We start from the raw sequence: 119,220 nt of genomic DNA, 5'->3' as shown, positions 1-119,220 counted from the left end.
GTTTATTGTGGTCATGTGAGTAAGGGAGCTGGACTTAAGGACAGAGAACAAGTCAGTTATTTTGAGTGGTGGGTAGCAGAACGCCTTTTACTTGTGTCTGTAACAGGAGGTGTAAATGTGGACAGGAGTGTGCCGACGTTGGGGGGTGGTTAGGAAGCTCCAGGAGGAGGCGCACTGTGCCCAATGGCTCCCTGTCATCCACAGGGGTGTGTTCTGAGACCCTCAGTGGATCCCTGAAACCCCAGACAGGACCGGGCCCTATACACACTGTGTTTTCCTAAACATACCTACCTACAGTGAAGTCTATAAATTAGGCACAGTAAGAGAGAACAATTACAAACATACACCATAATGAAAGCTATGTGAATGTGGTCTCTAAAAATTTTATCTTAACTGTGCTGCACTTATCCTTCTCCTCACGACGTGAGTTGACTGAATGGCTGTGTGGTGGGGTGACATGAGCTGTATGCTGCAGACGCCGTGATGGAGCCTTGGGCTACTGCTGACTTGACCACACGTCAGGAGGAAGCGCACTTGCTTGGGGCGATCCTCGATCTCGACACGGATGGCTGGAGATCCGAGGTGGGACAGAGCGGGATGGTGCAAGAGTCAGCACAGTACTCAGAATGGCACACAATTTAAAACTTACACAGCATCTTCGGAACTTTCCATCTAATATTTTCAGACCATGGCTTACTGTAGTAATTGTAAAGTAAAGGTGTGGATAAGGGAGGACGACTGTGTTATGGTGTCACCTGGCTAAAAGAAGACAGGGCTGAGTCTGTGTAGAAGCCACCAGATGTCAGTGTCGGTGCTGAACAGATGCTGCCTGAGTGCTTGTGCCAGCAGTGGGCAAGGGACACAGCTGGCACAGTCAGGTGGCCTGTTGCCCATCTCCAGAGAGAGCTTAGGAGATGGGTGCAGTTGGCTGAGGGACATGCACGGACTATGAGGGCCAAGCAGGAACCGTGCACCTGAGGCGAAGGCACGGGAGAGCCAGGGCTCAGCTGGGAGAGCCAAGCGGTCAGCCTTTCTGAGCTAGCTTGCTCACTCAGCTGTGCTCAGTGTTTTGGGGGAGGCAGTTGGCTGGTTAGTTTGCTTCAGTTCAGTTCAGTTCAGTTCAGTCACTCAGTTGTGTCCAAATCCTTGCAACCCCATGAATTGCAACACGCCAGGCCTCCCTGTCCATCACCAACTCCCGGAGTTCACTCAAACTCACGTCCATCGAGTCAGTGATACCATCCAGCCATCTCATCCTCTGTTGTCCCCTTCTCCTCCTGCCCCCAATCCCTCCCAGCATCAGAGTCTTTTCCAATGAGTCAATTCTTCGCATGAGGTGGCCAAAGTATTGGAATTTCAGCTTCAGCATCAGTCCTTCCAAAGAACACCCAGGGCTTATCTCCTTCAGAATGGACTGGTTGGATCTCCTTGCAGTCCAAGGGACTCTCAAGAGTCTTCTCCAACACCACAGTTCAAAAGCATCAATTCTTCGGCACTCAGCTTTCTTTGTAGTCCAACTCTCACATCCATACATGACCACTGGAAAAACCATAGCCTTGACTAGACGGACCTTTTATGGCAAAGTGATGTCTCTGCTTTTGAATATGCTATCTAGGTTGGTCATAACTTTCCTTCCAAGGAGTAAGCGTCTTTTAATTTCATGGCTGCAGTCACCATCTGCAGTGATTTTGGAGCCCCCAAAGATAAAGTCTGACACTGTTTCCACTGTTTCCCCATCTATTTCTCATGAAGTGATGGGACCAGATGCCATGATCTTCGTTTTCTAAATGTTGAGCTAAATTTAAGCCAACTTTTTCACTCTCCTCTTTCACTTTCATCCAGAGGCTTTTTAGTTCCTCTTCACTTTCTGCCATAAGGGTGGTGTCATCTGCATATCTGAGGTTATTGATATTTCTCCCAGCAATCTTGATGCCAGCTTATGCTTCTTCCAGTCCAGCGTTTCTCATGATGTACTCTGCATAGAAGTTAAATAAGCAGGGTGACAATATACAGCCTTGACATACTCCTTTTCCTGTTTGGAACCAGTCTGTTGTTCCATGTCCAGTTCTAACTGTTGCTTCCTGACCTGCATATAGGTTTTTCAAGAGGCAGGTCAGGTGGTCTGGTATTCCCATCTCTTTCAGAAATTTCCACAGTTTATTGTGATCCACACAGTCAAAGGCTTTGGCATAGTCAATAAAGCAGAAATAGATGTTTTTCTGGAACTCTCTTCCTTTTTCCATGATCCAGCGGATGTTGGCAATTTGATCTCTGATTCCTCTGCCTTTTCTAAAACCAGCTTGAACATCTGGAAGTTCACGGTTCACGTATTGCTGAAGCCTGGCTTGGAGAATTTTGAGCATTACTTTACTAGCTTGTAAGATGAGTGCAATTGTGCGGTAGTTTGAGCATTCTTTGGCATTGCCTTTCTTTGGGATTGATTTGCTTGCTTGATTGTTTTTGGAGGGAATGGTGATGGTGAGATTTAGAGACAGTGAACACTAAGCTTGTGGTTTGAACAGAGCACTCGATGAACTGATTTCTCATAGGAACAGGCTCATGCTCCTACACCAGCAGGATATTCACTCATCCAAGTGACCCCTGATCTGGAAATCTAGAGATATCTTCTCGGGTACCCCTGAAGCCTACAGGTAACAGGCTTGACTAGATGGTATTTTTAGGCCCCTGGGAGTGCAGACAGAGTACTGGTGGTGAGAAATCCAAGACAGTGCTTATAAAGGTGAAGCTGGTGGCTGACTTCAGCTGAGGAGCAGCCCTGCTTCTGGACTTCCAAAAGTGCATCAGAGCCTGGTTGACAACTGGGAGCTGTTATTCTAATCTGTTCTCCTTATCTTGAGGCCAGGCTCTCTAAGGGCAGTTTCTCTAAATTTATTTTTTTTAAGCTACAGCCAACATCAAGAAATACATTAAACATCATGACTCATGAAACAAACATTTCATGAAACAATACGAATCCGTATACCACCCCGTGATAGTTCCTGTTCCTTTCAGGTCAGGTCAGGTCAGTTGCTCAGTCGGGAATTACATTGAATCTGTAGATGGCTCTGGGTAGTATAAGCATGTTTAGTTCAGTTCAGTCGCTCAGTCATGTCTGACTCTTTGTGACCCCATGAATCGCAGCACGCCAGGCCTCCCTGTCCATCACCATCTCCTGGAGTTCACTCAGACTCATGTCCATCGAGTCAGTGATTCCATCCAGCCATCTCATCCTCTGTCGTGCCCTTCTTCTCCTGCCCCCAATCCCTCCCAGCATCAGAGTCTTTTCCAATGAGTCAACTCTTCGAATGAGGTGGCCAAAGTACTGGAGTTTCAGCTTTAGCATCATTCCTTCCAAAGAAATCCCAGGGCTGATCTCCTTCAGAATGGACTGGTTGGATCTCCTTGCAGTCCAAGGGACTCTCAAGAGTCTTCTCCAACACCACAGTTCAAAAGCATCAATTCTTCGGTGCTCAGCTTTCTTCACAGTCCAACTCTCACATCTATACATGACCACTGGAAAAACCATAGCCTTGACTAGATGGACCTTTGTTGGCAAAGTAATATCTCTGCTTTTGAATATGCTATCTAGGTTGGTCATAACTTTTTTTCCAAGGAGTAAGCGTCTTTTAATTTCGTGGCTGCAATCACCATCTGCAGTGATTTTGGAGCCCCCAAAAATAGTCTGACACTGTTTCCACTGTTTCCCCATCTATTTCCCATGAAGTGATGGGACCGGATGCCATGATCTTCGTTTTCTGAATGTTGAGTTTTAAGCCAACTTTTTCATTCTCCTCTTTCACTTTCATCAAGAGGGTTTTTAGTTCCTCCTCACTTTCTGCCATAAGGGTGGTGTCATCTGCATATCTGAGGTTATTGATATTTCTCCTGGCAATCTTGATTCCAGCTTGTGTTTCTTCCAGTCCAGCATTTCTCATGATGTACTCTGCATATAAGTTAAATAAACAGGGTGACAATATACAGCCTTGACGAACTCCTTTTCCTATTTGGAACCAGTCTGTTGTTCCATGTCCAGTTCTAACTGTTGCTTCCTGACCTGCATACAGATTTCTCAAGAGGCAGGTCGTGGTTGGTGCAAAAGTAATTGCTGTTTGGCATGGTTGAACGTCATCATTTGATGTCAGAATACATTCTTAAATAAATGTAGTTATGTTATACATCATTTTAATCCACATTTCTTGCTTTATTGCTTTTTGTTTTTCGCTAATGACTTATTACTTGCTGTTTATATTTATTTGATGTGTTTGAGCCTTGTTACAATGATTTAAATTCATGGTCTAAAACATTTGTAACTGCATTTGGTGCAGTTACATTTGCACCAACCTAATATCTAATTTTTTAAAATGCAGGTCTACTAAGGGGCCTAGAACTGCAGTTGAAAAACAGTGTCTACTTCTCTACCCGGCTAGGGGGAGGGGTGGTCTGGCAGCAGTACCACACCCCACATGGTGTCTCTCTGAGCAAATTCTATCGTCCTGCTCCTATTCATTCTGCTCCTGCATTATCAGGGTTCTTTCTCCAGAGAAATAGAACCAATAGGCTCTATACAGAGAGAGAAAAGGACTGATTATAAAGAACTGGTTCTTGTAACTGTGGAGCCTGACAAGCTCCAGTATCTATAGTCAGCAGTCTGGAGACTTGTTGAGAGCTGATGAGGAGGTCCTGTCTGAAGGCCAGCAGCCTCGAGACCAAGGAAGAGCCAACATCTCAGTCTGAGTCCCAAAGCAGGGAAAAGCTGATGTCACGGCAGGCTGGAGGAGTCCTTTCTTATCAGGGAAGGGTCAGCCTTTTTGTTCTCCTCAAGCCTTTAGTGAGGGGTGAGGGGTGAGGGGCTCCCATCCTAGAGGGGGCCATGTGCTTTCCTCCATCCACCAACTCGGATGGTAACCTCATTCAGAAACAGCCTCACAGACACACCCAGAAATGTCCAGGCACCCGTATTTAGTCAAGCTGACACAGAATTAACCATCACAACACCCCTGTCCCCTTCCCTAAATAAGGCACCAACCTTAGCTCCTATAAGATCCAATTTAATTTAGACTTCATTGGTAGTGAAATATAAGAACCAAAAGAGAAATGGAATTTCAAGATGTCTGTAAATGCCTCTATGAGGCGTACAGGTAGATGGAGGCCCAAAGTCAACATACTCTGCTGCGTTCTGTCCTCAGCAGGTCAGTTGGAGAAAGCACGGACGAAGTTATAGTAGTCGATCTTGTCTTCTCCGTGAGAGCACATTCTGATGAGCTGCAGGTGAGAGACAGGAGGCTGCTTTCAGCTCTGCAGCAGAGCCTCTTTAGTGACCGCCCCCCACACTTTAACAGCTCAACTGTTTATACCCTCAGCTGATCTGACATGATCTTGGGAGCCTTCCCCAATCTTACGCTTCATGAAAAGAAAGCTCAGATGGTGTAAATGGCCTGCCCAAGGTTTCAGGTCTAACATTTATAAGAATACTGTCATTTTCAAAGCAGTTTTGTTCTTATATTCAGTTACAAGACTATCCATCAGGGCTGCTGTTATCACAGCCTAAGAGAAAAATATAGTTATGTCACTGCTAACACCAGGTCTCCTGAAACTCACCTGTGAGTGGCAGTAAGTACACCGATCCACTGTGGTTAAAAGATGTGTGCAGACCCATCCCTCCCCCACCCCCTGATGCAGCGCCCATGTCAGGTCACAGGTGATACAAATGACGTAAAAATCAAAGGCTGGACATGCTATTGGCCTGAGGCTTGGGAAGCCAGATGGGAGTTTTGCTCACACGAGACTGCTGAAGGCCAGCAGTCTCGAGACCAAGGAAGAGCCGATATCTCAGTCTGAGTCCAAAAGCAGGGAAAAGCTGATGTTATCCTTCCACCTGCCTCCTCACTCCTTGCTAAGGTTCCTGTCTGACAAATTCTTGTCCCCAAGCTAGTCACACCAATCCCAAACAAAAGCTTTCCCCAAATGACTCTTAACTTCCCAGCATCCCATGTGCTGAAGTGTCCTTAAGAAGGACTACAGCACCACAATGCTCTTCATCAGTGAGAATGTCTTGTATCAGCCACTGTCATTGGCAACTGAGGGAGAAAGCCTGTCCTAACTTCTAGTCCTGACAGGCATCCTGAACCTGGTCAAAGGGATTTATAAATAGAAAGTGAAAGTGAAGTCACTCAGTCGTGTCTGACTCTTTGCGACCCCATGGACTATAGCCCACCAGGCTCCTCTGTCCTTGGGATTTTCCAGGCAATAGTACTGGAGTGGATTGCCATTTCCTTCTCCAGGGGATCTTCCCGACCCAGGGATTGACCCTGGGTCTCCCGCGTTGTAGACAGACGCTTTACCGTCTGAGCCACCAGGGAAGTCCTTTATAAAGAGAAAGAGGTATGAAATGCCCCCTCAGCTCCCTCATGGAAACTCTAAGAGGAGAATGTCCAGCTGGCCATGGACCTGGGTCAGTGGTCATGCCCTCTCCCATGCCAGCCCTACCAATGGACAAGCATAGGGGTCACCTTGAAGGGGTCAGAGGCTCCCCCATCCTGCCCAGTCCAGCTATTCCATCCGCCTTGGCGACCGCCCTCCTCCTGCACCCACATGGCTCACCGGCCGCTCTGCTGTCTGAACCCTGCCCACTTAAAGAGATGCCCTACAACAGCATTAGGAATGACCAACCAATGATAAGAGTCAAAGGCAAATGCCATAATCAGGACTGAACAGCAGATCTGATTCGAGCACCCCAAAGCTTCCCCAGTTAAAATACAAATGCAGCTGCCTTTGGGAGCGAGTGAGCAGTGCCCATCCTCTGCAATTAGCCCAGAAAAGTAATTCCTACTCACCTCCTTAATCAAGGAGTCATCAACTGGGAGTTGGTAAGAGCCACAGATTTTAAAGAACGTCTCCCTGTCCACGTATCCTGAAGCTTCCTTGTCATAGATCTGAAAGGCCTCGCGGATGTTGTCCCTGCACGGGCGATCTTTCAGTTGCTTCTGGATTGTGTCTATCAGGGCCTCCAGGTCCCGCACACCCGGGTCCTCTTCCACTTGCTGGCTGTGGAGAGAGGAAAGAAATGGCTGGACGTGGTGTTCATTCTCCAACCATCTTATCTCAGTGACCAAAGTTCTCACTTGGTGAAGCTGAGGAAGCCTCTAATGATACAGTTTTGATGCTCAGCTGATCAGTAACTGTTCATGTCTGTGGCTCAGCCTCCCTCGCTACCATCTGTCAAATACTTGCACCACAAAAAGCCAGACCTACCACCACTGCAGGCCTCCTCCAAGTCAGGCATCTGCGGGAGTCACATGATTGTCAGCATCTGTGTTACATCACCTAGAACTGAATGTTTTTAGAAACAGATGCCTAAAAGTAGTGTGATGAAGAAATCAAAGCAAAAGAGAAATAAAATATCTAGAAACAAACAAAAATAGATATACAGTTAACCCTTGAACAAAAGCAGGGTTCAGGGGCATCAGCCCTCCACACAGTCAAAAATCTGGGTATAACTTATAGTCAGCCCTCTGAATGTGTGGTGGTTCTGTATCCACAGATTCAACCCATTGAGGATTGTGTACAAGTGCAATACATATTCACTGAAAAAAAAATCTGCATATAAGTACACTCACACAGTTCCAACCTGTGTTGTTCAGTGGTCCCCTATACCACATACCAAAATTTATGGGATACAGCAAAAGCAGTTCTAAGAGGGAAGTTTACAGTAATAAAGAAAAAGGAGGAGTTCGTGGGCAGTCCAGTGGTTAGGACTAGGTGCTTTCACTGCTGTGGCCCAAGTTCAATCCCTGATGAAGGAACTAAGATCCCATGAGCCATGCAGTGCAGCCCAAAAGAAGAACGAAGAAAGATCTCAAACCACCTAAGTTTATACCTCAAGGAACTAGAAAAATAAAAATAAAAGCCCAGAGTTAGCAGAAGAAAGGAAAGATCAGAGCAGAAAGAAAGGAAAGAGATCCTGGAAAAATGATAGACAAGATCAATGAAACTAAGACCCTTTTTAAAAAAAAAAAAAAAGATAAAACTGACAAACTTTTTAACTTGACCAATTTTTTAAAAAAAGACTCAAAATCAGAAATGAGGGGAGACATTACAGCTAATACCACAGAAATACAAAGGATCAGAAGAGACTACTATGAACAATTTACTTATCAATGGGTTGGATAACCTGGAAGAAATGGATAAATTCCTAAAAACAAACAACCTACCAAGCCTGAATCACAAAGAAATAGAAAATCTAAACAGACTAATGATATGAAGATTAATCAGGAATCAAAAATCTCCCAACAAATTCCCAGGACCAGATGATTTCATGGTGAACTGTACCAAATATTTAAGGCAGAATTAATACCAATCCATTTCAAACTCCTCCAAAAAAAAATGAAGAGGAGGAAACACTCCCAAATGCATACAAGGCCAGCATACTTTGACATCAAATCCAAACAATGACACTACAAGAAAAGAAAATTACAGACCAATAACCCTTGGTGAACACAAATGCAAAAGTCCTCAACAAAATACCACCAAACTGAATTCAACAGCACATTAAAAAGATTGTACATCATGATCAAGTGGGATTTACCCTGACTAGGCAAGTATGGTTCAACATATAGAAATCAATACACACTGAGAATGAAGAATATATACATACATAAATACACTCATACCTAAATATGATCATCTCAATACATACAGAAAAAGCATTTGACAAAACTCAACATCCTTTCATGATGAAAATTCAAATAAATTAGGTAGAGAAGGAATGTATCTCAACGTTATAATGGCCACACATGAGAATCCCCCAGCTAATAACATACCTTGTAGTGAACAAGACGATGATGCCCATTCTATAAGATCAGGAACAAGACAAAGGTATGCACTCTTGCCACTTCTACTCAACAGAGACCTGTGTGCCCACTCGGTTGTGGCTGACTCTTTGTGACCCTTTGGACTGTAGCCCACTAGGCTCCTCTCTCCATGGGGTTTTTCAGGCAAGGATACTGGAGTAGGTTGCCATTTCCTCCTCCAGGGGATCTTTCTGACCCAGGGACTGAACCAGAGTCTTGTGTCTCCTGCCTTGCAGGCAGATTCTTAACCGCTGAGCCATTGGGAAAGCCCTACAGAGACCTAGCCAGAGAAACTAGGGAAGAAAAATAAATGAAAGGCATCCAAAGAGAAAAGGAAGAAGTACAACTGTTTCAGTTTACAGATGACAGGATCTTATATATTAGTCTTTCAGTTCAGTTCAGTTGCTCAGTCGTGTCCAACTCTTTGGGACCCCATGAACCACAGCACGCCAGGCCTCCCTGTTCATCACCAACTCCCGGAATTTACTCAAACTCATGTCCATTGAGTCAGTGATGCCATCCAACCATCTCATTCTCTGTCATTCTCTTCTCCTCCCATTTTCAATCTTTCCCAGCATCAGGTCTTTTCAAATGAGTCAGCTCTTCGAATCAGGTTGCCAAAGTACTGGAGTTTCAGCTTCAGCATCAGTCCTTCCAATGAACATTCAGGACTGATTTCCTTTAGGATGGACTGGTTGGATCTCCTTATAGTCCAAAGGACTCTCAAGAGTCTTCTCCAACACCACAGTTGAAAAGCATCGATTCTTTGGTGCTCAGCTTTCTTATAGTCCAACTCTCACATCCATACATGACCACAGGAAAAACCATAGTCTTGACTATATGATGTTCTTTGTTGACAAAGAAATGTCTCTTCTTTTTAATATGCTATCTAGGTTGGTCATAACTTTCCTTCCAAGGAGTAAGCATCTTTTAATTTCATGGCTGCAGTCACCATCTCCAGTGATTTTGGAGGCCAAAAAGATAAAGTCTGTCACTGTTTCCACTGTTTCCCCATCTATTTGCCATGAAGTGATGGGACCAGATGCCATGATCTTCGTTTTCTGAATGTTGAGCTTTAAGCCAACTTTTTCACTCTCCTCTTTGACTTTCATCAAGAGGCTTTTTAGTTCCTCTTCACTTTCTGCCGTAAGGGTGGTGTCATCTGCATATCTGAGGTTATTGATGTCTCCCAGCAATCTTGATTCCAGCTTGTGTTTCATCCAGCTCAGCATTTCTCATGATGTACTCTTCATATAAATTAAATAATCAGGGTGAAAATATACAGCCTTGACATACTCCTTTCCCGATCTGGAACCAGTCTGTTGTTCCATCAGCAAAAACAAGATCTGGAGCTGACTGTGGCTCAGATCATCAGCTCCTTATTGCAAAATTCAGACTCAAATTGAAGAAAGCAAGGAAAACCACTAGCCCAGTTAGGTATGGCCTAAATCAGATCTAATAGATTCAAGGAATTAGATGTGGTAGACAGAGTACCTAAAGAACTATGGACGGAGGTTCATTACACTATACAGGAGGTGGTGACCAAAACCATCCCCAAGAAAAAGAAATGCAAGAAGGTAAAGGGGTTGTCTGAGGAGGCCTTACAAATATCTGAGAAGAGAAGAGAAGCAAAAACAAAGGAGAAAGGGAAAGATATACCCAACTGAATGCAGAGTTCCAGAGAATAGCAAATGGAGATAAGAAAGCCTTCTTAAGTGAACAATGCAAAGTAGAGGAAAATAATAAAATGGGAAAGACTAAGAAAATTAGAAGATACTAAGGGAACATTTCATGCAAAGATGGGCACAATAAAGCAGAGAAATGGTATGGACCTAACAGAAGCAGAAGAGATTAAGAGGTGGCAAGAATACACAGAAGAACTGTACAAAAAAGGTCTTAATGACCCGGATAACCACAATAGTATGATCACTCATCTAGAGTCAGATATACTGGAGTGTGAAGTCAAGTGGGCCTTAGAAAGCATTACTATGAACAAAGCTAGTGGAGGTGATGGAATTCCAGCTAAGCTATTTCAAATCCTAAAAGATAATGTGGTTAAAGTGCTGCACTCAATATGCCAGCAAATTTGGAAAACTCAGCAGTGGCCACAGGACTGGAAAAGGTCCGTTTTCATTCCAATCCCAAAGAAAGGCAATGCCAAAGAATGCTCAAACTACCGCACAACTGCACTCATGCAACTTTCACATGCCAGCAAAATTATGCTCAAAATCCTTCGAGCTAGGCTTCAGCAGTACATGAACCAAGGATTTCCAGATGTTCAAGTTGGATTTAGAAAAGGTGGAGAAATCAGAGATCAGCTTGCCAACATCCTCTGGGTCATAGAAAAAGCAAGGGAACTCAAAAAAAACCATTCACTTCTGCTTCATTGACCACAGCCTCTGACTGTGTGGATCACAACAAACTGGAAAATTCTTAAAAGAGATGGGAACACCAGACCACCTTACCTGCCTCCTGAGAAACCTGTATGCAGGTCAAGAAGCAACAGTTAGAACCAGACATAATACAAAAGACTGGTTCAAAATTGGGTAAGTACATCAGGGCTGAATACTGTCATCTTGATTATTTAGCTTCTATGCAGACTACATCATGCAAAATGCTGGGCTGGATGGAGCACAAGCTGGAATCAAGATTGCTGAGAGAAATATCAACAACCTCAGATATGCAGATACCACTCTAATGGCAGAAAGTGAAAAGGAACTAAAGAGCCTCTTGATGAAGGTGAAAGAGGAGAGTGAAAAAGGTGGCTTAAAGCTCAACATTAAAAAAAACTAAGGTCACGGCATCCGTTCATCACTTCATGGCACATAGATGTGGAAAAAGTGGAAACGAAGACAGATTTTATTTTCTTTGGCTCCAAAATCACTGGAGATGGTGACTGCAGCCACGAAATTAGAAGACACTTGCTCCTTGGAAGAAAAACTATGACAAACCTAGACAGTGTATTAAAAAAGAGACTTCATTTTACCAACAAAGTCCATACAGTCAAAGCTATGGTTTTTCCAGAAGTCATGTATGCATGTGAGAGTTGGGCCATAAAGAAGGCTGAATACTGAAGAACTGAGGCTTTTGAACTGTGGTGCTGGAGAAGACTCCTGAGAGTCCCTTGCACTGCAAGGAGATCAAACCAGTCAGTCCTAAAGGAAATCAACCCTGAATATTCATCGGAAGGACTGATGCTGAAGCTGAAGCTCCAATACTTTGGCCCCAATACAAAGAGCTGACTCTTTGGAAAAGACCCTAATGCTGGCAAAGACTGAGGGCAAGAGAAGGGGTAACAGAGGATAAGATGGTTGGATGGCATCACTGTCTCAACAGACATGAGTTTGAACAAACTCAGGGAGATAGTGAAGGACAGGGAAGCCTGGTGTGCTGCAGTTCATGGGGTCACAAAGAGTCAGACACCACTTAGGAACTAAACAACATGAAATGCACTAACAATTAACTACTGAAAGAAAAATTAAAACAATCTCATTTATAATAGCATTTAAAAAACTAGAATAAATTTAACCAAAGTGAAAGATCTATACACTGAAAACTATAAGACATTGATGAAAGAAACTGAAGACGACAAACAGATGGAAAGTATTTCATACTCCTGAATTAGAGTAATTAACACTGTTAACATGATTATAGTCCCATCACTTCATGGGAAATAGATGGGGAAACAGTGGAAACAGTGTCAGACTTTATTTTGGGGGGCTCCAAAATCACTGCAGATGGTGATTACAGCCATGAAATTAAAAGACGCTTACTCCTTGGAAGGAAAGTTATGACCAACCTAGATAGCATATTCAAAAGCAGAGACATTATTTTGCCAACAAAGGTCCGTCTAGTCAAGGCTATGGTTTTTCCAGTAGTCATGTATGGATGTGGGAGTTGGACTATAAAGAAAGCTGAGCACCGAAGAATCGATGCTTTTGAACTGTGGTGTTGGAGAAGACTCTTGAGAGTCCCTTGGACTGCAAGGAGATCCAACCAGTCAATTGTAAAGGACATCAGTCCTGAGTGTTCTTTGGAAGGAATGATGCTGAAGCTGAAATTCCAATACTCTGGCTACCTCATGTGAAGAGTTGACTCACTGGAAAAGACTCTGATGCTGGGAGGGATTGGGGGCAGGAGGAGAAGGGGACGACAGAGGATGAGATGGCTGGATGGCATCACTGACTCAATGGACATGGGTTTGAGTGGGCTCTGGGAGATAGTGAAGGACAGGGAGGCCTGGCGTGCTGCAGTTCATGGGGTCGCAACGAGTCGGACACAACTGAGTGACTGAACTGAAGCTCCGGCAGACGGTAAAGGGCAGGGGAGCCTGGCGTGTGCGGTCCATGGGGTCACCAAGAGTTGGACACGACTGAGTGACTGAACAACAAACAATGTGAAATGATGAATGTGTTAACTAACTAGGTTGTGGTAATCACATCACAATGCACATGTATATCAAATCATCACATTGTACACTTAACACAGTTCTGTCAATGACACTTCAATACAACGGGCAGAGGAGAAGTAGTATGATGAATTTGGAGTCAAGTGCCAGCATGACTTTGTGTGATAATTCGCGGCCTGGTAACTCGGTGCAATGGGTTAAAGAAGAGAATGGTGGCGGGCAGATGAGTCAGAAGGCACTGTGGTAAAAATCAGTGTACATTATCTGCAGATCAAAAGGCTGAGCGCTGGACCAGGGGGGCTGGCCCAAAGGCCAAAGCCAGTGGGCGGCCTGTGTTTCTAAATAGAGTTTAAGTGAAACCCAGTCACACCTATTCGTTTACACACTGTGCACGGCTGCTTTCAGCCCACAAAGGCAGAGCTGAGTAGTTTACAACAGAGATGCTGGTGTGGCTTACACACCTGAATTATTTACTCCTCTTTCCAAAAGCGTCTGCCAACCGCTGCCCTAGACAACGAGCTCCTATTCTCTCATCTGGCTGCCTTGAGTGTTTATTAAGGTCCGGCATGTGGTGCAAGCTCCAATATCACTGAATTAATGAATAAATGACAAGAGACCGTTAGATCTGAAAACAATCGGTGACCTCAAGAAACAACTTCTGGAGAGTATTTGGATACCAGCACAGTCAGAAAGGAGGCGGTGACAGACACAAAAGAATTTAGAGAAATGGGAGCTACTTAGCTGTGACAAGAAGGTAAAGAGCTCAGTAAAGAAACGTTCCAAGGCAAAGAGTAGGAAAATGGAAGCCACTCACACTGGATCTACTTGAGACCAACTGCAGAGTGAATATGGACGGCTTCCCTGGTGGCTCAGTGGTAAAGAATCCACCTGCCAGTACAGGGACCTAAGCCTGAATAGAATTTCAGATGAAGTCAATACTCCAATCACGTGGGCACTGTTTTGATTTTATGGCTCAGAGAAAGAAGATGGCTAACTTCAAATTTCATCATCCAGTAGCCAACACCTCTTGCCTGGGAAATCCCATGGACAGAGGAGCCTGGTAGGCTGCAGTCCATGGGGTCTCGAAGAGTCAGACACGACTGAGCGACTTCACTTTCACTTTTCACTTTCATGCACTGGAGAAGGAAATGGCAACCCACTCCAGTATTTTTGCCTGGAGAATCCCAGGGATGGGAGCCTGGTGGGCTGCCATCTATGGGGTCGCATAGAGTCGGACACGATTGACGTGACTTAGCAGCAGCAGCAGGAGCCAACACTGGACGTAAAAAGTTCTTGGGCATGACAAGTACTCAGGATCCCTTTTCATTATTCTTTCCAATGATCAACTACAGGGTTTGTGTTTCCTTAGAGCGGGATTCTTTACCAGATGGGTGAGTCAGGAGCCAAGAGAAGTAAGGCTGTAAAATACGGAGGGCAAGACCCCTGGGTTCATAGCACCTTTGAGCGTTTTCTCTCATTTATCCCTAACTCATCACAAGAGAAGAGAACGAAAGTGAGGGTCAGAATGAGGATAGCCATGGATCTATTAACCCAGAACTTAAATTTATTTTTATTCGTATCTTACTCTAAGTGTCCTAATACTATCTTTTCCTCATTACTAAATAAAGGGGGAGAAAACAGCCCACCTGTAGTATGCCAAAGCAAGAAGCTTTCCAGTGTTCCTGGTATTTGCAGAGACATGGGGAAATTACAGAAAAAAGCTTTTGAGAAGTACTCAAGTTAAATGTGTGCCATGAATCTCAACCTGGCCCTTCCTGGTGCCCAGCCACCAAACTATGGCCCTCATGCCATCTGCCTCCCACTCTCCTAGACGGCTGCCATGTTTCACCAGCCAAAGAAACTTATTTTCCTTCATATTTTTCACATCTCTGAATCAGGATGCATTTTAAAATTGATGGTGAGTCTCAATTACAACTGACAGTCTTTCTTTCTTAGCAGCAGGTAAAATGATGGTATGTATTTATTTTCACTTTATTTTTATATTCATTTTATTTATTTGTAGAGTCAACAGAACATTTCCCAACTTCTCCTCCCGGAACCTCCAACGTCTCCACAACTGCATTCTTCCTGCTGCACTGCTATAGTGAAAACAGCGAAACAATGAGAAGGACCCCTCAACCACGTGTTGACCCCTCAACCAACCCGCCAGCACCTGCACCCACACACCCTGCCTTCCTGCCTGGCACACACATTATGGTTTCAGAGAGTAATCCAGAGACCCTGGGAGCTTCTCGAGACCCTCATGGAAGTCTGTGAGGTCAGAGCTGCTCTCTGACCTCTGAATGTGAACATTCCTAAATGTGAACATTGGTGAACCACTGCCCGAGATGGATGACCAATGCTTCCGTCCAAAGCCAGTTCCTCCCCCTGGGTCCTGAACACCCCACTGTCTCTCACAGACACCAGAAATCTCCCCTCTCTCACAGATTTAGCAATGCTTCCTTCCCTACAGAATTATTCCCATTTACATACAAACTTGCTGCCCTTTATTCTTACAAACAAAACAAAAAGCCCTCTATTCCATTTCCTCTGCCAGCTACTCCCCATCTCCCTATTCCCCTTTGCACCAACTTCCTCAACTTCCTCTCCTCCCATCTCTTAAGCCCACCCCCGCCCCATTCCAGTGGAAGTCCTCACTGAGGTCCCCAGTACCCCCTCAGTTCAGTTCAGTTCAGTCACTCAGTCGTGTCCGACTCTTTGCGACCCCATGAATCACAGCACGCCAGGCCTCCCTGTCCATCACCAACTCCCGGAGTTCACTCAGACTCACGTTGATCGAGTCGGTGATGCCATCCAGCCATCTCATCCTCGTCGTCCCCTTCTCCTCCTGCCCCCAATCCCTCCCAGCATCAGAGTCTTTTCCAATGAGTCAACTCTTCACATGAGGTGGCCAAAGTACTGGAGTTTCAGCTTTAGCATCAGTCCTTCCAAAGAACACCCAGGACTGATCTTTAGAATGGACTGGTTGGATCTCCTTGCAGTCCAAGGGACTCTCAAGAGTCTTCTCCAACACCACAGTTCAAAAGCATCAGTTCTTCCGCGCTCAGCGTTCTTCACAGTCCGACTCTCACATCCATACATGACCACTGGAAAAATCATAGCCTCGACTAGACGGACCTTTGTTTTTGGCAAAGTAATGTCTCTGCTTTTGAATATGCTATCTAGGTTGGTCATAACTTTCCTTCCAAGGAGTAAGCGTCTTTTAATTTCATGGCTGCAATCACCATCTGCAGTGATTTTGGAGCCCAAAAAAATAGAGTATGACACTGTTTCCACTGTTTCCCCATCTATTTCCTATAAAGTGATAGGACTAGATGCCATGATCTAGGTTTTCTGAATGTTGAGCCTTAAGCCAACTTTTTCACCTTCCTCTTTCACTTTCATCAAGAGGCTTTTGAGTTCCTCTTCACTTTCTGCCATAAGGGTGGTGTCATCTGCATATCTGAGGTTATTGGTATTTCTCCCGGCAATCTTGATTCCAGCTTGTGCTTCTTCCAGTACCCCCTACTTGTTGCTAAGTCCTCACCTAAGACAGCGAATCACTGTCTTCGTTGATGTGCAGACAATTACGACTTCACATGGCTCAGATATGCATGAACTTCAGTTACCACAGTTCACTGGTTAAATAACCCAGTCCTTCAACAACATGGTTTGACTTTCAGTTACCACAGTTCATTAACTGTGAATTACTGCCTAAAGTGAAAACTCACTGTCAGATTTCTAGCCCACAAGTCACTGTATAAATAGCAGATGTGTGTCATAATCAATGACAAGCATATCCTCTCTTCGAAATCTGTCAGTAACTAGTAACCAGGCATGTGTTTTTGAAGCCACATACAGATAGCAAAGCATGTAGCTGCGTTGCCTCCTTTTCTCTAAAGGATAAACTCAAGTGACAGTTTGCAAAAATGGACGATGAAAGAGAGAACTCTGACAGCAAAGATGAGAGTGCAGCAAAAAAACCAAAAGCGATAGAGCTAGAAAGGAGAATTCAGGTCCAACACAGCGGAGTTAGAGAAGAACCAGCTGACTGGGAACGCGGACACCGCTGCCGTTTGAGAGACTCGACATGCAGCCAGAGGACCCCAGCAAAGGCCGGCGCACTGACCCAAAAGGAGGAAATGATCGGGACAAAAAGGATCACGATATCCCCGATGCCAGCAAGACGTGAAGCCAAAGTCACTCAGTCGTGTCCGACTCTCTGTGACCCCATGGACTGCAGCCTGCCAGGCTTCTCTGTCCATAGAATTCTCCAGGGAAGAACACTGGAGTGGGATGCTGTTCCCTCCTCCAGGGGATCTTCCCAACCCAGGGATCGAACCCAGGTCTCCCACGTGCTGCCGGGTTCTTTACCATCTGAGCCACCTGGGAAGCTCAAAAACTTCACATTAAAAGGACTCTGAGATATTTCACTGTCATTAAAGGAACTCTAGGATATAATCACAACACTAAAAGCGAAAATAAGAAAACATTGGAAGTTGATTCAAACTTGGAAAGGAATCTGATGATTTGTGGAGGCACAGAAAAGATACTCGCATTGTGTGAGAACAGGAAGGCAAGCACTGTCCCAACTACTCTTAATTGTTTTTTTACAAGAAAATGAAACATTTTTAATCCTCAGCATTGGCAATGTCTTAAAATTACAGTGGACTAAATAAAAATCAAGTTTACTATTTTTTAATCTCTCTATACATTTGTAACCATCAGAGTTTTTCATGTTTTGACAAAAAGTTTTTGAAGTTGCAGAACAAAAGTGAATTTTCCCATTGGCACAAAGATTGTCTGTGTGGTCACATTTATAATGCCACTATAAACTTCTGGGCAAAAGGGGACACCTGGACCCTCCCCCTGGATTCCAGGACACACCTGCCTAGCTTTCTTCCAGCCTCACTAGCTGTTCTCCGGTTTCTCTTCGCAACTCTTACTGCTGGAGGACTCCAGAGTGCAATCCTTGGAGCTATTCTTTCTTCTGTCTATAACGACTACCTTAGAGATTTCACCCAGTCTCGTGGCTTAAAATATCATTTATATGCCCACAACTCCCACAGCATAGGCCTCTCACCTGAACTCCAGATTTATATGTCCAACCACCTGCTTGATCACTCTACTTGAATATCTAAAGGTATCTTAAACCCTAGTATGTCCAAAACTGAAACATCCCCACCACCCCACCACCTCCAAAAAACCCTCCTCTACCTACAATATACGTCTCCATCCCAGTTGGTGGCAACTCCTCCTTTCCAACTGCTCAGGTCAGAAACATTCATCCTCCGTACCGCCTCCTCCTCTCATCTCCCCTATAGCCACTGTCTTAATCATTGTTGTTTAGTCACTAAGTCATGTCTGACTCTTTTGAGTCCCAAAACAGACTGCAGCCCACCAGGCTCCTCTGTCCATGAGATTTTCCAGGCATTAATACTGGAGTGGGTTGCCTTTTCCTTCTCCAGGGGATCTTCCCAACCCAGAAACTGAACCGGTGTCTCCTGCATTGGTAGACAAGATTCTTTACCACTGAGGCACCAAGGAAACCCAAGTTATTATATTAAACCCAGGTAACCTGTGTAGACCACCTGCCAAGCAGGAAACATGGGTTCCATCTCTGGGTCAGGAAGATCCCCTGTAGAAGGAAATGGCAACCCACTCCAGTATTCTTGCCTGGGAAATCCCACAGACAGAGGAGCCTGGCGGGCTATAGTTCATGGGGTCATAAAAGAGTAGGACACGACTTAGTAACTAAACAACCACCACCACCTGTGTATAAGAATTTCCATTGGTGAGGGAAATTTGAAAAGCTAAAATGTGATTACCCATTCATTTTGTTAAGAACTGTTTCCTGAATATCTCACTGTGCCAAATTCAAAATGGATCTCAGATGGTCAGACATACCCATCCAATTCTGGTGCGGGAGCCTCTTGCTTTCGAATGTGGTTCTGAATCGACAGGAGTGCTTCTGGTGAATACTGGGCAGCGTTGCTCTCCATGTATTTTAAAACATAGTCGTCTGTGTCAAGGATGACGAACCGGTGGCCAAACACTGGGGAGAAGGTAGAAATACATTAGCTTGGTTATGTTTTTATCAGGCAACCAAGAGTAAAACTTCACAGACATGTATTTGTGAGCTAGACTAATGAACCTTACATAGCTCTCCAAACTAATGTGTACTAGTTTGCTCAGCGCTTAGGGAGCTCCAAGTCTCCATCTACAGCCAACAAATGCAACCAATTTACAGTTTAATTGATAAAGGAGGACATTATGACACTGAACCACATGTACTTCTGGACTGCAGACTAATGCCTCCTACAAGTGTTCACTCAGTTAAATCCCCAACAAAGCCAGTAGGAAAGCCTGAACTCTGCTGAGACCTACCCTCAATCACAGCACCAATGAAGAAGTCACTGGGGCCATAGTAGACAGGGTTTTCCACCGAGGAACCTGGTTTGACAACTTTAGTTCTGCCGAGATACTTGCCCCCAATGATACCAGAATTTCGAACAGGAGGCTCAAAGATACTGATCATGTCAGTGGCTAGAAAATAAGACAAGACAAACCGGCGGCCCTTGTCTTCTGGGAAGGGGGATTCCTGGAAAGGTGAAGAAAAGAGGACATTATGAAGATACACGATCTGTGCAGATGCCGCCAACTAAAACACCTACAGGGACTAGGGTACAATATAAACCTAACATATGGAATATAATATGAATGAACAGTATGGGGTGACTCTGGAGGCCTGGACAGGGTACACCTCACCTAAGGGAAGCTGCCCCAACTCACACCAGTTGACTGCTGCCTGTGGGAATGAATGCAGGCCCAATGTTGTTAGATCTTCCAGTTTTTCATGAGAAGATAGAAATATGGATTACTATATTAAATCCCTGACTTTAACATGTTGACTTCAACTCTTTAAAAGCACCAGGCAGGCCAGAGATAACATATGGGCTATATTCTATCCAAAGGTGGCTAGTCTGAAACCTCTTAGCTGACATTATGTTCAGCTTCAAGGACACTAAAGTAATTACGCAAAGTCTATGGCTTTACACAAATCCATTTCTATACATAATTTTAAAAAGAAAATTTTAAAGGGGAGGAAAATATATGAAGATCCTTTTCTGTGCGTATCAAGGAGTCCATGATGTCAAAACGTCTTTTTATTGGTGACGCTGACCTTGATCACCTGGTTAAGAAGATGCCTGGTAGGTTTCTCTCCTAGGAAGTCACCATCTTTCCCTTTGCAGTTAATAAATATCTTGAGGGAGATACTTGCAAACTATGGAGATCTTGTCTACTTGCAAACTATGAAAATCGTGTTTTTCCCCAAAGATTTTCCCACTAATTTTAGCATCTGTTGATGGATCTGGTCAGCAACAAATTTACTGTGGGGTGTGCATAATGCTAATTTTCTACTTCACTCTTCTCTTCCAGGCTTGTTCATTGAAATTCTACTATATGATAATCTCTAGGTCAATCCATGTTGCTGCAAATTATTCCATAGTTTTCTTATGGCTGAGTAATATTCCATTACACACACACACACACACACCCCCTTCCACACAGCTTCTTTATATCCATTCCTCTGGTGATTGACATTTAGGCTGCTTCCATGTCTTGGTTATTTTAAACAGTACTTCTGTGAATACTGGGGTGCATGTATCTTTTCAACTTGAGAGTTTTCATTAGGTTGAGTTCCAGTTCTGCCTCTGTCTAAGCAGTAAGACCTGGGACACACCAATTAACCTCTGTGATTCTTATATTTCAAAACATAAAATGAGTAAAACATTATATTGCCTGACTCATGGACAGTGTATGTGTAAATAAATTCATTTACCAACTCAACCAATAATTATCGAGTGCCTACAAAGTCTAAAGAGACACTACCCCTGCCCTCAAGGAATTCACAATTACTATGTTATAATTCAACAAACCTACTGAACTTTAATAGTAACTCAAAGAACTTAGCAACAATGCAAAACCTTCATTAATCAGAATTCTTTTATTTTATTTTTTAATCAGAGGAAAATTGCTTTACGTCGTGTTGGTTTCTGCCTTACCAGAATTCTTACAGTGTGAAGTGTTCTAATTGGCCTAGAATTTGCTAGAACTCTCATTTCAAAGCTTTGTTCAACATTTCAAAAAATGTATCAGTTAACTATGTTCTCATTTTTCAAACACATGTCTATTGCCAGAGTAACATGTCAATTTCTGCTATTTATGTCTACATTTCTAAATAAAACACTTATATTTCTATTTCTGGTTTTTTTTTTTTTTCTATTTTTAGAGACATTATCCTTTGAATTCTTATCAGTAATTTGCTTCAGGCAATTCAGCCACTGAGTGGAACATTCAGGATCTAAATTTGTCTCTTCCCAAACCTCTTAGCCACTAAACATATGACCTCCCAAAGTTACCTATTAAGTTAGTACGATTCTATTTGTTACATTTAATGAATATAAAAGACATGGTCCCTACTGTCAAGGAAATGACAGTTCACTGGAAAGGCACACAGAGAGACAGATACTTTGAATATAAGTCAAGGCTTTCACTGCTTAATAAAAAAGGCCAAAAAGTCGGTCAAGATGTGAGGGCTAGCGAGGAGAGATTAATGATTTCAGAGAGATTCTGAAGGCAGATAGGACTTGAGCTAGGTCTTGGTTCGGGAGCACCATGCTTAATGCCGTCCACCCTGCCTGAAGGCTGGAGTTCAACATGACTCCAACAGCTATTACTCTCTAGCTTACAGACAAAACGGACAACCGTGCACAACACTGAGACACAGCAGAACCTCAGGATACAAACACTGTCCTCACCAGTGTGGCCAAATAACGAAGCACCTTGTTCTCGTTCATCAGCATTTTAATAACATCTTTTTGGGGAGCTTTTGGGATGAGAGCAAAGCAGTTTTGAGCAGAGTCTTCAATTAGGCCAAAACCATTATAGGGAGGCAACTCCTGAAGAAAAAAAGGAAGCAAGAAATAAAGCAGATGCTGCTTGTTTTTAAAATTTCATTAAAGGTAACTGTAAGTTTCTTTTTAAAGTCTGGAAAATATTTAAAAGTAATTTCTACATATTCAAATGCAATCGGAAAGAACAACATATCACATATTCCGTTCTTCTTTATAGACTTTACGCCCTTGATCACTGCTCACACAAGTGACTCATGATGCTACAGAATAACCCTCCAGACTGGGCTGAGACATCGCTGACGTCCGCTGACCCTTACCGCCATGGCAGAGCCCTGCCCTGCTCCCCAGCCCTGGTACTCATGGACTTGCAGCATGGAAGGCCCAGGGGCCTGTGAATTCTTTGTTCTGGGGTGTAGGTCTCCGCCTGGCAGATCTGGAAACCATTTTCTGGTGTGTTGGAGCTGGGGTGGGGTGGAGGTGTCAGGGCTTGGTTCATGCTCCTTTTTTTCCTGTTAACCTCCATACTTCCGATATTTTTATTTCTTGATTATTGCCTCATAGTAATGACAGTCATACTTTACTGAGAACTCAGACCCCCCCACTGTCCACCCAGGACTCCCCTTCCCTGGTGAAGAAGTAAACTCATGGAACTGAATTCCAGATGCAAAGATTATTCGGTAAGTGTGGAAGTACAGGGTGAACTTATGTTTGTCGTGAACTTAGGTACCATAAAGGGCTGAAGGTACCACTACAGGATGCTGGGATTTGTCAAAAACTTAAGTATTAATAATTCAGAGGTTTCCTCCCTCTCATCAATGCCAGGCAGACTTCAGCTGAATTCTTTTTCTCTGACTCCTTTTTGCGCTGCTTTCTCAGCAAACTTGCTCGTACCATGCTTTCACCTGTAGACACCTTCCCCAAATCTTCAAACATATTGTATTCAGCAAGTTTAACAAATTAGTCTGTATGAGCCCTGATCCATCTATAATGGGGACTCCCTCAAAAACCATGGACTCTGTTATGTTCATTCAAGGTGAAGTGCTTAGAACATTGATCCTTCACCCACCCCTGGGCTGTATGTGATTAATATGATCTGCATGGCTGGAATGTGACTAAGTTAAGTGAAGTCGCTCAGTCGTGTCCGACTCTTTGTGATCCCATGGACTGTAGCCTGCCAGGCTCCTCTGTCCATGGGATCTTCTAAGAAAGAATACTGGAATGGGTTGCCATTTTCTTCTCCAGGGGATCTTCCCAACCCAGGGATCGAACCCAGGTCTCCCACATTGCAGGCAGATGGTTTTACCGTCTGAGCCACCAGGGAAGTGTGATTAGCGGATCCAGTAAGTGGACAAAGACTAATTGGTCCCATATGCGAAACCAGTAGGCAGTGAATACATAAGTTGCCATGGACAGAGCAACTTTGATTGAAAGTCCCTCATGCTAAGCTGCCCATAGCACTGCCCACATGCTAAGCTCTAGCTTACCTGTAAGCAGCAGAAATGCAGTGGCACTATCTAATTCCAATACACAGTGAGAGCAACCTGGTCGGGGGGTGCAGGGGAGATTAAGGGGTTTTGAAATAGGGAGGTAAGCTTCTGAACACCTTCCTACCAAATTCCTTTTGTGTTTTAACAGGTTTCCACCTATTTCCCTCAAATCGAATCTCATTTCCCCTCTTGGGATGCAGGCCTTCTCTAGATATCAGCCCTTCCGCCTGCGGCCCTGGTACTGTGCTTCCCATACTCCATCATATGCCAAGCTGCTGCGTGGGTCCTGTTCCAAACTAGAGCTATTCCTCTGTGGATACCACCACTCATAGATACCCCTGTTCCAATGACCCACCCTCCAGAGTTCCTGCCCAGGGTTTTTTTGTTTTTAACATGTACACACACACACACAAAATCTGAGAGCCCCTCATCCTTTAAACGTGTTCAGAGGCTGGCTCCATGGCAGATGGGCCCTCCTGGCCCTGGCTTCTTCCTCCTCCCTACCAGCATGTCTCCAGATGGACCAAGTCTGAGATCTAGCTCATGTGGCCTCTGGATCCATGTGGACTTATTCCTGATCTGAAGGTCACGATTCTCAAATCAAATATACGCACTTCATATCGGGCTCTGTCCCTGCCAGAGTCCCTTGACTCTGGCTTGGTGCCTCTAGAAACTGCTAGCCTCCCATCCCTGTGTCCCCACTTCACCTTGTAGAGTTTAGATGGCCAAGGGGTAATGACTGAGGAGAGCTTAAAGGTACTTGCTTCTTGGAAGAAAGAAGGCCTACCCTAAGTTGCGAGAGGTGAGAGAGAGCCATGTAAAGAAATGATGCAAAAGTGGTTCAAGCATTAGCAGAAGTCCAGGGGATAAAACAGGACACAGAACCCTTGTAACTCAGCAGATACGCAAGCGGCTCGGGCCAAGAGTTGTGGGTAAAGCAGCGGCCAGGCTGGAGGAACTCAATCATTCCATCCTCCCAATCACTATCTTTTGAAAAGAAGCCGCTGACATAATTTTACACACATGCTGGCAAAATAAAGAAGAGCCATGGATGCTCGCACACTATTTTATACACGAGCAACACACAAAGAGGTTGTGTGAATTGTTCTTCCCCTAGACAGGTGTAATGGCACAGTGCTTTTGGTCTATGACACGTGGGCCTTGATACGTGAGATGCTTCTGGAATTGGCTGTGTAATTCTGAAAACACGCAGTTGTTACTTCAAACTCTAAAACACGTGGCTGAGCCATTCTGAAGGCCCAAGTCTACTAGATTACTATTTTGCTGCATTAAAGACACTATGAACTTACTCTCAGATCACAGTGGACTTTGAGGTGCACAGAACTGAAGTCTAGGATTCTGCCTGATTTTTAAGGACAGCAATACTGCAATTAAAGAACACCATCTTCCAACATCTTCAATTAATTAGGTTTTTTTTTTTTTTTTTGCTCCCAATCACTTTTTAAGTGAAAGGTTTGATAAATAGGCAAATTAAAAAAAAAAAAAGAAAGAAATGTCTTAGGGGTCTGGAATTTAATGAAAAAAATTTAAAAATTATTAAGGTAATATACAGCTTGGTATAGAAAGTGAAATTAAAACCACACAGTATAAAAAACAGGTCCCTGGTCATCTCCCACTTCCCTCCTTCCCTCCCTTCTGCCCACTGGAGAACTAACAACTGTAGATCGTCTGGGGAAACATTCCTCCGGCTCTTTTCCTCAGTGACGGAAGCAGATGTTGTATACAGTAATCTACAGAAATTAGTGCCACATCATGTATTCACACTCCCTTAAAGATGTTATGGACATTTTTTTCATGCTAATATGCACAGACTTCCTCTTTTTTTTTTAACGAGACTTACAGTCTTCTAATTGTATGGATGGATATACTATAATTTATTCGGCCAATGTTCTAACACCTTATTATAAACAATGCTACAATACAGGTCCTTACACCTATCTTTTTATAATCCCCAAACCAGATTTTCTGGGTCAAGAGATATGTAATATTTTTATTTTGGAAAAGTTAAAATGATAACAAACGGTCTTTCAGAGCTTTCCTCACTGGGTCACCTATTAGCACTCTGGGAAAAAGCTTATTTCATCACATCAGGGCAAACATGGGATGCTGTTGAGTCTTTTTAAATCAAAAATCCTAAACCTCAGTATTTTAATTTCTATTTCTTTGATGATGAGTTGAGGGTCTTTCCATATGTTCATTAGACATTTGTATTTCTGCTTTTGTAAACTGCTCTATTTCATATGTTTTGCCCATTTTTAATTGGGTATTCATTTTTTTAAAATTTTATTTTTAAACTTTACATAATTGTATTAGTTTTGCCAAATATCTAAATGAATCCACCATAGGTATACATGTGTTCCCCATTCTGATTTCTTACATGATATTTTACATGGAGTCCATAAGACTGTTCTATACATCAGTGTCTCTTTTGCTGTCTCGTACACCGGGTTATTGTTACCATCTTGCCAGTTTCATCCACCTCATTAGAACTTTCAAATGTATTCTTTTTAATGGCTGAGTAATACTCCTGTGTATATGTACCATAGCTTTCTTATCCATTCCTCTGCGATGGACATCTAGGTTGCTTCCATGTCCTGGCTATTTGTATGCCCAGCAGTGGGATTGCTGGATCATAAGGCAGTTCTATTTCCAGTTTTTTAAGGAATCTATCCATAGTGGCTGTACTAGTTTGCATTCCCACCAACAGTGTAAGAGAGAGCCCTTTTTGTCCTTAAAGTCCTCTATCAGAAGATAAACTCTCTCACTACCCTCAGAACCAGTGTTCCATTACCTGTTTCATGGGAGGTGGTTCCTTCTTGCTCATATCAATGCGTGGTAAATCGGAGATTCCAAATTTTTCTTGGTAATACTGCCGAGTAAATGGATCACAATCATAAATGAAGAAAGTTCTCCCGAGTATAGTGAGCGGCTTCCCGACGATGAAGTCTTTGGCCGTGTACCATTCCAACACCTCCTTATCGGAGATCTCCAGCACGCACCGAGGGAAGTTCTCTAACAAAAGACAGCAGAAAGAGGAGAGAGAAAAAGGAATGAGGATGGGAAGAAAGATAGACACACAACAGCCGGGCAATCCTGAGAATAGAGCAGGTGTGGGCTTCAACTCTGATGGAGGGTCAGTGACTCCTCCACGCTCCCAGCAGAACACAGGGCTGTGTATTTCTATCTGTGAACGGGACCCATAAATAATGGCCCAGATGGTTTCTGTAAAGTCTCTCTCCCATATTAGGCTCCCGAAATCCCTGTTGGGTGTGTGTTAGTCACTCAGTTGTGTCCGACTCTTTGCAACCCCATGGACAGGTAGGCTCCTCTGTCCAGGGGTCACTAATCTCAGTAGAATTAAGGCTTAGAAGGAATCATCACAAGAGAAAAGAATAAACATCCTTCTATAAAGACAGAGTACTAGATCTAGGGTGGGGGGATCCAAGTCATTTAGTTTAACTGCCCACCCATTTGGGGGCTTCCCTGATAGTTCAGTTGGTAAAGAAACTGCCTGCAATGCAGAAGAACCCACTTCGATTCCTGGGTTGGAAAGACTCACTGGAGAAGGGATAGGCTACCCACTCCAGTATTCTTGGGCTTCCCTTGTGGCTCAGCTGGTAAAGAATCCACCTGCAAAGCAGGAGACCTGGGTTTGATCCCTGGGTTGGGAAGATCCCCTGGAGAAGAGAATGGCTACGCACTCCAGTATCCTGGCCTGGAGAATTCCATGGACTTTATAGTCCATGGGGTCCCAAAGAACTGGACACGACTGAGCGACTTTCACTTTCACCCATTTATCCACTCAACAAACAAATTATTAGTGACCACAATTAATAATATGGATAAAATTCCTGGCTTGATGGAGGCAACTCTCTGTTTGGGGCGGCAGACTCTAAACACACAAAAAACGGTTTCATTGCAATTGTGATCAATGCTGTGAGGCCAGTGTGATCCTGTGGCAGAAGGCAGGGACAGTCAGTGTGGATGGTTCCAGTAATCTGTTCATCCGGGGAAATCAACAGATTTCCAAACACAGAATCAGCCTTCACTATGTCTGTGAGTCTGTTTCTATTTCACAAAGAGGTTCACTTGTGTCTTGTTTTAGATTCCACACATAAATGATATCATATCATATTTGTCTTTCTCTTTCATTATCCATTCATACAATGAATATACTCAGCCATAAAAAAGAATGAAATCTTGCCATTTTCCACAACGTGGCGAGACCTAAAGAGTTATTAGGCTAAGTGAATTAAGTTGGAGAAAGACAAATACTGTACGATTTCACTTACAAGTGGGATCTAAAAAGTAGACATGGAAAAACTGACTGGTTCAAAACTGGAGAAAGAGTACATCAAGGCTAAATACTATAACCCTGCTTATTTAACTTATATGTAGAGTACATCATGTGAAATGCCAGACTGGGTGAATTGCAAGCTGGAATCAAGACTGCCAGAAGAAATATCAACAACCTCAGATACGCAGATAATATCACTCTAATGGTCAAAAGTGAAGAGGAACTAAAGAGCCTCTTCAGGAGGGTGAAAGAGGAGAATGAAAAAGCTGACTTAAAATTCAACACTCAAAAAACTAAGATCATGACATCTGGTCCCATTACTTCATAGCAAATGGATGGGGAAGTAGTAACAGATTTATTTTCTTGGGCTCCAAAATCACTGTGGACAGTGACTGAAGCCATAAAATTAAAAGATGTTTGCTCCTTGGAGGGCAAGTTATGACAAACCTAGACAGCAAAGGTGCATAAAGCCAAAGCTATTGAGAGCTGGACCATAAAGAAGGCCAAGCACCAAAGAATTGATGCTTTCAAACTGTGGTGCCAGAGGAAACTCTTGCGAGTTCCTTGCACTGCAAGGAATCAAACCAGTCAATCCTAAAGTAAATCACCCCTGAATACTCCCTGGAAGGACTGATGCTGAAGCTGAAGCTCCAAAACTTTGGCCACCTGATGCAAAGAGTCAACTTATTGGAAAAGACGCTGATGCTGGGAAAGACTGAAGGTTAAAAGGAGAAGGGGAGGCAGAGGATGAGAGGTTTAGACAGTATTACTGACTCAATGGACATGAGTTTGAGCAAACTCCAGGAGATAGTGAAGGACAGGGGAGCCTGGCATGCTGCAGTCCATGGAGTCACAAAGAGTTGGACAAGACTCAGCGACTGAACAACAACAACAAAAAGTAAAATAAAAGAATAAACTTAACAAAACAAGAACAGACTTAGAGATACAGAGGACTAACTGGTGGTTGCCAGAGGGGAGTGGGGTGATGGGATGAGTGTAAAACTGAGGAGGAAGATTAAAAGATACAAACTTCAGCTGTAAAATGAGTCACAGGGATGTAAGGTACAGCATAGGGATACAGTCAGTAATAAGTCTGTATGGTGACAGATGGTAACTAGACAGATCCTGGTGATCACTCTGTAATGTATACAAGTATCAGATCACCTGAAGCCAACATAGTATTGTAAGTTAATTCTATTTTGATGAAAATAAATAATCCACAAAAATACCCACTTTTCAAAACCTGTTGTTTTCTTAATCCTAACACTGCTCCAATATCATTATTGTAATAGACTTTAATTTTATCTTGATATTCTTAACCCTCTTAAATTCAATCTCGGTGGCTCAGCTAGTAAAGAATCCATCTGCAAAGAAGGAGACCTGGGTTTAATCCCTGGGTTGGGAAGATCTCCTGGAGGAGGGAACTGTACCTCCAATATTCCGGCCTGGAAAACTGCATGGACTGTCCAGTCCATGGGGTCGCAGAGTCAGACACAACTGAGCGACTTTCACTTTCACTTTAAATTCAACATTATGCCTTCAGCGGGTATAGTCAGTGTTTATTTAGATTCACCTACATTTTACCATTTTCTTTCTTTACTGCTTCTTACATCTCAGATTTTTACTTCTGGAATCATATTCTTTCTGCATATAAGATTTTTCCAAGTAAGGGTTAGGTCTTACTAACCTAACCCTGTAAAGGCTCTCCTGTAAAGGCTTCTTTGGTCTTTCCAGCTCACACCCGTTGTTCTGAGCTCTGTCTACATGACACGCGAATCAGGAATCAGATCACCTGGGGCACCCGTGTTACTGTTTAAGCACTCTGAATGTGTATATGACTTGTCTCCCCAGCCACTGAAAGTGCCTGAAGGACAGGCATTCTAGGTCTGGAGCAATTTTATCTTATCCTCCACAGCACTTAGCACATGACATGGTTCTCAGAGCAGATACTTAACTCTTGTTTAACTGAATTCAGTAAGAACTACCCACTAGATAAAGGCCTCTGGAAGTCGATCAGATGCTTTAACACCATTTCTTTTTCCAGTTAAAGAAATTATTTAGCTGATGGGAGCTTAGCTTTTTCTGTCCTGCTACCACAAGACTAATTGTAACTTTCACAAAAACATATGTCTCCTATCTTTTCAAGGGACCATACGTAGGTCACCTGGCTACCTCTCCATCTACCTCTGATGGAAATTTTGTTAGAATTTGGGAAGTTATAGGAGCGGATGATTACATGCTGAAAAGTTTACACATAGGTCACATTGATGAGGCAGACAAACAAGGAACCTAAGAGTGACTTCATGAGGTTTACTGACCCTTCTTCATGCCACCCTGAATACATTCCCATTCTGCCTCTCAATCATAACTCTAACGCTTGTCAGCTCCAGATGGCAGGCATTTCAGCTCATTTAAGCACCTGGAAGGCCAAACTTAGTACACAGTCCAGTGTCACGGAACCCTAGGAGGGTGCTATGGGAGCTAAGCAGAACGGAGCAGGCAGCAGCTGGACTAAGCTGAACAAGGGCACCAATCCAGTTATTGCTATTTGAGAATGGAAGCTGTTAAAGCACTTATTCTCACTTCTTAAAATAAGAGGGTTTTAAAGTTAACTCTTAATTTAAAAATGATGACCATTTTTATCGCCCTTTCCCCAGTCTCATTCTCCTCTGCCTCACAGGCCACCATTCTAACGAACTGCTTTCTAGTTTTGTGTGTACTATTTACACCGTTTTGTGTTTTACTTTATGTAAGCGGTATTCCACTATGCATCTTGTTTTCTTTTTTCTACACAGCAGTATGCATTTAAGATGCACCCATTCGCTTTCTTGTATATTTTGGTTATTGTTTCTAACAACTACATATTTATCAAGGTGTATTTTCACCACATTTTGACTTTTCACTCTCCAAGTGATGGAAATCTCTACCTCCTTGCCCCTAAACAACTCTGCATTTTTAAAACACACTCCGCAGACCCAGCAATACATGTGGGTGGGCTGGATTTAGCCTTCAGACTGCCGATTTGTTTATAACCTGAGACAAACCTCTTGGCTCAATACCTGGAATTTCTTATCTCTGAGTTCCAAAAAACAGAGTTAAAAAAAGAAAAAAACAATGAAAGTATTTACAGAGTTCTGTCATCTATCCAAACATTGGTCAGTACATGTGACCAAGATGACACTCTTGCAAGAGAAAATTCTTAAACTCTTAAGTCAATAACTAAAGCAAGTTCACTTATTCCAGAGAAGTAGTGACAGACAGCATGTCTCAGCTGCATTCTGTTTGCATTCTTACTCCAGTTCACAAGGTTATTTTATACCAGCAAAGACAGACCAGGGGCTGATAGAATGGGGATCCACCTTTACGAATCAGAGACGTGTCTTTACCACCTGAAGTTATTCCACACAGAAACTTCCTGATTGATTGGGAAGTGGTTGAGGTGAGAAGCAAAGTCCAAAGCACATCTAAGGAAATGGTAAGCTGTGCCTCTGAATGAAAACAAGGCTGTTTCAGAAAAGCACTAAAAGCCTGACATGAAATGGCTCAGAAGCCCTTCCACACTTAAATAAATCTCCCACTGCTGTTTTGGTTCTGCTCCCTTGATCTGGGTATCAATCATCTCTGCCAGATCATTTCAGAGACAAGCTTGGACTGAGGGGCCAGTAACGGAGGGAAGTTATGGGAAAGCCTACAGAACACAGCAGGCATCTCCCAAGTGTAAAGGGAATGATCACATGATTGAGTAACTCCTCTGAGATCCAGGAAAGGTCCCAATTAATAGAGGATAAATTGAATCACACATACTTGCATTCTCCACCAAAACCTTGGGCATGCGCTGGCGGTTCATCAGGAGGGGGAAGGGATCTCGCCCATCATTCCGTTCGTGGACCTCTCGAATTTCCACCGTGTCATCCATAAGATAGTAATGAATGATGTAGGTCCGACATTCACCGAACATGCTGTCTGTGTCATCCCAGATGGCATAGAATCGAAGAACCTTTGAAGAACCCAAAGCAGTGACTTAAAGAAAAAATTCCACAAAGGGAGAGTTTAACTTAGCTACTTTGGCATTTATGTATCAGTGATGAAAAGATTAGCTAGAAAGACTATGAAGTAATCTCAGATGGTTATTAAAAAAAAAGTATTCACCAAAGATACAAAAACATCTGAAATTATAAACCAGATGTCAACAGCTGGAAAATATTAAGTAATAGGCTTATAAGCTTGTGCTGAGAAAGGATTCATTTTGATCCAAAATATTAGTCAGTGAAAGAAAAGCTGAATTAAAAGAGCAGTGGGCCCTTCATTCAGTTGTTTATACGTAATTAATAAAGACACGTGAATGGTTTGTATATAATTAGTATAGAAAGAATTTTCATTTATTAATCAGTATTTTAGTTCTTTCAACCTCAAAAACAGAATCTTTACAAAAGAGTAACAGTCATATGACTGGTTTAAAGAATGTTCTTAAAAGAATTTGGTAGTTCTAGGTAAAATTTTCTATACTAAACAGAATTACATTTCTGAGAGAAACAGCAGCAGAGAAGCACTGAGGGTGATCTCGCTGTTTTCTCTTTCCCTTTAGTACAGAGAAGAGAAGACTCGGATCTGCTCTGTACACCAGCTCACAAGGGGGAAGACAGGCTGGAACAGAGTTGGAAAATACCCAGAACATTCTGTACTCAAACATCAATGTATTATAACATTTAACAAGGAAGCATCTGCAATGGGAATGCTTTGAAATTACTATTTTAACATTAGAAACCTACATACATGCAATAGCTTTGAAACACCCCAATATAATTCACTCAAGGTTTCCCAAAGGATTCTTGGAGATTAATTCATGTTTAGGAAAAGAAGTGGGCGGCTGGAAATGTAAAGTTAGGGAGCAGATGGTGCTCAGGAATTACTTTAAGAGAGAAGTTTGGTGGAACTCATAAGACTTAACTTCACAATCTTCTTTGAATCTCTGATATGAAACCTAGGGATTCCTGTACCTGTAACCCCAGAAAGAGAGCACTGTACCTGACCAGTTAAAATACAGATGTAATGTTTCAAAATACACACCTACCAAGACAGCTTGCTAATAAGCAGTGCCGCTTTTGGGAACAAACCTACTAGCTCACTCACCTACCTGTTTGTCAAAGGTGAGAAACTGCTTGAGTTGATCAAAGTCCGTTGGGGTTACATATTTACGGAGAGGCTGTTTCCGGAGTTCAGTGTAAGGATCAAGCGCCATCTTCTCTGGGGGATTTAGCTCAATTCCTTGACTTTCCAAAAATACCTACGTAATTCAAAATTAATAATGATTATCCTTCTTGAAGCTTCTTAAAGTAAGTGCTAAGTGATGCTATAAAAATAAACACTAATATAATAAGAATTTCTAAGCCACTGTCCACATTAACCATTAGTTTAAAGCTTGAGCATGTCTTAGCAGTACCAAGCCTCCAACTGGCCCAATTCTGTAATGCAGACAATAACTGATAATTACCTTAAGTAAAAATGTAAGACGTGGTGGCAAGGTAACTGGCTCCAAATATGAATTCAGATCAATTAGATTTAGGTGCCCAGGAACAGAGGAAAAACTAGGATTGCTTATACACACTTATATAATGCTTATACATCGGGAACCTAATCATAGTCTGAACAGTATGTAGTTCATGTCGGGTATGGGGCCAAGCTGGGGTTCCCAGGTGGCACAGTGGTGAAGAATCCGCCTGCCAATAAAGAAGACCCAAGAGACGCAGGTTCGATTCCTGCATCAGGAAGATCCCCTGGAGTAGGAAATGGGAACCCACTCCAGTATTCTTTCATGGAAAGTTCCACAGAAAGAGAAGCCTGGTGGGCTACAGTCCATAGGTCCCAGAGAGTCGGACGGGACTGAGCTCATCATAGAGCACATGGCGGCAAGCGGCACGAGGGAAAGTTAAGCTGAAATCAAATTCCCAGCTTTCCATCTCAATTAAAACAAATATATGATTAAGCACTTCCCACAAAAAAAAAAAAAAGAAAAGAAAAGAAAGCAAACCCACTGGTTATTTCAGACCAAAAAATATTTCAATCAAACAGGAAAGATGAATCAAGGGCTCAAATCTCACTAGAAAAAGTTAAAGAAAGCCATCTGAACTCGATGTGATCTTGAATTTCTTTGCTGATTATGAGCAAATATGTATTATTTTAAGTCACTATATATTTAATACAACTCAATTCTTCTTAAAAGCACGACAAATTTTTTTGTTAAGCACACACACACTCAAAAACAATTTCCTGGGATCTGTTTACATTCTGGAACTGGAAATTAATGTGGGTTTCTTTGGGGGATTGTGTGGTTTGCTTTTGGACAATTCCATACAAAATGTACAGAATTCAGGGCCAGAATATACGGGCTCTAGTATCAGTTCTGCTAACTAGCTTGTAATCTTAGTATTTAAAGTTTTGGCAGGAATGTAGAAGCTTCCTGAAGTTGACTATTCTTCCTGTCTCTTAGAAAAAAGCCTAAGCTCTTTGAAGTGGTTATTCTAAAGTGTCCCTGGAGGAGCAGAGAGAAGGGAGTGTCTTTGAGAGCAGAAGAGACAAGTGGGGGAGGGAATTCCCCCAGACAGGAAACTAAGACACAGGCTGGTGGGCCTGAAAAGAGCAAGGCTCCCCACGTCTCTGCACAGACCCTCGAAGCCCAGGTGCAGCCCGCCAACACAGGCGTTCAAAGCCTAGTCTCTTACCGGCACCATGCTCCAGGAAGGTGCCCGTGGTCACCAGATGGTGGGCCTGAAAAGAGCAAGGCTCCCCTCGTCTCTGCACAGACGCTCGAAGCCCAGGTGCAGCCCGCCAACACAGGCGTTCAAAGCCTAGTCTCTCACCGGCACCATGCTCCAGGAAGGTGCCCGTGGTCACCAGACGACCTGTGGACCCTGGATGACCCCGTTAGGTCTGGGAACGCTGCTGCTTCCCTGCTGTTCCTAGGGCCCGGAATCTCACGTTCAGCGCACTCTGTCTATGGGACCATTTATGCAGAGCCCTGAGGAGGGGGTGAGGATGGATGGTGATGATGATGTGTGTAAACAGAGATGGTGCCTTGTCCAAATCATACTGTAAAGAGTTTCCTTTCTTATTCACTCATAGGTCTAGCCAGGGCGAAAACCATCAAATCAGGTAAGATGTGGACAAACTTCAGACTATTATAGGAGCCAACTTCTAACAGATCAGTTATTGAAAACATAATCTACTCATCAATGCCTGAAACACTCAGCTCTTGTCTATCAGTTATGAGAACTTCAGCTTCCACAAATTTCTGTATTTGTTTACCTGCTCAACCTTATCAACTTAATCAACCCTTGTGGAGCTTTGTGGTCCTTTTCAGCCGAGCATGGAGCAGTGGGAATTCTGAGTTGTCTGATGCACACTCTCAGCTGAGGTCGAACACTGGGAAGTTCTGCCTGTTTCAGTCCTTTTCCTCGAACGTCCTTTTCAGTCTATTTGGGGCCAGCCACTTTTTCTCACTTATTTGCTTTCTGTAGGCGATTCTGCAGTTTGAAGTGGCCCCCAACCTTAGTGCTACGGTGCTGTCTCATGTTCTCAGTACAAGACGATCAATAAGTACTCAGTACATCTAAAAATGGTTAAAGTGCTGAATTTCATGTTACCTACATTTTACTACAAAAAAGAAAAGGCAGATGTGATGTACCTTACGGAAAAATTACAAGTGTCAGCTAAGCTTCATTCAGGCATGACTTATAGTGCTGTTGGCCAAGACCTCAATGTTAATGAATCAACAATAATCTGTAAACAGAACAACACACAGAACAAGACTGTGTATTAACCACAGGCTTGGAGGAACCCAACTCTGCATTTCTTGTAGGAGCAATGGTTCAGTATTTGTTAATTCAGTGTCTGTGAAGACTGTACTGCATGTAACTACCATTATTAATGAGAAGTGACTACAACTGGCTTAGATCAACAGCTCAGGGATCAACTTGCAAATGTTCAAACTGTAAAGATGTGACTGTAAAAACAATTGTGATACCTCAAATTCATACAACACTTCATAATTTTTCATTGGTGGCACAATCCTGGAACTACCTATGATAAAATGGACTTCAAAACCAGAAAGAGATATCAAGACCCATTTGAGGGGGATGGTCTCTCAGAGATGGTCTGGTACCTCCACCTTCTCTATGGTTTTCTTGGCTGCTCTCAGGGCAGCACGGATGCCATGGCACCCTCTCTCACTGCCCTGAGGTCCTGCCCCTGAGACATCTCATCAGTGAGGCCTTCCCTGGCCAGCCTTCACACACCGCACCCCCTCCAACTCCAACCCCTTTCCCCTCTTTAGTTTCTTCCATAGCTCTTTGCAGCATCTGACAAACATTGGTTTGCTTATTATTTGTTTCCTCCAACCAGAATGTAATAAGTTCTATAAGGGCAAATCTTTATACCTGGCACCTAGAACAGTGCCTGGCATTCAGCAGGCATTAAGTATTTGCTAAATAAATTACTAATTAAAAAAATAATAAATGAGTGAACTCATAGGGGCTCAGTGCATGGTAAAACTTAATTACATTTGGCATTATGTCGCATGGGATTAAAGGCATAAAAAATTTAGGAACTGTATCTTTGCTAAGGCAAATTTGCAATTATTTACTAATACCTACACTTTGTACTAAAGAAAGTGCTCTCTTTTGCTTTTTTTTCTCTCTCTACAATTAAAGGTGTCAAAAATCCATTACATATGAAATAGAGAAATAAAGATTTTTCCCAATATGTGTTTTTCTTTAAAAATGGCTTTATTCCAGGAATTTTTTAGATACCAAGTTTCCCTAGTATACAGCAAGTATGAGTTCCAAAAAAATACAAATCGCACAAAAACTTTTGGCTCATATCTGCTAGTAGAGATGGTGCTATTTTTGTAAATCCAGACTTAAGCTAAATTGCCCAAGGTCTCTTTCATATTTCTATCCCTTCAAGGGTACCAGCTCCACTACTCTCTATCTGAACTGGCATGTGAACTGATTTCTAACCAAATGATTCAGCCACAATGGGAGTTTAACTTTATTACTCAAATATCCATCTAGGATATGTACCAATGTCATCATGAAAAAGATGATGTCACCATGCAGTGATGGCACATGTGTGCTAAGCCGCTTCAGTCACGTCTGACTCTGTGAGACTCTATAGATTGTAGCCCGCCAGGTTCCTCTGTCCCTGGGATTCTCCAAGCAAGAACTCTGGAGTGGGTTGCCGTGCCCTCCTCCAGGGCATCTTTCCAACCCAGGGATCGAACCTGCATCTCTTACATCTCCTGAATTGGCAGGCAGGCTCTTACCACTAGTGCCACCTGGGATGCCCATGATGCCACATATGACATATAAAAATGTCAAGTTAACCTACATATTAATCCACTCAGGACAGAGGATCAGTGCCCTCCTCTTACCCTGATAAGTGACATGTATTCTCTCATAGATTAGAACAATGCCTCAGACACCAAAACTTCCCAAAACACATACTATACCTGTGTGAACTTGTCACAGTCAACAATGCGGAAAGTTTTGCCATAAATCGTGATGTTTATTCCTCGGTTTAGGTCTTTCCAATGGTAGTGGTCTCCCCGGTCATTCTTGGAGAGGCGCTGGCGTTTGATTAACTTTCCTTGAGGGATCCCAGAGTTTTCCACGACAGGCTCTATGACGGACATGCTGTCATCTTCTAGATAGTAGTAAATGTGCACTTGGCGGATCCTGTAATGTTCCTCAATTGACATAGGAACATCTTCTTGGAAATAGGCATCAAATTTAAGCACCTATAATACAGAAGGGTGGGAGAAATGGTGTGTTAGTGTCTCATCAAAAAATAACAAGTCTCTTCTCACGCCGAGAATCACTCAGGGAGGTTCAAATACTCATCATTCCCACCTTGTAATTCCGAGGCTGCCAAACTATGAACATGGGACAAATCTACCCCTGCTGTCTATTTCTATAGAACCTGCAACTAAGAACAGTTTTTAATACATTTAAACGGTCGCAAAATCAAAAGGAGAACAAAATTTCAAAACAATTGGGAACTATACAACATAACATATAATTGCTAATGGCTGCTTTCCCATGATAAGGGCAGAGTTGAGTAGTTGGACTGCTGCTACGGACTGAATTATGTCCCCACCTCCACAATATGCAGTGTTGGAAATTTAACCTTCAACACGACTATATTTGGAGATAAGGTGCTAAGGAGCTAAGTAAGATTACATGAGTCCTGAGGGTAGAGCCCCAATCCAACAGAACTAGTGGCCTTCTAAGAAGAGGAAGAGAGCTCTCTCCCTCCCTCTCAGCACACACGCACTGAGCAAAGGCCGTACGAGGACACAGCAAGAAGCCAGCTGCCTGAAAGGCAGGAAGAAAGCCTTCACCAGAAACCAAATCAATAGCAATCTTGGACTTGAAGCGTCCAGAACTGTGGGAAAATTAATTTCTATTGTTTAAGCCACCTGTCTGTCTGTATTTTATTATGGCAGCTCAAGCAGACTAAGTCAGTTGCAAAGACCAAATATTTATTATTTGGCCCTTCACAGAAAAAGCTTGCTGACCTCTGAACTAAATACTCAAAATAGGGGTAGACAGCTTACTAATGTGTTCCTTAAAGACTTAACTCTACTAGCCTTATTTCAACGTCAAAAATTCCATTTCAAATTTGTGAAAAGGATAAGAAATTTGGACAAGACAACGACTTCTGGTTTCAAAATGAAAACGAATCTCAAGTCCATTTCTTTAGAAGTGGGGTGCCTTGTAAACATATATTAATGACATATTCATTCTTAGAGACTTATATGAATGAATCTCAAATTGACCATCCATCACAACATCTTTGGGTGGCTTGTAAATACCTGTTTTGTGCTCAGAAACAACCATCCCAGATGGACCAAATCCCAGGTCTTCTGGAAGCAGCAGCATCAGTGTAAAGTCAAAATGACACAAAATGGGATTTTAAAGTGTCTATTATTCTATTTTTAACATTTCTTTTCAAGGCAAGAACATATTAGAATGATGTTTCAGGGAAGTAAGAGTGTTAACCCAAACCCAACTCTATTAAAACAAGGGGAACAAACCAAGGAGACTTTTTAGCGAAGACACAATTATGGCTCAATGGAGGAGGAGATGAAATAATGTATAATGTTTACTGTGGAAGAATAAGATAAAAACCAAAAAAGAATGGGCAACTGCATAGCAGAAATATGAATATAATGGAGTCAGGGCCTTAAAACTCATAACAAAAAGATGAAATGGATGAATATAGCAGAATGTTTAAAGCAAAACAATCATACAGTAAAAGCCAAATATGAATATCCTTTTAAAGTAACATTTTACAGCAACTGCAAAGAATGAAATGAAGACATGATCAGTCATTCATGTACATAATAGTCAGTATTTGAACCACAGACTTACACAGATTTATCTGAGAAGATGACTTTAGCAGTGCAGATAGGGGGCTCGAATTTAGGCTTACTGAATTTAAGTGACAGCACAGTTAATACCGAAGGAGGCGACTTGAGATGTAGAGCTGGGTTTGGAGAAAGAAGTCAGCATTAGGGAAAAAAAAAAAATGACTCAAACATTTTGACCTGAGCAACTGAAAAAAATGGAACTACAATCAAATTGATACGGGGGAGACTGTAGTGGAGCATATTTTGGGGATGAGGAAACAAAATTAGGGGTTTGGTTTTGAACATGTTTACTTTTGAGGTATTCACTAAACATTCAAGAGGAGATGTCAAACGGGTAACTCATCTAGAATTCAGGACACAGTTCATCATGTAAAGGACATTTCAAGGTAAGAGTCTGGAGTCAAGGAGTGAGCAGAGACAAAGAAGAAGAACACACACTGAACCCTGGAGCATACCCAGCTTCCCAAGCCATCTGTTTTCTATGGTGGAGGGGATACAGATACCTTTGGCAACAGAAAGTTGGCCTCAGAACGGGAGGCAGGAAAAAGACACATACACACACACCACATTTTAAAGGCTCAAATAATCAGGATTTTATGCATTCTATTTTTTAAAACGTTAATGAGTTATTTAAAAGCAAACCTTATAGAATTATGTCACATGATCAGTACAAATGAATCCTAATCTATCTTTGTGCTTACACTTGTGAATTGTGACCACTGTAGGCCAGAGTAGCTGGGTAGTGGTTACATTTTCCTAAAGAAGTGATGTTCTCAGAGCTGTGCTTTGAGGAATAAACCAAGCAGAAAGAAGGTAGGGTTTTTTTTGTTTTGTTTTGTTTTTAAGACAGGATGGTATGACCCTAGGTAGAGAAGCAGTCCCCTGAGTGAAATGGCAGCAGGATGAAAAGATGAAAGAAGACCACCACAGAGTGGGAAGTCAGCCTGGGGAAAGATGAGAATGGCACAGGAGCAAAGGGGAAGACGCAGGCATTCCCTGGACAAGTCCTGGTCTTTATCATCTGTGTAAGAGGTCGTTGCTGCTGCTAAGTCGCTTCAGTCGTGTCCGACTCTGTGCGACCCCACAGACGGCAGCCCACCAGGCTCCCCATCCTTGGGATTCTCCAGGCAAGAACACTGGAGTGGGTTGCCATTTCCTTCTCCAGTGCATGAAAGTGAAAAGTGAAAGTGAAGTCGCTCAGTCGAGTTCGACTCCTAGTGACCCCATGGACTGCAGCCTACCAGGCTCCTCCGTCCATGGGATTTTCCAGGCAAGAGTACTGGAGTGGGGTGCCATTATATTCAGTTATATTCTAATCATGAGGAACGGCATGAAGAATGTCCAAAATATGGACACATATCTTGGCTATGAAGTGGATTTCTGGGTATTCTCAAAAAATTTAAACTCTGATTAATTCACAGAACCTGTAATTTCCTTACTGCAAACAAAAACAAAAACAAAAACAACTCAGGTTCAAAACCATGCATTTAACTACTCTACTTCATAATTTATGGTAAGAATTATTTATCAAGAAATTATGATGATCCAAGTAACATGAATAGAAAAAAATGTAAATATTCTTTTCACAACAAATATCTTTAAAGAAATGAATTGTAGTATTTAAAAAGTATAAATTAAGTAATGACAATTAGCATAAAATTACATAGAAAAACAAAAAATAAGCTTATTTCCTACTAGGCACAATTTTCTCTCTTTGAATTTCATTAATACTTTTTCACTTTCTAGTTTACAATAGTTATTTGCTATTGTTTTCAGTAAAAATTGAACATAACCATTTATATCTTGATAAACTGTTAAAACCTGCCTGCAAATGCCAGAGACTTAAGAGATGTGGGTTTGATCCCTAGGTCGGGAAGATCCCCTGGAGGAGGGCATGGCAGGCTGCTCCAGTATTTTTGCCTGGAGAATCCCATGGACAGAGGAGCCTGGTGGGCCCCAGTCCATAGGGTCACAGAGTCGGACACAGCTGAAGCGACTTAACACAGCACAAACTTAAAAATGCCTGTTTCACTCCTCTCTCGTATTTTCAGCCCTCTCCCTTTTCTATTGGCTTTGCAGTGCCATTCACAGCTGTAAATAAACAGGAGACACAAGAACAAAGTTAAGACATACAAAATCATATACCACTGATAATGGATGTTTAGGTTCAGCCTAGGAAAGCACATGTCAATCTGTTTGTATCAAATGAGTTAGCTGAGATGGGGAAGGGGAGATGATATAGATTATGGCTGATACAGTAAAAAATACTTGCTTCTAATTAAGTGATTACCAGTGCAAATGGAAAATTTCCACAAGATTATTTTGTACCTTTCTGCCTCTAGCTTCAATAAGTACTCTGTAAGATCAAGAAACAGACAAGTAATATAGGCCAGGAGTAAATGAAGACAGTTAACTCCTGATTAGTAGTTGTCACATTCAGTTATATATAGACATCACTGGGGAATTAGAATCAATGAAGGGTTGGGGTGACACCCAAGTTTCTTAAAAGTCCCGTCAGTAATTCTGCTGCATGGCCAGGGTTAGGACAACCTTACCTTAGTGAAAAGGGAAAGCTCACTGACAAGGAAAATCAAGAAAGATATGGAAATGTTAACAGATGGAAATAAAACTCACATTACAAAAGCATAAGAATAAATAAAACAAAAATGTTATACTACCCTTTGGTTCAGTTACGACAAATCTGAAATGTTTCCTGAAAAACAAAAACTTACAGAAACAGACAAAAACCGACAATAGATGAAGTCATTTTCATGATATTTTGCATTTCACAGAGATTAAGAATTTGTCATTACTGCAGAATATAGGACTTTTAAAATGTGGAAAACACATCAAACAGGTAAACACAGCAATATGAACTCAAGAATTCAGAACCACCCCATGCAACTTTTTAAAACAGTATTTAGAAAATATTTCAGTGACATCTACAGGGAATTATTTTCTGTAATCAGCTTCCTGAGTAAAGAAAGAGTCTTTCAATCCTGAGTCCAGCTGTCTATGACTAAGGGTTGAGGCATTTGAACAATTTTTTCCTCAGAGAATCTGGAAAGCCTGTGGTTTACTACTGACTTTTCTGCAAACAGCTGGCTCTCAGAAATCTGAATTTGAGGGGTACCCTTTGATCCCAGATGATACCTTTTTGTCGAAAGCCACATGCGCAGGAACAAACGCTGCAGGCGGGGCCTGCCTGGCCTGTCCATACGTGAGGATTGGGATCTTGCTGGCCAGCTCATCCAGATCAGCCTGGGACAGCTGGTTGACCTGGAGCCTGTCCCCGCCAATCCCAACTGTTGGACGTTGAACAACTGCATAGCCATTCCTGTAGCCCAGAGTCTGGCTTCTATGAAATGCTGTTTTCTGAAGGAAAAAAGAAGTGTGTCATGATATAACAAGTATTGGTTAGGTAGAAGAGCTAACTTCCAAAGGTATCAGATTCAATCTTTACTTATAAACATCCACAAACCCTGTATCAAAAATTTTACCTACATGAGAAGGTTCTTGTATTTTAAGCTAAAACACGTGGCCAGGAACAAGGCGGGAGGCAGCAGCCTGAGCTTAAAATAAAATTTAAAGCCCTGTTACTGAGCATCCAATTTTAATTATCAGCTCACCTGCCACAAAAAAACTAAAATATCTTTATGTAGACTCCTCATTTTGTACTATCTTATCTGGTGGTCATAAGTCACAGAACCAAAACAATCCAAATCTGTGAAATGATTTCTTACCTGAAATGAAAGGCCTTCTTGCTACATTGACACTAATATATTGTAACTCTTTGGAAAGCAAATGGATATTATGGATTTAAAGTCAAACTCAATAATTCCACCCTCCATCCTTTGAGTATATAATCCAAAATCATGGGAAAGAACAATATGCCCAAGGCTGACAATTACAATGTTAATTACAATATACCAAAACATGAGAAGCAATCTAAAAGACAAGCAGGAGCAAATGATGGAAAGCTCACTTAATGGGCTATTATGCAGCTATTAAAATACTTGTTTTGAAGACCATGTAGCAATCTGGGGGAAATGTTTATGATTTAATAAGCCCAGAAAAGCAGCTTATAAAATTATACACATACTACAATTACAAGCATGCAAACACGTGCACAAAAAGACTGCTTTGGAGAATGTTCTCTGTTCTATACATTTCTGAATTACGTTGTTCTTTTTTACAATCAACAGATTTTTTTTTTGATAACTGGAAAAAAACAAAAGATTATATAAAAAAGAAAAAGTGAAAATGAAGTATTTTTGAAGGAAGGAGATCAAAACAGTGGCACGGGGACCCAGCCTCCCCACCACTCCACAAAGATCAACGGTCGGACAGCTATCCACAAATAAGAGCTCTGGAAGAGGTCCATGTAGTAGGTTTCAGCAACACAGTGGGATATTTGTACAGGAAGAGAAGGAAGACTACCTCATTTTGTCTGCATCATCTCATCCTCCAAACCAGCACTGTTCAGTGCCAGGATATAACTTCCCCTCAACAGGAAAGGAAGAGCCAAGTGAGCAGTCAGGCTCCAGTCTTTTTTACTTTACCTTCATGACCAAGGAGAGGAACTTATTGTTTAAATTGTTAAACTACATAAATGATTATTGTTTCATCTTTGAAAATCAGCCTATTGAATCTTAATGCTGACCTTCCCACACATATTTCAGCAACCCTGAAATTTCAGTATTAAAATCATAATTTTGTCAAGGGCTAAACTGTGTTGGAGAAAAAAAACACAAGCCTATTTTTTTTTTCCTCTTCAGTTTTGTCTAGAAGATACAACTAACAACACTTAAGGTAGGGGAGGAGTGAAACAAAATCCAAATAGGAATCTTTTATAAAAATATTAAAAGCGAAAAGAAAAGGGCTAGAGAAGAAAAAACAAGAACACATCAATTGTGGCAGAGGGAACTAAAGTGCAATTATCTCCTACAAAGCACCTGAGGATGATTTGGGAGGAAGATGGCCAAGTGTTGAAAATTTAACTTTCCAAGCGAGAGGATTTGGGGGAAAAGATTAAACAAGACTGCAGAAAAAGTCGACATGCTGGACAGAAAAGGAGATGGGGCTTGGTAGAAGCATAAATGAGACCGAGGAAAAGGACCTGACATAACGAAGCCAACAGATGGAAAATGGAGTTGGGAGTGGGAGCGATTACTGGGTCTAGGATTCAGAAGAGGGAAATGCGGGCGGCAATGATGGGCTTGGGGAGAGTGGGCGGGATGGGGCTGTGGAAATAAGGATGAAGGCGTATAGAAGTTGAGTCGGGGAAGGGGCCCAGGTTGAGGGAAGAAGAGTTTAAGGATGGAACTGGGCAGAAAGGGGTATGTGCAGAGGGAGAATGAGCTAGGCAGAAGGCCGAGGGAGCTCGGGAACCAGGTGGGGAAAACCAGCAAGAGCAGAGCAGCAAGGAAGAACGCTGGGAGGCCAACAGACTGCCAGGATGGAGTGGAAAACCCAGAAAGGGATGGGCTGAAAGCAAACTGGAGAAAGAGAGTGAGGTTGGGTGGGGGGTGGGGGTGTGGAGAACAGCATTGGGGGCAGAGAGAGGGTTTGAAGAGGAAAAGGACAAACTCGCGTGGACGAGCAGAGACGCAACCAGCTGCGAGCTCTCCGAGGCTGCCAGGAGGTGGGGACAGGGGTTTGGCCGGAGACGTCCTCACCGTTAAGTCCTTAAAGGACGTGCCTGGGAGAAAGGGCAGGCCATGCACTGGGTTAGACACCATCGCGCCCGCTCTCGCTGCAACCACCCGAGTAGGGTTTGGCTCTCCTGGGTTGCCAGGGGAACCAGCGGCGTTCTGGGCGGCCCGGCAGCTCCATGGTAACGCCAAACACGCCGAGCGCTTGCGGAAGAGGGGCGGGGCCCGAGACGCAGGCGTGTCCGGTCCGCGCGTGCGCAGCCCGTGGACTAGACGTTCTCGCGGGAGTGTGGCCGAGGGGAGCTGGCCCCGCCCCGCGCAGTCACGTGAGAACACGGGGCGGGGCGAGGCGAGGTGGTTTGGGATGACGTGGTGGTTCTCCCCTTGAGGGTCGGGGTTCCGGGCGGGTCCTTCGATCAGTGACAGGGGAAGGGTCCTTCCTTCGCTCCATCCCAGTCCTCACCTCACCTCACCTCGCCCGTCCCGCTCGCTCTTCTCCCACCCGTGGGAAAAAGGCTCTTGTCCCAGTTCACACGGAAGTGTCACTGGTTGGTTCCGGTTGAAAGTGTTACTTCTGAACCCGTGCTTCCCTGGGGCCAGGAACTGAGAAATATTCATTATTGTAATTCTGTTGTTCAAGGATGTTCAATAAACAAAAGCAACTGACTGGTGCCTAATCCTCCAACGTCATTCAAGTTTTTTCCTACTTTACCTTTCTGAAGGAAATGGCAACCCACTCCAGTATTCTTGCCTGGAGAATCTAATGGACAGAGGAGCCTGGCGGGCTACATACAGTCCATGGGGTCGCCAAGGGTCGGACACGACTGAGCGACTAAGCGCAGCACATTCTATTTCTACACCCTCCTTCACAGGCCTTGGTGGGGGCGGGGGGGTCTTACATATTCACCGCAGGACACTCAGTATTTGTTGACTGGAGAGCTACACGGCGCTCCTGTCAATTCTCCGAGTATCTACGATCACTACCTACAGTTGCAATAAAAAGATCAGACCCACGAGGGGAAATACATCTTCCAAGAAAAATTTGTCATAGCAGAGAAGCAAATAAGCGCGGTGATAAATTGTCAAAACCGTAGGTACTCTTTTTACAAAACTTGTTTAAATTATTATCCCTTAAAAAATGTAATCCTGTACTTGAAACATCTTCAAGAAAGGAAAAAACAAGCTATCAGAAGCGCTGAGGAGCTTAAAAAGAAAAACAAAACCCAGATGCCTGGACATTGGATTCATTGGGTTTGAAATGGGGCCCAGGCATTTGATTTTTATAACAGCTGTTTCTGAGAATGAGCCAGTTTAACGGAGTGCAATAGAGTAGCAAGCTTCGCGCCAAAGGCATCCATGTCATGGGTGGTTTACTGCCAATACAGACAAAGGCTTTAGTTTTACTGCTGCTTGTCAGAGTAAATCCCCCTGATGGGTTTCACTAACAGGCGTAAACCTCAGGGGGCCCAGGCCATCAATCCACTAGTAGCAGTGAAGCAGTTCTTGGTGGCTGTCTCCACACCTTGCCCAAAGAGTTTCTTTTCTGATAACACTTGCTCTCCCCTAACTACTTCTAGTTCCCATTTTTGTCCCCCACTTCTTTTTTCACCTTTCCAGATTTTTTAAATTTTTTATTGGTGTAGTGCCCTAATGTAGGTGTTTAATACATTTTTTGAATCAGTGCATTGTAATGATACTAAAGACTTTACAAGTACCTGTCCATTACATTTTATCTTAGCCACTGACCTAGAAGGGCAGTGTGGACAAAGGATGTCACCTGCCATATCAGTAAATGAAAAGATGTTGCAGCCATTAAGCCATCAGGCACAGAAGTCATCCACAACTGTGCATGCTGAGGGGATTTAGGATGGAGAAAAGCAGGATACTGGTCCTGGATGGTAAGGTGCCTATCAAAGGAATGAGTTCAGTGAGCCCAGACTCTTGCATCTTCTCATATAAAGAAAAGCACTCGTTCATTAACTTGAGATGTCTGGTTTTCTTTAATTAACAGTATTTTTTTTTTTTTATGTTCTGACCCCCTGTTCTTTGTTGCAAAAGCTCCTGGCTCCTCCCTTACCTCTTTATGGTTGTAGCTTGGAGCTGAGAGGCTGTCTTCCTGATTTTAGTCCTCAAAAAGTCCACCGAATAAAACATAATTCTCAACTTTTAGGTTTTGCTTTTTTTTTTTTTCTCATTTGACAGAAGTCAGCCACTGGGAGAATATTTCAAGATGGCAAGTTCAGCCTCAGAATCACTGGAAACCATGATCCTTGCTGACTCTTCATGATAAACTTACACTGTTCCTAGTTATACAATCCATCCCCCCCAACCCTGCCACCACCCTTTCTCTTAATTAAAGTAAATCCATGGCATTAGGATACACTTGGTAGAGCCCCCCTGGACTCAGTGCAGAGTTGCACTTGGGTCTGTATTCCTTGGGCTGGGTAGGGCAAGAGCCTGCAGGGCTTGGAAAGGGTGAGTCCTTCCCAAGTTTCTTGTCCTTTATGGCATCTGTTCCTATTGGGGCAGTGCCTTCTGGTCAAATGCCTTTCTTTCCCAGAAGGGCACACTGCTGCTGCTGCTGCTGCTGCTAAGTCGCCTCAGTCATGTCCGACTCTGTGTGGCCCCAGAGACAGCAGCCCACAAGGCTCCGTCGTCCCTGGGATTCTCCAGGCAAGAACACTGGAGTGGGTTGCCATTTTCTTCTCCAATGCATGAAAGGGAAAGGGAAAGTCACTCAGTCGTGTCCGACTCTTTGCAACCACATGGACTATACAGTCCATGGAATTCTTGCATGAAAGTGAAATGTGAAAGTGAAGTCGCTCAGTCACATCTGACTCTTAGCGACCCCATGGACTGCAGCCCACCAGGCTCCTCCGTCCACGGGATTTTCCAGGCAAGAGTACTGGAGTGGGGTGCCATTGCCTTCTCCGAAGGGCACACTATGATACCCTTAATAGAGTGTTTTAACTACTTTCAGACCTAGACATGCATGGTGAAGGAAACTTCTCTTGGTCTGTGGCCTCATAAAAATGACTTCACCTCTAAGGAGGTGAAGCCAGGCCGTACTGCATCTGTGTTAAAAGCACAGGTACAGGTCTGTGAAGAAGGCTGGGGGGAGTAAGTAAGACAGGGCTTCAGAAAACTGCATGAAACCTGAGAAGGAGGGTATGATTAAGAGTTTATATCCCATTTCTCCTAAACATGATGATTCAGCATGGATTGCATTCACCATTTCTCATCTTGTGGAATATACAGGAGAGGGCCAGAGCCTGACCATCCCAGGCAGCTAAAGTGGAAAGTGCCGTGTTAGGAAGGCTGAACATAAAGCCTGGACTCAGAAGGCCATGGGGACGTTGCATGACCTTACAGGGTGCTACAAAACTTGGGGGGTGGAAAAATTAGGGAAGATCAGACTGCCAGGAGGCTGAAAGAGGGCATCTTGGGCAGGATGACATCTCTCAGGGACTCTTGATGGGAGAGGTCGGGCAGCAGAGCCTGCAAGCAGTTGCCTAGATAAATCTCCTTTTCCAGCATTTTGCCCAGAGCTGGCTTTTACCCAGAGTTTGTTTACAATCCTGGGACATCGTTATTTTTGAAATAGATGGGGAAACAGTGGAAACAGTGTCAGACTTTATTTTTTTGGGCTCCAAAATCACTGCAGATGGTAACTGCAGCCATGAAATTAAAAGACGCTTACTCCTTGGAAGGAAGGTGATGACCAACCTAAATAGCATATTCAAAAGCAGAGACATTACTTTGCCAACAGAGGTTCGTCTAGTCAAGGCTATGGTTTTTCCTGTGGTCATGTATGGATGTGAGAGTTGGACTGTGAAGAAAGCTGAGCACCGAAGAATTGATGCTTTTGAACTGTGGTGTTGGAGAAGACTCTTGAGAGTCCCTTGGACAGCAAGGAGATCCAACCAGTCCATTCTGAAGGAGATCAGCCCTGGGATTTCTTTGGAAGGAATGATGTTAAAGCTGAAACTCCAGTACTTTGGCCACCTCATGCGAAGAGTTGACTCATTGGAAAAGACTCTGACGCTGGGAGGGATTAGGGGCAGGAGGAGAAGGGGACGACAGAGGATGAGATGGCTGGATGGAATCACTGACTCGATGGACGTGAGTCTAGGTGAACTCCGGGAGTTGGTGATGGACAGGGAGGCCTGGCGTGCTGCGATTCATGGGGTTGCAGAGAGTCGGCCACGACCGAGTGACTGAACTGAACTGAGTATCACAGGATTAATATCAAGCAGGCTTTCTGCAATAACTGTGATGCACTACTGCCCTCTGCTGGATAAAAGAGGTATAGCATGGTTTATGAAAAGCAAACTCAATGAGGTTTGGAAGTTCTGGCGGTGTTGCTAGTGAGTGGTTGTGGAGGTGACTTGGGCTTCAAAATCACTGCAGATGGTGACTGCAGCCATGAAATAAAAGACAGTTGCTCCTTGGAAGAAAAGCTATGACCAACCTACACAGCATATTAAAAAACAGAGACACTACTTTGCCAACAAGTTTCCATCTAGTCAAAGCTATGGTTTTTCCAGTTGTCATGTATGGATGTGAGAGTTGGACTATAAAGAAAGCTGAGCGCCAAAGAATTGACGCTTCTGAGCTATGGTGTTGAAGAAGACTCTTGAGAGTTCCTTGGACTGCAAGGTGATCAAACCAGTCAATTCTAAAGGAAATCAGTCCTGAATATTCATTGAAAGGACTGATGCTGAAGCTGAAGCTCCAATACTTTGGCCACCTGATGTTAGAACTGACTCTTTGGAAAAGACCCTGATGCTGGGAAAGATTGAAGGCAGGATAAGAAGGGGATGACAGAGGATGAGATGGTTGGATGGCATCCCCAATGCAATGGACATGAGTTTGAGCAAGCTCTGGGAGCTGGTGATGGACAGGGGGCCTGGCATGGTGCATTCCATGGGGTCGAAAAGAATCGAACACGACTGAGTGACTGAACTCAACTAGACTGATGGAGGTGACACCTTGCAAGGGCAGGTACTTTGGTCAGATGCTCTCTGTCCTTCATTTCTATCACTCCGTGGTCTCTGGAATCTACCAAAACATTCTGGTCAACCACTTTGATCTTTACTAAGTATGAAAAAAAAAGAGTGAAGAACCTGCAGTGATTTCCAAGCTGATTCTGAAGGTTTAGGACACAAAGGAAATCTTCATTTGACAAAAAAATCATACAATTTAAGTTTAGACTATTTTAGTCTTGCAGTGGGTTCCTTCTAGAGGGTTGAAAAAAATTGTGCTTCTGATGCTTTTTCCTCTAAGTCAAACCCATTCTATTATCTTAACTGATTCACTTGGAATTCCCTTCCCTATGAAAAAGTCTATCAAAGACAACCTCACAGAATTAGAGATTCCACAGTATGTAAGTTTCCCAAGGATAAGTCCTTTGTTCAGTGCCATTTTCTCAGCTTCCATCACAGTGTCTGGCACCTCATAAATACTCAGTAAACAGTTATAAAATGACTGACCAAGTAAATGAATACTTGAAAATCACCCAATACTTTTCAAACTGCCAGTGTATCCCCTTTACTAGGTCTTTAAATCATCTTAATGATCATGACAACCAGAATTTATTTTTAAGAAAGAAATAGAATATTAATTATCAGGATGCATCAAATGTTAAATGGGTGAAACTCAGTGGGAAAACATTTTAAGATGTATTCAAATACACCCGTTGGTATTGTGGGTATTACTGTGGTCAGAGTCAAAAAACTTGGAAAGTGATTACCACCACCCAGCCCCTCATTTCACTGGTGCAAAATCCCCACGTCAAAAGAGATTAAGGAAACGTGGGTGAATGACTGGTTACTAATTGGGTATTTCTTACACTTAATCCCAATCCTCGCACAGCTGGGAAAGATATTCCTCCTTCAGCATGTGAGGGATCATTGATTCTGGCATCCTGTTTTTGAGACCTCTCTGCCTTGTTATTTCACAGGATGGAGAAAGAGATGTGTTAGAGTGATGGTACAGTAATGTTGATTACAGGTTTGAATTCCAAATGCAGACAGGACGTGAATCCACTGATTCAGGTAAATGACAACCTTGAACATGGGGAGATGTCTTTGGTGCCTCCTCTCCCACTCAGCAGAGAAGGCAATGGCACCCCACTCCAGTACTCTTGCCTGGAAAATCCCACGGGCAGAGAAGCCTGGTAGGCTGCAGTCCATGGGGTCGCTAAGAGTCGGACACAACTGAGCGACTTCACTTTCACTTTTCACTTTCATGCATTGGAGAAGGAAATGGCAACCCACTCCAGTGTTCTTGCCTGGAGAATCCCAGGGACGGGGGAGCCTGGTGAGCTGCTGTCTATGGGGTCGCACAGAGTCGGACACGACTGAAGTGACTTAGTTTAGCTTAGCTCCCACTCAACATCTCGATCCATTCTTCATCCTTCTCTCTTCTCACATGTGCAGCATGGAACAGAATGTACACAGCATGGAACAGAACATAGGCAGCATGAGACAGAAAGTAACAAGCCATGTTGAGAGTGCTGAGAGCCACGTTCATGTCCTCCCTGAGTCATGAATGTTTCTATGAATTTGGACAACTTACATGAGTTTTTTTTTTTTCCTTACATGTGTTTTTGGTTTTTTTTTTTTTCATCTTTACATTGAGAAGGCTGGGCCAGAATTAGTGATCATTAATTGCTTTGAAAACCTAGCGAAAGCTGTCCTGTCTTCCCCAAAAGCACATACTCACAGGTATAGATTTCAGCTATGACTTTATGGAGTTAGGGAGCCTCAGCAGGTCTCAGGTCTAGAGCTGTCCCATCTCTGAAATCTTACATAAGGAGGAGTCCATATCATAGCTCCCCGGAAGCAGAATGATGTGTTGGTTGAAAGTATTGACTGTAGAAAGCTCTTCAGGACAGACAACCCATTTTTACCAATAAATGAATTGCAGGGAAGGGGACAAAGAGTGAAGTGGAAGGGAAACCAATAGATTAAAAGTCTTCAGTGACAAATTAACCAGCTGCAATGTATGGGCCCTGTTGAGATTCTAATGTAAACAAATACACTTTAAAAATAACGATGCCATTAATGAGACTGCTGGGAATTTGAACTCGAGAATGTTAAGGAATTGTTCTTCAATATTTTAGAAATGATCGGTATGGTGGTTTTGCAAGAATGTCTTCATCTTCTCTAAAAACTTTTAGAGATACATACCCAAGTGTGTATGATGGAGAAAACAATAACATGTCTGGTATTTGCTTTAAAATAATATGAGAAGTGAGTCAGGGTAGATGAAGCCAGATTGCCCATTAGTTGACCTTTGTTGACACGATAAAACACTTCACTAACTACTTCTGTCTATTTTTGAATATATTGAAATTTTCTATAACAAAAAGTTAAAATTAAAAAAAAAAAAAGTATGGACTCTGGAGCCAGATGGCCTGGGGCTGGGCCCTGATTCTACCGATTAGCAGCTCTGTGACCTGTGGGAAGTGCCCAGTGACTGCCTTAATGTGGTCTGGGGGACTCTCCTGAATGGGCTGTTTGAAGAGAGACAGGGAACTGGAAAAATAATGATCAACTGAAGACAGAGAAAGGGGCAAGTGTGTTGGGCATGTTAAAGCCTGCGTAACATTTAGGAAGCTTGGTGGCTATCACTTAAGTCTTTCTTTCCGCTTTCCTCTTGGACTCTCCAAACTCTCAAAAAACATCTCATAGATACACAAAGGCACACAGACACACACATAGACAGAGGCACACAGAACAGACACAAAGATACAGACACAGAGACACAGACACACACACACACACCTACACACCCCACATCCTTTAGCAGGTAGGAGGGACTCCAAACTCTGAGTCTGGGTTACGGAAAGGAACCCGTTTCCCCTTTGTGCCATGGAGGAGGCTGGGGATCAGGGTTTCCCTCAGCGCCCTGGACCCGTGTCCGGTTCCCCTGGTCACCGTCTCCTTTTGACACCACGGGGACGGAGAGCAGACTGTGACTTTGCAGCCGTGGCAGGTGGATGGGTGGCTGTGGGAGATGAGAAGAGGCCAGGACCCCAGAGGGAACTTGCCAAGGGGGCCCAGGTGCCCCGGCTTCACCGGGGTGGGGTCGGATGTGTGGGAACTCTTTTAGCGGCACTGGGACCGGCTGTTCAGAATGTCTTCTCTGAATTTAACCTCCCACCACATGCGTGATAAGCTTCCTGGAGTATCTCCACTGAGTTTACGCGTGAGACCACAGATCTGTGCCTCCCTTTAGTGGGTGTGGGTGGCGAGGCGGGGGTCTCCGTGTTCTCGTCTCCCTCCACCCCTTCTCGAGCCTGCTGAGCTGAGAGATCCACGCCACTGGGTGGCCAGACTGTGTCAGTTGATGGAGGTAAAAGCTGAGATCGCCTGGAACAGGTGTTAACATCCTAAGGCAGCCATCGCACAGCAGCAGAACCGAGGAGCTTAGACTGCACACATTATGCTCCAACCTTTCTGGAAGCCGGAAGTCAGACATCACGTTCCCCGCAGGGTCACCCCTCCCCTCCCGGCCTCTGGGTGTTCCCACCACCCCTCCAGCCTTGGCCTCCATCATCTCCGCTGTTCTTCCCGCGTGTCTCTGTGCGCCATCCCGGGGCCCTGCATCCTCACCTTCTCTCCGTGTCTCTCTCTTCTATAAGGACATCGGTCACACTGCACTAAGGGGTCACCCTACTTCAGTATCACCTCCCAATCACTCACATCTGCAGCTGTCATTTCCAAAGACGGTCGCTTTCTGAGATCCTGGGGATTAGGACGTCAACATATCTTTGGGGGAGACATAATTCAAGCTGTAATAGATGTGAGTCAAGAAGTAAAAACGAAGAGGGGGATAAACTGGGGGATTGGGGTTGACATATACATACTACTATATATAAAATTGATAACTAATAAGGACCAGGGCTTCCCTGGTGGTTCAGCTGGTAAAGAATCTACCTGCAATGTGGGAGACCTGGATTCAATCCCTGGGTTGGGAAGATCCCCTGGAGAAAGGAAAGGCTACCCACTCCAGTATTCTGGCCTGGAGAATTCCACAGACTATATAGTCCGTGGGGTTGCAAAGAGTCAGACACGACTGAGTGACTTCCACTAAGGACCTATTATATAGCACAGGGAGCTCTACTCAGTACTCTGTAATGGTCTATATGGGAAAAGAACCTAAAAAAGAGTGGATATATGTCTAACTGATTCACTTTGCTGTATTCCTGAAACTAACACAACATTATAAATCAGTTCAGTTCAGTTCAATCGCTCAGTCGTGTCCGACTCTGCGACCCCATGAATTGCAGCACGCCAGGCCTCCCTGTGCATCACCAACTCCCGGAGTTCACTCAAACTCACGTCCATCGAGTTGGTGATGCCATCCAGCCATCTCATCCTCTGTCGTCCCCTTCTCCTCCTGCCCCCAAACCCTCCCAGCATCAGAGTCTTTTTCAATGAGTCAACTCTTCTCATGAAGTGGCCAAAGTATTGGAGTTTCAGCTTTAGCATCAGTCCTTCCAAAGAACACCCAGGACTGATCCAACTATATGCCAATAAAAAAATAAGCAATAAACAAGTGAGTGGAGCAGTAGGGTTTCCTTCACAGGCTGAGAACCTGGGGACCACATACATGAAAGGATCAGGCTTCCATCCTGTCAGGGTGGGTCTGAGCACTGCAGGAAGTTTCTCCACTGATGCCTATCATGGTCTGTGATGTGCAGAGGGTGGAAGGAGGAACTCTCACCAAAACACCCGCAGGACCGTGGGGGAATACATACATCTTAGTCTGTGATGGGTGGAGAACAACTGCTCTCCAAGGCAGTGAGCTTCCACTCTGGTGAGAAATTTCAGGAGCCCACGGGGAGGGTGGGCGAGTTTAGATAGAATCCACAGCCCCCTGTTCAGGGGGTAGTGATAGAAATTATAATGGTTACAACAACAATCGCCACTTGCACTGATTGAGCACAAAATTTATGCTGTTTCCTCCCTCCTACAGCAAAATTAGTCAAATTCTGGGGTCATTTGTTCTTGATTGAAAAAAACGCTGAATGGAGATGTTTGCTATTAAGTTGCCTTTAAGAAACTGTTTCGGAGAAGGCAATGGCAACCCACTCCAGTACTCTTGCCTGGAAAATCCCATGGATGGAGGAGCCTGGTAGGCTGCAGTCCATGGGGTCACCAAGAGAGTCGGACATGACTGAGTGTCTTCACTTTCACTTTTCACTTTCATGCATTGGAGAAGGAAATGGCAACTCACTCCAGTGTTCTTGCCTGGAGAATCCCAGGGAGGGGGAGCCTCGTGGGCTGCCGTCTATGGGGTCACACAGAGTCGGACATGACTGAAGTGACTTAGGAGCAGCAGCAGCAAGAAACTGTTTTAGCCAAAATGGTGCTCTGAGTGACTCTGAGAACTAGGGTATTTTTAACAGGTTGAGGATGAACCAGTGGATGTTGGCAATTTGATCTCTGGTTCCTCTAGTCCCAGTAGTCATGTATAGATGTGAGAGTTGGACTATACAGAAAGCTGAGTGCCAAAGAATTGATGCTTTTGTTTTTTTTTTTTTTTTAAGAGTGAAACCATTTATTCTTTATTGAGAATAGGGTGTAAAGTGAAAGTATAAGTGAAGTTGCTCAGTTATGCCCGACTCTTAGAAACCCCATGGACTGGAGCCCACCAGGCTCCTCTGTCCATGTGATTTTCCAGGCAAGAGTACTGGAGTGGGGTGCCATTGCCTTCTCCAGAATTGATGCTTTTGAACTGTGGTGTTGGAGAAGACTCTTGAGAGTCCCTTGGACTGCAAGGAGATCCAACCAGTCCATTCTGAAGGAGATCAGTCCTGGGTGTTCATTGGAAGGACTGATGCTGAAGCTGAAACTCCAATACTTAGGCCACCTGATGTGAAGAACTGACTGTTTGGAAAAGACCCTGATGCTGGGAAAGATTGAAAGCTGGAGGAGAATGGGATGACAGAGGATGAGATGGTTGGATGGCATCACCGACTGGATGGACATGAGTTTGAGTAAGCTCTGGAAGCTGGTGATGGACAGGGAAGCCTGGAGTACTGCAGTCCATGGGGTCGCAAAGTGTCAGACACGACTGAGCTACTGAACTGAAGTTGAAGAAAGCTTCACAGGAGAAACATAGGGAATTGACGTGAGCAGGCTTCGTTGTTCTTTGAGCTGCCTGCAGTCCTTGGAGGTTACCCAGGTGGTTGCAGCCTCTGAGACTCATGTGACCAGGTCTGCAGGGGATTCTAGCACAAAGAATATTTAAGAATTTCACTATTGGTGGTAGCCTGGATGGAGAGGGAGTTCAGGGGAGAAGGGATACATGTATATGCATGGCTGAGTCCCTTCACTGTTCACCTGAAACTGTCACAATATTGTTAATCGGCTATACCCCAATACAAAATAAAAAGTTTAAATTAAAAAAAAATTTTTTTTAAGAAAAGAATCTCACCATTGGTATTATACCAATAATCACAGCCTAGGGACTTTTCTTGACCAAAGTATCCAGAAATGAAATACGAACTGCCTTTATTTCATTTATCTTGAAAAAAGTAAAAAAAAGATCCTCATGACATTTCCCTTTCAATTCTATACTGTTTCCGGTTCACCCAATTGGCAACAAGAAAGTTAGACCAAAGGGCCTTCTACATTCACTTTGTTTTTGTGCCTAAGAATATGGACTCTGGATCAAACGCCTGAGTTTCTGTGAGATGCTATTACTTAACATTCTGGGGAAACAGTCCGGGGAAATTTTTACTTAATCTGCCAATTTTCTCATTTATAAAGTAGGGACCATAACGTACCTACTTCCCAGAGATTATATGAGGGTTAAAGGAAAGAATTTAAGCAAAGAGCTGAGCGAAGGACTTGGCGCAGGGTGAGCACTAAATAATGTAAACTGTTCAAGTTATTATTATTCCTTATTTGCAGACTCTGCCCTGGACGTTTCATTGCACTTCTACCTGGAGGATTACCCAGAGTGGGGGAGACCTGGGTACAAACCAGAGTCAGTAGAACTTAAGGAAATATCAAAGCCTGTCTGGGAATGGAGGTCAGCATTCTAGGCACTAAAAAAATGGCAGGAAATCTGGGAAGAAACCTGTGAGCACAGGAGTGTGTCCACAGAAAAGCAATCTACTGAGCCAGGCCCACAAATGGGATAACTTAATGATAACCTGGTTTTGTGTTACCATTGGCAAGCCACAGCATCTGCCCCGTGTTCTACCAGCAAAGCTCATGTGCAATTAGCAATGAGTCCACATAGATAAATGCCTCCTCTATAATTTTGTCAGATAGGATTCTCCCCTGGTATTTTCCCACCTGAAATCACAGTAGAAGACCGAGTCCTAACACAGCCCTCACAGTCTGTCCTCAGATGATGACTCCTCCAACCTCTCCATTCATACAGGTTCTCAGTTCAGTTCAGTCGCTCAGTCGTGTCCGACTCTTTGCGACCCCATGAATCGCAGCATGCCAGGCCTCCCTGTCCATCACCATCTCCTAGAGTTCACTTAGACTCACGTCCATCGAGTCAGTGATTCCATTCAGCTATCTCATCCTCTGTCGTCCCCTTCTCCTCCTGCCCCCAATCCTTCCCAGCATCAGAGTCTTTTCCAATGAGTCAACTCTTCGCATGGGGTGCCCAAAGTACTGGAGTTTCAGCGTCAGCATCATTCCCTCCAAAGAAATTCCAGGGCTGATCTCCTTCAGAATGGACTGGTTGGATCTCCTTGCAGTCCAAGGGACTCTCAAGAGTCTTCTCCAACACCACAGTTCAAAAGCATCAATTCTTCGGCATTCAGCCTTCTTCACAGTCCAACTCTCATATCCATACATGACCACAGGAAAAACCATAGCCTTGACTAGATGGACTTTTGTTGGCAAAGTAATGTCTCTGCTTTTGAATATGCTATCTAGGTTGGTCATAACTTTCCTTCCAAGGAGTAAGCGTGTTTTAATTTCATGGCTGCAGTCACCATCTGCAGTGATTTTGGAGCCCCAAAAAATAAAGTCTGACACTGTTTCCACTGTTTCCCCATCTATTTCCCATGAATGATGGGACCGGATGCCATGATCTTTGTTTTCTGAATGTTGAGCTTTAAGCCAACTTTTTCACTTTCCACTTTCACTTTCATCAACAGGCTTTTTAGTTCCTCTTCACTTTCTGCCATAAGGGTGGTGTCATCTGCATATCTGAGGTTATTGATATTTCTCCCGGCAATCTTGGTTCCAGCTTGTGCTTCTTCCAGTCCAGGGTTTCTCATGATGTACTCTGCATATAAGTTAAATAAGCAGGGTGATGATATACAGCCTTGACGTACTCTTTTTCCTATTTGGAACCAGTCTGTTGCTCCATGTCCAGTTCTAACTGTTGCTTCCTGACCTGCATACAGATTTCTCAAGAGGCAGGTCAGGTGGTCTGGTATTCCCATCTCTTTCAGAACTGTCCACAGTTTATTGTGATCCACACAGTCAAAGGCTTTGGCATAGTCAATAATGCAGAAATAGATGTTTTTCTGGAACTCTCTTGCTTTCTCCATGATCCAGCGGATATTGGCAATTTGATCTCTGGTTCCTCTGCCTTTTCTAAAACCAGCTTGAACATCAGGAAGTTTATGGTTCACATATTGCTGAAGCCTGGCTTGGAGAATTTTGAGCATTACTTTACTAGCATGTGAGATGAGTGCAATTGTGCGGTAGTTTGAGCATTCTTTGGCATTGCCTTCCTTTGGGATTGGAATGAAAACTGACCTTTTCCGGTCCTGTGGCCACTGCTGAGTTTTCCAAATTTGCTGGCATACTGACTGCAGCACTTTCACAGCATCATCTTTCAGGATTTGAAATAGTTCAACTGGAATTCCATCACCTCCACTAGCTTTGTTCGTAGTGATGCTTTCTAAGGCCCACTTGACTTCACATTCCAGAATGTCTGGCTCTAGGTGAGTGATCACACCATCGTGATTATCTGGGTCGTGAAGATCTTTTTTGTACAGTTCTTCTGTGTATTCTTGCCACCTCTTCTTAATATCTTCTGCTTCTGTTAGGTCCATACCATTTCTGTCATTTATCGAGCCCGTCTTTGCATGAAATGTCCCCTTGGTATCTCTAATTTTCTTGAAGAGATCAGGGTCCTTGCAATTCTTCCCTCTGCTGGAGAATAAAACACAGCTATTTCCCTGCCTCTTTCTGTAGTCTCCCCTGATCCCAGTTAAAGCTGCACACTCACCCTATCCCTCTGCCTCCTCCTGCCTTGCTTTCTCCTTGGCACCATCACCTTCTAACACATTAGCTATTTTTTAATGGCCACACAGCTTGCAGGATCTTAGTTCCCTGACCAGCAATTGAACCTGTGCCCTTGGCGCTAAAAGCGCGGAGTCCTAACCACTACGCCACGAGGGAATTCATGGCTTGTTGTCTTCCCTGGAGGCTCAGACAGTAAAGAATCTGCCTGAAATGCAAAAGACCGGGGTTCCACCCCTGGGTAGGGAAGATTCCCCGGAGAAAGGAATGGCTACCCATTCCAGTATTCTTGCAGAGAGAATTCCATGGACAGAGGAGCCTGGCGGGTTACAGTCCATGGGGTCACAAAGAGTCGGACACAGCTGAGTGAGTAACACTCTCCTTTGCTGAGCGTAAGTGTCCATCAGGGCTGGAATTTGTTTTGCCCATGGCTGCATCCTGGTGCCTAGATCAGGGCCTGGCATCTGCAGGCTCAGTGTTTGTGGAGTGACTGCCATTGGATCAGGATGTTCCACAGGCTGGCTCTGCCTCCCGCCCAAGCCTTTCTAGCAGAGGACTCTCTGAGGGCTTGCTTCGCATTTCAGAGTTCTTTCAACCAGAGATAATGTATCCTTGGCTTTGTATCATGAGCCAGTATCCCAGCCACAGTGCCATCACAAATGTCAGAAGGGAGTGTCACATGACTGAGAGCTGAGCCAGACTTGATTTTTTTGTACTCTACAGAATCAAAGTATTAGGTTGCCCAGGAGTTCCTAATTTCCTGCTTTTCAGGAAGTTCTATATTACACTGCTCATTAACTTATTGACAACATTTTGACATGACTTATCCTTACTCTGAAAGGATTCATTTTAATGATGGGCCAATGATGTATCTTTTTTCTCTATTTTATGGCATTTTCATAAAAAATTTTTTTTTTAGTATCAGTTTTTTTTTTTTTTTTTTTGGCTGTGCTGGGTCTTCCTTGTGGTGTAAAGGATTAGTTGCGATGCTGCTTGTAGAATCTTAGTTCCCTGACCAGGGATCAAACCTTCATCCCCTGCATTGGAAGGCAGATTCTTAACCACTGGACCACCAGGGAATCCCTGGCATCTTCTTTAAAAAGCATGTATTATTTTAAAATGAGAAATAACCAATGACTTTGGGAGGGGGTAGGGATTCCTACTGAGTATGCATACCTCTTTTATGAGGTAAAGACTTGCCTGAATTTCTTATCTGGCCTCTGATCAATTTCTATTGATTAAGGAGGCAAAGAACTCTGGTTGGTAACACAGCCTCTAGGCAGAGAACGCTATTTTCTTCCTGTTATCGTGATAACAGAATCACCTTTTCCACAGCTATTTAAATCTAATAGGCCACAGAATCCTTTGGCTGTTGGGTGACACATTTCAAACCATAGTTACCTATTATGATATAATGCTCCCCAGGTGTGGTACTAGTGGTAAACAATCCGCCTGCCAGTGCAGGAGACATAAGAGACGTGGGTTCGAAGATCCTCTGGAGTAGGAAATGGCCCACTCCAGTATTCTTGCCTGGAAAATTCTATTTTTCAGGCAGAGGAGCCTGGTGGGCTACAGTCCAAGGGGTCACAAAGGATCTGACACAACTGAGTGACTCGAGCACACACAGTATACAATAGTATAATTCATAATTTTTAGGCTTCAAAAAATATAATCCATCAATTCAAAAAGTTTGGAATATTTAACACCATTGTCCATGAGATCAGAAATATTTATTCAATTAGATTGAAATCCTCAGAAAAATCAACTCCATAGCTTTTGAGGGGAGGGAGGTGCCATTTGATCTACTACCAAGTGGGGATTTGGGGAGGGGCAGGTATTTTGGGAGCTTGGGGAGGGGGATTTCTTTTTTTAAGCTTTTATATTTTCCTACCTCTAGGTGGCTATGAAGTGTCCTGGTCTCCTTCTGACAATGTTTGTCTAGATAAAACTTTTCTTTAAGACAGACCTTGTCAAAGACACAAGGTGGCTGTTGAGAGTACAATAACCCATTTACAAAATGTTTAATGGTCATTTGTGTAAGTCGATTTATATAAACAGAAAACAGCTCTATGTTTTCTTTGCCAAGACATCAAGCGAAACACTAGGACCAACACAATTAGGCTGAGGCTTTGGGGACAATGGCCGTACCTCCTCTGAATGAGACTTGAGCGCCATCTGGAGGACTCACTTGAAACTACAGCACGGCAACAGAAGAATCTCATGTTTTCAAGCAACCCGGTACAATTGGGGAACTGATGGACAGCAGAGGCAGGAAAGAACTGCCTCCATTCCGTGGTTTGAGCTCCTACTATTTCAAGCTTCCATCGGAGGATTGAGAGTAGTGTTACTGAGTGAGGTACTTTCAGCCGAGGTGGGAGATAAAACCATAACATCTGAAGAGCAGCAACATTAGCTTCTTAGTAAATACAGGTCAGGAAGTGTTTGCAAGAGGGAATCAGGCAAATAGTTGCCCAATTTGTTGCATCTTGCTATCCCCTCTCCTTACGTTGAGTAGAGGGGTACACACAATATCCACTTTATTCCCAAGATATAACTGACTGATAGTTAAGTTTTTTTAGAGGCATTTACATTTTAATAGATTGAAAGTCTTAGTAAAAAAAAAGAAAAAAAGAGACAGAGAGAGATAATAGCAGAATTTCCAGTAGATGTCAACTGTTGGCTTTGGTAGAGTAAGAAAAACCATCTCCTTCATTAAATACTTAATTATTCCTTTTAAACAAACAAGGTCGCTTCCTTACTGATTCAGTCATTTTAATGAAATTGTTTTAAAAGGAGTGTGTAACCCTCAAGAATCTGAATAGTGAAAAACGCCTGCATTTCCCGTTTCTGTATTTCTCCTGAGATACTGGAATTTCTAATGAGATAGTAGTCTCCTACCTCAATGCTTTTCAAATATCTCTGGTGAAAAAATACTTTTTCTTTTTAAATTTCCAATCACTTGGTGGACCAATGCTTGGGTAAATTAAAATCAAAATGTTATGAATTTTATGTTCATATCTAAAAACTTAGTGTCGCTCTGTATGTGTCACAGACTGTTTCGTGTTGCAGACTGGCATTGGTCTGTGGATGGCATAGAGAATCACCCCTCTAGTCTCTCTTTAAAAATACTTGCGTTTGGCCTACAGATCTCTGCCCACCATGGCCACCATGGTTACATTCAAGAGCTTGACTTACACTTTTCTTTTAACTTTTACAAGAAGAGAGTCTCCAAATCCATAATTATGAACATTTCAGATGCTTTCTTGTCTCCATTTTAAACTGACCCTCTACCTGCACTGTGTTGATGCAACTTTCTATTCCTTTGTTTATCAGTTCAGTCCCGTTCAGGGTCCCTAACTTTACTGGCGGTGAATTTGGCCTGGATGCCAGAAGCTCGTGTAAGACACATGGGTAGCACAGAAGTTCAGATATTTGAGGATTCCCAGGAGGAATCCACCAGGAGGAAACAACATAGCTGACAAGACATATGCTTTCTCTTTTTTTGGCTGCCCACGGCACATAGGATCTTAGTTCCCCAACCAGGAATTGAACCCACACCCTCTGCAGTGGAAGTGTAGAGTCCTATTCACTGGACCACCATGGGATTTCTGCTGTGCTTTCTTGATATAAAGATTATAGGAAAGCTTCAGTTGAACTTTTCTCCCCGAAAAAACACAGGTCGAAAGAGTCTTCTGACGGATAAGCGATTCCAGTGTTCTGAGTTTCTTTCATCCGCCGGTTGAAAGGCAATGAATTCTCTTTTCTTATCCCAATAACCTCAAACAGGAAATTCCACATGGCGGTGTATTAAGTGTTTGTAAATTTTCATTTATAAGGCACAAACCCTACACATCTCTCAAGAGAAAGGGAAAAAAAAAGATGTGAAGACAGTAACCTAGGAAGAGAGGAGGTTCATCAAACTGGAGTGAAAAGCCACCTCCCTTTTTAGTAAACAGAGACCTTATACTGATAGGAAATGCAGTCTTTGGGGAGGGTTTCAATGCAGCCCCCTTCCCTGGATCACTGCAGAAGGCAGTCCTCAGGGGGCTGCGAAGCCAGGACACATCAACTGTAAGTACCCACCCCCACCCCCCATCCCACAGAAGCTGCTGGCTAGTGATGTCCTAGCCGAACATTCTGCCTACAGGGTGCTCAATTCACCAGCCTCACCCAAAGGAGCCTTCGGGGACCAACCTTGCATGAGTACACACACATGCCTGTTCTGGGGCTTGATTTAAGCTGCTCTAAGCTGAGGTACAATGCTTTCCCAAGGACCGTGAACTAGGATAGTTACATGGGTCCTTCATGGGGCAGCATCTATTTAAGAGGCTGGACCTTGAGTTCCTCTTGAAATAATCAGATCCCTAGAACCAATTCACTCTACCAGGGGCTTTTTGAACATGCTGGTCAAAATCTGGAGAAGATTATCTGAAGAAAGCTCCAGATCTTCTGGCATGTAAGGCAGCCCTAGTAGATATCAAGTAATCCTGCAGTGCACAGGGATAAAACAGAAGGGTCCCATGACACCAAACAGTAGCCATGCTTACTGGCTGGGCCTCCTGATGGCTCTTGGCACTGTATTTTCTAGTACCGTTTCCATTAGTATTATATGAGAGTAAATATCCTGAATGTCTGCCTGGATCCAAGCATTTCCCGGAAGCATGACTGCTTCATCGTCCTCGCTATGCCCATGCAAGGTACAGCTGGGAGTGAATAGCACTCTGGAGAAAACAGCCAGGCAGACATCATCCTGAGAAAAGCGGGCTAGAGAAGGGACCAGAAGTCAGACGAATCCAGTATCCAATCACCAAAGACCAGCATCGCAGAAGAATGCCCATTTCAATACAGTGTGGTCCAGCCACCTTGTAATTTTTTCAGTCCAGTTAGATTTTCCCTTTAGTCCAGGGCTGGCCCCCGGAGGCCACAGTCAGAATTCTACTCAACTTTCAGGCATGAAGATGGTTCTTAATTCCGTGTCCAACGAACCTTAGCCGAGGTCCCTTCCCTTCCTGTGTCTCGTAAGGCTACAGCCCAGAGGATGAAAGATAAACCTTTCATTCACGACAATGATAACAAAACTCTTGGAACCTTTGGCTTCCCAATGCCATAGCCATAGCCACCCTTGGAAATATGTACTCATTTAAAAGCCCACTCTTAAAAACACAAAGTCATCTCCTACTGTTGACTCAAGTTCTCCCCAAATCACTACAGGCTGCCTCCACACCGCGCCCCACGTGGCAGCCTCAGGAATCTTTCTTGGTCAGTCTGGCCTTGATTTTTTGTCTCAAGAAGGCTGCAGTGCCTGCACTGCAGCCCACCACGAGGAAGAAGGAGAGGCAGGCCAGGTAGATGGACAGGGGGCTGTGGCGTGGCAGGTAGATGTCCTGTCGCCCCTTATAGTCCAGGAGGATGGCCTCCAGCTGGGAGAGTGTGCAGACAGACAGAAAGGTGTGGAAGATCTGGTGCCCATGGCCCACGATGTCACAGGAACCAGGGAAGTACTTCTCCGGAACCGGGCAGGAGAAGAAGTAGGCACTGACCAGGAAGAAGATGATCTGGAGGGTGTGATACCAGGCCGCTGGGTCCTGGCAGCCAGACAGGTGGCATAGAACCACGCGATGTACCACGGGGCTGATGTCCAGGATGTAAGCCAGCCCGGACGGCACCACCTGGCAGATCTTCCTCATGACCGGGTAGGGCCGGCGGTAGCGGTACTTGGCGTAGCAGCAGCCGGCGCAGGATAACCAGCCACAGAAGGCGGCGGCGGGCAGGAAGAGGAGCCAGAAGTGCTCGTACCAGGCTTGGTCGGACGTGTAGAAGAAGTGGACCAGGGCGCTGCCGTACTGGTAGACGCTCACGCCCACGTAGTCCACGAAGTAGAAGGTGTAGTGCGAGAGCTCCGACTTGGACTGCAGCAGGTGGGCCAGGAGGCTGAAGGTGAGGTACGTGATGGAGGACAGGACATAGACGAGCAGGGGCAGCGTGTAGGCAGAGGCCCACGGCAGGCCCTCGGCCTCCACAAAGGCCCAGAACCGCAGGAGGACGGCCAGGGCCGCCAGCAGGTGAGTCCAGACGTTGACCACCTCATTGTGTTTCTGAAAGAGGCTGAAGAAGTAGTAGCGCCACTCGTGGCCGGTGGGGCGGTACCCGGCGCGGATGTAGGGCTCCCGGAAGAGCTGGGGCACGTCGGTCTCGGGGACGGTGCCGGGCATCTTGGGCAGCCCATCCTCCAGGATCTTGGGCAGGCGTCGCAGATGCTGCCCGCTCACGGACAGGGTGCTCAGACGCTCCAGGATGGCGGTCGTCATGGCTGCCCCGGGATGCTACCTACAGGAAACAGTAAAAATGGGCAAAGATGCCGTGAGAGAGGGGCAGGTTTTCTAGTGCAGCTGGGCAGGCGGGGACTGTAGACAGCTTCTTTGAGCCTCATTCTTTTTTCATATGTAGAATAATAGAGTTGGACCAAGGTCCCTTACTGTCCTGATATTCTGATTTTGACATCTCTTCTACCCTCTACAGTGTGAGGCCAAGTTGCATCTTGTAAAATGGAATGTTGTTGCTAAGTCACTTCAGTCATATCCGACTCTGTGCGACCCCAGAGATGGCAACCCACCAGGCTCCCCCGTCCCTGGGATTCTCCAGGCAAGAACACTGGAGTGGGTTGCCATTTCCTTCTCCAAAAGGGAATGTTAGCAACCCTATTTTTATGACATCTACCAAGTAACTAAGGGTACCTTTAAAGCTTTGCTAGATGATATTTGCTAGATGGCTCAGTGGTAAAGAATCTGCCTGCCAATGCAGGAGACTCAAGAGATGTAGGTTCGATCCCTGGGCTGGGAAGATCCCCTGGAGAAAGAAATAGCAATCCACTCCAGTATTCTTGCCTGGAAAATCCCATGGACAGAGGAGCCTGGTGGGCTACAGTCTCTGGGGTCACAAAGAGTTGAACACAACGAGCACACACCCTTAAACAAGACAATATTAAAATGTAATCAGACAGGCTCTAAAAGTACAAAGTATTTTACTGAAATACAAAAATGATCAATGTTGATATGATGAATGAGAGTCTACATTTCTTGAGCACTAATCTTAAATTATCCACTAATTTCACGGAGAACTTGAAAATCTGAGATAAGCAATAGTAACTTGAAACTCAAGGTCATCCATAGGGTGGTAAAGACCAAGGAATATTCTGGGAAATCTTAAGAGTTGAACAAAATGAACATGTGGCCTAAATTTAACATGAAATCTAATTGCAAAGATTGTGTGTGTGTGTTTAAATTATGCTCTGGAAAGCAAGTAGTTTTGGGCTCGCCTTTCCTGAGTACCCAAATCTGTATCCGATAAGTTTCAGGCTTCAAAAATTAAACTTGCACTTGGAACTTTTAGGTGATACATGAACCAGATGAGCACCGTGAGTATTTCATAAAAGAGCTGCAAAATTTCAGATAAAGTTACTGAGTAAAGCAATAGATTTTCAGTCTATCTACAGATACCTTCATATTCCTCAAACTCTTTTCTTCAGAAAAATTCAAAACCTGATTGATTCAAATGTCCTCCCTTTCTTTAGAGTCCTTTAGCAAAGGATACAGCAGTGTTTCTCAGGGCACTGCAGATTTTAGCCAAGAAAATGTCATCTTCCCATACACACTTCTTAATCAATATTAAAAGGGAAAAAAATACCTCATCGGGTCAAAAATGTAGGGCATGAAAATTAATAAAATGTAAAAAAAAAAAAGACGAGACTTGGAGTTAAGCGTTTGGGTGGCTGCTCCCTGGGTGACTTTGGGCCAGTCACAGACCTTGCCAAGCTTCAGTCTCTTCATCTGTAAAATGGGGTGATCATTGTCCATATTGGGTGCGATGTTTTGATGGTTAAATGAGAGACTCTAAATAAAGTGAGGAGCACTCTGCCTGGCCCATCTGGGTGCTTGAATGTCAAATCCTGCTGCTATGTTATAACTGGGAGCTGGGCTCTGTGCTGGGGTATGGAGACTGATTAGATCTGCTCCCTGCCTTGGAGGAGGTCAGACTCTACAGGATGGACAGATACACAGGTAAATCATGACAGAAACCTGGGATGAGTGCCCCACGAGAGGCGAGGGCAGTTCACTGTTTCTTGTGTTTTAACAATTGATAAAATATATTTATTTAAGGACAGTACAGGGGCCACCCATAAGCGATACACGAATAGAACAGAGAACACAGATCCAAACAATTCGAATAAGAGAGATATACTTGTTGCCCACAGACCACAAGGTCTCTGTAAACAACCAAAGCAGAAGGTGGAAGGGGTGGGTGAGCGGGCTTTTCCAAGTGACCCCTGAACTAACTTTTAAGGAAAAGTCAGAATTCCCAAGAGACAATGGGGAAGTGGGTTTGGGTTGGGGTGTCGGAGAAGGCAGTGGCACCCCACTCCAGTACTCTTGCCTGGAAAATCCCATGGACAGAGGAGCCTGGTAGGCTGCAGTCCATGGGGTCGCTGAGAGTCGGACACGACTGAACGACTTCACTTTCACTTTTCACTTTCATGCGTTGGAGGAGGAAATGGCAACCCACTCCAGTGTTCTTGCCTGGAGAATCCCAGGGACGGCGGAGCCTGGTAGGCTGCCGTCTATGGGGTCGCACAGAGTCGGACACGACTGAAGCGACTTAGCAGCAGCAGCAGCAGCAGTGGGGGTAGAAGATGTCCAGGCAGAGAGCAGGGTCAAAGCCCAGGCTCCCGAGGAGGGGGCCCTTGTGTGGCTGGAAGGACGACGCTGGCTCCAGAGATCTGGATCCCGTTGACATGCCTGCAGCGCCAGCCTGGGCTTTGTCATCTGGGAAGCAGAGCTAATGACATAGGACTTTATGATGTAATGCCTGTAAAGCGTTCAACATGGGGCTTGCTCCCAAATCCTCAACTGGCAAAATGTTGCCATTATTATGACATGGTTGGTGGTTGGTGCGAGAGGCAGGGGGCATTGATGAGCAGAGGGCCCAAGGCCTGCTCTATACCGGGTCCTGAGACATCTGTTTAGCCAGCACTCACCATGGATCCCCCACCAGGATCCGGCTGTGAACTGTGCCCATAGAGGAATTAAAGACACCAAGAGAAACTAAGAGTCAGTCAGAAAGACAGAAAGAGGGGAAGCGGGAAACAGAAAAAACAAAAAGGTATCATTTGAATACCTTAATTCATTTAAAAACAAGAAAACAGAAAGAGGAAAAGCTAAGCAGTGCTTCCGCTATCAGCCAGCAGAGGGATCCAAGAGCCCGGAGTTTTAAGTTCGGTACAGCCTCGCCTCCAGCTGACCTCTGTGGCAGTTGGTGACTGAGCACAGCAGGGGAGGTGGGGCATGGGTGGGGTGCACTGGCCCTGGGATCGATGGATCCACTGCAGGGCTGGGCCTGGAACAGGAGGGCACCGAAGCTAAGATCTGCGTTGGCTGAGAAGCTCTAATGGGAAAGCAACGCTCGCGGGGGCCTTGGGGAGCTAAAGGGCTCTATTCTTTACACACAGGTTTCTACCATATCTGGTGAAGCACGGAGGGAGATGAGATGAAAGTTATCAGTCTGGTTTTACTGTTGAAAAAAAAAAGAGGTGAGTCACTGGGGGTATGAGCTGTGGGAGAAGGAATCCCGGAAGAAGCTGCTTGCTATGCTCCACCCGCATTGCCCACTAAGTGCTGTGTGCTTAGTCGCCCAGTCGTGTCTGACTCTTTGCAACCCCATGGACTGTAGCCCGCCAGGCTCCTCTGTCCATGGACATTCTCCAGGCAAGAATACTGGAGTGGGTTGCCATTTCCTCCTCCGGGGTATCTTCCCGACCCAGGAATCGAACCCACATCTGCTGCATCTCCTGTATTGCAGGTAGATTCTTTACCTGCTGAGCCATCAGGAAAGCACCCTACTACCCCCTTAGACAGGCTTAACTTCACCAAGACAGAGTGGGCACTGCTTCCAGAAATAGGCATCCAAGGGCCAGCTGTAGGGACTTCCCTGGTTGGTCCAGTGGCTTGGGCTCTGTGCTCCCAGGGCAGGGGGCCTGGATTCAATCCCTGGTTGGGGAACGAAATCTCACATGCCGCAACTAAGACTCAGTGCAGCCAAATAAATACAAATTTTTAAAAAGGGGCGCCAGCTGTAAAGTCTGAGAGCACTCTTTGGAGGAAACCGCATCTTGACGCCGTGGCGCTGGTGCAGGCACACACACACCCAGCTTTCCCTAAGGCCCCTCCTGACTCCCCACCTCCACCCCCAAGGTGCCCTAGCTCCCACCTACCCTGGCCTTGCCTCCCCATCACACTTCTCTCCCAGCTCCTGACCCCTGGTGATGCACTCACTTCCCCACCAACAGCCAGTCCCTTTAAGGGCAGGGACTTTGTGGTGTGCAAGTTCTCAGGCTAAAACGGTTTGCAGCATATAAAATAATCATACCCTTGATCATGATTTACCGAACAAACAGTTCTTTAGGCCCAGACATACAGCACCAATTTCATTCTGGTCTGCCAGGTTGAAGGGGGAAAAAAAAATCATGGTTTGTAAGTTGGGAAGTCTGGCTGTTAATATTTGCTCTACACAATGAGCTATGTGGCCATGCCCAAGACATTTAACTACTCAAGGTCATTCTCCTCATAAATAAGAGTGGGTGGGAGATGTTTTCCTGTCTCTCTACGTCTTAGACAAAAGAGTCAATAATGAAAAATGAGCAGTAGCTGAACGGTACTTTGAAAAGACAAACCCTGCACATTAAAATATCAGCAAGATTTGAGCTAAAGAACACACAGACGGGTTACAATTAGTAACTTACATATTTTGTACCTTATGATTGATTTTAATGCAATCTTTGAAAACGGAAATGGAATTTAATAATTTTGGATACATTTATAGATTCTTCATAATACCTCCCCCAACTGCTTTATATAGAGTTTAATTAGATTTAGATTGTAATAGGATTGGAATCAAAAGTTCTGTTTCTTGAGTATAATATCTGTACCATGAAAGTACTATAAAATATTACATCATACTTTGGACTATTTAGGAGTCCAATCTTAAAGTTTATCTCGGGTTCTCCTTTAAAACTATTAATAAAGCTAATAGTTTTACACCTAGAGTATGCCATCTAAAAAAAAAAATTAAAAGCTGCACATTTGGGAAATGGACATAGTTTGGCATTGATGATATTTTATCTGGAGGCCAAATAGAGGACTCTTAAGGCAGTGATGTTCCCTAATTACAAGGGCCCTAGGGGAACTGACTACAGACTTGGAGTAGCCAATTCCCTGGAGAAGCCTGGATGAGGAATTAGCAATTCCAGCCCTACCATTCATATAGGATTTTAGGCACATGGTTCAAATTCTCTATACTTGTGTCTTTGTCCATAAAAATGAAGGAACAGTCTCTACACGTTCGAATGCTATGAAATTCTATCATCCATCTGGGCTATGTTTTGCTATGTGCTGAAGGTCCAGCCGTGAGCTGAAGTCACCGACCAACAGACCCAGTGACATCACCTCGTGTCACTGTAGTGGGGGGAGGAGGCTCACACAGATGGCAGGAAGGTGGCCTGCTGGTTGTTGGACAGAGAACAAAACAGCAGCAATTTCCATCAAAGAGGGAAGAAGAAATGCTTCCAGAATCCATAGATACCCAGCCTCACACAATGCTACAAAACCATAAATGACTGAGGAGGAACAGTGGCCAAAATGCCAGCTTGGTGTCTGTTTATAAGGCAGGGAACCCTGCTGTGAGCAGCCTTTGGTCTGACCAGAGACTTAAGCGGACTTGCAACAGCCTCAGAAAACCCCAGGACCTCCACAGTCATCCATCAAGTAAGAGGCCTCTGGGCGCACACTGAACTTGGCAGCCGCATCTGCCAAGGATCAGACCACTGTTTATAAAGTCATATTTTAAAAGGCGGCAGTACCAGCAGAATTCTATTATTAGCAGAGACAATTTTAACATGGGTTCAGACTGACCAGCTGTTAACGCATATCCACTCCATATTTAAGAAAACCTAAAAAAACAAATAGGGGCTTCCCTGGTAGCTCCTTGGTAAAGAATCTGCCTGCCAAGCAGGAGATGTGGGTTCGATCCCTGGGTTAGGATGATCCCCTGGAGGAGGGAATGGCAACCCACTCCAGTATTCTTGCCTGGGAAATCCCATGAACTGAGGAGCCTGGCAGGCTATATAGTCCACGGGGTCGCAGAGTAAGACACAACTTAATAACTGAACCACCACCACCACCAACAACAACAAACAAATAGCATTTCAGCATCCAAAACTGGGAGCTCTGATTTAATGCTGATAAATCTATACAATGGAATACTACACACCCTTTAAGATAATTATGTAGATATATTGCACTTGTTGCTATAGAGAGATGCGTGTGACAGAAATGTGTGCTCCATTGTTTCTCACTGTTCTGGCACTTAGAACAGCACACAGTAGATGCTCAACAAAGACTTGAATAAATACATGAATGAAAGACATTATTACAAAGGAGCAAATTAGAAGTATGCATCCCATTTTTGTAAAGATATACCTATGGCACAGAGAAAGAATGAAATATAATCAGAACATCAATACAGATATTTCAAACTGATGGATGCGTCAATACTATTGTATTTTTGACAATGGGTATTTACTACTTTTATAACTGGAAAAATGAACTTATTGCTATTTTACAAATAGGAATATTTGACACAAATCTACAAAAACTGGTAAAACGATTAATCAGTATATTTAATTAGTACATCCTTCTCCCCACCTGCCAGAACATTCCAGCAATATAAAGGAATATATACTTACTTGTGTTATCCTGTGGATTTCAAGCTCAACTAGTTAGTATATCATGCTAATGACCTTCTTGTCAGAAGCGTCGACTGGAGAAAAAATACACAACTTAAAAGTTGCGAATTATGTTTTATTAGCAGAACTTTCCCTAGCCCAACCTGTGTATGTCTTCTGGGTAACCTGTGGCCAAAGTTATTAAGATAAACCACTTGGAAAGTCAGAGAAAGACAATACCAGGGGAAATGTTTCTTTTTAAATCACTAAATCAGTCTTTTTAAATCATTGAGAAGAACTAAAATATGTTTTGGAAAAAGACCACATTTCCTAACTTGAAATATATGTCATTGCTAAGAACTCGATACTTCCCCAACTGAGATGATGGCCTCTTCTGCTAACAGATGTCCTCTATTAAACAAAGCAAGTGTGTCCCTCAGGGCTAAATAAGCAAACTAGACTCCAGTCAGCAATATTTGACCGGGTAGCTTTAAACTTACAATAGATTCATGGATTTTCTTGGCAGCCTTGGCTTTCTCAAGAGCACAAAGTCAGAATGTCTTTGTAAAATATTTAATTCATTATCATAAATGTACAGCTATCAATAGAAGCAGCTTTTATGTTCAGATTTTTAAAAACTTGTCTAGGAATAATTTTAGATTTACCAAAAAGTTGCAAAGATAGTATAGAGGCTTCTTATATACACTTTATCCCTAATGTTAACTAAGGTGCCAACATTGGTTGGTTCTATTAATGCAACTCTAGACTTTCTTTGGAGAAGGCAATGTCACCCCACTCCAGTACTCTTGCCTGGAAAATCCCATGGATGGAGGAGCCTGTAAGGCTGCAGTCCATGGGGTCACTGAGGGTTGGACACAACTGAGCGACTTCACTTTCACGTTTCACTTGCATGCATTGGAGAAGGAAATGGCAACCCACTCCATTGTTCTTGCCTGGAGAATCTCAGGGATGGGGAGCCTGGTGGGCTGCAGTCTATGGGGTCACACAGAGTCGGACACGACTGAAGTGACTTAGCAGTAGCAGTAGCAGCAGAACTTACTGAGGAGTCAGCCTCTCAGACTCTCTGAGGAGCCGCTCCAAAGATATAAGAAAGAGGCCTGGATATATTAGGAAATTTCTTTGGGAAAAAAAAAATGTAGTGGAACATCAAAAGATCAACTGCTTATTTAAAAAACCAGATATCTCAAGTTAATGATGTTAATGCTTTGCATATGGGAAATTGTAAGAGTCTGGGTTTATTGAAATTATTCCTTAGATATATATCTTAAACTTTCTAGGATCAGTATTCAGTTTTTCTCCACCCTGAATCCCCCCCAGGACTCACCTGAGGGGTAGCTGCAATGGATGAGGGCTTGATGGTGGAAAGCATTCTCTGTTAATGGAATGACAGGCAACATTTTTGCCGCAGGAGTAACATAGCTATACTTGTCACAGTGTAAGCTAAGGGTCATGGGGGTGGGGGATGAGGGGGTTGGTTAAAGGAGAAAAATTGTGTAATATCTGCTAGTAAGGCTGCAATCATGTTCTCTGAGCTTAGGAAAGCCAGTACAGTATATATAATATTGTATATACAATATTGTCAAAAGACTTTTCTTGCAGCACACAAACCCAAAGCGCCTTAATAAGCGAGTCCATCTCTGACTTTGTAGGCTCTGGCACAGCTGAATCCTGCCTATAAAAAAGGTGAGGTACACCTGTTTGCCAGGAACACATGTCACCTGGGCTCAGGGATCCCCGTCTCTGAATCTCTTCCTCTGTGGCTCTCCCTAATATGGATAGGAGAAAGAAAGTGTTAGTCACTCAATTGTGTCTGACTCTCTGCGACCCTATGAACTGGAGTCTGCCAGGCTCTTCTGACCTTGGGATTTCCCAGACAACAACACTGGAGTGGATTGCCACTCCCTTCTCCAGGGGATCTTCCCGACCCAGGGATCAAACCTGCATCTCCTGCATTGGCAGGTGGATTCTTTACTGCTGAGCCACCAGAGAGCCCTCTCCTCACTTGAGCAGGTACTATTTTCAAAACGCCTCATTACAGATCCAGAATGTACCTTCCACATGTAATAAGTAGCATCTGTGTTTCATGCTAGTGGTAGAATGCGGAGGAGCTGGGAACAGTTTAGAATGCATTGGGCAGTCTAAGGTCAATGGCCAGCTTGGCTGGGTGTGACGATCCTTTTCCTTCAGAGACTGCTTGTTTGGGTAAAGGTGAGCTCTACTGTCTGAACCACCTGTAATTAAAGCCTAGGGACAGGGAGCCTCTTAGGACTTTCCACAAGAGTGGAACCACTGGCTTCATTCGGCACAGTCTGGCTTCAGCTACGCAATCTTTCGCCTGCAGGAAGCTTTATTACCCAGGTTCCGCAAACCTGCTGGGACGTGGGCCAGCCCAGGTAAACCCCAAAGAGAACCACAGATTGCCACTGGCAGGAAATCAATCCTGGAAACGTACTTTCCACAGAAGAATCTGATAACAAAGGAAGGCTGGGTTGGCGCAATGAGTTAGGTGTTTCCTAGCAATTCAGTTAACTCTTTTGCAACTAATGCCATACACTCTATTGGTGGTTCGAAGACTGGGGTTTTTCAATTTTCTAGCATGTCATTTCATTCACAGTTTTCTCTACAGACATCCTCAAGCATGCATTCCTGATCGGTTGCTCAGTCATGTGCGACTCTTTGTGACCCTGTGGACTATGGCCTGCCAGGCTCCATTATCCATGGGATTATCCCAGCAAGAATACTGGAGTGGGTTGCCATTTCCTCCTCCAAGGGATCTTCCCAACCCAGGGATCAAACCCCTGTCTCCTGTATCTCCTGTATGGGCAAGCGGATTCTTTACCACTGAGCCCCAGCTGGGAAGCCCAGACATCCTCAAGGGCTTAGTAAAATTCTATCCTAGCCATGGAGTTTTCTCCAGGCCATCTTGATTTCTTTCCTCCCAGAACACTTGCCTACTCATCTGTCCTAGATGGTTTGGTTAGCAGGACGTCTGGACTTGCATGCTACTTGCCTGCTGTGCGTGCAGACAGCCAATTACTGGGTCGCAAGTTCCTTGAGACAGAAACATGGACTTCAGGTTAGTTCAGTTCAGTTCAGTCGCTCAGTCGTGTCCGACTCTTTGTGACCCCATGCATCGCAGCATGACAGGCCTCCCTGTCCATCACCATCTCCTAGAGTTCACTCAGATTCATGTTCATCGAGTCAGTGATGCCATCCAGCCATCTCATCCTCTGTCGTCCCCTTCTCCTCCTACCCCCAATCCCTCCCAGCATCAGAGTCTTTTCCAGTGAGTCAGCTCTTCACATCAGGTGGCCAAAGTACTGGAGTTGCAGCTTCAGCATCATTCCTTCCAAAGAAATCCCAGGGCTGATCTCCTTCAGAATGGACTGGTTGGGTCTCCTTGCAGTCCAAGGGACTCTTAAGAGTCTTCTCCAACACTACAGTTGAAAAGCATCAATTCTTCGGCACTCAGCTTTCTTCACAGTCCAACTCTCACATCCATACATGACCACTGGAAAAACCATAGCCTTGACTAGACGGACCTTTGCTGGCAAAGTAATGTCTTTGCTTTTGAATATGCTATCTAGGTTGGTCATAACTTTTCTTCCAAGGAGTAAGCGTCTTTTAATTTCATGGCTGCAGTCACCATCTGCAGTGATTTTGGAGCCCCCAAAAATAAAGTCTGACATTGTTTCCACTGTTTCCCCATCTATTTCCCATGAAGTGATGGGACCAGATGCCATGATCTTCGTTTTCTAAATGTTGAGTTTTAAGCCAACTTTTTCACTGTCCTCACTTTCTGCCATAAGGGTGGTGTCGTCTGCATATTTGAGGTTATTGATATTTCTCCCGGCAATCTTGATTCCAGCTTGTGCTTCTTCCGGCCCAGCGTTTCTCATGATGTACTCTGCATATAAGTTAAATAAGCAGGGTGACAGTATACAGCCTTGACATACTCCTTTTCCTATTTGGAACCAGTCTGTTGTTCCACGTCCAGTTCTAACTGTTGCTTCCTGACCTGCATACAAATTACTCAAGAGGCAGGTCAGGTTGTCTGGTATTTCCATCTCTTTCAGAATTGTCCACAGTTTATTGTGATGCACACAGTCAAAGGCTTTGGCATAGTCAATAAAGCAGAAATAGATGTTTTTCTGGAACTCTCTTGCTTTCTCCATGATCCAGCGGATATTGGCAATTTGATCTCTGGTTCCTCTGCCTTTTCTAAAACCAGCTTGAACATCAGGAAGTTCACGGTTCACATATTGCTGAAGCCTGGCTTGCAGAATTTTGAGCATTACTTTACTAGCGTGTGAGATGAGTGCAATTGTGTGGTAGTTTGAGCATTCTTTGGCATTGCCTTCCTTTGGGATTGGAATGAAAACGGACCTTTTCCAGTCCTGTGGCCACTGCTGAGTTTTCCAAATTTGCTGGCATATTGAGTGCAGCATTTTCACAGCATCATCTTTCAGGATTTGAAATAGCTCAACTGGAATTCCATCACCTCCACTAGCTTTGTTCATAGTGATGCTTTCTAAGGCCCACTTGACTTCACATTCCAGGATGTCTGGCTCTGGGTCAGTGATCACACCATCGTGATTATCTGGGTCGTGAAGATCTTTTTTGTACAGTTCTTCTGTGTATTCTTGCCACCTCTTCTTAATCTCTTCTGCTTCTGTTAGGTCCATACCATTTCTGTCCTTTATCGAGCCCATCTTTGCATGAAATGTCCCCTTGGTATCTCTAATTTTCTTGAAGAGATCTCTAGTCTTTCCCATTCTGTTGTTTTCCTCTATTTCTTTGCATTGATCACTGAGGAGGGCTTTCTTATCTCTTCTTGCTATTCTTTGGTACTCTGCATTCAGATGTTTATATCTTTCCTTTTCTCCTTTGCTTCTCGCTTCTCTTCTTTTCTCAGCTATTTGTAAGGCCTCCCCAGACAGCCATTTTGCTTTTTTGCATTTCTTTTCCATGGGGATGCTCTTGATCCCTGTCTCCTTACAATGTCACGAACCTCAGTCCATAGTTCATCAGGCATTCTGATGGACTTACCCATCCTTTATTCCTCTTCTCAGCAATTATCAGACGAAAGGAGGCCCAGAATGCGTCAATGGATGTTTGTTCAAAAACAAAGTGAAAGAAGACTCTCCTTTGGCCCTCTTTGCTTCTAAAGGTAAAACCGGTGAGATTTTGGATAAGGAACACATAAGGGATTTTTTCAACAGGAACATTTGACTTAGATGTTGTTTATCTGGGTGTAGTTCATCCACTTGGGAGGTATCCATAACAATATTTAAATTGTTCACCGGGTTTCCAATCACCAGATGACTTTTGGTCCATTTCCTCCTATCATTGGTACTTTTGTGCCCAAGAATGCCTAAGCAAAGATGCAGGGAAGAGAGGCCAGGCAGAAGAAAAATAAAGTCAAAGAACACTGGAGCAGGAGTTAGGAGACCTAGTTTTTTATTCTCATTGCATAGAAAAGCAGAACAGACTGTCCCGGTTCCCTGAACAAGCCACACACTTCACATTGCCAAGCCTCTATCTATGCCTGGCAAACCCTGCTTCTCTCTCAAGTCCAGGCTCAGATAGAACGTTCTCTGGGAAGTTCAGCAACAGCCTCAAGCGGAATTAATTGCACCCTGGTATATCCCCTTAGCCTTATGTTGTAACTGGTTGTACTTTTGTCTTCTTTACATTAAACTGTGAAATTCAATGAGTTGCACAAGGGAGTCACTCACAACATTTAAAACATGTTTTTAGTTTGTATTACTTCATCATGAGAATAACTGAGGTATAGAGAATTGAAGTGACTTATTCAAAGCTCTGAACTGAATCTGCCCTAAGGTATGGGCACTGCTTTCTGTGTTCCACCCATCAAACACAAGTGGAATAGGAAGAGTTGGATAAGTCGTGGGAGCCTGCCTGCCTGTGAGCTGATGGCAGCCTCGGAAAAAATCCTGCGTCTGGCTGGGACATTTGCCTGTGTGGTCCAGAGTCCCCTCCCAGGCATCCCAGGAGGCTCTCCTAAGGGAACCCCTCTCCTCTATGGGCTTTTCCACAGTTGAAGTAGAAACTCATGATGAGTAGCTGATCTGGTTAAAAACTCTTAGTCATTCCGCAGATGAGTTTCATTGGAAAAGGTCATCGGTTCAGATCAGCAGCTGTGAACAGGGCCCCACCCTGGTCTTCATCGCCATCATTTTACAACCACCTGCCCGCCTTGCTGGCAGTTTCTACAAGGTGGTGGCGGTTTCTCACTCAGGGTTATTGAACTCCAGGGTCTCAGGTGTGATGCCCGTCCCCCCTGATCACAACCCACCTCATTTCCGGCTAGACTACTTCCTCCCACCAGCTCACAGGCTCTGGGCTCCTCAGGACCTCCAACCCTTCTTCTCTTGGTCCCCCCACCTCACTTGGCCCCACTGCCATCCCAACATCCCATTTTTAACTGAAAAACTCTCAGTAAGAGGAAGACTATTCTATCCTTTTAGTGAGATTCTGAAGTTGAGCATACTATCGGTCTTCTTCCTTTTCTTCTTTGTCAAGGTCAGCAGGAAGCAATGATCTCTCTTTTTCACGTTCTTCTAATTAACCAGGACTTTCTCTGCTTCCATTTACAAATCCTCTTCTTGGAAGTGTACTCGTAGGCACAGGACTGCACTCTCCTGGACAACTAGACACAAACTGTTCTTGGCTCCCGTAAGACAAGAGCGACATTTTTTTGATCTTAGTTTTGCTCCAGGGAAATTAATGGCTAATTTAAGTTCTTTGAGACACTCTAATCAATCAGTCTGTCCAGAAGACGCCATAGCTTCATCTTCAGTACTTCGTTATAGTTGTTTAAATGCTTTCTTCATATTAGCCACTTGGCTTCCCCTCTGGAGCATTCCATGCCCTCCATCCAGCCGCACCCTGCTGACTTCTAGTTTCTCTTTTTCCCTCAGCAGGTTCTGGGTACTGCTAGAGAAGGTCATCAAACATTACAAGACCATGTTGAATTTGTGCCTTTTCACTCCACAAGACATCACTGTATCCATCTTGAGGTCCCATCAGCACCTTAAACTTCGTGTGTTTAAAACCAGACCTCTGCTGTGTCTAGTTCTGTGACTGGTGTGACCAATCTCCTGGTCACCAAGCCTTGAAATCAAAGAGAAATTTCTTCTTTTCCTCCTCTGCTAACATTCCAGTCATCAAATTCTCTTTTTTTTTTTTTTTTTTTAACTGCAGTCTATTCCTTCTCTCACTCCCCTGCAGGCTGGTACACTGTCCCAGTTAGATTCCTATGATAACCTCTTAACTGATCTTCTTATGTCCTCCAACCTCTGGCCACAGTTTCATCTTATTTGATTTGGCTAAAGTTCTGTGCTCACAAAGCCACTAGCTTTATTCTCTGCCAAATAAAGCTCACACCCATAATGCAGCCAGTCAAAATCTTCCCTGCCTTGATCCTCACCCTCAACATTATCCACTGCTGATTTCATGCAGAATGAAACAGATCAGAGTGAAGAGAACAGAACCTGTCAGAGTGCACCCCACACATTAAGGATAAATACTGCCATGAAACTCCTGGTTCCTAATATAATCTCTTACGACTGCTACTGCTGCTAAGTCGCTTCAGTCGTGTCCGACTCTGTGCGACCCCACAGACGGCAGCCCACCAGGCTCCCCGTCCCTGGGATTCTCCAAGCAAGAACACTGGAGTGGGTTGCCATTTCCTTCTCTAATGCATGAAAGTGAAAAGTGAAAGGGAAGTCACTCAGCCGTGTCCGACTCTAGCGACCCCATGGACTGCAGCCTACCAGGCTCCTCCGTCCATGGGATTTTCCAGGCAAAAGTACTGGAGTAGGGTGCTATTGCCTTCTCCGAATCTCTTACGAAGGGTCAGGCTATACGAAGGGTCAGGCTAATGTTTGAAAACCACTGATCTCTGTACCATTAGCTATTCCCAAACGTGCCCTGTGATTTTCTCTTTCATTTTGAAATTACAAAATGCTTGGTGTACAAGAGAAAAGTATAGAGGATGATACGACAAACAACTGCTTGTCAAATCTTGTGTCATATTAAGATTCAAAAATATATATGCACGATCCAGAGAAAACTCTAATTTGAAAGGACACTTTCACTCCAATGTTCATAGCAGCAAAAACTATTTATAATAGCTGGGACGTGGAAGTAACCTAAGTGTCCATCAAGAGACAAATGGATAAAGAAGATGTGGTACACATATATAACGGAATACTACTCAGCCATAAAAAGAATGAAATAATGCCATTTGCATCAACAGGGGGTCGACCTAGAGAGGTGACACTAAGTAAGTCAGAAAGAGAAAGACAAATACCCTACAATATTACTTATAGGTGGAATCTAAAATGAGCTTATTTATGAAACAGACGCCCAGACATAGAAACAAATTTACGGTTACCAAAGGGGAAAAGGGGTAGGTGAAGGATAAATTAGGAGTTTTGGATTAGCAGATACAAACCAGTATATATGAAACAAAAACAAAGTCTTACTGTATAGCATGGGGAACTACATTCAATATCCTGTAATAAACCATAATGGAAACAAATATTAAAAAGAATATGAGTGTGTATATATATATATGTATCTAAATTACTTTGCTGTACAGAAGAAACTAACACAACACTGTACGTCAATTATACTTCAATTAAATGTATAAATGCATGTATATAAATACGTCACTACGTATGTGTTTTTTGTGTGTGCATATATACATATATATAGATGACTGTGTATACACACGTGACAGGGAAGCCTGGTGTGCTGCAGTCCATGGGGTCGCAAAGAGTTGGATACAACTGAGTGACTGAACAACAACAAATAGATCATCTGTGTCTACCAAACAGGTAACTGAGATCTAGCGTCCTGTAATCACTCATTCCTTTCCTCCTTTCCTCCCTCCCCAGCAGCAGGCACTACACACTAAATTTGGTGTTTTTCATTCCCACTAATGTTTTCATATGAAAATATTGAGATTATAAAAGTATATAACTACCTGTAATGATTAATTTTAAAAACACAAAATTAAAAATCCATAAATGATATATATATAGGGGTTTTTTAATCTTTATATAAACTTTGCACCTAATGTTCTGCAGCCTTCTTTCTTAATTTAATGTTTTGTGTTTTTCCCATGTTAATTGCTATGTGATTCTCTGATTCATTTTCTCTGCTGAATATTTTCCAATGTATTTGTCCCTCCTCCTATGGACAGACAGACAGGTTATTTCCTTTATTTGCTGTGACAAACAAGGCTGCAGTGTGGTCTTCTTGACAAGGCTGCAGTGTGTGCCTGGAAGGGGATTTCTTTTCAGTCAATCCTAAAGGTAATCAACCCTGCATATTTACTGGAAGGACTGATGCTGAAGCTCCAATACTCTGGCCACCTGATGCAAGGAACTGACTCATTGGAAAAGACCCTGATGCTGGGAGAGATAGAATGCAGGAGGAGAAGGGGGTGACAGAGGATGACATGGTTGGATGGCATCACTGACTCAATGGACATGAGTTTGAACAAACTGTGGGAGATAGTGAAGGACAGGGAAGTTTGGCATGCTGCAGTCCATGGGGTCGCAAAGCGTTGGACGTGACTGAGCAACCGAACAACTTCAGGTCTTGGGCCAAACTGTTCCCTTTACCTGGAAGGGCCTCCTCCCTATCTCTACCTCTGAAAACCTCACTCATCCCTAAAGTCACTTCTCAGAGGCTGATTCCTTCCGTGCCCTTCCAATCCACTGGGTCAAAGCAAAACCCCTTCTGCCACCTGCAGTTTGTGTCACAAAGTGATGCCATCACATACTTGTCCTGGGGTGGTTTGGGTACTTCTCCTATATCCCTAGCAGGCCTTATGAACAAGCACTGTCTCACATGACCTTAAGTCCATTTCCTTCACTTAGAGCCTGGCACATATATCTGTCTGGAGTGAACCCTCAGTGAATGAACACGGAGTCCACCGAGCTTGTTTTCCTTCTTTTGGTACTAAGTACTGCTCTCAGCGCTTCCCAGGTGGCTAAGTGGTAAAGAATCCACCAGCCGATACAGGATATGCAGGTTCAATCTGGGTCAGGAGGATCCCCTAGAGAAGGAAATGGCAACTCACTCCAGTATTCTTGCCTGGGAAATCCAAAGGACAGAGGAGCCTGGCGGGTCATAGTCCATGGGGTAGCAAAAGAGTTGGACATGACTTAGTGGCTAAACAACAACAACTGCTCTCAGCGTGGGATGACACATATCTAATGACAACAGTCTGCTGTATTCCTGTGCCTTTCCCCACAAGGGCAAAGAGAAGCCTGTCTTTACCATCTACATGCTGCGTTGGGAGAAGCCGGGCACTCTCAGCTTGATAACCACCTGGGGGCAGATGCCTGTAGGCAGCTGTGCGTGCGCACTCGAGTGCACTCATTCAGTCAGGTCTGACTCTTTGTGACCCCATGGAATGTAGCCCACCAGGCTCCTCCATCTATGGAATTCTCCAGGCAAGAATACTGGAGTGGGTTGCCATTCCTTCTCCAGGGGATCTTCCTGACCCAAGGATCAAACCTGCACTGCAGGCAGATTCTTTACCACTGAACCATCAGGGAAGCCCTCTGTAGACAGCTGCTTCTGCATAAAGATCAAGGGGAGAAATCTTCCTCCTCTTCAAAGCACCCAAGATATTACATTTATGCCAAAAATTTTGTAAGAATTTTGTTCAGGGAGTTCCCTGGTGGCAGTAGTTAGGATTCCAGGCTTTCATTGCCATGGCCCAAGTTCAATACCTGGTTGGAGAACTGAGATCCTGTAAGCCACATAGTGTGGCAAAAAAAAAAAAAGTATTTTGTTCAGAACTTAAAGCAAACTGAAGGCAGATAAGATTGTTACCAAAATACAGGGTGGGGTTTAGCAGGGGTCAGTTTCTGAGCTCGGTGCTGTGCCTTTTCAGCCAACAGATGCTCATTGCCATTGTGTAGGCAGCAGGTCATACAAGATGTCTGCTCCTCTTTCCTTTACCAGGCCCCTGTGACCTTAGCAATGATCCTGCAACTTTAGGCTGGGGAGAGAGTCACAAACAGCAAGTGTGTTTTCAATGGCTGCTGGCGTGGCTTCAGAATCCTCGGCCAGGGCCAGGATTGTGGGGGTGAAGGTGCCGGTCCACCTGCAGACGTTCATCATCCCCTCATCCCTCCAAGTTCAGTGCAATGGAGATGAGGGCATGGTAACAGACTTCTTCCTGATTCCAAAGTAGAGATTCGTGCTCATTGTACTTCTCAGTTAGGCATGGGAAAGGTTAAAACAGGAGATGTGAAAAAATCAGTTCAAGAATCCAATGCTGCAAGCCTCTTTCCATTTTTTCAGAAGTTCAAAGTAGTGACTTACATGATGGCAAGTTGATACCTGTGTATACCAGCCTCATAAATTAGTAATATAACATGTCCAGCTCACAGGACTTTTAGAAAGAGCTCACTATTCCATGCCATATGACCTACCAAACAGAGAAAAACAGAACAAGTACTCTCAAGCTGGCCTGCTTCTATTTGGATTGACAGAAATGTCAGCTGAAGCTCTGAAAATCCAAGTCTTATGGAGTTTAAAGCTCAGAGACAGGCTAAACAACAACATGCAAACTTAGGTGTAACTATAAAAAATCAAACTCCTGACTGTTGTTTGTAGGTTATGGTGTTTGTAGAAAGGGCAAGAACAACCAATTCTCTTTACTGTAATATAACCTCAAGTCTCAGATGACATCTGATTATAATCTGTGCAAACTGCTACCTGAGTGCCTGTTTTTCCAATTGAGTTGAAATGCGCATGTCCACAGTTTCTGCGTCAGCTGCGCACCCCGCCTCCCCGTGATTTTTACAGACACACACCAGGTGATCATCGCCTGGGTCTTGCCACACACCACCTGTGGGCCCTGGATGATTTAAATATCCATTGTATCACAGCTGAGAGACAGACAATGCCTTCCAGGCCTCGCTCAAATCTCATCTTCTTATGGAGGTGCAAATGAAAAAATGTTGCCTGCCATTCCAGTAAACAATGAATGCTGCCCACCATCAAGCGAACAGCCACTGCAGCTGCCCCCAACGGTGCATCCTGAGGGCAATTCAGGGTGGAGAGAACAGGTTTCTAGCCCTACAAAGTTTAAGATGCACATCTAAGGAATAATTTCAATGAGTGCAAAGGGTCTTGTCTCTTCCCAAAGATAGAAAAGCACTAAAATCATTAACTCGAGATATCTATTTTCTGTGACTAACAGTAACCTTTGATGTTCAATCACATGTTATGTTTTCAGCAAGAACTCCTATATAGCCTGGCTCCAGGGAATCCCCCTTAGGGTCTTTCGAAAGCATTTGCTGAGTGCTATGCTTTTTAAAAATTTTTTTAAATTTAAAACTTTTATGTGCTGTTATTTTTTTAAATTTATTTTTAATTAGAGGATAATTGCTCTACAGTGTTGTTGGTTTCTGCTGTACAACAATGTGAATGAGCCATCAGTATACATAGGTCCCCTCCCTCCTACCCACTCCCATCCCATCCCTCTAGGTTGTCACAGAGCACCAGGTCGAGCTCCCTGTGTCACACAGCAACTTCCCACTCACTAGCTAGCTATTTTATACACAGTAATGTATGTTTCAGCGCTGCTCTCTCAACTCGTCGCGCCATCTCCTTCTTCCCCTGCTATGCCCACAAGTCTGTTGTCCGTGTCTGCTATTTCTGAAGCACCTGGAATTTATTTTGTTTTTGACAGCTCACAAGAAATCTGTAAGAAATAAGGAGGGAACCCTAGTACACAGAAAACTTAGTCATTAACTGGAATGAGACATATTCAATGTCCATATGGTATCTCTGCTCAGCTATAACAAATATACCTCAAAATGAACACAACCAACCAAATGAACACAACCAACAACAGGTTTGGTCTCTTCCCTAAACCTATTTCTGTCCCATGTTCCTTGTTCCTGTTCAGTAAATAGCTTCACCAGGTGCTCAAGTCAGAAACCAGATATATATTTTTTTCCTTATCTCACTCCTCTTTATCTAGTTGCCAATAATTATTATTGAGGGTAGGAGGAGAATGGGGTGACAGAGGATGAGATGGTTGGATAGCATCACTGATTCAATGGATGTAAGTGTGAGCAAACTCTGCGAGATAGTGAAGGACAGGGAAGCCCGGTGTGCTGCAGTCCATAAAGTCTCAACGAGTTGGACAAGACTTCGTGACTGAACAACAATGACTCATATACGGAGCATTTATTCTATGCTGGGCACCATTCTAAGTTCTTTGCATATTATTAACTCACAACCACTACTTACCACTCTATGAAATGGGATCTGTTCTTTCTACCTGTTGTACAGATGACAAAAGAGGTTAAGAGTCCACCCAGTCAGGAAGTAGTGGAGCCAGAACCCAGAACCACGTAGGCTCACTGGAGAGGCCATGTCCGGAATGTCTGCACTATTCAGGAAATGATTTCTGTCTCAACTTCATTTATTCAAAGTGAAAAAGTGAAGTCGTGTCCGACTCTTTGCGACCCATGGACCGCAGCCTACCAGGATCCTCCGTCCATGGGATTTTCTTTCTTTCTTTTTTTTTTCTTACAAAAGTTTATTCTTAAATGTACAATAGGTTCCAAGACAACACTTCATTCTAGCTATAGGTGGCAACAGATATTACAGCAGGGAATCCAGGTGTTTAATCAGGAATGGAACTAAGGGTCATCATTGCCTCAGGCACAAGGAACAGCTTACTTTTTGCCGGATTTCTTAATTCCACCGGTGGCCAGGGGGCCTTTCCCCGCGGCCTTTGCTTTTAGCTCCTCAAGTTTCTTCTGCTCCTCCTCCTGCTTCTGCTTGAACGCCTTATCTTCCTCGTCCATCTCCTCGGCTTGCTTCTTGGGCTGCTTCAGGGGCTTCTTCTTGCCACGTTCGCGGCCCGACACGGCGCCTGCCGCCCCTTCCCCAGACCCTGCCACCGGACCGTCCATGGGATTTTCCAGGCAAGAGTGCTGGAGTGGATTGCCATTTCCTTCTCCAGGGGATCTTCCTGACCTAGGGTTCGAACCCGGGTTTCCCGCATCGTAGGCAGACGCTTTACCATCTGAGCCTTCTAAAATGCTGCTGCTGCTGCTGCTAAGTCGCTTTAGTAGTGTCCGACTCTGTGCGACCCCATAGACAGCAACCTACCAGGCTCCCCCGTTCTCCAGGCAAGAACACTGGAGTGGGTTGCCATTGCCTTCTCCTTCTAAAATTCATTAGTCCCTAAATGTGGAAGCAATAATTTTGATTATCAGAACTGTCCAGGTCCTTCATCTTCTGGATGCCAGTGGTCCTGATGCGGCTTGGGTAACAGAAGTACCGATGCTCAAGAAGATTGGACCATGTCTGCAGTGAACCTAGGGCTTTACTGGGAGGTTGTTCTTAAATAAAAGTTCTAACAGGACCTAATTTACTTGTGTTTTGATGTTTTTCCTTCAAAGTGGAATATGTCAGTAAGTATTAGTTTAACTGAAGACTTGATTAATCAAAGCTACATGGAAGCAGGTACACTGTCATTAATACCAACAAGGCACTTCCACTCCAAACACCATTAAGAAACAGACAACTTTTCCCTATTGGAGGCTGTATTGATGTCGGAGGCAAAGTAAGCTGGAAAGCAGAAGGCCCAAATCCTCTCCTCAAATTAAATGAATCACATACTTAAAAATAAACCACAATCCTTCTGGCACTAGTAGCGCCATCTGTAAACTGAGAATGCTAAAGGCCAGTGACTTGATATTTCTGAATTAAAGTTGAAAAAAAAAAAAAGAATGTCATTACAAGCCTAAAACAAGATAAATATGGGTCTAGAAAGTGTCACTTTCAAGTTTTAAGTTTACCCAGTATCTAATAACCAATTATATAAGCCCACCATCCGGTCAGCATTCAAATGAGATGATTTTAAACTCCAAGGAGTGCGTTCTCAAGTCCCAGGGTGCCAGTAGAAAACAAAAGCCACAATACCAGCCAGAAGCTATTCGAGCAAGTTCCACAGATCATATGGTCTTGGCCAGAGACAAGCACTTATTGTTGTGAGAAAACTCAAGGTCAGCACAGTACTTGCAGTTCCACTGCCCCATGCTCCCTTACACAAAGGATCCTAGTTATCTACTGAGAAGTTGCAATTATTCCCCAGCTTGCCATTTCAGCCTTACAGGCCACTTCTCCCACTCCAGAGAATTCAGCTAGTTTGGACATTCCTGAATAACAACCCCAAATAATGTTTGTTTTCTGGCTTACTTTTATATGACATCCTAAAAGACGGAAAAGGCTTCCCTGGTGACTAGTAAAGAATCCACTTGTAATGCAGGAGAACACCCGCAATGCAGAAGACACATGGGTTTGATTCCTGGGTTGGGAAGATCTTCTGGAGAAGGAGCTGGCAACCCACTCCAGTATTCTTGCCTGAGAAATCCCCAGGACAGAGGAGACTGGTGGGCTACAGTTCATGGTATCTCAAAGAGTCGGACACGACTTAGTGACTAAACCACCAACCAACAAAAGATGGAGAAAGCAAAAAATAATAGTGTATGTGTGCTCACTTGTGTCTGACTCTTTGTGACCCCATGGGCTATAGCATGCCAGGCTCCTCTGTTTGTGGAATTTTCCAGGCAAGAATACTGTAGTGGGTTGCCATTTCCTTCTCCAGTAGATCTTCCTAACCCAGAGACTGAACCTGTGTCTCTTGTGCCTCCTGCATTGGCAGGCAGGTTCTTTACCATTGCGCCACCTAGGAAGCCCAAAATAGTAAGCTAGAAGAGATTTCAGCTTAAGTGTGATTTTTAGATAAGCATTGCCAGATAAAAGTACACAGTTAAGAGGAGAAGGATTCTAAATCCAGCCTGATTTTTTTAAAGAAATACCTTTAAAATACTCGGCCAGTGTAATGCTTTCTTTGATCTATAAGTTTCACCCCCTTTCCCTTCTTTTGCTCTCAGTAGCCAGCCGAGACTTCTGAAATGGAGAAGTACCTCTGCTGGTCCTTGCTGGTACTTCAGAATGAGCTCTTTCTTGCAAAAAAAGACTTTTCTTGACTTTTTCTTGTAAAAGAATGTGCTGTGGATTAAAACAAGAGAAAATCACACTTGTGCACACCAGCCTGATCCTAACCACCGAGAGAGCAGCTTGGCCTCTTCTGTTAATCTTCCTGGAGGTAGCCAGGTCTGCAGCGGTAGGCCAGTCCATTATCTATAATATGATCATAAATACTTATCACCTCTTCTGTCAAAGAAGTCCCATTGCTTCATAGGCATTATCTTAACACCCTCCAAATGTCTTCAAAAGGATGTTAGTCAGCTGAGAGTGAGTTAATTATAAATAGGCACTAAGTTTCTCCTTCTTGCATCTCATTAAACTACAAGAAATCTCAATTCAGCTTAATATTAATACAACTGCTCTATTGGATTAGCAACTCCTAAATGACAGGCTGTGGGCTCCCATTTCCTTTGTATTCCCCGGTGGGCATTAAACATTCTGGTTCTCCATAAAAAGGATGACTTTAATTAGTCTCACTGACTCACCAACCAAACTACAAACCCAATGCACAAGCCCACTACGGGTCGGAAAGGGAGAGTCAGCACCTCCAATTCCTCTGTGAACCATCAGGGTTAAAACATTTCCCTGTCATCTGCTTTCCAGAAAGGGTTTAGTGTTCTTGAGTGGTAACACATTCCCTCCCTTTGATCTGATTTTTGGGGAAAGAGGAGAGCTGGTCCTATCTGTTAAAGACCTAATGTGACCCATTTTAGTCTGGGAAGGGCTTTAAAGATCACTTACTTAGGAAAGGGCAAATAGGTGTCAACCCTTGGTAACTGGCTTCCTGGGGTCCTGCACTGAGAGGCACCCCTCCCCCCGACCTCACCAGTGAGCTCCAGGGAAGCTGCTGTGATCCATGTACAAGTCTGCCACCAACCCCGGGCTCAGGAGGGGGCCAGGGCACAAAGCCATGTATTTGCCATCCCTGAGCTGATTGTATGACAAAGAGCTAGCAATTCCTAGTCTACTGTTTTCCTTAATTTAGTTTTTCAAAAAGTAGAAGTCACAGCAGTCATAAAAAAAGAAAAAAAAACAATATTTATGTTTTTACAACAACAGTTTTAAGGAAAATAGATGTTCCCTGAAAAAGACACTGGCAAAGGTCCTCACTGGTGTTCCTAGAGACAGTCAAAGGCAGAATTTCTAGACACATCTTCACCTACACCCTGACAAGGACCACCACTAAGAGCCTCATGGGTGAGAGGACTGAGAAGGACTGGGTGGTTCTTCTGTGGTTCCTGGCTTCTGCTATTAGACTTCACAGGGATCAGGGAAAGAAAAGAAACAGATTTGAGAATCACTTAAAAGGGAGCGATTCCTGAACTTCCCTGGTGGTACAGGGGATAAGAATCCGCCTGTCAGTGTAGGGACACGGGTTCGATCCCTGGTATGGGAAGATTCCACATGCCGTGGAGCAACTAAGGCCTGCTCATATCACGACTGCTGAGCCCGTGTGGTGCAACTGTTCAGGCCAGTGCGCCTAGAGCCTGTGCTCTGCAACAAGAGAAGCCACTACGATGAGAAGCCCGCGCACTGCAATGAGTAGCCCCTGCTCGCCACAGCTAGAGAAAAGCCTGCAAAGCAATGAAGACCCAGTGCAACCAAAAATTAATAAAAATTTTTAAAAAGATGTAAAAAAAAAAAAAAAGTGATTCCCAAAGCCAAAGAAAAGTATTAAACAGAAAAATCAATGTGATGCTCATTTTGATAGGGGGAATAATGGAGAATCAGTTTCTTGAACTTGAGCTAGCAAAGCTCTTAGATCAGTCAGTCAATAGTATTCACATGTTTTCTGCTCTGTTCTTAACACTGATGGACCAAATGGGCACACACAAGGCAAATGACATGGTTCCTTTCCCCGCAAGCTTATATAATCTCTCTGCCTCTCCCCTGCGGTGGGTTTGGGCGCCAGAGGCCAGCTCAGGCCTCTGGAGAGCAGCTGGCCTCCCAACATCTACTCTGTGTTGTCAGCCAACTGCTCCCAGGTGAGAGGAACGTTTTTGGCAGCAGCCGTAGTACACAGCAGGCAAGAGACCTTAAGAAAAGGCAAGGGAGAGGAGGCAGGCATGTGATTCTGGAGACAAATAAACACAATTAGCTATGCTAGAAACAAACTGAAAAGACTCAGTGGGAAGGCTGATTCCTTCTGCCAAGAGAGAAAAACCAAAGGAAAATTCATTTTAAAAGAAACCTTTTACTTCCCCTTGGCAGCCAGAGCACCATGACAATCATATTTTCTGTGAAGTCCTTTTCATTATGGGCTTTTCCACCCTTTCAAACACTAGCACAATCAAGGTTTTTGACTGCTTTATCAGTCTTGCTGCCCAAAGAGAATCCATGAATATTTCAGGTCGATCCTTTCATACCTGGAGATGACAATTATAAGACTTTCACAGCCGTTCTGTCCCTGTGTACCTAAACAGACCCTACCTGTAACAATGACTGGGTGATTGAATTCATAGAAATCAATAGTGTTGTCCCTAGGGGTCTATTTTTCCACTTCCAGAATCCAATCCTGTAGTGGAGGATTAGCTACAGCAGAGGGGTCTAATGGCTACCCTAACAGGATATGGTGTTTAATAGGACAGGCCCTGGAGTTAGGCAACTTGGATTTGAATCCTGACTCTGCCTTGGATGACCTTGCTGCTAAGTCACTTCAGTCATGTCCGACCCTTAGCGACCCCATGGACTGTAGCCCACCAGGCTGCTCCATCCATGGGATTCCCCAGGCAAGAGTACTGGAGTGGGGTGCCATTGCCTTCTGCTGTGTTCACCTGCTGCTGCTGCTGCTAAGTCGCTTCAGTTGTGTCTGACTCTGTGCGACCCCATAGACGGCAGCCCACCAGGCTCCCCCATCCCTGGGATTCTCCAGGCAAGAACACTGGAGTGGGTTGCCATTTCCTTCTCCAATGCATGAAAGTGAAAAGTGAAAGTGAAGTCGCTCAGTCGTGTCCTACTCTTAGCGACCCCATGGACTGCAGCCTGCCAGGCTCCTCCGTCCATGGGATTTTCCAGGCAAGAGTACTAGAGTGGGGTGCCATTGCCTTCTCCATGCATGACCTTGGGAATATAATTTAACCTCCTTGTGCCTCACTGTTCACCTATAAAATAAGGATATGGAGGTACCTGACTAACAGGGTTGTTGACATTTAAAGAATTACGATAAAAGAGCCCTCATCTTTTAGAAATCCATTCTGAAATGCTCACAGATCATGATATGATGGCTGGGGTTTGCTTCAAAATTGTCTGGAGGTAAGGTGTATGCAGAGAAGTTGGCCATGAGTTGGTAACTGTTGAAGCTGCGGGATGGTTGCACATGGAGGTATATTCTACCATTCTATCCGCCTCTGCTGGAAATGTTCCATAATAGTAAGTTTAAGAGAGAGGGATGATAGTACAGATAAAAACTGCTAGCAAACATGTGCTCAACTAATGCGATCTGCCCTAGATCAGAGGAAGCCTCGAGGCTGTCGTTCCCAGGTCCAAAAGACAGGGATGCCTGCCTCGCTAGAGACATGGGTGGGCTCTGGGACAAGCAAGGTGGCGGGTCAGGGGGTTGCAGCTGAGATCTTCACTGTCACTCTAGGCTACCCATTATTGCCCAGCATTTTCATTATCAAACCTGTTTGTGTTTTTTTTTTTGGCTGCACTGTGAAGCATGTGGGATCTTAGTTCCGTACTGCCTGCAGTAGCGGTGCCAAGTCTTAACCACTGAGGATGTGTTGTGTGTGTTTTAGTCATTAAGTCGTGTCCGACTCTTGCGATCCCATGGACTGTGCCTGCCAGGCTCCTCTGTCCATGGGATTCTCCAGGCAAGAATACTAAAGTCGGTTGCTATTTCCTTTCCGGGGGATCTTCCCGACCCAGGAATTGAACCCGGGTCTAGTCAAGGCTATGGTTTTTCCCGTGGTCATGTATGGATGTGAGAGTTGGACTGTGAAGAAGGCTGAGCACTGAAGAATTGATGCTTTTCAACTGTGGTGTTGGAGAAGACTCTTGAGAGTCCCTTGGACTGCAAGGAGATCCAACCAGTCCATCCTAAAGGAGATCAGTCCTGGGTGTTCATTGGAAGGACTGATGCTGAAGCTGAAACTCCAATACTTTGGCCACCTCATGCAAAGAGTTGACTCATTGGAAAAGACCCTGATGCTGGGAGGGATTGGGGGCAGGAGGAGAAGGGGACGACAGAGGATGAGATGGTTGGATGGCATCACCGACTCGATGGACATGAGTTTGCGTGAACTCTGGGGGTTGGTGATGAACAGGGAGGCCTGGCATGCTGTGATTCATGGGGTTGCAAAGAGTTGGACACAACTGAGTGACTGAAATGAGCTGAACTCCTGCATTGCAGGCAGATGATTTACCAACTGAGCTATGAGGGAAGTCCAACCACCAGGGAAGTCCCATCGTACTTGTGTCAAAGTGATCATTATTAGTCTTCCATGCTTTGAAAGTAAGTCAACCACATCCATTCAATGATTCATGACCCTGTATCATTTAGTCAGTTACACCTAATCTCAGGTTAGAGTTTAGAAGAGCTGGCAGGTGGCTCCAAATGAAGCTACTATCACCTGAGCTAAAAGCAAAGGATTGCCAAGTTTTGATGGTCTGTGCAGCTATTTGACACACACATATGTGGCTTTGTAGGCATAGGAAATCATGAAAAAAAGCTCGATGCACCACCCCGAGACCCTGCCCCCTGCCCCCAGAGCCAATGCTTCCAGTAGGTTCAAGGAACCACATATATAAATTTAGCAACTCCCACCTTCTGGAATCTGTTATATAGGGTGATGAACTGAGCAGACAGGAAATCCCACCCTGGACCCATTCCAGGCTATAGAAGCTTTGTAAAGGAGCCCTAAATTAAACACAAACTCATCTGCCACAGGCCCTTTCACAAATAATGAATCTATAACCAGCTCTGACACTTTCTAACTATAGTGACCTTGGGCGAGCCACTTCCTTTCTTTTTCTCATTGGTAAACTGGGATCTCTCTCTCCTAAATTTGTTTCAAGCAGTAGAGACAACGTAAAGAAACATTGCACTGCACAATGCCTGGCACATAGGAATCTTCAATAGAGTAGGTATTCGTCAAAATAGTAGGTATTTTGTGTTTCAGTATGCCTTCACACACACGAGCATATAATTATTATTACATCCTGTGGAATTAGGTTAATGTATCTAGACACAATGGTCCTCCAGGCCATGAGACACATCACAGCCACATAACTGTAAACAGTCTAATATTTTCTTTTTCTTTCATGGGACAAAATTGTGCATGCACTTCATGAATTAATCTGAACCTCTTCAGCACAATGAGATCTGACGAATCCGTTTCTACCTGCTGAAATGCTGCCCAGTTTCAATGAAATTCTTGGCACTTTATACCCGAACCTGTCTGGGTGACATTCTACAACTGCAGCCAATTCCAATCCCAGCATGAGTCCATGCATGAAACTAACTAATGCCACTTTATAAAGTGCTCAGGGTTCCTGGCAACTCAAGAGAACAATATTGATGCCCTCATCTTGCTTAAGTGCAGGAACAGCAAGGCTAAGATTGAACTCCTGGAATGAATCCTTTGGACAGGGTGAAATACACCATGGAGAATTTAAATTTTCTAATTCAAGAGCCATTACACTCAACATTGATTTTTACATCCTCCTCTTTTTTTCTTCCATAATTTATACAAGCAATTTGAGTCTAAAAGGAAAATGAGATTTTACCAACAAAGTTTTATTTCTCACAAAAAGTATGACCTACAGGCAACATTTAGCAGAGTATTTCTATTCCATCTTCAAGTGGTTTGGGGAACAGTAGCCCTCTCCCAGTTTCTGTGCTACGGATTGATCTTGAACCTCTTGGGAAATTCTCTTAGCCTCCAGAGAGCAGGTGCTAAGAATAGGGCAAATACATAGCTTCAGGTTACTGGTGAAAAGCAACAAATTATCCGTTCCTTAAAAATTAGGATGGGGGTGGGTCAGGAGCCTTCCTTGGTTGTCCAGTGGCTAAGACTCTGTACTCCTGATCCAGGGGGCCTGGGTTGAATCCCTGGTCAGGGAAGTAGATCCCACATGCTGATTAAAGACCCTGCATGCTGAAACTAAGACCCACAAATGCCAAATAAATAAATAAAAATACTTTTAAAAAAGAATTGAGTTTTTTCTTGCTTGCTTTTCTTAATTCTGGACTACATCACCATAAGTGGAAATAAATGTCACTGCCCTTAACGCTAATATCTCAAGACCAACCCTTAAACTCTTAAATCAATAACCCTAGCTCTGATTGCCTTTAGGTTCTTACAGTCCCAGGAACCAGCTCAGCCTGGAAAGTGGGGAGAACTTGACTCTTCTCTGGGTGTGCTTGTCTTGAAACCTTGACATCTTCCATTACCTTTATTATAGATGACCATTCTTCATAATCATCATTAATTCACTCATTCAACAAACACTGGTCTGCTGAGGTATGGAGTCCTTCTCACATAAGAGAAAAGGGACAGTTTATTAGTTATCTAGATGGCTTGGAGCTTGTACCCTCCCAGACACTCCGAGGACACACCCTGAGCCCCAGGCTTAACTCAACCTGATCATCCAACCCAGGTGACTTCCAGCAGAATGTGGTTCCCCACCTTTGGGGAACTGGGGTTCTGAATGTCATGTGGGCTAACGTGAGGTCTTGTTCTTCCATGCTAAGCTCCTGAGTACAACCAACTGTCTGTACTTCTGTTTACACATGGCCTGAGCTTTGTTTCAGCTCTGTGCTCAGGTATGAGAAAGCCTTGAGGAATCCTTTCCCCACCTGCTTCTGAAGCACAGCATCCTCCCTTAAGTACTCACCTCCAAACTGTAACCTCCACAAGGGCGGGGACTGCATTTGAGTTCAACATTCCATCTTTACCCGTGTTTAGCATGGACCCCAGCCCTGGTAAGGCTTTAATACTGATAAATGAGTGAGTGGATAAATAAACAAATGAACAAAATAGCCTTTGCTTCCCAGACTACTGGGAAGTCTATCCAATCTCACTCCACAGGGTCAGTCTTCAGGTTCCTTCTCAGCTAGAACTACCAGGCCAGACCCAAGGATGGCCTAACCCACAGGTTGCTCAAGGGTCAACTCTATGTTTCCTGGTATCAGTAGGTGTTCAGTCAATAGTTATTTTGATGCATTATTTGAAGTTGCATCAAGGCCATGCTCCAACTACATCAGAAGAGACAGAAAGATGTGGTGGACAGAGCCCTGTAGCAGTAATCAGAAGTCCTGGGTTTGAGTCCATGTTGCCCCTTTTCTCACTGTGACTTTGACAAATTTCTCTTCTCTCCAGCCCCAGGTTTCCTTCATCTGTATGAAAGAATCAATATAATGATATCTGCGTTCCATGGCTCACAGAGTGACTGCAGAAGTTGTATTTGACAAGGTATATAAAAGCAGTTAGAAAACTGTCTAGCAGAAACACATACAGAAATATCTCAAGAGGCAATTTGCCAACATTAATTAAATACCTCTAAGGCTCTAAAATAAAGTTTTCAAACTTTTTTGACTACAGCCCTTTGGAAAGAACATATTTTACATCACAAGCAAGTGATACATTCATCATAAAATAAACATTTAACAAAACACTACTTATGTTACTCTCATTTTTAGTTTGGCTCTCTTTTCTTTCGTTTTCCTCTCTCTTTCTTCCTTTTTCTTAAATGCAGGTCATTAATTTCACAAGGCATGGTTCTGAATCTCAGGAGCATCTTAAAAAATGTGATGCCCTAGCCCTCCCCACTGAGAGTCCGAATCAACTGTCTTGGTGGGGCCTGGGCATCTGAATTCTTAGAAAGCCCCAGGTACTTCTATTGTACAGCCAGGACTGAGAACCACAGAACTGATGGTTTCTAGCTCACAGCTGAAAAACCACTCCATTTGTTTACTTCTGGGTCTGCTAAACACTCTCGGAATGTCATCCCACCCCCATCCCGCTGAGGCGCCTCTGGTTGCTTGAATGGACCACTCACTCCTCTGGCTCAAAGTGCAAAGGAAAAACAGCAAAGCAGGAAGGTCAAAGTGGGGCCTGAGCTTCATGGGCGGCCTCCTTTGTCCTCCCCGGATGGCCAAGAAGGCCCACGAAGAGCAAAACCTGCAGCGGACTTGGAGTATTTCATTAAAAGTGAAGGGACCCGCCAAGAACTTTTGCTCGAGGAGAAGAGGCTAAGAAAAAGTAAAGAGAAACTGCCAGACACCAGGGCTGCTCACAGTAGAAGAAGTTGTGCCTGTGCAGAGATAGGGGTCCCAGTAGAGCCCAGAAGACAAGTTGGGAGGTGTGGGGTGGGGGGAGGACTTCACCACCTAGCCTTCTCCTCCTTCCACGTGTGGAGGAGGAAACAGAGAGCTCCTCCAACCTCAGCTCATCTCTGCCCTCCAGAAAACAGGTCCAAAGCACTGCCTTGCTCACCTGGTTGGAGGCAACTGCAGCCCACTGCCAGCAGAACCAGAATGCAGAAGGAACCACAGACACAGGTAGTTCTGTGTCCCTGCCCTACCTACTCTAGGACACATGGATGGGATCAGGAAACCTGACCTGGATCTGTGCACCATGGGTGCAAAGCCAAAGCTATGTCTTTGATGCATAGTCCCTGGACTGACTAACCAGACATTATACTAAGAGTTACCATTTACTGGGCAACTCTGTGAGCTAAGTATTTTATATACACTATCCCATCTAATTGCACAACAGCATTTCAGACCTGCATTTTTAAGGAGCTCAGCCAGGGTCATTCTAGGATGCTAACACTGGTTGGTCCCCACTCCAGATCCCTTAATCTAGTTCAGGATCTCTCAGCACTACTGCCATTTGAAATGAAAATGAAAGTCGCTCAGTCATGTCCAACTCTTTGTGAACCCGTGAACTATATAGCCCATGGAACTGTCCACACCAGAATGCTGGAGTGGGTTCCCTTCTCCAGGGGATCTTCCCAACCCAGGGATCGAATCCAGGTCTCCCACATTGCAGGCGGATTCTTTACCAGTTAAGCCACCAGGGAAGCCCAAGAATACTGGAGGGAGTAGCCTATCCCTTCTCCAATGGATCTTCCCAACCCAGGAATTGAACTGGGGTCTCCTGCATTGCAGGGGGATTCTTTACAAGCTGAGCTACCTGGAAAATTCTTTGCTGTGAAGGGCTATTGCATGCATTATACAACATCTAGCAGCATTTCTGGCCTCTACCCATTAGATGCCAGTAACATCTCTCTCCTTTCCAGCTATGAAAATCAAAAATATCTCTGCTGCTGCTGCTGCTGCTGCTGCGTCGCTTCAGTCGTGTCCAACTCTGTGCCACCCCACAGACAGCAGCCCACCAGGCTCCCCCGTCCCTGGGATTCTCCAGGCAAGAATACTGGAGTGGGTTGCCATTTCCTTCTCCAGTGCATGAAAGCGAAAAGTGAAAGGAAGTCGCTCAGTCGTGTCCGACTCTTCACGACCCCATGGACTGCAGCCTACCAGGCTCCTCTGCCCATGGGATTTTCCAGGCAAGAGTACTGGAGTGGGTTGCCATTGCCTTCTCAGAAAAATATCTCTAGACATTGTCAAATATCCTGGCAGCCTGGGGGTGAAAGGGATGTAAAATCGTTGCCCCTGCTCCTTATTAAGAACACCTGCTCTAATCTCAATCGCCCTGTGGTATTGTTTCCTGGGTGTGAACTACCATTCAGAACACAGACAGAGCAAAGGCCAAATGCCACTATAGAAGGGATAAACAACAAAAATAGCCCCATCCTACAGTTATACAGTGGCCCCTCAGTGTCTATGGGGATTGCTTCCAGGATCCTCCTGGCATACCAAAATCTGTGCATGCTCAAGTCCTTTATGTACAATGGCACAGTATTTGCATGTAACCTACCCACATCCACCCACATACTTTAAAACATCTCTAGATTACTTATATTACCTAATACAAAGTAAATGTTATGTGAATAGCTGTAAATACAATGTAACTGTTTTGTGTAAAATAAATGCTGTGTAAGTAGTTGCCTGGGCATGACAAGTTCAAGTTTTGTTTTCTGGAACTTTCTGGGATTTTTCTTTTAACTTTTTGTTTTGTATTGGGATATAGCCTATTAACAATGCTGTGATAGTTTTAGGTGAACTGAGAAGGGATTTAGCCATACATTGGAAACGACTACGACACTGGGAGGGATTGGGGGCAGGAGGAAAAGGGGACGACAGAGGATGAGATGGCTGGATGGCATCACCGACTCAATGGACATGAGTTTGAGTGAACTCTGGGAGATGGTGATGGACAGGGAGGCCTGGAATGCTGCGATTCATGGGGTCGCAAAGAGTCGGACACGACTGAGCGACTGAACTGAACTGATACATGTATTCATGCTCCCCCCAAATTCCCCTGGGATTTTTTTTTTCCCTGACTATTTTCTGACATTTATTTCAACTGACATTTTAAGGCTAGACAAGAAAAATTTAAACAAAAACATTTTCTCTGACCTTTGGCCTCCTCCCTCCCATCCACTGGTCATTGTATATCTGCATTATGCATTAACCAGATTCCCCAATGGCAGAAATCCCTGCTCAATCAGAAAGATCACTTGTGCTTCTTCTGGCAGTCACACAACTCTTTAGAAAACATTACTTTGTCAATCGTTAAGAAGTCATGATAACCCACCTTCATCTTCTACCTGTAGACATCTTTGGTGAGCTTTATGTACAATACCAATATATCATTTGCCTTAAATATAGCAACTGGTATAGAATAGACTGGTCAGAGAACCTGGGGAGATATTGGGTCACATCTAATGGAAGCTCTTCACTTAGATACTTACTTATGACCTTATTAATGCCACTAGCTGCATTACTTGTATTCTTCCTATTGAATAAGATGATTGTTTCTTGCATGACCAAATATGTGGCCAAAGGTCTGGTAAAATTAATGATGATTCAGTTCAGTTCAGTCGCTCAGTCGTGTCTGACTCTTTGCGACCCCATGAACCACAGCACGCCAGGCCTCCCTATCCATCACCAACTCCCGGAGTCCACCCAAACCCATGTCCATGGAGTCGGTGATGCCATCCAACCATCTCATCCTCTGTCGTCCCTTCTCCTCCTGCCCTCAATCTTTCCCAGCATCAGGGTCTTTTCAAATGAGTCAGCTCTTTGCATCAGGTGGCCAAAGTATTGAAGTTTCAGCTTCAACATCAGTCCTTCCAATGAACACCCAGGACTGATCTCCTTTAGGATGGACTGGTTGGATCTCCTTGCAGTCCAAGGAAGCCTCAAGCATCTTCTCCAACACCACAGTTCAAAAGCATCAATTCTGCGCTCAGCTTTCTTTACAGTCCAACTCTTACATCCATACATGACCACTGGAAAAACCATAGTCTTGACTTGACGGACCTTTGTTGACTAGGTGACTTGAAATGATTGACGAAATATACAATTCTATAAGATCGATGATTATAATAGTGTAACTCTAGATGTGGGAAGAAGCAACAAGAGGAAACCATTTCCCGGACAATATTACAGGCTGGCCAGAGGCTCTGGCTACTGTTAACAGAGTCTTGTCCACCAAGAGCACATTGAGAAGCCTATCAAAGAAATCCTTGCCCAACCTGGGAAGGAGCGTTCCTGGCATCATGAGACAAAGTGGTCACAAAATGCCTCCCAAATCATGGTCGAAACTAAGACTGAAAAGGAGGGGATTGTAAAAATAATGTTGTCCACCATCAATTCTACAAGGATTAAGTCATCAGCCACTTTGGTCACTGATCTATGCAGTACACCTCAAAAGGAATTCAGGGCAAAGATCAGGATTAGGCATTTTGTGCTACAGAAAAACAGAAATTGACCCTCAGGTGGTTAAGATATTTTCAGGAGAAAATTTTATGAATCCAGCTTCTAGAATATTCCCATACTTACAGGGCACTAAGACCATCAACTAAGACACCTGTTTCTTGCAGATAGCAATAACTCTACCAAGATGTGTGCTTTGATTGGATGTACCCCCTTCTCCAAAGTCACATCTAGACTGGCCACAACCTTCACCTCTTTGGAACAGTTCTCAGACCTCTCTGAGAGACTGTCTCCCAGGTTATAATCCTCAGGTTGGTTTGAATAAAATGTTCCATTTCTTTCTTAGCTTGACTATGGATTAATTTTTTCATTGACATTTCCATCCTCGGTTGGTTGAACCTGATGATGCAGACTCCATCCCCCACACCAGCCCCCATAGAGAAGGCAGACTGTCTATCACTTTACAATTCACTAAGTAATTTTAGAGCCCTTATTTCCTTTTATGGCATCTGAGTACATAGCAGGATCTAATCCTGAAAGAATCTATCCATAACAAAAAATATAAACACTATTGAGATATCCATATATTTAGCCTTCTCCAAGAAATTGAGGGAAAGGAACATATAGTGAAATTCATATTAACCCTTAGCCTTGTAAGCCATTAGGAGAAAAAAAAACCCCAACAATTCTCGCTAATGTATTGTCCTAAGTAAGAGGGCACATTATGTGAACTTCTGGGGGAGAAAATCTGTTCCTTATACCTTGTCTCCTGCACATACTTCACTGAAACACAGAGAATTCTCACTAAATGTTGAACATTTCATGAAACAGCTATTTCATAGTAACCATAAATTATTTCATTAAAATTAAGGTAAAATTAACTGAATATAATAAAATTCATAAATTTGCAAAAACTGACTGTTGGTATTTATGAAAGAACTGAGAATGCAGTGCCAGGTTCTTCCTCTCTACCACTTAAAAAAAAAAAAAAAAAACAGAACAAAACTCCAATTTAACTGAAACAAACGTTCTCCAGAATCATCCCTTTCAATATATGCCAAAAGAACTAGAGCTATGTTGTTAGAATAATATTTCATTGGATCAGGAAGAAAATTATAGGAGAAGCTTTTAAACAATTTTCCTTCAGCTTTTTACCAAACTGCTACACCTAATACACACTCAAAACTGGACTTTTCATATTTTAAAATACGTGTATGCTCGGTTGCTAAGTCGCGTCAGACTCTTTGCAACCCCATGGACTATAGCCCACCAGGTTCCTCTGACCAAGGGATTTTCCAGGCAAGAATACTGGAGTGGGTTGCCATTTCCTTCTCCAGGGGATCTTTCCGACCCAGGGATTAAACTGGAGTCTCCTGCTTGGCAGGTGGATCCTTTACCTCTGGGAAGCCCAATAGGAATTCAAAATAAAGTAGCTAGCTATGGTTGCTGTTAAGGTCACTCTTAAAACACTCCTGAGAGGACAGGTTCATTTGCAAAGCCCAGCCAAAGGGACTATCATTACTTGGACATTATAAATTTTTACATGGCTTAAAAGGAATTATAATACAAAACGATCAATAAGCACTCTTAATAACGCAAAGAGCTAGACTCTATGGAGCACTGATTATGTAGGGACACTGATCTCAGGGTTCTACACACACAAACCGTACTTCATCTTCATCACAGCCCCATGAGGTACCTGCTCATCACATCTTCATGTTAGGGTAAGAAAATGGAGGCCAAAAGAGATGAGTAATTTGTCCAAGATCACAGTTAAATCAAGATTCAAGCTATGGCTGTATTGAAACTTCAGGTTATACAACCTGAGGGGGGGGAATAGAATTTAGGGAAACAAAGGCAGAAATGGGATATGTTGATTTTTCATGCTATGTGCTATGGAATCCCAAAACTAAAATGGATTTTCAGAAATCATTCTCTTCCCCTTGACTCTATATAGATCTTTTCACATAAAAACTTAGGTATCAGGCAATGATACCTAATTACCAATATTACCTATTGGTAATGCCCAATAGGGTAAGTGACTTTCTGACTACCTTTTTTGCTGGAAAAAACAAGTCTTTTGTTCATTTTGCTTTCGGTAAAAAATACAAGGGGATGGAAACTGCCTGGTACAGAGGACATGGAAGGGGAAAAGAAAGGCTGATTTTCTCCAGCCCTATAAGCTATGAGGTGTTGGTGCACGTTAAGTCACCTCAGTCGTGTCTGACTCTTCGCAACCCTATGGATTGTAGCCCGCATGCTCCTCTGTTCATGGGATTCTCCAAGCAAGAATACTGGAGTGGGTTGCCGTGCCCTCCTCCAGGGGCTCTTTCTGACCCAGGGATGGAACCTGAGTCTCTTTTATCTCCAGCATTGGCAGGCAGGTTCTTTACCACTAGCACCACCTGGGAAGCCCCCAAACCATAAGGTACGACAGAGTATAACACTCTGTGCTCAGTTGCTGCTGTGTCCGACTCTTTGCGACCCCATGGACTGTAGCTCAGCAGGTTCCTCTGTCCATGGGATCTCCCAGGCAAGAATACTGGAGTGGGTTGCCATTTCCTCCTCTAGCACCAGTTCTGCTTTTTTTTTTACACATGCACCAGAGCGCAAACAATCAAATGAAGGCTGTATTTCAAAGCAACTACTTTACAATCCTAAACACATACTCTTTACTGGATGACCCCTGTAGAACTGCTAGCCCTTCAAGAGGACTTTCATTACTTTAATGGACACACTTCCTATAACAACCCCAATTCTCCACCAAAGTTGGCTCCACACAAGCGTTTGGCTGTTTCCCAACTGCGGAAGGTTTGCCATCACAGAGGCAATTCAGTCAACGTGTTGCCAACTCTGAAGGCAACTCCAAAGCAGGGCTCCAAAATTATTCTCGGCAATGACAGCATCACTAGAATTAGTACACAGCTTGCCACGATGAGGGGTGAGAAAGAAAGGGTGAAACACGAATTTATTTGAATGTATAAATACTTAGGTACTTATTCTAACATTTGGATAAAGAATTGGAAGAATCAGCTAGCTATATGTCCAAGTGGATAAATATGCTACCGCAATAATGATAATGCAGATTTTGGTGCAAGGTTCTGACCACCCTCTGATGGAAAAAAAACTTGTCCTGAAATGACACCTGTGAAATTGAATAGATCACTTTACCGTTAACTTGCATACTTATTGATGAGCTTTCCTCTGCATGAAGAAAAAAAAAAAAATGGGCCCAACATATTAAAAAGTGAAAAGAGAAAGTGTTATTTGCTTAGTTGTGTATAGTGTACAACTCTTTGTGAACTCATGGACTGTAGCCTGTCAGGCTCCTCTGTCCATGGGATTTCCCAGGCAAGAATAATGGAGTGGGTAGCTATCCCTTTCTCTAGGGAATCTTCCTCACCCAGGGATCAAACCCAGATCTCCTGCATTGCAGGCAGATTCTTTACCATCTGAGCCAAATACTAGATGCCAAAAGTCTTTGGTTCTCCCAGGAAGCTCGAATCTCAGTGTATACTAGAGGATGGACCTATATCTACAGCAGAAAAGAAAAGGAGTAGAGCCCATTCCCTCCCCCTCCCACTGCCCCTTAAAGCCCAGGAACCTCCTCAGGGAGAAATCTACTTAACAGGATTCCCAAGGCCCTACGTCTTCCTGAATTAGTTGTTATATCAAATAATTAAGGTAATTACCACCCATAATTAACCATATAGAATACATTAATATAAGATGTCAATATTAAAAGAGAGCCAGACACCTAAGACAAACAACAGGGGGGAAAAAACAAGAAGATAAACCAGACAGTGCGCTGGTCATTTGTTTATATTCAGACAGACTCTAGAATGCCATTCCCTGAGGTCCTGAGCAGGCTAGCGCCCCACCAGGTGACCTGGTCAAGGGTGCAGCAACTCAGGGGTGGGTCCAGGCTGTGGACATCCTAAGAGGGCAGTCAAGGGCAGTCCACCTTCCATGCAGGTAACTCCTTTTCACTCCACTAAAGGGAGCCCTCGCCAACAGAAGCAATCCAAAAGTATAATACTCATGTTTACTAGACCGTGGAATGCAATGCATTTGTGGGCGGTTAGTTTGTATGTGTGTACGCTGAAACCTTCCTGATTTTCCTCCAGTTTTTACTCAGAAACAACCTCTCACAAAGTACAAAAGAGGAGGAAGCAAGCAGCACATGTGGATCTAAAAATTACACACACTTTTATTATGAGTTACACACACACACACAGGTAGAGCTTACCTATACAATTTGAAAACTCACTCCAGAGCTATTCTGAGCTATAAGCCCAGACTCTTTTCATCGGATCCCTGGGCAAAATCACTTCTAACCCAGCTCAGAAATATGAGATGCAACCCTAAGCCTGTCCAGTCCACAGGTCTCCCTTTTGTGAGTCTGCCTGAGGGCCACAGATGCTTAGGGCACTGCGGTGCCCACGCAGGTCTGCCAGGTGCGCCCCTCTCCGGTCCCCCTGCCTAATTTGCCAACACTGCTCGCTAGGTGGAGGGTCCCTACCCAACCTCGTCCAGGGTGGCCCTTCCTGCTCCCTTGAGAGGATGTCCTCTTGAGATGGCCATGACCCCACCGAGTGGGCTGCGTCCCCTAGGCCGAGATGTTCCCTGAGTGCCCGCCCTACAGCTCCGCGGGCCACCTCGGACCCCCGCCGCGGCGTTCTAGCTCTCCAATCCCGCATCCTCCAGAACAGAACCCCGGATTCTCCGCACAGCTCCGCTCCCTGCACCCGCCCTCTCGGCGAAACCCCCTCCATCCTTCCCCGGAGAAGTCACTCGCGTCGCCCCACCCTCCCCTGTCCGGGGCTCCCCTCCCTGGGGCTTCTCTCCTGCCCCGCCCGCCTCGGGCTTCCTCTCTCCGCACTCCCTTCCCGGGTTCTGCTCCCCTGCGCCCTACGGAGGGCGCCCCGAGAAGGCCGACTGGGCAGCCCTCATTCCGCACCCCTGGGGACCTCTCCAATCTCAGGATCCTAACCCCGTAGTCCTCCAGGATCGGGTTTCGGGACGCCCCAACTTCGAGTTCCTGACCCTCTGCCTCGCCTTCAGGGCTCCTGGACGCCCCAGCACCGGGGGCATGTTGACTCCCCACCCCCGGGCTCCTCTACCTCGCGATGCTCCTCCGGGGGCCCCCACAGTCGCTATCTTGACATCTCGGTGCTTGCGCCCTGGGGCTCCCCAACAGCCGGGTCCTGACCCGCCTCCCTCCGCGCACCGCGCCGCCAGCCCAGGGACTCACCGGCAGCGGCGGCCGAGCCCGTGCACGCAGCCCAGCCCGCACTCCCGGCCCAAGATCCCGCTCCCAGCTTCCTGCAGGCGGCGGTGACTGCGGCCAGCGCGGGTCGGAGGAGCGGCGGGGAAGAGGGGCCAGCCGGGGGCGGGCTCCGCCCGGCTCCGCCCCTTCCCGGCCCGGGGGCGGGATGCGCAGACCCGCGCACCCACCGCCGCCGCGGGTGTTGCCGGCGAGGAAGTTGACTTACGCCTCTTCCTTCCAGCCGGGGGTCAGGCCCGCAAGGCCCCCTTTCGGCGGCTGAAGGCCTGAGGGGACAGGAGAAAAAGAGACTAGTCAGCCGCTGTCCTGGTCTTTCCGGGGGTGGGGGTTGGGGGGGCACTGCAGAAGTCTTTCCGGAGGGGGAAAAGCAACACAACCTTCTCCTTTTAAGACAGAATCCAATCTACTCTTAAGCACTCAAATCTGCACATTCAGGGTCACTCTGCCCATGAAATCATGTTATGACTTGCCGAGGAGGGAGACTGTCGACACACACTTTCACACCCCTGAGACCCATCCTCGAAGGACTCCCCTATGACACGCTCCGTACAAATACACCTCTTACACTGACAGGCCGTCACCCACTTCTATACCCCCATCTCCTCTAGCAGGTTCCGATAAGCATGACCTACGTCCACAAGGGACGGAGTGGAGGTGGTCAGAAGAGGAATTTCCACGTTTGGTCCTCCCCAGACTTGTCCCCTTCCTGCATTGCTGTCCATGTTTTACCATAAGGAAAATACACCTAAGATATTGGAGCACAGGGGAGCATGGTGGTCCGGTGGTTAAGACTCCTTGCTCCTAATGCAGGGGGGCGGGATACATCCTTGGTCAGGAAACTAGATCCCACATGCCACAACTAAGACCTGGTGCAGTCAAAAAAAAAAAAAAAGAAGAAAGAAAGAAAATAGGAGCAATTAACAAATCAAACTGGCTTTGCTGTTAAAAAATCAGTCATTATCATTATCTGGACAAAAAAAATAGAGACTCATCAGATCCTGGGAAGATGACCTGCACTAGTGTTACTTTAAGAGATTCCTTTAATTCACTTCATGACTCTGTTGAGACAGGCAGGTCCGACTCCTGTCTGTTGAAACCTGGCACTTTTCCATTATATACCCTATGAAACCACCTAGATGTGGAATCTAAAAAAAATACAAAGTATTTGCAAAACAGAAACAGACTCACAGGCATAGAAAACAGACTTGTTCTGGATAGGTGTATGGGATTAAGGGATTCAAACTACTATGTGTAAAAATAGATAAGTAATAAAGATATGCTGTATAGCACAGGAAATTATAGCCATTATCTTACAATAACTTATAATGGAATAAATTCTGCAAAGATACTTAATCACTATGCTGTATGCCTGAAACAAATGTAATATTGTAAATCAACTGTACTTCAATTTAAAGAATTGAGATCAAACTAAAAAGAAATAATAAAACTTGCTTTCCTAAATATACATAACATTAAATTTAAAACATTTTAATTGTGGTAAAATATGCATAATATCCCTGGAGGAGGGACTGGCAACCCACTCCAGTATTCTTGCCTGGAGAATTCCAAAGGCAGAGGAACCTAGAGGGCTACAGTCCATAGGGTTGCAGAGTCAGACAGGACTGAATCAGTGTAACACCTCATGCATAATATAAAATTGACCACCTTAATCATTTTCTAAAATGTACAGTTCATTACTGTTAAATACTTTCATATCTTTCATGCTTTTTAAAACTACTTGGGGGACTTCTCTGGTGGTCCAGTGGTTAAGAATCCACCTTGCAATGCGGGGGCCATGGGTTCAATACTTGGTTGGGGAAATAAGAATCCGTATGCCATGGAGCAACTAAGCCCACCAGCCACAGCTACTGAAGGCCCTGTACTCTGGAGTCTGCATACTCTGGAGGCCGAGCACCACAACTGGAGTCCATGCACTACAAGGAAAATCCCACACAGCCAGATAAATAAAATACATAAATACTAAAAAGCTACTTGTATCTCATACTGGCTCCTTTCATTTCCTACTCTGAAATGCTGTCTCACTTCAGTTTGGGCAGTTACAAGTGACACTTTTGTAACTCTGGAAAAAAGAATGACCTTCTTATTTTTGAATCATTGTAAGAGGCTCTTGGATCTTTCATAAAAGGGTTGACATAAAATTCATATTTTAAGCCAAGAAAAACTTTAAGCATAAAACTTTTTCTCTGCCCTTTGGCCTCCTCCCTGCCCTCTACCATTCTTTGTGCAATGGCATTCTGCATTAGCCAGGCTGCCCAGTGGCAGAAATACCTGCTCAAACATAAACATCAATTGTTCTTTGGATGCCAACCACATAAGTCCTCAGAAGATAACATTCCTTTATCCGTCCTTCAGGGGTCACCATGATCTACCACTCACCTCGTACCTGCAGACATCTTTGGTGAACTTTGAGTATGATAACAACATATCATTTCCCTTAAAGATAGTGATGGATGCAAAACAGACTGGTTAGCAATCTGGGGAGATACCGGGCCACGCCTACTGGAAGCTCTTCACTTAAATACTTATCTATGACCTTATCAATACTACTAACTATATTACTTGTATTCTGCCTATTGGGGAGCCTGGCAGGCTACAGTCCATGTGGTCACAAAGAGTTGGACACGACTGAGCGACTTAGCACAGCACACTGTACAAGATGATTGTTTCTTGCATTACTAGATGTGTAATGATGATTAGCTGACATGAAACAACTGATCACAGATACAGTTTTATAAGATCAATGATTATAATAATGTAACTCTAGATGTAGGGAGGGGCTTCCCATGGGGCACTTATTGTAAAGAACAGGAGACATAAGAGATGTGTGTTCCATCCCTGGGTTAGGAGGATCCCCTGAAGAAGGGCATGGCAACCCACTCCAGTATTCTTGCCTAGAGAATCCCATGGAGAGAGGAGCCTAGTGGGTTATAGTCCATAAGGTCACACAGAGTTGGACACGAGTGAAGTGACTTCATTCTTTGTGACCCCGTAGACTCTGTAGCCCACCAGGCTACTCTGTCCATGAGATTCTCCAGGCAAGAATACTGGAGTGAGTTGCCATTCCCTTCTCCAGGGGATCTTTTTGACCTAGGGATTGAACTCATGTTTCTTATGTCTGTTGCATTGTTAGATGGGTTCTTTACCACTAGTGCCACCCAGCAAGGCCCAATCTCTCTTCTAGATAAATATTAATAGTTCCTGACTGAAGAGTTACCAATGGCAAACTGAAAAAAGTGATAAAGTGACCACGCCAGAAAACGTCATATTATTAATAAAATGATATGAATTGCTAAATCCCAGCAATATTTGATGTGTACACATGTTTATTTTAACATTTGTTCTGAAATGAGACTTGAATGTATGTAATTGGATTGTATATAATTGGATCATGATAATTGAATGGCAAATTAACCCGTGGATATTAAAATATGAAGACTTTTCTCACTCTTCAGCAGAAATTTGTAACTAAGCGGACTTCCCTGGTGGTCCAGTTGCTAAGACTCTGTGCTTCCAATGCAGGGGGCTCAGGTTTGATCCCTGGTCAGGGAACTAGGTCCCACATGCCTCAACTAAAGATTCCTGCATGCCACAACTAAGACCCGGTGCAGCCAAATAAATAAATATTTAAAAAAGAAAGAAAGAAAGTTGTATCTAAGAAGGCTCAGAGTAAATGGCCCAGATGGTTCTCCTCTTCAAAGGTCCTGAAAATTGTGTTTCTTCCATTCACTTTGCTCCTAATTCTTAATCATTTTATCCTGGGATGGGAGGCCGGGAGGGGGATGGGAAAGTCAGAACAATTGAACTTCAAAGACTGATGTCAGAAATTTTGAAAAGTAAATGTTTTCCAGTCTATCCAACTCTGATTTAATCCAGACTGGGTTTTAAAGGAAGATTTTGGAGGGAAATTTCTCAGAATTTATGGCTAGAAAAGGAAAGTCATGTGAACTTACCCAGGATGGAAAACTGATGTTGAACCTTTGGACTTTGCCACTCCCTCGTTGGTGTGTTGCTAGGGAAGGTATTAATACACACCCTCTCATAGCTCATTTCAGTCAATCATCTATCATCTAAATTAGGCTGATGAGCAAAGCCATGCAGTATCCTCTGTTGAACAGCTGAGACTCAGAGTCCCGTGCCATGGCAGAGTGTTCAGTCCATAACATTTTAGCCGATTTCTGTCTAGAGGACTTATCCTGGCTCTCAGTTCCTTCAAAAAGGATGAAAGGTGAAAAGGGCAATCTTGGACAAGCAGGATAACAACTGCATTATTCATACTTGATTCTGGCTTGGTTTCAGAGTTTTAATGATTTAATAGAGAAAAAAAAGTCAATACATCAATTGACCAGTTTAATTCAGCTGGTGTTTACTGAATCTCTTTTTACAGCTTAGCGGGAAGCTAGAGGGAAGAAGGGGCCTGTCCAGATGAGACTGGTATGGGGCAGATAATTTGGAATCTTCTCCATATTTATGCCTCTTTGAAAGAGCTCAGGGACCTGGGTTTAAAGGTCAGGGCCAGGTTTAAAGCTTTCAGTTCGGTTGAGGGTGACTTTTGGTCTAATGAGACATAGCATCTTTTTATTTTCTTGAGACATAGCATCTTGAGCTGACTTCTTATTTTGTTACCTCATTTTGTAATTCCCTATCTACTTCCTTAGCACCTCCACTGGACTGTAAGTTTCTAGAGAACAAGGTTTATGGACATGCTGCTGCTGTTGCTGCTGCTAAGTTGCTTCAGTCGTGTCCGACTCTGTGCGACCCTAGAGACGGCAGCCCACTAGGTTCCCCATCCCTGGGATTCTCCAGGCAAGAACACTGGAGTGGGTTGCCATTTCCTTCTCCAATTATGGACATGCTATTAATTGCCAAACTCATGTTACCTAACAAATAGTACAGGCTCAAAAAATACTGCTGAATAAATGAACTAACATGCATGCTATGTCGCTTCAGTCATGTCTGACTCTGGACTCCATGAACTGTAACCCACCAGACTTCTCTGTCCATGGGATTCTCCAGGCAAGAATACTGGAATGGGTTGCATTTCCAGACCCAGGAATGGAATCCATGTCTCTTATGTCTCCTGCATTGGCAGGTGGGTTCTTTACCACTAGAGTCACCTGGGAAGCCATATAACATGGAAGGAAGGAAGTAAAGTCGCTCAGCTGTGTCCGACTCTTTGTGACCCCATGGACTGTAGCCTACCAGGCTCCTCCCATGGGATTTTCCAGGCAAGAGTACTGGAGTGGGTTTCCATTTCCTTCTCCAGAGGATCTTCCCCAACCAGGGATCAAACCCGGGTCTCCCACATTGTAGGCAGATGCTTTACCATCTGAGCATATGTGGAATTCAGTCCATGATCATTTACTCCAGAACCCTTAGAGGATGCTAAATGTAGAAATGAACTAGAAGGGCAAGCACCCCAGGCCTGAAAAAAATGTTCCTATCTAGGAGAGAGGAAGAAAGAAGGACAAAGGATGAACGGAGTTAATTCTGAATCCTTGGTAGGATGTGCTACAGAAAAGAGAGCTCTTTGTTTTAAGTGTTGAATGGAACTGAAGTAAAGTGAGATGTAGGCATGTAGCCTTTGGAAGGAACATCCAGAAGAATTCCAATTAAAGCAAAAATCTCCTCCTTCATCGGCCTCCCGACTAAGTTGAATTTCTCTCATTACCCTTCCCACCAGCCTGGAATCCTTCAGCTCTGAGGACAACAGGGAGGAACCCGAAAGCCACTCAGGTGCAGGACCCAACTTCATCAGGCCTGTCTCTCCTGACAGTGTTTACTCCTGAGAGACTACAAGAATTATGGAGTCTTGCTAATGCCAACCAAAATTTCTAGCAGGAAGTTTACAAGGCAAGTAGTCCATGGGTAAGATATAATGACTGAGGGAGGCCTGACCAAATTAACTAGGGTCCGTGCATGAGACAGGAGACCCAGGTTCGACTCCTGGGTCCGGAAGATCCCATGGAGAAGGAACTGGTAACCCAGTATTCTCTCCTGGAAAATCCCTTGGACAGAGGAGCCTGGCGGCCTACACATCATGGGGTCACAGACAGTTGGACACAACTGAGCGACTAAACAGCAACAAAAACCCTCATAATGATTTTTCTGAATGGTGATTTTGCCAGAAAACTTAATTTTCCTTTTCACAGTTCTCAATATTTTTCAAAAATAGCCTTAATAAAATAAATACACAAATGAATGGCTGTTGCCCATTATTCTGGACCTAAGTATAATTCTCATGGGCTATAATTTATAGTAGATTATTACAGGGTGGAAATATAATAAAGTTAATTATAGCAATTGTAGGGTGCTTTGTGGGCACTGTGCTTCTGAACAACAAACAAGAATCCTTATTCTCTTTTTAAAATAGACGTTACAAGAGGTAACCTGCTCAAGGCAGTCATAAACCGTGTTAGCATCACTCCCTCATCAGTGGAACCACAGGAACAGGCAGCAGGGAGGTCAGTCTCTTCGAGCTCAGATTCCAGGAACCTGAGGTTCTTGCGGGGAACACGAGTGCAATGGGCAATGTGTCCCTTCTCTTCACAGCCACTAACGGGCAGGACTGTCTCTCCTGACCAGCTCCTTTGGATCCCTTCCTCCTGCACTCCCGTTTAATAGTGCATTCAACAGCTCTTGTCCCACCATTAAATCAGGGCTGGAGGACAATGGTGCCAACTGATTCAGTTTTACTGAGATGGAATCCAGTAAACTTTGCAGCGAGATGAGGCTTGGTTGTTTTAAGTCTTTCTCTCCCACCATTCTCCTTCTCTTCTCTTTAGACAAATCCAATTAGCCCAACCCTTCTACATTTCCGAGAAGGGGCCAGCAAATTGTTTAGGTGAGAAGGGAAGCACCTTATCAGGATGCCCTAAGGATACTGAATAAGATTTAGTCTGGGTCAAAGGGATGCATGGCAATTTTTCAATATGCAGCATTCTATTCTTAATTCCTTCAGCTATTCAGAAATGATTTATTGAAAATGACCTAGGCGCTAAGCACTTTGGTAAGACCTGAAGATAAAGAGATGAGCATGACACAGCCGTCACCTCCATCTATCGGTGAGGACACGCTTAAACCACTAATTGCCCTCCAGCATTACAAAGGCTGTAGGAGAGCGCCCTGAATATTATAGAAAAAGCAGAAGACAGACACCTAGCCCCCAGTCACCTAATTTTTTGTGTTAAGAGGGTCAGTAAAAGCTCCAAGGTGAGCCATGAAGTATGAGGTTGAATAAACTGATAAGACGGGAGAGAAGCATTCCAGCCTTAGAGTACAGCAGGTGGGAGAGCACAGAGGCTCAACAGCCCGACTGTGGAGGGAATGGCAATGGCTAGTGTGCAGGCACACATGGGTGCAACCCCTGCTCACATTCCTCAATGGAAGGATGCGATGGTACAGTGATCATTCGTGTGCTGGTACCAAAACACCCAAGTAGTTTTTTATTGTTTGTAGCTATCAGCAAGGGGTTCCAAGTGACGCTAGTGGTAAAGAACCCACTTGCCAATAAGAGACATGGCTTTGATCCCTGGGTTGGGAAGACCTCCTGGAGAACATGGCAACCCACTCCAGTATTCTTGCCTGGAGGATCCCATGGACAGAGAAGCTTGGTGGGTTATCGTCCGTAGGGTCGCAAAGGGTTGGACATGACTGAACTGACTTAGCATGCACGCACAGCTATCAGCACATATGGGATATAAAAGAAAGTAAAAGCAGTTCTTTGTTTTGGGCATGTTCCAACTTGTATAAAACCCTCACAGGATGAGATGTTGGGGGGCAGCTCTTCTTACCCAACCAGTTCCTCTAACTCACATCACAAGACTCCATGTCAGCATGCCCAGAGGCAACATGGTCCACACCCAGAGGAAGCAGGGGCGGGGAGCCATCTCTCCTCTCTGGTACTTTCTGTCTCTTTTCTGCCTCATTTCTTTGGTCCATTTAAGCTCTTTTGTTCCCTCCTCTCTCTGCTTTGCCCAGGGTCCCTCTTCTTCTTGCACAGAAGCTTAGGGAGGCTGTCAGTCCCTCAGTTCCATCTGCTTCTGCTGCTGGACTGAATGAGGGCTTCAGTCAAGTGGGTGGCAGACAGAGGCCATGAATGGGTCAAATTCTGAAAGATCTTCAGAACTTTAATGTGGCCTTAGTTCAGCTACCTGGCAACAAAGCACTGGTGAATTTTTAAATGAAGTCTGTCAATGAGTCTGCCTTGGGAAGCATGCTCAACTTGGTGTTGAGTAGACTATGGAGATGGGGAGAAACTGGAGAAAGAAAACCCATCCTCTGAGCACATGGGAGAAGCCATGGTGGTGAGATTGAAGAGGTAAGCAGGGGTCACTTTATGAAGGACATGTTATGTCCTGGCAAGGAATTTGAACTACACAATGATTCTCCATCCGAGTTAGGAAGAGGACCAACTCCCATCATCAGTCACTGCAGCCCTTCTTCTGGTGGGAGCATATTATAGCCTTCAGGTTTGTTGAACACTATAGGAGACAAAATAGTATAAACAAGGAAATTGCACGAGGAGGTGTTTTGTTTTTGAATGGTCTTTCTAGCAGCAGGGTGGGAGAAGGATTTGAGACTAGCAAGGCTGGTGGCATGAGAAATTGGGACAAGGAGACCAGTTAGGAAGCAACCGAGGTCATGTAGACAGGCTTGAAGGAAGACAAGAGTACTTTGAATGAGGAGCAAACACTGGCTTTGAGAGGTATTTAGGAGGCAAAATCAATAGCATTTGGTGCATAATAACAGGTGGGAGTTGGCTCCCTCTATCCCCCAGGCCACTGTTCTCATCTCACTGTGTCTGAATGATTGATCTATCTTCCATGGTCCTCCACAAGGGCTGGAACCATATGTGTCTCGTTCCCAGCAGCATGTCCAGCACAAGCCTGTGCCTGATATGTGACAGGTCCTTAAAGACGATTTGCTGAATGGATGAACAAATGATTGAATGATATAAAGAATGACTCACACATGGATGCCTTACATGACTGAATGGTCAGTGAACCCATCAGGTGAAGGAGGAAATACAAGAAGGAGAAAGTTAAGGTCCAACATTGCAATTTTATTTTCATTACGTTGGGTTTGAGGTACCTATGGGGAATCTCCAGGAAGGTTTCAGCTGCAGGGGAGTCCTAGGCTGGTGTAACAGATTAGGGAACTGTCAGTGAATAAACGAAATATTCACACCGAAGTATAGAAGGAAAGAAGAGAAAGATACTTTTTCTAAACAGAAGGCTGATTTTTTTTAATGTGTTTTTGCTACAGTTTTTGTTTTGTTGAGATATAATTCACCCATTTGAAGTGAATTTGAAGTATAGTTATGCTTTTTTGTATACTCACAAGGTTGTGCAATAGTCACAACTAACTCCAGAACATTTTTCTCATCCTCAAAAGAAATCCTGTACGTTTTAGGAGTTCCTCCCCATTCCCTCTTCCCTCTAGCCCCGGGCAACCACCAATTCTCTTTCAGTTTCTATGGGTTTTCCTACTGTGGTTATTTCATATAAGTGGAATCATACAATATGTGACTTTGTGTCTGGCTTTTTTCACTCAGCATAATGTTTTCAAGGTTCATCCATATTGTGGCGTGTGTCAGTACCTCATTCCAGAGGCTGGTGTTCAAGCTTGAGCAAAGTTTCTTGCAGTCCCATCCGTGACTTAGAAAAAGCTCTTGGACCTTTTGAATACATCCTTCAACGTCCACTGATCGGTCCCTTCATTAATCCACAGAATTTAGAAATTCTTTACATTGAGAGGAGATATAGAAAGTATTCTCAGCCACACCCTGTCAGTGTCCCTGACTCTCCCGTCCACAGGGAGCTCTTCTACCCCTGACTCACAGCACACGCTATAATCAGTGCCTGGTTCTGTAAATTCTTCCTGTCTCACTCAAATCAGAGTGAAAGCTCCTGGAGGCAGAGGGCAGGGAGTGTTCTGTGCTGTATTTTCCTTTTATTGGTTGCAGCATTTAGCACACAGTTGTGCTGATAAAAAGCAAAATGGCACTTAACTAATCCCTCTAATCGCTAAAAAAAAAGTTTCCAAGAACACTCTGCTTTTAACATGGGCTTTGGCTATTTTTTCATAGACTCTGGACAGACCACTCTTAGATTAAAAGCCCAATTCATGGTTATTTTCCGTCTGCTGGGAACTGGTCCTCTTCTTTCCCCATTCCAGACTAGACTGGTCCAGCTGCACTGGTTGTTTAGGGCTGGTGTCCATTCTCAGTGACTGAAGCCCATCTCACACCAGTTGTTAAGTATTCTCAACACCGTTCCTGCACTACCACCCGCATTGACAGTAAGAGGCCCCCAGCAGCTACTTTTTTTTTTCCAATATGACAAAACCATCCCGGTCACAGGTAGATGGTCAGGAAAAGGAATCTGACCCAAGCTTTGCCAGTTAGACTCCTTTCAAGAGGAATTTGGATCTGGTTCCTCTTGAGTCTGTGTGATATTTAGAACAACAACAAAAGGTAAATTTAGGAGCATATAGACTGGAAAACCAGACGAAGACAGTCCAAACAGATGAAAGATAAAACAAACCAGTGAGGGAGTCCTGCAGAGAAGAGCCCACAAGAGAAGGATCTAGAGTCTTGTGGCCATACAAGCCCCTGGTTCTAATTCATTCTTGCAGGCTGTTTGCATCTTTGCCCTTGGGTTCCCTTAAATGCCTGTGTATCTTTATGTGTTGATTTAATTTACTGAGGTACTATTATTCTTGTTTGAGGGTGGGGAAACCAGAAAGGAGAAGCGCTTGTGTTTTATTATTTATTCTCTCCCCCCACCCTCTCTATCCCACCAACTCCCACCCTTTCAGGCAGGCCTGTGATCAGCTGGCGTGTACCTTTGCGCCTCTAGCAGCTGTTAGATATTTTTAATATCATCTTTGCTTTTCAAACCCACATTCCTGCACCTACACACACCCTATCCTTCAGTTCCTGCAAGCACAATGGGATGGAGGATTCGAACCAGGTTTCTGTTTGAATCAAAGAAAATTTACTAAGGTTCCCTCTGTTACACACTGGTATTTTGATAACTCTCTCTCTTTAGCTTTTGCTAGCTCATGCGAATTTCTGTTCAGTTCGGTTCAGTCGCTCAGTTGGGTCCGACTCTTCGTGACCCCGTGGACAGCAGCATGCCAGGCTTCCCTGTCCATCACCAACTCCCGGAACTTACTCAAACTCATGTCCATGGAGTCGGTGATGCCATCCAGCCATCTCATCCTCTGTCGTCCCCTTCTCTTGTCTTCACTTTTGTAAGATCTCTGAGAAATAAAAGTCATGAATTTCTGTTATTGGTCACAAAAAGACTTCTAAATTGAAAATGATTTTAATACAGACATCAGGAATAAAATTGGAAGAGACTAGGAATCACTCCATGATTTGACGGTTAAGAATACTCAGGTCCAGAAAGCTAAAGAAACGTGAGTGATATCACACAAGTGTGTCTGAGTGGAGGCGGTGGCCTCATTTTCCCTTCAGTTGTCTTTTGTTTTAGCATTCTCTCTCCTTCTCGATCTCACACCTGTGGTTTCAGGCAAATATGAAAGACACATTATTTAATGATGAAAGAAATATTAATTAATGCTTATACTACTTACCCTAATAAATATCACTCATAGAGAGATATAACTGCATTTTAGGGGGTGCACAGCCACTTTGAATCTACCTGTCGAATTGCTAGGAAATTTGACATTCCTGGTGGCTCAGACGGTAAAGCGTCTGTCTACAATGTGGGAGACCCGGTTCAATCCCTGGGTTGGGAAGATCCCCTGGAGAAGGAAATGGTAATCCACTCCAGGACTATTGCCTGGAAAATCCCATGGACAGAGGAGCCTGGTAGGCTACACCCCATGGGGTCGCAAAGAGTTGGACACGACTGAGCGACTTCTCTTCTCTCTTGAGTCTTGCTGACAAGCAAGAATTGACGCACACTGTGGAAAGGTGGTTTAATACTATAACGATCAAATCAAGGCAACATTGAACTGGTTCTAAGAGGTTTTCCTTGCCGACTGCCAAGCCCTCTCAGCCTCCATGCCTGGTAACTCCACGCCCAGCAACTTTATTGAATTTGTTATGATATTGTTTCTGTTATTTCCATCTTTCCAAGCATTCTGCATTGGAAGGCAAAGTCTTCTGTCTTTTCATATGATTTCCACTTCCACATTCTGCAGCCTCTGTCTTAGTCTAAGCTCATCAGAGGAAAGTGAGGAAACCTAGAATATCTCGCGTCATCTATCACTGGCTGTGACACAGTTCTTTGATTGGTTAAGACCCAGCCAGGCTGCAGACAGCATATGAAATACCAGACACAGTATAATGTTTGAGATCTAGCCAGGTGCTCCGAGCACGCCAAGGTGAAACACAATTACAGCCTGTAGACACTTCCCACGTCTGCCAGGAGTACCTCTCACCTAAGGGCATATCTAAAATAGCAAGCTGGATGGACTCAGGAGGTTTAGTTGACCCCCTCAAGGTAAAGATCCTGTATTTTGACCGCACTTGGGTTACAACATTCAGTGCAACTGTAAGTACATCATTTACATCTTCGGTTTCAGTTTGTTTATTCAAACGACACCATTAACTTGCTTCTGAGTCCCTGTTCTTCAGAATCTCATAGCCTTGTCTACACTATGTATTTTGTTAAATACTTTTTCATTTGTCACCAAAAGAATTCTATTTAGCTTAGGCTATAAATTGTCCACCCTAGGCTATAAATTTCTTAAAAGCAAATACTATCAAATTTTTGTACACTGTCAAAAAATAAAAGCATTTAAAAGTCAAGTATCTTGAGTAGACTATTTCCTGCTATTTTTTTTTTTTTTTTTTTTGCCATGTGGCACAGCTTATAGGATCTTAGTTCCCCAATCAGGGATCAAACCCTGGCCCTAGGCAATGAAAATGCTGAGTCCCAATTACTGAACCACCAGGGAATTCCCTAGCACTACTTCTTAATGATACATCAATTCAATTTAGCAACAATATATCAACTCCCTTCTGTATTGGTGATGGTTTCTACTACCATCTTTTCCTTCAGAAGCTCAGCCTCCCTCAAATGGCAGTGCTGACCATCACATTCCTTCCCTTTTCCTGGCCTGTGGGTCAGGAATGGATCCAGACTGGCCAATCAGAGTTTCCTAACCCCTTGGCAGCAGGGATGAATCTATAATCCAAAATGGACCAATGGGTGTTGTCTCTGGGACTAGCAAGAATCACTAATAAAGAGACACACTTTTTTTCTGCATCATCTGCTTATCAAGGACCATGTAAACCGAATGCTGTCATTGGGATAATCACCACCATTTTGAAAGACTTTGCCTGAGAGTGATGCAACGTAAAGAAAATCTGCTGGACTTAGCTCTGGAAAAACTTCTATTAGTACAGGACAAAGTCAGGATCCCTTTTATTTTCCTCTCTTCTGACCTGAATGCATGTGTTATGGTTGGAGCTGAAGCAGCCACCTTGAGGGAAAGACAGAGAGCATCATAACGACATCAGTCTTCTCATCTTCAAGCCACCCAAACAGTATCTAGCAACTACCTTACTGTAATCAGGGGTTGGAAAACTACAGCTCTCATGCCAACTTTGTGTTCCTATGCCTTCGAGGCACCAAGAACTGTGTGAAGACCAAGCCAGGGCATCCTTCTAGGCCCTTGCTCCCCTATCTGCCCTTCTCATGACATGGAACATCTCGAATCCCCTATACCTACAAAGACTGTAGCTCAAGGCGGTGAAGCAATCTCATTTCTCACTTTTGTGACAAAAGGAACATTTTTACTACAACCAGCACTTTTCAAAAGAATGAATGGAATATAAAAGAAAAGATAATGTATTATACATAGTAATGGTAAGTATTATTTTGTAAAACTTATCTTTAGTTATATGCATGTATATACATATATTATATATAGCGTTAGAATGTAATAAATACACATATATATTCACTTAGATTATA

At 44.1% G+C, this 119,220-nt stretch overlaps 3 protein-coding genes across 6 annotated transcripts; all 3 read right to left on the bottom strand.

The window, feature by feature from the left end:
- Positions 1 to 5,032: 5,032 nt before the first annotated feature.
- EFHC1 (EF-hand domain containing 1) lies at positions 5,033 to 45,290 on the bottom strand. Of its 2 annotated transcripts, XM_061398420.1 has the most exons (11): positions 45,087 to 45,290; positions 42,562 to 42,783; positions 37,486 to 37,773; positions 33,115 to 33,264; positions 31,785 to 31,977; positions 26,475 to 26,695; positions 22,080 to 22,220; positions 19,645 to 19,858; positions 19,165 to 19,312; positions 6,834 to 7,044; positions 5,033 to 5,262 (listed from the first exon to the last, which is right to left on the bottom strand). In XM_061398420.1, the coding sequence occupies exons 1-11, from the start codon at positions 45,147 to 45,149 to the stop codon at positions 5,191 to 5,193; spliced, it is 1,923 nt and encodes a 640-aa protein (XP_061254404.1). In that variant the 5' UTR covers positions 45,150 to 45,290; the 3' UTR covers positions 5,033 to 5,190. The 2 variants fall into 2 exon arrangements, with proteins under 2 accessions (XP_061254404.1, XP_061254405.1); XM_061398421.1 differs by lacking the exons at positions 42,562 to 42,783; positions 45,087 to 45,290 and adding an exon at positions 39,410 to 39,584.
- An 11,283-nt stretch (positions 45,291 to 56,573) lies between these two features.
- PAQR8 (progestin and adipoQ receptor family member 8) lies at positions 56,574 to 105,363 on the bottom strand. 3 transcript variants are annotated; one of them, XM_061398417.1, is made up of 3 exons: positions 105,212 to 105,363; positions 87,998 to 88,190; positions 56,574 to 65,629 (listed from the first exon to the last, which is right to left on the bottom strand). In XM_061398417.1, the coding sequence occupies exon 3, from the start codon at positions 65,608 to 65,610 to the stop codon at positions 64,546 to 64,548; it is 1,065 nt and encodes a 354-aa protein (XP_061254401.1). In that variant the 5' UTR covers positions 65,611 to 65,629; positions 87,998 to 88,190; positions 105,212 to 105,363; the 3' UTR covers positions 56,574 to 64,545. The 3 variants fall into 3 exon arrangements, with proteins under 3 accessions (XP_061254401.1, XP_061254402.1, XP_061254400.1); XM_061398418.1 differs by having other exon boundaries at positions 88,106 to 88,190; XM_061398416.1 differs by lacking the exon at positions 87,998 to 88,190.
- On the bottom strand, positions 85,671 to 87,213 carry LOC133236411 (translation machinery-associated protein 7-like). The gene has a single exon (XM_061398419.1). The coding sequence runs from the start codon at positions 86,081 to 86,083 to the stop codon at positions 85,844 to 85,846; it is 240 nt and encodes a 79-aa protein (XP_061254403.1). The 5' UTR covers positions 86,084 to 87,213; the 3' UTR covers positions 85,671 to 85,843.
- Positions 105,364 to 119,220: the final 13,857 nt, after the last annotated feature.

The sequence above is a fragment of the Bos javanicus genome, chromosome 23 (assembly GCF_032452875.1).
Source record: "Bos javanicus breed banteng chromosome 23, ARS-OSU_banteng_1.0, whole genome shotgun sequence".
Classification (NCBI taxonomy): Eukaryota; Metazoa; Chordata; class Mammalia; order Artiodactyla; family Bovidae; genus Bos; species Bos javanicus.
This window is presented reverse-complemented; position numbering and strand designations above follow the sequence as displayed.

Excerpts from the sequence above, each read along its gene's own strand:
- EFHC1 (XM_061398420.1), bottom strand. The coding sequence starts at position 45,149 with ATGGTGTCTAACCCAGTGCATGGCCTGCCCTTTCTCCCAGGCACGTCC. Across the intron at positions 19,313-19,644 it reads CATTGGTGCTGTGATTGAGG|TGTTTGGCCACCGGTTCGTC; the intron begins GTAGGTCTCAGC and ends CCTTCTCCCCAG. Across the intron at positions 7,045-19,164 it reads CCCGCACCAGAATTGGATGG|CCAGCAAGTGGAAGAGGACC; the intron begins GTATGTCTGACC and ends CTCTCTCCACAG.
- PAQR8 (XM_061398417.1), bottom strand. The coding sequence starts at position 65,610 with ATGACGACCGCCATCCTGGAGCGTCTGAGCACCCTGTCCGTGAGCGGG.
- LOC133236411 (XM_061398419.1), bottom strand. The coding sequence starts at position 86,083 with ATGGACGGTCCGGTGGCAGGGTCTGGGGAAGGGGCGGCAGGCGCCGTG.